This window comes from Bos indicus x Bos taurus, chromosome 18, assembly GCF_003369695.1.
Source record: "Bos indicus x Bos taurus breed Angus x Brahman F1 hybrid chromosome 18, Bos_hybrid_MaternalHap_v2.0, whole genome shotgun sequence".
NCBI classification, from domain to species: domain Eukaryota; kingdom Metazoa; phylum Chordata; class Mammalia; order Artiodactyla; family Bovidae; genus Bos; species Bos indicus x Bos taurus.
The window spans coordinates 13907704-14029599 of record NC_040093.1 but is presented as its reverse complement, the minus strand read 5'-3'; the positions used below and the strand labels follow the sequence as shown (position 1 = coordinate 14029599).

The following is a 121896-nucleotide window of genomic DNA, read 5'->3' as shown; positions in this document are numbered from 1 at the left end:
GTGTCATGTCAGAAGCAGGCAAGAAATTTCAAACACGACGATGAGAAAAAGGGTGATGAGAAAACACTGAAATACAGAAATGGAACATGTTCACTTGCTACTGAACAATTCCTCTAAGAATGTACCTCCAGCAGGAGACTAGAGCCACCACTCTGGCCCAGGAGCGGTTAGCCAAGAGGCTGGAACTGCCAGCCAGGGAGAAGGTGATGGGCTGGCAATAGAGACTCTTTTCGTCACTGCAAACCAAAAACTTGTGTGGGGCTTTCACGAGCTGAAACCCAGATGGTAATACATAGATGCTGCGAGATATTATTTGAGGCAAAAAATACAGAGTAGAAGGAAAACCTATAGATCAGTCTATGTGGCCTGAATTTACCACTTATCACTTACTTGAAAAGAACCAAGACTAGATTCAGTGAGTGTGGAGTCACCTTGTATGCTGCTGCTGCTAAGTCGCTTCAGTCCTCTGGCTCCCTCACTCCCCACATTCTGTCTCTTCTTGCTCCCACTGCAGCTACAGTGCACAATTAAATGGGAAGTTCCTGGTCATAAAAGAGCCCAGCAGGATCATCCGGCAATACACATGTGAATCCCCCTCTTTACACAAACACTTGCGTGGTGACAGCGCACTATTGCAAACATTATGTCACCAGATTTTCACGATAACCCTGGGCTCAGATCACATTATTCCCAATGGACAGATGAGAAGACAGGTTCTGCAAGATGAATCCATTTGCCTGAGGTCACAGAGTGAGTAAGAGGGAGAGATGCCGACTTGAATCCAGGTATGAGAGATTAACTTGTCAGCCACCTGGATCTCTCTCGGTTTAAAATTCTGGCTCTAGGCAAATTGTATAGCCTCTCTGGGTCTAGTTTCTTCATCATGTAAGGGGATAATGAATAGAATTGAGGCTATGGGATTTTTATGAGAATTCAATGAATTAACCCATAGGAGGTGCTTAGAATGGTGACTGGCAGGTTTTTTTGTTAGTTGCAGTTTCCCACCTGGGCATTGAACCTGGGCCCTTGGAGAATAGAGTCCTAACCACTGGACAACGAGGGTATTCCCAGACAGTTGTAATGCTGAATAAATTATCTCTCATTATTCTTACTGGACCATGTTAGGGAACTATAGATATTTAAACACCTAAGGTCATTCAGTAAATCTTGTGGGCTTGTGTATTATTCCTGGTAGGAGAATTCTCAGCTTCTTCCTAATTCTCAAAATGGTCTATGAACCAAAACGTTTTCAGAACCACCGGGTAAGACAGACAATAATATACTTAGCCCAATTCCGTAAGCCTTGCATCCAGCATCCCTCCCCAAACACCCAAATGTTCAGAAGGGAGGAATGTGACCAAAATTGAGAAAGACAGGCCTTGTTTGGTAGTCCAGTGGTTCAGAATCCATGTTGCCAATTAGGGGGCTGGACGGTGGGGGGCAGTGGGTGCAGGAGGGAAGAGGGGCCCAGGATCACTTCCCGGACAAGGAATGAAGGTCCCAACACATCATATGGTATGACAAAAAATTGTAAATAACTTTTTTTTTTTTAGACAGAGACTTCCCAGGTGGTCCAGTGGTTAAGACTCCATGCTCCCAATGAAAGGGGCCCCGGGATCCAATCCCTGGCTAGAGAACCAGGTCCCACCTGCCACAATTTAAGATTCAACACAGCCAAATATAAATAAATATAAAAAGGAAAGAAAGTCAACATAGGAACACAACGAAGCAAGAAAAAGGTGGCTAGAGCACCCACACTGGGTTCAGCTCTCAGCACCGCCATGTATGAGGGGTGATAACAGCTCTACCACCACCCGACTCCCTGGAGAGCCAGATCATGCAGGGTGACACCCAGGCAGCCCCTGGGAACACGCTAGCTCGCTTCTCCCACCAGTTCCTTATGCCTGATGGGAAGAGCCTGTTGGGAAGTCTGTCACCATCCTGGGTCAAGCTCCCCTTTTCCCTTTGCTCCCTCCAACTTCACCAAGCTCGTACCAAAGCACTCTGCATTCCACAATGGTCACTAAGACTGGCCACTTCACTTTGGCCCTTCCCAGGCCTCAGTTTCCCCATCTTTAAAATGAGCTTGATTGGCTTAGATGATAAGGACCTTCCAGTACTAAGCCCAGGGACTTCAGAAAGCAGGATGCGTGCCAATGATTTACTCTGTTCCAACTGAGGATACTAAGGCCCTGAAAGGAGCAGCAACCTACACAGGCCACACACCGATTCATCCCTGGCCTAGCCTTGCATCACCTTTCTCCTCTGCTAAGGGTACAGAAGAAGGCTGAGCGCTGAAGAATTGATGCTTTTGAACTGTGGTGTTGGAGAAGACTCTTGAGAGTCCCTTGGACTGCAAGGTGATCCAACCAGTCCATTCTGAAGGAGATCAGCCCTGGGATTTCTTTGGAAGGAATGATGCTAAAGCTGAAACTCCAGTACTTTGGCCACCTCATGCGAAGAGTTGACTCATTGGAAAAGACTCTGATGCTGGGAGGGATTGGGGGCCGGAGGAGAAGGGGACGACAGAGGATGAGATGGCTGGATGGCATCACTGACTCGATGGACGTGAGTCTGGGTGAACTCCGGGAGTTGGTGATGGACAGGGAGGCCTGGCGTGCTGCGATTCATGGGGTCGCAAAGAGTCAGACACGACTGAGCGACTGAACTGAAGTGAACTGAAGGGTACAGGGACCACACTGCTCACTGAGTATGCTGAGGCCCAAAGGGAAAACTGCCTCAGTTCACGTCCAGTTAACTCCAGAGCAGAGTCTGGACCCTGGACTTTCAGACTTCTATTAAGGAATGGGGGCAGGGAGACTGCTCTGGGCAGGTCCAGTGATTAAGACTCAGAGCTTCCACTGCTTGGGGTACGGGTGCCTACCTGGTCAGAGAACTAACACCCTGCATGCCATGTAGCAGGGAGGCCAAAAAAAAAAAGATTGGGGGGGGGTGCGCAGAATCACCTGGAGCACCATAGAGACGGTCTTCTCGACCGCCCTGGCTGCCTGCCATTTACAGTAAGTGCCTGCCTTCAGGTTTTCTACACAGAAGTCTGGAAAAAAGAGTGGGAAAGGGAATGTTAGGGTTCAGAGATGAGAGCTAGGTCCCCAGCTCTCAGATTAATCTGAGGGTGCTCTCAAACCCTCTGATATTCCCCAGGTTTAAGTTTCCCTATTAATCCCCACACACTCTGGGGTCTGAGGAAGAATGGATACTTGTATATATGTATACAATAGCTACGTTCCTTCGCTATTCATCAGAAATTACCACAGCATTGTTAATTGACTGTACCCAAACACAAAATGTTTTTAGTGTTAAAATAATAATTGGAGAAGGAAATGGCACCCCATTCCAGTATTCTTGCCTGGAAAATCCCATGAACAGAGGAGCCTGGTGGGCCCCAATCCATGGGGTCACAGAGAGTGGGACATGACTGAGTGACTGAACTGAACTGAGGGGCCTACCGCAACAGGATCCCCTCTACCTATGGCTGGCTACCCTCCCCACAGCCACCCCCATCCCCCCCCACACAAATAAAATTACACCCCCAAAAATACACACACACACACGAAAAAATATACATACACACGTGAAAAAATACACACACCGACACAAAATCTCTGATCTCAAGATCATGTGCCTGAGGTAAAGGATCTCAATAAAACACAAAGTATGTTTCCAAACCAGACACACACCCAACCTTGAGTGCTTCCAACCGTGCCTCAGCTTTCCAATGCAGTTTCTGGGCATCTGGTACCGTGCCCATCCTGGCCCAAGGACAAGCACCCCTCTGTTCAGTCTCTGAGAGACCCAGAAGTGCATCTTGGGGTGGGGTTGGAGCTGCAGACAGACCAAACACAGAAAAGGGGGTATTGAGCCAAGCATGCCGCGGCAGAACAAGCCTGGACTTGCTGGGCGCTCCCCAGTAGGGCCTCAATCACACTGGGCACCTCCTTGGGAAGAGAGACAAGGGAGAGGGAATCTGAGTCCTAGCACTGTTATATCCTGCAGGTAACAAAATGACCTGATTTTGATCTTGGGCTTCAGGTAAGGAAAAAAAGGAGGGGCACAGGGGGATGAAGGGGGTGAGACCAGATGGAGAGAGGGTTGGAAGCCCAGACTCCTGGGGTCCCCATGGAGAAGGGGGCTGAGCACAAGATGCCCATGTTCCTTTTGGATTCTTGTTCCACCTCCCCCACTCAGAGCTACAGAGACCTACCCTCAGATCTTACATCATCTTTCTTAGCCAAGGAGTAAGGTAGATCCAGACCCGCCCCTTCTCACCTTCTTATAAGATGAGCTCAGGACCTGGGACTGCATCTTCACTCAACCAACCATCATGAAGCCTTACACAAAACCTGAGACTTTCCTGCTAGCCCCCATGCTGCTCTGCACCCTCCCGGGTCTGGGTAAGTGACTAGGGGTCTGGACTCCTGGAATCCTGAAATGAAGACTATGGGAGAGCATTTAGCCAGGTCCTTGAAGGTGAGGGGGAAAGAGGAGGTGTCCTGGGAATTCAGATTCATGGAAAAGGCAGAGGGTAAAAGAGAGAAAGCCTGGGTCCCCAAGGGAGGAAGAGTTCAAAAACATGTGGGTTTAAATCTCTGAGAAAGGAAGGGTTTGGATGGGCTCTGCTCCCCTCCCCTCCGACAGTGTCTCAAAATAAAATACCTGAATTCTAGGAATTCAGATAAGAGTATGATTAGAAAAAAGAAAGTGAGGTGAGGGGGAGAGATTTCCTTTCTCCCAGGACTCTAAGGAGTTCAGGTCCCCAGTGTCTTCTTTCCTTAGATGCAATTCAGGCAACTCCACTTTCCCCAGGACCCAGTTCCCCTGTGTCTGGGCCCCAGTTGCCTCCTCTCTCAGGACCAAGGAGCCAGGCCCTTGTCCTCCTAGTCCTCGATCTTCCTTCTTGACCTGGGTTGCAGATCCCAGCCTCAGGTACCCCTGCCTGAGTGACTATGCTGTCTACCAGACTTAAATGTACCGACAAGGAAGAGGGTCCCACTTCTGAGAATCAGCTGGACCTGGAGGTTCACAGAAGTCCATGAAGGACTTCCTCAGTGGTCCAGTGGTTGAGAATCTGCCTGCCAACGCAGGTGACATGGGTTCGATCCCTGGTCCAGGAATATTCCACATGCCTTGGGCAAACTAAGCCCTCGTGCCACAGCTACTGAGCCCATGCTCTAGAGCCTGTGCTCTGCAACAGGAGAAGCCACCACAAATGAGAAGCCCAAGCACCGCAATGAGAGAGTAGCCCCCACTCTCCACAACTGGAGAAACACCCACAAGAAGCAAGGACAACCCAAAATAGCCTAAAATAGAAAAAAGAAAATTAAAGGATTAAAAACAAACAAAACACGCATGGAAACCTTCAGCAGGACTCCTTACTATCCTCCAGCTTTCTCAGAGGGCTCTAGTGTCCAAATTCCCCAACCCTGTAAGTAGGTAAACTTGCTCCTTGGTGGAGTTGCTGTCCACCCCTGGAAGCAGCCTTGCTGGCGGCAATATAGTGTATCTGATGGAACTTCAGATAGTTCCCTGTTCAGCGGCTCATGTCCCTCTTGTGAATAACCAGGGAGACACCTTTCCCTCTCCTTCAGACCCCCCGCCCCATCCCCTTCTGGACTCAGAAGTCATGGCCCAGAGACCACACCACTTGGACTAGAGCCTCTCTCTCCATACCTCAGGGTACCCACTAGGCTGTGAGGTGTGTATCAGGGATGGAGCCATATGCATTGGAGAAACGAAGACATGCGCCCAGGACGAGGACACCTGCATCGTCATCACGACTGAGACTAATGATAATAAGAGGGTAGGGAATAGCGTCAGATCCTGGGGAGGTGGGGGTGCTTTCAGGGTAGCAGATACTACCATGCTCTGGGAGAAACCTTTGAGTGAAGAAGGGGCGAGAAAGAGGAAAGGAGGAAAGAGAATCCACTGGAATGACAGAAACCTCTGTTGCCAAGGATTTCTGAAAATGAGACTCCAAAGACATGATGGGGGAGGGGCAGATATAGAGAATTTCTTAGGCAAGAAGGGATTAGGAAAGGACACAGGGGAAGAGTGAAATCCCTGGTCAGGGGCGGGGAATCTAATATGCAAAAGGTGTAGGGGTGGGTGTAAAGAAGACGGGTGAGTTGCAAAGAATGTGATTAGGTTGACTCTGTAATCAGGTATAGCCCACCAGGCTCCTCTGTCCGTGGGATTTTCCAGGCAAGAATACTGGAGTGGCTTGCCATTTCCTCATCCAGGGGATCTTTCCAACCCAAGGATTGAACCAGTATTTTGTGTCTCCTACATTGGCAGTGGGGGTTTTTACCACCGCACCACCTGGGAAGCCCCAGTATTGAAACAGAGAGAGAGAGAGAGAGATAAGGACAGATAATCCAAGGACTCAGTCCATGAATTTTCAAAGAGACAGACAGGACTGAGCATCCACCCACCCAAGCTCTTGGGGTACAGAGCAGAAACCCTAGGGCTGGAGGAGACCAACTTTGGTGGGAGGGGGAAGGCCAGGGAGACTGGAAGAGACCACTTCAGGCAAGACCTGAGAGTAGCCAAGGAGGGCAGCAAGAGATCATAGGCAGGAAGTCTGGGGAGTGACCCTGGGAAATCTTAGACGAAGAAGGAGACGGGTGTTACAGGGTGGTGGCTGAGGGCTGCATCCTAGGATATGGTGGAAGGAATTCCAGGGGGTAGGGAAGGGCTGAAGGCTGGAAGAGACCATTTCACACAGGTCTGGGGGTAGTCATAGGTGGCCTACCTAGAAAAGACCTCTCCAGGTGTGACCTTTAGAGAATGGCAGTGAGGTGGCTGTGGAGCAGAAGGGACTACTCAGGAGACACCAACACAGCCGGGGGAGGAGGGAGGAAGGGTTGGGTTCAATATTCAACCCTCCAGGCCTTGCCCAAGACAGATCAGGGTATATGACTTTGGGGAGATGGAAGAGGCCTCTCTAGACAGCAGTGGGCTGGGGAAGCTGTAAGGTGATGGAAATACCCCGGGACCAGGGTCCAGACCAGGGCTCCTGAGTCCTCTGTCCACCCTCATGATGCAGAGGGCTCCGTGGACGTGACCAGCTACAAGGGGTGCTTGAAATCCAGCGAGTGTGACCCGGGATTCCTCTCCATCACTGTGGCTCCGGAGAACACATGGGGTCCAACACGTGCTGCTGCCAGAGCGATGGCTGCAACCACAATCCCCTGCCCGGTAAGCCCCAGCTGAGCCCCACGGCTGGAGTCCCTCCCTGCCCACCCCTCCGCCCACCAGAGCCAGCTGTGAGCACCTGTCACTGACCTGCGCTGTCACCGGGGCAAGCGTCTTCCTTGCGCTGAGCCTTGGGTTCTTCTCCTGTAAACTGCAGTGTCCAGGGACTTCCCAGGTGGTCCAGTGACTAAGACTCCATGCTCCCTATGCAGGGGTTGGATCCCTGGTCAGGGAACTCGATTCCACAGGGCGCAACTAAGATCCAGTCAAATAAATATTGTTTTCTAAAAACGCAGTGCCGGTTAGTGACTGGTGTCCCCGTGCTGGTTGTGAAGTTGGAAAGGACCTAATGTCCCTGTGCACCTTATCCTCCACCCTCCTCCCCAGCAGTCAGGAGAAATCTGACAGAGAATGGCCTTCGGTGTCCTTCCTGCTCCACCTTCCTCAAGGAAACATGCATCCCGACTGAGGAAACGTTCTGTTTGGGTGAAGAAACCTGCTGTGTCACCATGACTGGCCTCATGCACCCTGGTGAGGGGCACCTGGATTTCAGGAGGAGGGCACAGGGTTCCCGGAGGGTCCCAGAACTGGAGCCTCATTATTCCAGATTCTTAGGGAGAAAGTGGCTCCAGAGAAATGGAGGAAGGTGGCTGGGGCATGACCCCTGGATTGGGAGCGGGGAGGCATTGGAGATCCTGATTCTAGTCTGAAATCCCCTCCAGCAGGTGTCAAATTTGCTTCCCAGGGATGTGCTATGGAGAACACCTGCCACATCAAGCCTGGGACCCTGGTGCCCTCAGGCTCTCATTTGCTGACCATCAAGAAGATCAGCTGTCTTCCAAGCCCCCAGGCTTCTGGCAAAGCTGAGTGAAGAACTGAGGCCCATATGGTGTTTGGTCTCCATTCCTTCTCAGCTATAGCTTCCCACGTGTCTATAAATTAAACGAATCAACAGAACAAGGCTGTCTTTGTGCTGTGATGCATTTCAGGGAGATGGGATGCAAAAAGCAGGGGTCTCAACCCTGTCGAACCCCCTCTTTGGAACGAGGAGAGGGAAGATGCTACCTTTTGTTAAGGGATTACTTCCTGCTGGGTCTCTGTGCTAAGTGTTTTCCACGAGAGAGCTCATTTCATAATCACAACTCTGTGAGGGTGAAAGTATTGTCCCCATTTTACAGAGGAACAAACTGAGGCACAGATTGTGGTGTCACTTGCCTTTGGTCAAACAGTTGGGAGCGTCAGACTCCAGAGTGCATGATCACCTCTCCCGGTTAACCTCTTTTTGCCTCAGTTTCATGTTTGTAAGTGGTGGATATTAATATTTATAACCTCACAGAGCTATTTGAACTGTCAAATGAAAAAAAACTAAAAAAGGACTTAGTGCAGTGCCTAGCACCTTAAAGGAGGCTCTCCTGGTTGCTCAGATGGGAAAGAATCTGCCTAATAATGCAGAAGAGGCAGGTTCAATCCCTGGGTTGGGATGATCCCTGGAGGGGGGCATGGCAGCCCCAGCATTCTTGCCTGGAGAATCCCATGGACAGAGGAGCCTGGCAGGCTGCAGTCCATGGGGTCACAAAGAGTTGAACACAACTGAGTGACTGAGTGAGGCACTAGCACCTTTAAGACAGTGTTGGTTCTGGAGACAATGTGTCTGGCCAAATAGCTACTATCCTAATAGCTGCCACTTACTTACTTAATAGCTGAGTAGGCATTAGTTGGCAGGTGCTAGACCTTGGCATCTATCAGGATAGACTGAATTATGCTAAGGTAACAAAGAAGTCCCCAAACTCAGTGGTTTAAAACAACAATGTTGTGTTATTGACAAAGGTCTATATAGTCACAACTATGGTTTTTCCAGTAGCCGGGTATGGATGTGAGAGTTGGACCACAAAGAGTGGTGAGCGCCAAGGAACTGATCCTTTTGGAGTGTGCTATTGGAAGAAGCACAAGCTGGAATCAGGATTGCCGGGAGAAATATCAATAACCTCAGATACGCAGATGACACCACCCTTAGGGCAGAAAGTGAAGAGGAACTCAAAAGCCTCTTGATGAAAGTGAAAGTGGAGAGTGAAAAAGTTGGCTTAAAGCTCAACATTCAGAAAATGAAGATCATGGCATCTGGTCCCATCACTTCATGGGAAATAGATGGGGAAACAGTGGAAACAGTGTCAGACTTTATTTTCCTGGGCTCCAAAATCACTACAGATGGTGACTGCAGCCATGAAATTAAAAGACACTTACTCCATGGAAGGAAAGTTATGACCAACCTAGATAGCATATTCAAAAGCAGAGACATTACTTTGCCAACAAAGGTTCGTCTAGTCAATGCTATGGTTTTTCCAGTGGTCATGTATGGATGTGAGAGTTGGACTGTGAAGAAGGCTGAGCGCCGAAGAATTGATGCTTTTGAAATCTGGTGTTGGAGAAGACTCTTGAGAGTCCCTTGGACTGCAAGGAGATCCAACCAGTCCATTCTGAAGGAGATCAGCCCTGGGATTTCTTTGGAAGGAATGATGCTAAAGCTGAAACTCCAGTACTTTGGCCACCTCATGCGAAGAGTTGACTCATTGGAAAAGACTCTGATGCTGGGAGGGATTGGGGGCAGGAGGAAGAGGGGACAACAGAGGATGAGATGGCTGGATGGCATCACTGACTCGATGGACGTGAGTCTCAGTGAACTCTGGGAGTTGGTGATGGACAGGGAGGCCTGGCGTGCTGTGATTCATGGGGTCTCAAAGAGTCGGACATGACTGAGCGACTGATCTGATCTGATTGGAAAAATCTCTTCAGAGTCCCTTGACTGCAAGGAGATCAGACAGGTCAATCCTAAAGGTAATCAACCCTGAATATTCATTGGAAGGACTGATGCTGAAGTCTCAATACACTGGTCACCTGATGTGAAGAACTGACTCACTAGAAAAGACTGATGCAGGGAAAGATTGAAGGCATGAGGAGAAAGGGACAACAGGGGATGAGATGGTTTGATGGCATCAATGACTCAATGGACATGAGTTGAGCAAGCTCCTGGAGATGGTGAAGGACAGGGATGCCTGGAGTGCTGCAGTCCACGATGATGCAGAGTTGGACACAACTGAGCGACTGAACAAGAACATTAGTCAATTAATGCTATGATAATGTTGTATAACAAACCATCCCCAAACTGAGACTTGTAACAAAATGCATTCTGCTTCCTCTGGTTTGTAGCTATCTGGGGCGGCTCTGTTTCAGGTTATGAACTGATGGGTTTTGCTCCAGTTTGGGAGAAGGACTCTAGTTCTTCTCCATGGGGTTTCAGTCTTCTGGGATCTGTGGCTCCCTGGCTAATATCTTTCTCATGGCAGATGACAGGAACAGAAAACCCAAGTGCACCAAAGGTCCCTGAGGAGGTTGGGGATGCTAACATTCCATGGAGTAAAGTAAATCATATGGTTTAAAGCCAACCTCAGTAGAGTAGGGAAGGATGCTCCTCCTTCCATGGCCCTAGTGAACCCCAGGGGGAGAGGCGGAAGAAGAGCAGTCTGGCCCCCTTTGGCCCCACCCCCACCCCTGCCAGACAAGTTTCGTAACCAACATGATCTCTTAGGGTCATGAACTGAAAAGGATCCACTTTATCTTCACAACTACTCCGTGTGATAGGCACTATTATTCTCAACCCTGTTTTCAGAAAAACCTGAGGTTCCGAGAATGAACATCACATTGGACATCACCATGCAGCTAAGAAGTGACAGAGGTTAAGATTTTAATCACTGGGTCCTGTTGAGAGGGAGAAAGAGACCACATCTCAGAGAGGGGACACACCTGTATCAGTTATCCATCCTTTGCTATACAACAAGCCCCTCCAAACCTCACTTAGAGTAATTGCCTATATAAACATATTTATATAGTTTTATTTACTTGGTTGTATTGGGTCTTAGTTGCAGCTCACAAGGCCTCCATCGACTCTTGTAGGATCTTCATTGCAGAGCATGGACTCTGTAGCTGCAGCTCACAGGCTCAGTTGCTCTGTGCCATGTGGGATCTTAGTTCCCCAACTAGGGATTGAACTTGAATTCCCTGCATTGCAAGGCAGATTCTTTTTTTTTTTAAAAGAAAACTTATTTATTCGGTTTACGTAAATTTAATTACTTTTTAAAGAAAATTTGTTTGGCTGTACCAGGTCTTCGTTCTGGCGTGTGGAGTCTTTAGTGATGGTATTTGAAACCTTTAGCTGTAGCATGTGAACTCTTAGTTGTGGTATGTAGGATCTAGTTCCTTGACCAGGGATCAAATCCGGGCCCCCTGCATGGGCAGCGCAGAGTCATGCAAGATCCCTTTTGTGGCACATGGACACTCTAGTTGTAGCTCCCAGGATCAGATGAACAGTGGCATCTGGGAACTTAAGTTACCCCCCAGGGATTGAACTTCAATCCTCTGCATTGCAAGGCAGATTCATAACCACTGGACCACCAGAGAAGCCTCTAGAATAATTGTCTTGTATTTACCTCATTCCATGGGTTGGCAATTTGGTCTAGGATCAGCTGGAGGATGGTTCAGCTGCCGGTCAGCTAGGCAGCTCTCTTTCAGAGGGCCAACACTAATTGGGGTGTCCTGGCTGACTCGGCCACATGTTATCTAATTGCCGTGCAGGTTAGCCTGCACTTCCCCATGTGGTCATGGTGGCAGGGGTCCCCAGGGCAGCAAGAGAGATCATCCCAATCCATGAGCACTTGCCAAGCTTCTGCTTGCATCACATTTGCTGTGAGTCCAGTAGTCAAGCAGATCCAAAGACCAGGTCTAAAGTCAGAAGTGTCTATCCAAGGCCATGGCTGCAGAAATGCTGAACAGACTGGGGGCATTAATGGGCCACGCTAGTTCTAGAGTTAAGAGGTTTACTATCACAGCCCCCAAGGTTAAACAATTATTAGGCCACCCCATCTCCTCCAGACTGGTAAAACTCAAAGTCACTGGACTGCAGCCCAGGGAATTCTATCCTGCACACATCCCCACCATCCCTCCTCTCCAGGGACCCAGGAGGCCTCACCGTTGGACCCCTCCTCCATCAGACACAGGGGTCTAGGCTTCCAGTTGACAGTTAGAATCCCAAGCATCTTCCCCCTCCTCTCAAACCAGCAATGAACAGACACACAATGGAATTTCTACTTTTTTATTCACTCCTCCAAAAAGCACCACACACAGGTCAACCCACCCTTGAGTCTCCCGGCTTCATGGTTCCTCATCTCAATGACACAAGTCTATCATTATCCAGACAAGTAGGAAATTCATCTAAGTTGATGAGGCTCTGTTCCTCCTCTGCTTCTGGCAATGGCAACACCAAGATTCATCAAAGGTTTCCTAGAATTTCTGCCTCCAAGGGCCTTCCAGCCTGCAGATGCCATGTAGGCTCACCCTGAAGGCAGCCAGTTGTCCCTCCACAAGTGAGTCTTCAGTCTTTTCTGTTTGGATGCGCCCAGAGACTGATGCCTCACTGGCAGCTTACTGCTTCCAGAGCCTAAAGTTCAATCCCTTTAAAAGTCATGATTTAAAAGGCAACCACTCCCAAAAGACAGTCGTTGACCCCCAAGGGTGCCAAAATACAACTACTTAAACACAATCAGCACACTCTACGAGGGACAGTGACACAAGAAAACAAAATTGGGTCTTGCTTTCTCAATCTCAGGCAGGAGTCCCCTTGGTGGGAGGGCAGAGAAGCATAGCGTAGAGATGTCAGACAGGGCCAAGTCAGAGATGGTGTCAGAGAGGTGGCACCCTGAGCAAAGGCACAGGGATGAGACTAATGTTTGAGGGCTTCCAGGAGGGGCTGCAAGCCTATTACTGTACACAAGAGAGAACAGGGTACAAACGTGTCTGCGTGGAATGCTCAGGACAACCCTGCGGGTAGATTCCACTTGCTGACTCACTTGCAAAAGGCCACCCTTATAGTCAAAGGGCTGTCTGGCCCTTGGGCAATGCAGACAGAATTCCTGGTGATACTAAGGTTGTTTTTTTTCTCCAGTGCTGTGTCTACTCACCATGTTTGTGGTGAAACGGGGGAAAAGTTTACCTGCAACTTACTTCTCATTAATTTAGAAAATGCTTCTCATCTTCATTATTGGAAAACTATTCAACATCACTGGGACAGCGTGGGTATAGGAAACAACTTCTTCAAATGTAAGTTTCATGAAATCTAAATAGAGGTCGAGTATTTCTGATGAAAATTCATCATCTGAATTGAGATGTGCTACAGAAATATACACGAGATTTCAAAGATGTAGCATAAAAAAGTTCTTTCCTATATTGATTAATGTTGAAATATTTTGGATATATTGACGTGAGACGTTAGAATTGGTGTCATCTGTATCTGTTCCCTTTTCCTTTTTCAATGTGGCTACTAGAATACTTGAAGCTACTTGTGTGGCTCATGAGCTTCCCAGGTGGCTTAGGGGCCAAGAACCTACCTGCCAATGCATGAGATGCAGGTTCAATTCCTGGGTCCGGAAGATCCCCTGGAGAAGGAAATGGAGACCCACTCCAATATTCTTGTCTGGAAAATTCCACGGACAGAAGGGCCTGGTTGGCCGCAGTCCCTGGGGTTGCAGAGTCAGACACAACTGAGTGACGAAACGTGGCTGATGTTCTGTTTCTACTGGACTAGCTGTTCTGTGTGTTCCTGTTTCTGCCCATGGCATGCAGGCTTGATGCAGAGGCTTGAACCACAGTTGAAGTGGGGAGACAGCGTTGTGCTGGGTATCATAGAGATGGATGAGGAACATTTTCCTAAGGCCGAAAGAGCTTTGAGGACAGTGCCTGGAGCCATTCAGTATAGTGCGAAGTGCTTCCCCCTATCTGGGCTACCTCAACTTCGATGGGACAAATTGTGCCAGTGGTGGGAATTCTAGTGAGACCTGGGGGTACCACCCCTTAGCTACCTGCCCCTCAGACTGGTTACGCTTATCTTCAGCTGTCAAAGGAAATAGGGTCTCGAAAGTGTTTATGCTCATTCTCCAGCCCTTTCATTTCACGGGTGGGAACACAAGGCACTGGCTCCGGTCACCCAGAATGACATGGCAAAGCTGTGCTGGCTGCCCGGGCCCCCTGACCTCCGACAGGTGTCTCCTCTCCTAGGAGATGCTTGTTCCTCCTCCATCTCCCACCTTTTCCCTGCCTCGGGGCAAGAGGCTGACGACCTAAATCCCAGCCCTAGTTCTGCCACTGATTAATGAATTAAATATTTACTAAGCACCTTCTGTATGTCAGGCACTATTTGAGGGGCTGAGGGTACCGCACAGGGATAACAGCCAATACACAGGTAAATAAATAATTTTCTAAAATCATAATTGCTGCAAGAAAAAAAAAAAACTCAGTGGAGATGAAAATAAGGGTTGGGTGTGAGCTACTTCGGTTATAATGGTCAGGAAAGGTCCCTCTTGAGGGGACATTTGTGCTGAGATCTGATTGGCAAGTAGATCTGGGAGCAGAGCATTCTGGGCAGAAATAACGGAAACTATAAAGGTCCTGAGGCATGACCCCAGGTGACCCACTCAAGCATCAGAAGGAAGATGAGGATGAGAGGGGGCAGGAAATGAAAAGAGGCAGGGAGGAATCTTGCTGTGTGCTGTTGGGCCTAGAGCCTGCCCTCTCTGTGCTTTGCTTTCCCCATCTAACGTAACAGAGATTCTGCTGGATGGCCTCTCAGCTGCGCTCCATCCCCCAACCACCACCCCGCCCCGTTCTCTCTCTTTTTGGCATTAAAGAGTTTTGTGACTTGTCGCTTCTCCTCTACTGGTAGCTGGCAGCCTAGAACATCCCAGGCACTGTGGTTTCTGCCTTTGCCTCCCTGCGACACATTCCCATGGGCTGGAACACCTGCCCGGCTGTTCTGTGGGCCCCTGGCTCACTGAGGCCTTCTCTGTGTCTCTCTTGGGGACACCTGAGGTAGCCACATGGAAGTGTTTGGATTAGTCCAGCAGTATGGCTGTGTTTCCCAAAAGGCGGGTATACAAAATAGCAAGGCCAGAAACGGTTCAGGCTTAATGACAGAAGAAACCAAGACCCAAGAACGATAGAAACCCCTAAGGGAGAGCGGGATAGAGTCCCCAGAGAGCCCCATAATTGCCCAGCACCTGAAAATGGGGTCAGTCACATCCCCTTCCAGTCAAACTCAGAGGAGGGGAGCCACCAGGATCTAAATCCATTAGGGATTCTGGGGAGTTCCCTCTGAGGGATGGGTTCCCGCCCTTCCACAGTCAGAAAGCCTCATTCCTGGTCTCTGGCTACTCCCCAGCCCAACCATGCCCAGAACACTCTTGCTTCCTCTCGTGTTTTGTGGTACCATCCTCCTCACAACAGCGGGGAAAGAAATCTGCGCCCCCAAGCTTCTGGAGGGGCAAATATTACACCCCTCCGTTTCCCAAGACCACAGGGTCTCCAGCTCTCTCACACAGCACCCGATTCCCTCCTCTACATGGATACCTTCCACCACCCATGAATTAGAAAGCAAAGACCTCAGCCCTCTGGGGAGCCAGGCATTCTGAGAGTCCAGAGAACCGTCCTTCCCCCACCCCCAGAAACCTAGATCTTATATACCTTTGTGGCTCAGAAGCCCAAGGATTTCAGCTCCCTGGGGAACCCAGACCACCCCTCCTCCATGTCAGAATCCCTAGTGTGAAGGAGACCGCCTTCATCAGCAATCAGGGCGTCCACCTCCTCCTCCGCAGGGGGACTAGACACCTATTAGATCTAGTTTCTACTCTTGAGAGACCAAGATAGCCCCCTTCCAGGAGTCCAAACCCTCAACTCCTTTGAGGAGTTCCATAGTTTGATGGTCCCCAGAGAAATTAGGAGTCCCGTCCTCAGAACTCTATTTCCCTTCAGGACCCAGGAATCCTGGTGACCAGACGTCACCCACTCCAACCCCTAGTCAGAGCCCTCATTCCCTTCAAGCACCCAGGATTCTGACTGGCGGACCCCTTGCTCTGCGATATCTCAGGCCCAGACATCCCATGCTAGAGTCTGGACCCCGTGCCCTCTCCCTCTCACCGGGTCTTGAGTCCTCTGGCCCTGGCAGAGCCAGGCAGCTGGGGCCCAGGGCACACCAGGAAGCCCCAGCCCTCAGCCCAGCTTTCACTGCGCAGGCACCTGCGGCGCCAGCACTGCCTCTGCGTCCGCGCACATCTCGTCCAGCGCCTGCAGCAGGACGCCGTGCGCCGCGCGGTAGCCCAGGCCCCCGGTGGCCGCAGCGCCGCCCGCCGGCCACAGGAAAGAGAGTGCGCCCAGAGCCGCGCCCCCGGCGGTGCCCTCGCCTGCCCACGAGCCCAGCCTCGCCTCCACTTCGGCTCGCGTCACCGGGCCCGGGAAGCGCGTCCGCTTGGCCAACTCCCCGGGAGCCAGGCCCAGCGCGCGCTCGCGTCGGGCCAGCGCCGCGGGTTCGAGCCCCAGCGCCCGCCGCCACTCAGCTAGCTGACCCCGCAGGAGTGCCACGTCGCACGCCCAGCCCAACCCTGGGACTGGGGCCGCCGCCGCCGCCAGGCTAGCCAGCAGGGCCGGCCGCCACGCCCCGGCCCGCAGCGCAGCAGCCTTGGTCCGGGCCGCGCGGGGAGATGCGGGCGGCAGCGCGAGCAGCAGCGCCCCCGCCTGGGCCGCGGGGAGCGCGCGCCGCAGCCACTCGCACAGCCCCGGGAGCCCGCCCGGCCGCAGCGGGAACACGGGCGGCGGCGCCTCCTCTAGCACCTCCCACGTTTCGTCCTCGGGGCTCAGGGCAGCCGCGCGCTCCGAGTCCCCGCTGCCGGATTTCTTCGTGCTGACGCCCACTGGCTGCAAACTCTCCGTGCCTGCTTCCTCTGAACCTTCCCCACTGCCTCCCTTTTGCAATCCGGGGCCGCGGTTCTCCTTTCCATCACTGCGGGCATTCTCAAACCCCCCTCCGTCTGCGTTCTCTAAGCTCTCGCTGCCAGACTTCTCTGCCTTTTCCTCTTCTTCCAGAGACTCTGGGTCCTCGCCCTCGCCGTCTGTTCGCACACAGACCAATGGTGTATCTGGTAGCACCAAGGGCCGGACCTGGGCCCAGTCCTTCTCAGTGGGTGCCCCAGGGGTGACGAGGATGAGAGCGTCGTAGTGGGTGGTCGGGTACGGGGCGACGGTGGTGTCCGCGGAGCTCAGAGGCACGCTCCAGAGCACCACGTTGGGGCGCTCTGGGGTCGGGTAGGGCGTGGGCCCTGCAGGTGCTGCAGCAGGCACTGCACCCGGATCTTCAGGATCTAACCCGAGAAGCACGTTCAACACAAGGCCCACGTCAGCCCTACCGGCCACGGCCAGGTCCAGGCGTGCGCTGCCCAGTCGCTCCAGGCCGGCCCGAACCCACGACAGGGCCGCCTCCAGGCCCCCAGTCTCAAAGGCCTCCCGCACAGCCTCCAACTCCGCAGCGCCCAACACCTCGAAGCCATCCTGAGCTGGTGGAAGGAGCCTGCGGGGACAGGGAGGGATAGGGTCAAGGGCAGAAGAGGAGCTCGAGGCTGGAGAGCTAGCCTAGGGGGTCCCACCAGGCTAAAATGACAAGGTGGAGTTTGAAGCAAGAAAGGGAGTAAAGTGGCTAAGTCGTGTCCGACTCCGCGATTCCATGGACTGTAGCCTACCAGGCTCCTTCGTCCATGGAGTTTTCCAGGCAAGAATACTGGAGTGGGTTGCCATTTCCTTCTCCAGGGGATTTTCCAACCCAGGGACTGAACCCAGGTCTCCATCATTGCCTAAAGTAAGGGAGGGACTGCTGGGTTGAAATCTGGCTTCCAACAGAGCTGAAAATGGGGAACCGGCTAAGTCTTCCCCGGGGGGGTTACACTCTTTGGGAGCTGGGCTTTCCAAAGGACCTGCAGGATTAAGAAAAGGCCATGCTGAGTGGGGCAAAACTCACAGAGAGTGAGCCTTAGGGCAAAAGAATCCCGAATGGATTGAGGGACTAAATGAAAATCATGGACTAAATGCTCTAGGTGGGCAAGGTCACCAAGGGCGCTCTTTCTTGAGCAGAGGCATTGGCAGGAGTGTAAAGTCCAATGAGGGGAGAAGCCTCATTTAACAGTGGGGCCTTAGCAAGGGCGTGGGGCTAAGGAAAAAAGAAGGGTGGTGGGCTTGGAGCTGCTGCCCCTCCCTTTCAACCTCTTTCAACCTCTACAAAAGGAGACCAGGCCGCTTAGGGTGGGGCGGGGGTTGGGGGGGGAGTGGAGAAAAGACAGGAGATAGCCAGCGGGTGGGTACAGAAAGAAAAGGGAGGGGATTAGAGAAACGAAATGGGGGAGGGGGAGGGCCCCTTAAACGACAAAGCTCACTGAGGGTGTGGCTCTCTGGAGACTTCGATCCCTTGAGAACCAAGCAGATGGTGAGGAGGAAAGTGAAGACTGGAGAGTGGAGTCTTCGGGTACAAATTTCACGGGGATCATGAGTTTGGATGCAGCCCCCCTTCACACCTTGGCTTGGGGGCAGTGTTTGGGCTTTAGGTCCGGGCCCCTCCTAGAATTCTGGCAGGGTAGCGGGACTTGTGAGCTCAGAGTGCTAGCAGGAGCAGGCTGGATGACAGGCTGGGACTTCCAGCTGATCCTTGGATGGGGGCTAGATGACAAAAGCACAGAGCGCTAGCTTGAGGTGGGGCCTCGTGGAGCTCATGACCTGCACTCAAGGGCAGGATCTGGAGCAGGGCTTTCAGCAGACATCGCTTTAAGGTTGGTCCCAAGCTGCGGGCTGACTTCAAAGAACATCTTAGGGTGGAGGCATAGAGTAAATAAAGCTCCAGCCTCTTCCACCCACCCAGAAGCTCCGCGCTTACCTCTGCAGCGCCTCGGCCTGGCTCCGCAGCGCCGCTCGCAGGCGCTCTAGCTCCTCGCAGCCGTCGGTGCTGAGGCAGTCGGTCCGTGGCACGAAGAGAGCCGCGGCGCCCAACCCGGCGCTGTCCAGCAGGGCCGCGGTCTGATCCCGGGCCTGGGCTTCATTCTGTGACTCCTCGGGTCGGAGATTACGCACAGCCAGCAGCGGGGTCCCTCGGGCCAGGGCGGCCCGTGCTGCCTCCCCCAGCGCCGGGGCCAAGGGCTCCTCATTGCCCTCGGGGCCTGGCAGCACCAGTACCAGCACGTTGGCCTCCGCCGCCCAGGGTCCCGGCTCTGCGGGTGGGCAGCTCAGCTCGCCCAGGAAAAGGCCTGGGCCTGCAGCTCGCAGGCTGGGGAGCCCGGAATCCGGCCGTCCGTCGGGGATCTCGACCGTCTCCACATCTCTGTCGCACAGCGCTGCAATCAGCGCAGATTTTCCGGAGCCCGGAGGCCCCAGGAATAAGACGGTCACGTCACCTCTCGGTGGAGGCATAGCTGGGAAGCAAGGAGAGAGGAAGACCTGGGTCACGGAGCACCCAACCTTATTCTTTTCTAGCTTCCCTACTTCGGTCTCACATTTCAGCCGATTATTCCGTCCCTTTCTTTCGTTCTCGGGTACCACTCCCAGGCAGACAGAAATCTGGCGCCCAGCCTCTATTCCCCAGGGACCCGGGAGTCCCGTCCGCCCTCCTTCTGGATGGCTTTCCTTTTCCGCTTCAAAAACTCAGAAATTGGCCTCCAGCTCCCAACCCCCTCTGGGATACAGATGTTTTTAACCCCTCACTCCTCCCTTCCAAATCACCAACCGAGCCAACAGCCAGCACAAGGGACGGCGCAGTTGGTAGCAGCTGGTCTGCCCCTGAGAAGCCCCCGCTCTGGGGTCCGGGGACGGAGGCCTAAGAGGCTAGAGCGCCGGGATTCGGGGACGTCCAGACGCTTTCCTGGGGTTCTAACCTGACGTCATTCCCTTTAGGAGGAGGTGTGTCTTGAAAGCCTGACCTCGGGGAGACGGCCCTGTGCGGCGCCTGCGCAGAACGACCGATGGGCGCTCCCCGTCTACCAGCGGTCGCAGGTCCTAGAACAATGAGGGAGCCAACGCGCGTGCGCGCCAGAAGCGCCTAACACGCTTGCGCAGTAAGCACCGGTCTGTCAGGCGAGCGTTGCTTGCAACGTCATCATTACGCACCCCAGTGCAGGGAAGGACCCCTCGTGTTATTTTGAGGACCGAATTGGTGGGACTGCATCATTGCAGTCGGATGGCAGTCCAAGATCCGGGCTTCGAAAGGCTCATCAGGCGAAAGGCCGTGGAAAGCCTCGGGACTTTGAGACTCGGTGGGCCCTGCCCCGTTTCCCTTCGGGTGACGGCGCTGTGACGAGCAACTGACAGGCGCGACGAAAGGCAGCCCCTCTGCTGTCTTGGAGAAAAGCCGAGACCTGGGCTACTGGCCTCGGGAGGGAGCCGAGGGCAGTGCTTGGGGGCGGCGGGTCACAACGGCTGAAAGCGCGCGTGGGAAGCGGGGTCTCAGGATGGAATGAGTTTCGGGATGTCAGAGAAAGATGTCTCCCGGGAGGAGGCGGGCTAAAGAGTGGGTACCACTACCTGCCTCAAGACAGGTGAGAGAGAAAGGGATGAGGCTGGTGTCCAAAGATCAGGGGTCCCTGGCTCTGTGTTCCAGGAGTTAGTTTGATGTAGCAGGCATAGGTCAGAGGTCTCACGCAAGTGAGAAGGCGCTAAGAGAAGTCACACAGCTGAGGAGTTGAGTCTTCTGGAAGGTTGAAGTCTCTAGTGAGAGCTATCAGGTTAGAATTCAAAGAGATGTTATGTCACGGAAGTCAAAGACTGGCAAAGTAAGCCTGTCAAAGATCACAGGATTAGCGGGCCCTCTAAATTTGGCTATAGATTAGCGACTTCACTTGATTTACTATTCTGCCATGCGTGCTCCTCTCTTGACCAGAGGGGTCCCAGTCACCATGGAGGACCGGCACTCCAAACAGACCATGGAGCAGCAGGATTCGTCCAAGGAGAGAAGTTCCCGAAGTCCGGGAGGTGACATCTGTGAGTACCGCTGACCAGAGGAGGGTGGGTTGCAGGAGCTGTGATGCTAAAAGAATTTCTATAGCATCTCAGTGTTCAAAGCATTGTGGGGACTGACTCGTTAGGAAGGAACTGTTAATGGTCCCTGATCTGGCCTCTCAGGACCCCGACCCTTGTTACCCTCAGAGGTAACAAGGAGCAGAGCTCCCTGCTCTGTCCACAAAAATATGAAAGGGATGCACTTCAGAGGCAGAGTGGCATCCAGAGAGGCTTGGAGTAGGAGAAATGACTGGGAAGAGCAGTGAGCCCCAGTCCCAACCCTGCCCCAGACTTTCAGTGTGCCTTGGACCTCAGTTTCCCTGTCTGTCCAAAGGGGTAGCCACTCCTCACCTCACAGGGCTGGCTGGTATGAGGATTAATGGCAGAAAAGGGGAAAGCTTAATATTAATGAAGATAGCCAATTTGACAGAGAACAGCAACAGCTTCTACTGAATGTTTATTATGTGTTAGGTGCATTCTAAGATTTTAACACGTCTCAGTCCGTCCTCCTAACAGACTCTATGAAATTGATAATTATCACTTTCATATGAAGTGAGGGAACTGAGGCAAAGAGAGGTTAAGTATTTATAACAGTGAAAGCCAGCGTCAGCACTCCAGTTCCTGGAGACCACCAGGAACACACGTGGAGTTGAGCAAATCGGGCTTATTGCTCATTGTGCTGAGGAAGCACATACACTGTGGGGCATCTCCTAAGAAAGGACTTATTATAGGATCTGGGCTTGTGGTAGGTGCATTGGGGAAGGGTTCAAGAAAGGGGTTTTGCTCTCGATAGAGGCTGCCAGGAAGCAGGGGTTCTTAGATGGCTGGCTCACTTAATAAATCTGACCTAGGAGGAGGGAGGAACAAGGGAACGCTCCAGCTCTGACTGGCCAAGCAGCAGCAGGCACTCACGTAAGCCAGGACAAGGGGCTGTCTGGCCATTTCTCGTGGCCCAGACAATGTTCACGTTTTGTCTGTGTTCAGAACGGCACCATGGCGTGGTCTTGATTCGCCCCAGTCACAGCACGGCCTTGTTTGACAGTGCTCTGTGGAATTGTTTATGCTCACCAGGAGAATGCCAAGGCCTAGCTGTGCCAGGCCAGCCCCTGGCTGTGGGGTTTCTTCTTTCTCAACAATAATGATTGCAAACCATTGTGTAGCACCATTCTAAACACTATTTGTAAGTTCATTCATTTATTCCTTCCAATATGAGGTGGATACTAATATAGTGATTACCCCATTTTCCAGATGAAAACAGTTTTTACTTGCCAGGGGAGTCAGTTCCAGGCAGTCTGGCTCCAGAGGCTGTGCCCTAATCATACAGCTGTCAGAAGGGCAGACTGCCTGGGTTCCAGCCCTGACTCCACCATTTCACTTCCCAGCCTCATGACAGTCAGCAAGTTGCCCAACCTTTTGCAGCCCCGGTCTGCTCATTCACAAAACAGGTCCAGTAAGGCTGCCGTCCAGGCCTGGCATAGCACCTGGCACAGAGCGAGTCCTGCATGCTGGTTGTCGGCATGATTCTGGGGCTGGGAGAGGCCCTCGCCACACCTGCTGGCCTCTACCAACCTCTCCCCCACATCCTCAGGCCACCTGGGGGCCCTGCAGTGCACCCGCTGCCTCATCACCTTCGCCGATTCCAAGTTCCAGGAGCGCCACATGAAGCGGGAGCACCCAGCGGACTTCGTGGCCCAGAAGCTGCAGGGGGTCCTCTTCATCTGCTTCACCTGCGCCCGATCCTTCCCCTCCTCCAAGGCCCTGATCACCCACCAGCGCGGCCACGGTCCAGTGGCCAGGCCCTCCCAGCCGGCTGCACCCATCACCACACCGCCCACCTTCCCCTGTCCCGACTGTGGCAAGACCTTCGGGCAGGCTGCTTCTCTGAGGCGGCATCGCCAGGCACACGAGGCCCGCACCCTTCCTGGCCCCTTTGCCTGCACCGAGTGTGGTCAGGACTTTGCCCAGGAAGCAGGGCTGCATCAACACTACATCCGGCATGCGCGTGGGGAGCTCTGAGAGTAGCTTACACCCGCCCCAGGGCCATGGGAGCTCTGGCTGGTGGGATGCATGTCTGATATGGGATGGGAGCCTTGGACTTTCCTCCCTGGAAAGGCACAGGACTCCTGATAAACAGGACCCAGAAGATGCTCATTTGGAGCTTCAGTCTCTGGAGGACACAAAAGCCTTCAGGGAAACCAGTCAAATCAGACAATAATGAGATCTATTGTTTTAAAAAGAAATTAACAGGAAAGAGGGAAAACTGTTATTTGTATCTCCCTCATCCCCAATTAAATAGTTTGAAATTGCAACTAGCTGCAGATTGTGTAACCACCTTTAATTCATCTCAGATGGATGCTGTGGGGCTGTAGGAGCCGAGTGACTGGATTTGGGCCTGACTGAGGGCAGGGAAGGTAAGGCATTGCCCACCTGTAAGGCCACCACAGCACAGGTCCCACACATGGAGCGACTTGGGCCTTTGGGGATGGGACAGCAAAGTCAGTCTGTACTGAGTCATGTGGGGGTTGCAATCTGAGCTAGTGTCTCTTCCCACCCCCCTGCCAGTCTTTCCCACTCAAGGAGGGGCCACGGCATTGGACAGCTCTGACCCCCTTCTCTCCAGATGCTGCTGCTGCTGCTAAGTCACTTCAGTCGTGTCCAACTCTGTGTGACCCCATAGATGGCAGCCCACCAGGCGCCCCCGTCCCTGGGATTCTCCAGGCAAGAACACTGGAATGGGTTGCCATTTCCTTCTCCAGTGCATGAAAGTGAAAAGTGAAAATGAAGTCGCTCAGTCATGTCCAACTCTTAGCGACCCCATGGACTGCAGCCTACCAGGCTCCTCTGTCCATGGGATTTCCCAGGCAAGAGTACTGGAGTGGGGTGCCATTGCCTTCTCCGGATGACTTAACTATTTAAATAATTTTATGTACCATTCTGGTCATGGATTATTTTCTATATGTGTAGGTGACATGGCATGAATAAACTAACAGAAATAGTATCTAAAAACAAAAGATCCGTGGGACTTCCCTGGCGGCCCAGTGGTTAAGACTCTGCACTTTCAATGCAGGGGACATGGGTTTTCAATCCCTGGTTGGGGAATCAAGATCCCACATGCCTCACAATGTAGTCAAAAGATTAAAAAACAAAAGGTCCACATTAAACTGTCTAAGCACAGAACTCTGGCTTTCAAGCAGGAATTCCCAGAGAACAGAAGGGCACAGGGGGGTGGGGTGCTACAGCTGGCCCTGTAGGGGAACTGGTTTGGAGTCAAACAGAGATTCCTTCTGTTTCCTGTTGTATTTGGCCAGCACTGGGAGATATTCCATTAAGATCCTATTTTCAGCTCTGAAAAGGTCCCATTCTGGGCTGAGTTCCACTGGGCCAGTGTTACTCCCTCACATTACCTGCTCTGCCCCAGAAACAATGGTCAGTGCTTTGCACAAAATAATCACAGACTCTGTTTGAACTGAGGGATATTTTGAAAGCCCACAGAGACTGAGCCATCTCCCAGTTTTTAGCTAGGCATATGCTGGCTACAAAGACAGCATCTCCCACATTTCCTTGCAGCTAGATGTGGCCATATGATACAGTTCTGACTAAATCCCTGGGTAGAGTCTTCAAGCTTCAGAAAGGAACCTACTTTCCCTTCACCTTCCCACCTGGAATGTGGACATGGTCTCCAGCCATCTTGGACCAGGAGAGGGGACCCCATGCTGGCAGAGCAAGAAGCCAGGAGGCAGGTTCTCCTGTTATTCCTGCTCCCCCCACCCTCGCCTCCCAGTCTGTTTACTACAAACCACCCCTTGTGTATATGGAAATCAGCTTACATCACTCATTAAAAACCCTCCAATGGGGCACTTCCCTGGTGGTCCAGTGGCTAAGACTATGCTCCCAATGCAGGGAGCCTGGGTTTGATCCCTGAATGTGGAACTAGATCCCACATGCTGCAGCTAAGACCCAGCACAGCCAAATAAATAAATATTAAAAAAAAAAAAAGACTTTCTGAGGTGCAGACCTGGGGTAAAGTGCCTGCATGCTCAGGTCTAAGAGTAGTAGTTTGGGAGGGGAAAAAAAAAGACTCACCCTCCAATGGCATCCTGTAAGTAACATTGAAAGACCTTAACCAGGACCACAACACCCAACAGTGCCAAGGCCCCAGCCCCCAAAGCAGTCCCAGCTCCAGGGATGGAGCTGTCATCTTCCCTACACTCCAGCCACACTGGCCAGGCTGACACCTGCCTCAGAGCCTCTGCACTCTCTGCTTCGTCTTACCCAGAACTTTGCCAGGCTGCCTCCTTGTTACTCAGGTCTCAATGCCTGCCACCTCAGAGAGGTCCTCCTTGGCTACAACAGCACCTCCAACCCTTGCCCTGATTCAGTTTCTTCCAGCACACTTCACCACTTGGAACTGTAACTCCTGTGTTTATATCATCACCTGTGTCCTTCCTCTGGAATCCGAGCTCCTGAGGGTGAGTGTTGCATCTTCCTCATGGCTTCATCCTCAGCACCTAGGATAGCGCTTACCATGGCAGCTCCATAAAGAACTCCTTGACTGCCTACTGGCTTACTTCGCTCTCAGCCTCAGCCCACCCTTCCACGCTGTTCTGTCAGCCTGGGCTTTTGGCAGCTGTACTTCCCAGACTCCCTGGAGAGCTGGCTTCCTTAACTTCATCCCATAAGACATAAGGGCAGAAAGAAGGTCAAAGAGGGAAGAAGGGGTCCTGCTGGAGCCCCTCCAGCAGCAGTTCAAGCTCCAGTATCTCCTCACTCAGCCAGAGCGCTGTGCCCCACTTAGGGTTTAAGCAGGAGCTATGGGGTCACTGATCCCTGTACCAGCCACACATGTGGCTCCCACTGGCCATTGTACTTCTCTTTCTGCGTCGCAGTCCTAGATGTGGGAGCTTCCTGCAGACACTAATTTCTCAGTTACCATACTTTGAACCTAAGTTTGTGCTCTTAGCTTTCTAGTACCTGTGTGACCATCTCCCAGTACAGAATCCTCCGGAATTCCTCACTTGGCCTCTATTTCCTCTAGGCTCTGAAGAACTGAAGGACTCCACTGGCAGCAGACCAGTTCTCCTGATTCCCAGTCTCTCACGATCCTTAGGAACTTTTGCTGACGAAGGGGTAATTCTCTACTTCTGTGTTTAGAAAGCCCCGTCTTAAGGCAGAATAGGGCTGAGGCATACTGCCCCAGGAAATAAAATCCATCTGTTGTTTTAATGAGCTGCGAGTTTCTACTGAGTTGGCCAAAAAGGTCATTAGGATTTTTCCATAACATCTTGGCTCAGCTACTGAGATTCTGAAGTGGTTGTGTGGTGGTGGTTTAGTTGCTAAGTTGTGTCCGACTCTTTGGGGACCCCACAGGCTCCTCTGTCCATGAGATTTTCCAGGCAAGAATACTGGACTGGGTTGCCATTTCCTTCTCCAGAGGATCTTCCTGATCCAGGGATCGAACTCTTGTCTCCTGCACAGCAAGCAGATTCTTTAACACTGAGCCACCAGGAAAGCCCTCGTAACATCTTATGGAAAAACGTGAATGAACTCTTTGGCCAACCCAATGCTTTGATGATTCTGAGACTCATTGATGTTAAGCTAGAGTGGTTATGAAAGTCTCAGAGTGGATAAATGTCAGATGCGGAGCTTCCAGGATAACAGCATGGGGTTTTGAAAGATGCTTTGGTCATAATCCTGTAACAGACATCAAAACATAAATTATCTTTTGGGACCAAGCAGGTACCACAAATTGGTGACACAAGCAGGGTATGAGGGGTCCAGATGCCAGACGGTGGGGTCTGGGCATGCAGGAAGGAATGCCCCATTAATAGGAGGTGACCCCCACTCAGCTCTAGCAAACTGTCACCCCGTGGGATTGTGAGTGCAGCCATCAATCTCACAGGGATGCTGGAAACTTCCATTTCTGTTCCAGATCTGCCCAGTTTTTCAATGTTGTTGACCAACATGATTTTAAAAACCTCAGTAACTCTGGAGACCAAATGCACTCCTGCAAGTCAGATGATGGCTATGGACAGCCATTTCTGGTGTGTGGCTTAGTGGCTAAGAATGTGTGCCCTGCAGCCAGTTGTCTGAATTCAAACCTAGCTTCTGCTTCTTTCTAGCTATGTGACCTCTAGCAGATTACTCAACCTCTCTGTGCTCCAGCTGCAAAATGTCATGATCATGGCCCCTGTAGTTCTAAGGATTACGAAGACAGACATGGAGAGAAAGTCAAAGCCGGTATTACGCCCTATGTGACGTGGCCCTCCGCCCCTACGCTCCCACCAGTCTCCCCACTGCCTTCCTCAGCAACAGCCTCTCGCCCCAGGTGCCCTGCCATGAGCATCCCAAGCAGGGCCTTTGCACCTGCTGTCCCCACAGCCACAGGGCCCGCTCCTCCCCATCTAGGTCTCCTCTGATGTCACCTTCTTAGTGAAGCCTTCCCTGACTACCTCATTTGAAACTGCTTCACACACACAAAAGCCTCCCATTCCTCTTCTCTTTTTTCCTCCACAGCACTTATAACCTGCTAACATTCTATACCTTTTTTTGTTGTTGTTTGTTTTGGCCATACTCAGTCTTAGTTGTGGCTTTCGGGTTCTTTCCGTTGCAGCATGTAGGATCTAGTCCCCTGACCAGGGATTCAAACTGGGCCCCCTGCGTTGGGAGTGCAGTCTTAGCCACTCGACCATCAAGGAAATGCCTATTCTATACATTTTGCTTAAATATTCAAGTATCTGTTTTCACTGTTATAACCACCGCAAAGGCAGAAATTTTTATTCATTGTGTTTACCACTCTGTTCCCCGCTCCCCAAATAGTACCTGTATCACCTGCGTGCTCAATACATCAGTATTGAATGAATGGGCATAAATAACGGTCCCTACCTCATAAAGGATCCGATGTGATCATCCCTATAGAGTGCTTAGCTCAGGGTCTGGTCAGCCGTGAGCCATTATGGTAATTCAGATTCTATTCTTGAGGGTTCTTAGTTGCCAAGCTTCTGTGAGTTAACACATGTAAAGCGCCTTAGAACAGAGCTTGGCACACAGTAAATGGTAGCTATTATTATAATTAAGGTTCTATTTTCAAAGAAGCTTTGACGCCAAGCTTCTGGGAATTAGTATTTCCCGTCTCAGAGCGAGAGCTGGTGTTTCCACACGGCTGTCACGAGCTGGCCCTCTACTCCCAACTCTGACCTCATCCCTCCAGCCACTCTGGCCTCCTTGATGCCCCACACCCTCACCTAGAAGGCTCCTCCCACCGCAGCGCCAGGCTCCCTCCCTCCCCTTCTCTGGTCTCTCTTCACCTCACGGAGGTGACGTCACTATTTAAAACTGCTCTCTTCTCTGCTCTAGTCTCCTCCCCAGTGCTCAGCACCATCAAGCACGTTACGCCTTTCTCGTCCGTTTCTTGTTTACTATCTGTCCCCACCAGGGGCCCCTTCTCACTTCCAGGTAAGCTCCATGAACACAAGGATTTTATCTCATTCACTGGTGTGTTCTCAATGCTTAGCACACAGCCAAGAATTGAAAAGATATTTGTTAAGTGAATTAATGGCTCACAGTCCCTACCTTGCAGAGTTATTCTAAGGGCCTGATGATCTCATGCAAATAAAATGCAGCACTCTGTTAAGTGATGGGAAAACAGCAGCTGTAATTATAATTAAGGTTCTATTTTTGTGTGTTCCTAGATGCACAACTTTTCTGAGTCAATACACTGAATACATAAAGCTCTTGGACTGGCATTTGGCACTCAGGAAGCGCTCAGGAAGCAGAGCTATGATTATAATTAAAGTCCTCTTTGTGAAGGTTCTTGGATGAAGTGGCAGAGCGTGCTCGCCGTCTTCCACAAACGTTTTCTGCTTTCTGGGCACTTGGCGAGACCGCCTTTCCCACACTCCCTTGCAGCGAGCTGCGGTCACGTGATTCATCTCTCAGCCATAGAACGCTAAGTGGCAGCGGTACGTGCCCCTTCCAGACTGGGACTTCTCCGCAAGCATGTAAGCCTCTCCTCTTCCACCCATAGAGCCCCAGCCAGGGACATCCAGCCATGACCATGTGAATGACAAAAGGATGGCCTGGGCCTCCCCAAATCACCATATGCAGGTTACTCGCCAACCTTGGACTACCATGTGAGTGAGAAACAAAACCCTCTTGTGTCTGAGCCCGCACATCATAGGGTCTATGATTAAATACACAGAAACCACATTGAACTATGCACTTAGTAAACATTAATTACCATGGTAACAATGATCCTAAGGTTTCCCCAAGAAGGAGCCCGGGGATGGTGAGGTAAATGCCCAGGCTCACGCCTTACACACTTGAGCTTACACACACACACACACACACACACACACACACACACACCCCAAAGGCACACTGGACCGACACACAGAATTTGGCTTTTATTCTGGCCTTCACATGTCTACTGCTAAGACGACACAGATTGGAGGGACCCCATCCCCTTGACCACCCCAGTGTCCTCAGCCCCCTCCTCCCACCCCTCCCACCCCTCCCGCCCCGCCCTGCCCGCCCACCCCCGCCCACCCCTCTACCAGGCGCCCTGGGTGGGGCTCTGCCTACACCTCCCCGCGGGCGTGCAGCATGAAGTGCCCGTGCAGCTCGCCGAGGCTGTCGAAGGAATCCTCGCACTCAGTGCAGTGGTAGGTGCCCTCCTCCTCCTCCTCCTCCTCCTCGTCCTCCTCGTCCCTCCCGGTGGGTCGGCCCTCCCCAGCCCGAGGCGCGCCCCCCTCTTCCTCCCCAAGGGCCCGCGTTTCAGGGGCTGGTGCTTCCTGGGGGGCTACCGCAGGGCAGCAGAGCCGGCAAGGTGGGGTGCCCGGAGGGGCCTCCCCGAGGGGTGAGCGGCCACAGAGCTGGCAGGGCTGGGCTGGGGGGCCGGGAGGCTGGGCCGCACGGGGGGCCCGGCGGGATGGGCCGCCACGGCCCCCACCCAGGCGCTGCTTCACCTTGTAGCCGGGGTCATATTCAGGATCGTCAGTGGTCTCCTCCTCCTCCTCTTCTTCCTCGTCTTCCTCTTCGGAGTCTGGCTCTGAGAGAGTGTACTCGGAGTCAGAGGAATGCTCGGGGCCTGCAGGGGGTGGTGGGTAAGGAGACAGTGCGTCACAGGACAGAGGGCTGTGCCTGGCTGTCCCCTCCAGGAGACCCATGCAGACTCACTGCAGTACTGGGCCCAACCCTGCTCTGTGCACTGACGAACCCCCGGCGCACAGAACAGCCCGGCACGCAGGAGATGCTAGGAATCTGTGCGTCAAGGAAACGCACATTTTTTAAGAACTGCATCTTAGGGGGTTAAAAAGAACAAAGTAGAGAAATAGGAATAATAAAAGCAACAGTGATAGCGTCCACTGCTATTTTAAGAACTTTGGGGTTTTTGGCCATGCCGTGCAGCATGCCGGACCTTACTTCCTCAACCAGGGATCGAACCTATGCCCCCTGCGATGGAAGCACTGAGTCTTAACCACTGTACTACCAGGGTATTCCCAAGAACCTTATTTTTTATAAATACTAACTCAACTAATCTTTACAACCACCCTGAGAGAGTTACTATTATTATTCCTAAGTGACAAATGGGGAAACCGAGGCATGGAGATGCGGTGACTCACTGGCCTCCAGTCACACAGCTAAAAGGGAAAGCTAAATGTGGGTGATGGCCTAGCACCGCTCATTTAGGGAGGCAAACACTTGAGCAGATATTTCAGCAAATTAAAACACATATATATACATACTTTGAAATACATGGTTTTATACTAATATATATGCATGAGTGCATGCTCAGTCGCTTAAGTTGTGTCTGTCTCTTTGCAACCCTGTGGACTGTAGCCCGCCAGGCTCCTCTGTCCATAGGGCTCTCTAGGCAAGAATACTGGAGAAGGTTGCCATGCCCTCTCCAGGGGATCTTCCTGACCCAGGGATTGAATCAGATCTCCTGCACTGTAGGCAGATTCCTTACCACTGAGCCACTGGGAAGCCCAAGAATGCTGGAGAAGGCAGCCTATCCCTTTTCCAGGGGATCTTCCCTACCCAGGGATCAAACCCACGTCTCCTGCACTGCAGGCAGACTCTTTACCGCTGAGCCACCGGGAAGCCCTTTATAAAATATATACATATAAGCCTTTTATATACACATACATATATATATATATATATATGTATACAAAAAACATCTAGTAAAGTGAGTTAAAATATTTGTAAGAATAGGTGTATTACTGTGATTTCATGGGTATGAAGGACATACCTAGGACAAATTTACGTTTAAATAAAGTAAAAAGTGTAAAGTGGATACACAGGGAAGGGCGACACCAACAGCTGTTACGGGGGCTGTGGACCCCAGCCCCAGTCAGAGGGAGCCCCTACTGTGGTAGCAATGGCAGTGTGGGAAATACTGGCTGCTTTAGGAATGGTGGCCTAAGCCTGCCAAGAACATCTCCTAAGACTGCGACAGCTCAGCCCTTTGTCCATGGCCCTCCGCCTTAGTCTCCCCCAGCAGCGTATGGGGACCCCGTTACAACTGGGCCAGCCACATTCCTCACATCCCTCAACACCCAGGCCAGACCCCACCTCAGGGACTTCGCCTCCCTTTCTGCAGATGGACCTAGGCTTGATCCCTCCCTTCCATCACACCTCTGCTCAGGCGTCATCTCGGTGAACACCTGGTCAGTAAGTCTGACTGGCAGTCCCTCCCGAGCACTCCCTACGCCCTTCACTCAGCTTTATCCGTTTCCTCAGTTTACTGTATGCAACTCCTGCTACGTGTTTACTGCCTGTCCCTGAGAGCAGGGGCTTTGTCTCATTCATGGCTGTGCCCCGAGCATCTAGAACACTTCCCTTGTGCCTGGCATTCAATTTGACAGCCTTTTCTGTGGCTTTCCATGTGCTGGGAATGTCTCCTGTTAGCCTTTAGGACCTTCCTCTTTGCTGAGGGCACCCCAGATCTCCTGACCCCAGGCAGCCAGTCACTTCTGCTCTCTGGCTGTCCTAGTCCTGAACCTTCAGGGAGGTGCCCATCTGAAGTTCTTCCCCACTGATCAGCGGACAGGCCTGGGCTGACTCACTGCTGGGTCCCCAGCATCACCCAGCTTGGAAGCCCAGGTTATAAATGTCTGTGCCTCTCTGTGGCTCCCTGTCTCTTACTTGTTCCTGCCTCTGTCCTGCTCTCTCTCTGTCACGTAAAGAGCCTTGGTGTGGGCTGGTCCCTGGGCCTGGAACGCTGTTCCCCACTCTGTCTGCCTGGCGACCTCCTACTCATCCTTCAGGACCCAGCACAGGCTCCGTCCTCCTTGAAGTTACCACCCCGATGACTTCAGGTCGGGGGTCTCTGCCCTCTTCCCTCCACCCTGGCTCCACCTCCCCGTCACTGTCCTAAGGGCTGAAGCCATCTGGGCCCCAGAATGTCTCCCCCATCAGGCTAGGAAGCCCTCAGGGCAGGGCTGACTCATCTGGGGTCCTCAGCAGGCCTCGTGGGTGGGATGAGCAGGGCCGCCCTGCTCCCTCCCCTCCAGGCCTTTGCCTCTGCTCCCCTCCTGCCTGGGACGACCCTTTCCTTCTTGACTAGCAAACTCCTGCTCCTCTTTAAGGCCCCAGCTCCATGTCACCTCCTCTGTGAGGTCCTCCCGGACTGCCCAGGTGGTCAGTGCCTCTCTTGTCTGGGTTCCCCCTACCCCCAACATACCCTGACCGCCTGGCCTGGGCAGTGAATGTCTGGGTACTGGAAACTCCTGGAGGGCAGGACCTGGGTCTCACCCCTCTCTGCATCCTCTCCTTATCCTGAGCATAAGGCAGCCTGAGGAGGCATATGCTGAAGGGCTGTGAAGCACACCTCCAGCTTTGGGCCCATCCCAAAGCCCAGCCCAAAGCTGGGGCCCCACCCCTCTTTCTCCTCCCACCTCTGACTTCACACAACCCCTCCAGGGTCTTCACTGCCCACTGTGACTTCATGAAGTTGGCTTGAGCAAGGCAATCAGGTAGTCACCTGTGGCTACCAGGCCTTTTGTGTCCACCGTGACTTCCAGGCCCACGAGCCCTTTCACAGCCACCATGCCTTCTCCACCTACAAGAGCCCCAAAGCCCAGCACATCTCCGGCACCCACTGGACCCCCGATGCCCACAGCATCTCCCAAGCCTCCCGCCTCCTTGAAGACCCCCAAATCGGCAGTGCCCAACAGCCCCTCGGCATCCACCAAACTGTCCACAGCCCCCACCTCAGTTACAAGCCCAAGCAGTTCCAAATCTCCCAAATGGGCGAAGACCAAGACAGCCCCTTCTAACCAGCCCAGCCACAAGTCGCGAGTCCACAGCCAGGCACGCACGCCCAGCAAAGCCAGCACCGACACCCGGGCCAGCACCGACACCAGGGTCAGCAAGGCCAGCAAGGCCAGCGGGGTAAGATGCCCCCAGCACCGAGGCACCCGCAGCCGGGGCAGAACTCCTGGCAGAAAGGGAAGCCGCAGCTCCAAGCGGTCAGCCAACAGGGCCAGCACGCCAAGCAGGATAAAAACTCAAGGTGCCAGACCAGGCATGCCCAGCAAGGTGAGAACTCCTACTTCCCAGCAAAAACAGGGTATGGGGAAGAGTTACAGCCGGCCTAGAACCAGCAACCAGGAAAGGAGTGAGAGCCAGCCTAGAAGTGTGAGCCGAAAGAAGAGCTACAGCTCCCCAGGAGCCTCTGATATGGGAAAGAGTTCCAGCCCAGCAGCAACCTCCAGCAGGGCAAAGAGTTACAGCCCCACTCGAACTCCCTTCGAGGAGACAGGTTACAGCCAGTCTCCATCATCGTCGCGGAGGGTGAAGAGTTACAGTCAGATGATTACCCCCAGCAGGGAATGGAGTTACAGCCCGACTGAAGCGTTCAGCAAGGTCGAGAGTTACAACCAGGATAGTATGCCCAGCCGGCCCCAAAGTCACAGCCGGTCTAGCAGCCCCAGCCGGCCCCAAAGTCACAGCCGGTCGAGAACGCCCAGAAGGGCAAGAAGTCACAGTCAGGAGAGGGCCTACAGCAGGGTGAGAAGTCACAGTTGGAAGAGAAATCACAGCAGGGCAAGAAGTCGTACCCGGAAGGGAACTCCCAGTCAGATGGGAAGACAAAGTCAGTCAAGAATCCGCAGCAAGGGGACAAATTATAACCAATCTAGAACCCCCAGAAAGGAAAGAAGTCACAGCCAGTCTAGAAGCCACAGCAAGGAGAGCGGTTACAGGCGATCTAGAACTCACAGCAAGGAGAGAGGTCGCATATGGTCTAGAACCCCCAGCAAAGAAAGAGACCACAGCCGATCTAGGACCCCCAGTGAAGAGAGAGACCACAGTCGATCCAGAACCCCCAGCAAGGAGAGAGAATACAGCCAAACTAGAACCCTCAGCAAGGAAAGATATTACAGCCGATCTAGAACCCCCAGAAGAGAGAGAGATCACAGACGATCTCGAACCTCCAGCAAGGGGAGAGATCACAGCCAACCTAGAACCTCCAGAAAAGAGAGAGATCACAGACGATCTCGAACCTCCAGCAAGGGGAGAGATCACAGCCAATCTAGAACCCCCAGCAAGGGGAGAGATCACAGCCAACCTAGACCCTCCAGCAAGGAGAGAGATCACAGACGATCTCGAACCTCTAGCAAGGAGAGAGATCACAGCCAAACTAGAACCTCCAGAAAAGAGAGAGATCACAGACGATCTCGAACCTCCAGCAAGGGGAGAGATCACAGCCAATCTAGAACCCCCAGCAAGGAGAGAGATCACAGCCAAACTAGAACCTCCAGAAAAGAGAGAGATCACAGCCAATCTAGAACCCCCAGCAAGGAGAGAGATCACAGCCAAACTAGAACCTCCAGAAAAGAGAGAGATCACAGCCAATCTAGAACCCCCAGCAAGGAGAGAGATCACAGCCAAACTAGAACCTCCAGAAAAGAGAGAGATCACAGACGATCTCGAACCTCCAGCAAGGGGAGAGATCACGGCCGATCTAGAACTCCTGGAAAGAAGAGAGACCACAGCCGAACCAGAATGTCCAACCAAGAAAGTGACCCCAACAAGGAGAGCAATTCCAGCCAATCTACAACCCACAGCAGTCTCAGCAGGAAGGGATCCCCTAGCAGAGCACAGAGTCCTAATGGGAAGAGAACACCTAGCGAGACAAGGAACCACTCGCAGTCAAGATTTCTTAGCAGAGCCCCAGTCCCAAACCAGGATGATACACAAGCCGACACTACCGCCTCTAAGGCCGTCTCACCTGGAGAAAGGTCCTCATCATCTTCTTCCAAGCTGGCGTAGCCCCCCGTCTCAGCTGGCTCACGGGTCTCTGTCATGGCCGGGGGAGGGGACAGGAGACAGGAGCAGAGCAGAAGCTGGGCAGTGTCCCTCCCTGGCCAGCTTTCCACAGCCACACCTTGGCCACAGGTCTTCTAATGTGGATGTCGGCTTGTAGTGAGGGATGCTGGACAGGGGAAGGAAAGACCTGTGGCGACAATAAATTTTTACATAGCATCTGCCTCCCCAGGACTCAGTGTGCTCAGTGTGGGTAAGGCAGATGATCCCAGCTCTGTCCTGGCTGTCTACAGGGCCGTGACTGCAGGCTCTGTCCCTCTTGTGGGCTTTAATTTCCCCATCTGGTTCTCATTTAATGGGGTGTGAAAGGATAATATTCCAAATTATTTAACAAGGAGTACTAACATGAGCACCAATCAGGACTGAGAGTGGAATGTGGGCCTCTTGCTAGGCATTAATCCTTACTTGCTGGGCTCTGGGTAAACCTGGAGTTGGGAGAAGACTCCAAATTGGGAAGCAAGGGTAGGGATTACTTGGTATACTGGTGATACACCAACCAGTCTAGAAGTCATTCTGTATTTAAACAACTAGTAAGGCGATGGCACCCCACTCCAGTACTCTTGCCTGGAAAATCCCATGGATGGAGGAGCCTGGTGGGCTGCAGTCCATGGGATCACTAAGAGTTGGACATGACTGAGTGACTTCCCTTTCACTTTTCACTTTCGTGCATTGGAGAAGGAAATGACAACCCACTCCAGTGTTCTTGCCTGGAGAATCCCAGGGACGGGGGAGCCTGGTGGGCTGCCGTCTATGGGGTCGCACAGAGTTGGACACGACTGAAGTGACTTAGCAGCAGCAGCAGTATGGCAGCACTTAATTTGTGACTGTCAGCCCTAATTCTTTATCAGTTTACACCCTAGCAAGAGGATATCTAGGTCTGAATCCTAAATCTGCCACATTCTAATTGTGCAGCTTCTAGCAAAGGGCCTACTTTCTCTAGTCTATTTCCTCCTAGGTACAAAAAAGTCTTCCAGAGCTTAATTTATGTATTTGTAACCATAGTGAGACAGATTATTATCTCTTTTGTACAGATGAGGAAACTGAAGCACAAAAAGGATTAACAAGTAGCCCAAGGTAATCGTGGGTGGGTGAACTAGGATTTAAAGCCATGTCATCCTACCTCTCAAAAAATGATCCTTCAGCTGAAAAGATTTTTTGAAAATTCAGTAGATTCATTCGTATCAAATGCTGGTATGTGGCAGGTACTCCATTAATGGTGGCTATTGGTGTCCCCACCCCCAACCCTCTATAAACCCCAGTCATTTCAGACTCTCACCTCTCCCTGTGAACACCAAGATTTTTCACAACTGTGCGCTTAGTCGTTCAGTTATGTCCAGCTCTTTATGACCCATGGACTGTAGCATGCCAGGCTCCTCTGTCCATGGGGGTTCTCCAGGCAAGAATACTGGAGTGGGTTGCCATGCCCTCCTCCAGGGGATCTTCCCAACCCAGGGATCGAACCCAGGTCTCCCGCATTGCGGGTGGATTCTTTACCAGCTGAGCTACCAGTGAAGCCCCTTCTTCACAACTGTGGGGCTTAGTAATCCTGCAATTGCTGTCTAGAATGGGCTCCTTCCTGACTCTCTGCTTGGAGAACTCTTAATCTCTCTCTGAACCCACCTCACATACAAGAACCTCTATACTTCTCCCCAGCCAGACACCACCTCTGCCTCTTTGAAGATGCCTTCCGACTCCTCTACTTTCTCTCCCTCTTCATCAACACTACACACGTACACATGGCACTTCTTTTGTCTCTCACTGTGCTTCTTGACAGCAGAGTGCCAGGCTGAGCAAATTATGAAGGGGCTGGCAGCCTCAGCTGCACCTCTTACATGCCAAGGCCCGTGCTGGGTATTGGGTAATATGGTGGAAAATACATGATCCTAAGCCTAAGGGGTCATGTTTAATGCTGGGGACTAAAGAGAAAAAGATTAAGATTGAGCCTGGAGGAGGCTGAGGCATGGCAAAGCTGGCATCAGTGGCAGGTGAGCTTTCTAAAGACACCTGGATTGGGCTTTAAGGACAGAAAGAATTCATAAATGGCAGAGAAGAGTTCTTATAATACTCTATTGCCTATAGTGTTAGCCGCTCAGTCATGTCCTACTCTTTGCTACCCCATGGACTGTAGCCCACTATACTCCTCTGTCCATGGAATTCTCCAGGCAAGAATACTGGAGTGGATTGCCATTTCCTTCTCCAGGTGATCTTCCCAACCCAGGGATTGAACCTGGATCTCCTGCATTGCAGGCAGATTTTTTATTTACCATCTGAGCCACCAGGGAAGCCCATTGCCTATAGGGCCCCATTTAATTTGGGAATTCTACTTCATGCCAGGATAGGTTGCCAGATTTAGTAAGTAAAAATATACAACACCCAGTTAAATTTCAATTTGCGATAAACAGATGGTCTTTTAGAAATGTACATCTCAAATATTGCATGGAACATAGGTATATTAATCAATTCTTTGTTGTTTATCTGAAATTCAAATCTAACCGGGTGGTCTATATTTTAACTGGCAACCATACACCAGGGACAATCAGAACTTCCTATGGGATTACCAGGAGACATTGCTCAGCAGTCCTGCCTACCCATCCCCAAGCCCACAGCATACTAAGCCCCTCCCAGAGTATTCCAGATGTCAGATGGAAACATTCCTCGGTGCTCAAGTCCCATTCCTACGTGAATATGGGGGCCAGACTGGCTTCCACGATCTTAGAGGGGAATAAATGAGACTCCCTCACTATTATAACACAGTGCCGGAGACCCCACAACGTCCAACTCCCAAGACGCCAAGCGCGAACATAATGGGCACCCGTTCCCACAATGCTAGGGAGAAGAAGCAAGAGCAAAATCTTAGGACTATAAGGACCAGTGCCCACAGTGCCCTGGTACTGCAATTTCTCCCAGGATGCCTTGGGCCTGTAACGACCACCTTCCAAGGCGCTCTTCGTCAAAGCACTCCAAGCTTCCAGGACGCTGAGCGGAAGGTGTGTGTGACAAAAGAGACGGTTCCCCGCAAGAAGCTAGGATAATCCCAGAATGCTCCAGACCCATTAACGACTAGTAGCCAGACTCCCACAATGCTTTAGGGCAGGGCGTCCGGTTTTCCCAGGATGCCCCCAGAGCGGCATAGAGCCGCGTTGTGGGAGAAAAGGGAGCCTGGGTCTCGCTTTCGAGTCATCACAGCCCAAGACCGCTGCCGACTCCTCGGTGACGGGAGCCGTCACTCCCATCATGCAGCGCTGCCGTAGTGCCCGCTTCCCAGCATGCCCCGCGCACCTCCATCCCGGACACTCACCGGCGCTGGCGGCCCCAGTTCTGGCTCGGCGGCAGCGGTTGCACGCCCAGGCTCTGCGCCTGCGCTGCAAGTAGGGTAGGAGGGAGTGCGAGGGGCGTGAAGAGCCTAGGGCGCTTGCGCGACGAGATAGACCATTCCTGTCGCGGAGTGGGAAAGGGGGCTCTCTGGGTCGGGCCATCGATGAGGCTCGCGCAGGGGGTTCCGGGCTTTGCCCCTCGCTGTCCGGTTTACTTGGTACAGTCCGCAACCGGACCGAACAAGAAACGGCAAGGCTCGCGCGTGCATGAGCGCTCGCATGAACGCGCCAACGGATAATAGGATGCTCCGAGAGTGGGGTGGGGGTGTCAGCTCGGCCCGGATCCCGGACCCGAGGCCTGCTCATTTGCATAATCTTAGCGCGGGACAATGGGAGGCCTAGGGCGCTGAAGGGGTTGATTTGCATATTCCCCTGAGGGGCCATACTCCTGAGCGCAGAGATTAGCATATGCGGGGCAAACTGGGGTGGGCATGGGGCGGGGAGTGGGGGTGGCGGTGGGGCGGAGGTGGGGGGCGGGGGACGACTGACTAGCGCGTGCGCAGAGGGACTGCGGACTAGCGCGAAGCGGGCATCCTTGGTGTAATTGGGATCTGTTTGCATTTGGTGTCTGGGCACAAGGGACGAGACCCTCACCAACCCTCACAACCCTCCCTTCCCACAAGCAGGATAAACATTTATTGTTCACTTGTGCTAGAGGGCACTATGGTTTCCGCAGCGAGCATAGCCAGCATCATAGCTGCTGGCCTCCCAATCAAAGGAAGGAGATTCACTTATAATCAGGACCACAACTGAGTGTTTAGACTTGGGATGAGTAAAGCAGAGGAAGCTATGGGAGTCACAAGAGGCGCATGCCCCAGGGAGTCTTTGGCACACGGAAGAGCAAGGACAAAGGCCTAGAGGCAAATTTTTTAAAAAGTTGAATGGTTTGAGGAAGTGAAAGCAGTTTAGTATGCCTGGAACAAAGGGAGGGGAAGTTCCTCCAGGTGAAGTTAAGAGCTCAGACTTTAAGATGAGAGTATAGGAAGCTATTGCAGCATTCTTAGTCTTCCTGGAAATGACTCACTTTCCAATTGAAAACTCTCCAATGAGATCCCATTACACCTGGAAAGAAAATCAAAGGCTTTATCAGGTCCCTGGGGCTTCCCTAGTGGCTCAGACGGTAAAGAATCTGCATGCAATGCAGGAGACCTGGGTTCGATCCCAAGATCAGGAAGATCCCCTGGAGAAGGGAATGAAAACCCACTCCAGTATTCGTGCCTAGAGAATTCCATGGACAGAGGAGCCTTTTGGGCTTCAGTCCATAGCATCGCAAACAGTCGGACGGACTGAGCCACTAACACTTTGACTTCCCTGGTAGCTCAGCTGTTTAAGAATCCACCTACAATGCAGGAGACCCCGGTTCGATTCCTGGGTCGGGAAGATCCCCTGGAAAAGGGATAGGCAACCCACTCCAATATTCTTGGGCTTCCTTGGTGGCTCAGCTGATAAAGAATCTGCCTGCAATGTGGGAGACCTGGGTTCAATCCCTGGGTTGGGAAGAATCCCTGGAGTAGAAATGGCTGGAGAATTCCATGGAGTGGGGTCTTAAAGAGTCTGACAGAACTGAGCAGTTTTCACTTTTCAGGGGCTAAACACCTGGTCTAACCCACTCATCTCTGACTTCACCCCCATCCCCTCCTCTCTCCACTGGGGTGCTGTCTACCTGAGCCTTACCGTCTTAGGCACTTGCCATTGCTGTTCCCTTTGCCTGAAAATGCTTTCTTCTCTGATCTTCAAATAACTGTTTGCTCGTCATTCATATCCTGGCAGAGGTGTCAATCTGAGAGGTTTTCTCTGATGTTTCTGAGATAGCACCTCCAGATTGACTCTAGAGAAGTGAGTGGCTTATGAATAAAGCAGGATTGGCTCTCAGAGCCAGTGAGATGATTGTTGAAGCTGGGACTGACAGATTCACGGGGCTTTATTGTCCTTTTCCACTTTTGTATGTTTGATGTTTTCTATAGTAAGAAGTTAAAAGAAAATAGTACCCCATATCCCCTTACTCTGCCTTTTATCTTAATAGTACTTGTGTGTGTGTGCATGCGCTCAGCCATGTTCAACTCTTTGTCACCCACTTTGACTGTAACCCCACGAGGCTTCTCTGTCCATGGAATTTTCCAGGCAAGACTACTAGAGTGGGTTGCCATTTCCTACTCCAGGGGATCTTCCTGACCCAGAGATCTAACCCCCACCTCTTGGCATCTCCTGCAGGCAGATTCTTTACCATTGCGCCACCTAGGAAACCCAGCAGTACTTATGGCAATCTGAAATTGAGTTTTGTTTGTTTTGCTTCCTTGCTGTAATGTTTTCCTCATAAAAGGAAAGAAGGCAAGAATGGAGTCACTCTTTTCCACTTTGGATGCTCAGTGCCTAGAACAGGATCAAGTCTGCAGTCAGCACTAAGCTATCTGGAACACCTAGCTTTTGCCTGTTTTATTCACCGTGGCATCTCCAGCCCTTTGAGCAGCACCTTGTACAAAGTAAGGTTAATATATTTTTTACTTGAAAATAAAAATCACTTGTTTAAAATTTAGATGAATGAATGAGGGGCCAGGAATGCCAGGCTCAGGAGCTTTGACTTGGTCTAGAGGTAAACGGAGAGCTAGGGAAAGATTTTTGAGCTGGCAGGGACAGGTTTTGACAGTGCAAAATGTGAGTAATTGAAAGGTCTTCTGGAGATTGACGTCAGAGCTGGGGATAAGGCAGGGGAAGTGTCCAGGCTACTGGATGGGGATAGGGTAGCTCAGTGGCTACTGAAAGGACAAGACAGTGCTTTTTGGCTTAAAGACTGACCAGAAAAAACCCAGGTTTCTTGGGAGGGTGGAGGTGTCCTTAGAGATGTAAGGACCCTTTCCTGACCTATACAGTCCACCAGCAATTATCACCCTCCCTCCCCCTCCCAACATGGTGCAGGTCTGGGCAGAGGGACAGACACACAGCCACCCCAAAAACTTGTTCTCTCCTCAGTTTAATGGTGGTTAGTGGGATTGCCAAACCCCCTCCCCATTCCCCTCCCCGCCCCGTACAAAATGTGTTTTGTTTTGTTTTTTAAACAAGAAAAAGGGGGCAAAAGCCAGGAATGGGGGGGAGGGGGTGCAATCTGATATTTTCATACAGATTTTTTATTTTTTTAATATATTATATATAAAACCATAGAGAGCAATGCACCCTCCCCCCAGACTCCTTTCCCCCTCCCCGGGGGGCCTGGAGGAGAGATGGGGAAGGCCCCCCCAGGAGTGGGTGGACAGAGAGACAAAGATGGATGGGACAGATGTGGGGGGAGGGAGGAGGGGAGGAGAGCCCAGGAGCTGGGGAAAGGGGACTGGAGCAAAGTTGGGGCTGTCTCCCTCACCGCCCCCATCAAAGTTATGACACAAAGACACAGAATCCCTGTTTCCACGCCCTCCCCCCACCCTTACCCCCACCGTGCAAACATGGCTTTGCAAAGAGGTGCCCAGAGCTCTGTGGAACTCCTACAATGGCTGGCATGGGGTCTGGGACCCCCAAAGAAATCTCTGTTCCCCTTCCCTGCCCACCCCACCCTTCCCAGAATCTGACCCCTCCCCACAAGACCTGGGACTGCAGCCTAGGGGCCTTGGCCTTCCCCCAGTTATCTTACCCCAACCCAATCCCTACCGCCCTCCCTGGACTTAGGGGGTCTGGACCTTTGGCCCTTGCCCCCCCATCGGGGGACCCAGACCTCTGGGCCCTTGCTTCTGGCCCTTGTAGAGACCCAGGCAGCCAACACCCCCATCCCTGTCCAAGCGTCTGAGGTGTTAGTGGTGGGGGGAGAAGCCCACCATCCCAGACTCTGGTAAATGTCTTTGCAGCTGGCAGTGGGGTGGACCCCAGCCCAGGCCCAGGCCTGGGGTGGAGGTGGGGTCAGATGAAGAATTCTTCTTTCCTCTTGTGTCCATCGCTGCCATTGAGAAAGGCTTCTCTCGCTTCTCCCTGCTCATCCAGGCCACTGGCCTCATGGGTCAGATAGGAGCCTGAGGGGTGACAGACCCCCCCCCGGCAGAGGCCACAGATACGTGTGGACCCAGGAGTTGGACGGGGAGGCAGACAAAACACATCAGATGAAGAGGGAGAGATGGAACATACAGGGAGAGAGTCAAGTCCAGGGAAGAGCAAAACAGGGGCAGAGAAAGAGAGAAAAGCAGAATTAGGAGTACTTCACAAGTTCACTGAAAGATCAACCCTTATCCGTTCTCTAGGTAGTATCCCCTTGATCCGCTCCCAACGAATTCGCCAATTAGGAATTCAAACGTAAACGTCCTTTATTCAGCTCCAACCCTGAACCCCTTTTAGGATACTGGACCGAAAGACCCGCCCCTTTCGGGATCTGGGCCTCAAGTTTCCAATCCTGGATCTACGCCCGCCCTCTGTCAAATCGGGTTCTAGGCCCCACCCTCTTCTGGACGCCACAACCAACCACACCCGTCGCTGAATTTGACCCCGCCCCCACTCACCCTTCTGCCGTACCGAGCACCAGACCATGCCCACCAGCACACAGATGATCAGAAACACCAGTAGCGCCAGGATGCCGCCCACAATGGCGTAGGGCACAGACGTCTGAGCCTCTACCACCGCACCAGGGTCTGCCAGAGGGACAGGGCGCAGGCCCAGGTCATCAGAGGACGGTCCCAGCCCGGGCCCATAGCTGGCAATGTCTTAAACCATTCTGCAGCCACGTCCAACCGCGCCCCCTTAACGTTCCACGCCTCGCAAATTACCGCCACCTGGTGGGCCCTTCCCCTGGCGCCTCCCCCCCGCCCCCCCCCCCCCCCCCCCCAATTAGCAATAATTGCGCCTTGGAAAAATCTCATTGGCTACGACACTGTCACTGAACAAAGCTCCTGGCGCCATTCTTGATGTTCCACTTCTTCAAGGAACGCTTGTTGGTTTGTACACTGCCTGACTTGGCCCCCAGTCATTTCGCTAATACTTACCTGCCTCCTCCCCCCACTTCATTCCCCAGAGAACAGAAATAGCACATCCTTTTTCTTTGACTTCAGACCTAAATCCCTTCCCATCTTGTTTAAAACGCTCCAGGTATTTAAACCGCTGATCTAGGGCCCAGCCACTCCAAAATTCCTGCCGCACCGTCATAGGAGCTAAACACATAACACTTCTTTGTGCTAGCGACCTCCAACTGCTTTCTATATTTAGCTCATAATTTTTACAACAACCCTATGAGGTAGGTGCTGTTGTTTATTTCCACTTTACCGATGAGGAAACTAAGGCACAAAGTTACCTGCAACAGGACGCTGCAGAACTGAATCTGAATCCAGACAATCAGTCTGGTCCCAGAACTGTAAGAACTCTGTGGGTTTTTGACCCCCCGGAATCATTCTTTGCATAGGTCGACGCCTCAAACACGTTCCAATCCTTCCTTCCTGTTTCCAAGGCCCAGTCCCACCCAGGACGGGGAGGACTGCCCCCAGGTCCTCACCGTAGACCACGAGCACATAGAGCGCCCTCGCGTGGCCGTGCTTGTTCGACGCCTCGCAGGTGTAGGTGCCATTATCCGCGGATACCAGGCCGGGCAGCGTAAGCGTTTCCCCGACTGCCTCCGCCCGCTCTGGCAAAGACTCATTACCCCGGTTCCAGCGGATCTGGTTTGGCCTGGGCGGGGATATAATGAGAGTTAGGGACGCAGGTGTCAGCACCCAATTCTGACGTCTCAGAAATCAAGATATGCGACATCTCCAAATAAGAGAATCCTTACTAGACCTTTCCTTCCTTGAAAACCAAGAGTCCCGGCCCAACTTCCACCCATCAGCAGGATCTCAGGAATCCTAGCCCCCACCTCCCTCAGCCCCTTCCTCAGAATCCAGGAGACTGGGGGACCCACAGCCTCCTTCCTCATCATCTAGCCCCAGATCCCTTCTTTCTCAGGATTCAGAAGGCTGGGTCTCAGCCCTCTCTGTTCTTCCAGCTTCAGGTTTCCGGATCACCTATTCTCCCCAGGACCCAGGAATCTAGGACCCTAAAGCTCACCTGGGGTTCCCCGTCACAGCACACGTCAGCACCAATGTGTCTCCCTCCCTCACCACAGCTTGGGAGGCATGGATCCGGGCCGTGGGGGAGTCTGTGGGCAGGAGTGAGATGGGAGAGTGGTTATCTGGGTTATGCAGGACTAGGAATTCTCCCGGGGGCAGGTGGCAGGCGCATTGGAACCCTCCTTCCCCGCCGGGCGCTGGCCTGCCAGGCACTTACACTGCACGTCCAGCACGTACTGCGTCTGCTTGCTGTGTCCGGAGGGTAGCGCCTGGTTCTGCGCCTCGCAGGTGACGATACCGCCATCGTCCTTGCGGTCTACACGAAACCGCACTGTGCTTGCCACGCTCCAGACCTTGCCATTTTCCTGGCCGCTGGTCACTCCTGCCAAGCCCCGCCCAGAAACTGTCAAGGCAGGGCTATGGCTCCGCCCACTGAAGGCACACCCTCCCATCTGGCCAATCCTAAAGCAGGCTATTTGCCAAGCTCCACCCCTTATCCACAGCCTCGCCTCTAGTCCTCCAAACCACGCCCCTATCCAAACCAGGCCCACGACCCCGTGTCTCTTCCCAAAGCTCCTCGATCTTTCACCCCACGTCCTCTCATCTAACAATATTCAATAAGTATATACTGAGTGGTGGTTTAGTCGCTAAGTCATGTCCGACTCTTGCGACCCCATGGACTGTTAACCCGCCAGACTCCTCTGTCCATGGGATTTTCCAGGCAAGAATAATGGAGTAGGTTGCCATTTCCTTCTCCAGGAGATCTTCCCAACCCAGGGACTGAACCTGGGTCTCCTGAGCTGTAGATTGTCTCCTGTGTTGCAGGCAAATTCTTTACCGACTGAGCCACCAGGGAAGCCCAATATATTGAGTAGTAGTGTCCGCCAAACCCATGCACTCTTCCTCAAGCTCCATCCATATATAAAGCAGCCTTTCCCAAGCCACATCTCCTGGAACCCCGTCTCTTAAGTCTCGCCCTTTACAGGCACCTCTCCAGCCCACTCCCATCCCCGTCCCCAGGTTATACCTTTCAGTTCCTTTCGGTCCCGGTACCAGCGCAGGACGGCAGCCGGGCGGGACCGTGGAACAAGACAGCTGAGCTCCACCTCGCCGCCCTCCACCGCCTGTTCCCGGACCTCCACTATAGGATTCTCCGGGGCCACTGCCACAGGGAGAAGGGGACAAGAGGGAGGTCAAGAGACAGACCAAGGTGGGCTCAGAGTAACCAAACTGCAGGATTCCAGGGAACCGGGGGAACAAAGGGTCAAACACAGAGGCAAGAGGTCAGGGAAACCGGCCATATTTACTGGGAGCAGATGTCCAGGAGGTTAAAAACAGCCAGGGTCAAGTCTCAGGATAAGGGATGAGCAAAGGAGAAAGGAGACAGGATAGATCTGAGGAGGGGGAGGCTGTTACCCAGTACAGTGAGCGTGGCAATCTGGTGGTGGGTGTCCTCTGTGTAGAGCTGGCAGAAGTAGCCCCCCTCGTCCTCCAGGCGAGCATCTGAGAGCCGGATCCGTACCCGGCGCGGGGAGAACTCCTCAAGCTGGAAACGCTCATCCTTCAGGGCTAGAGAGTGAAAAGGCGGGAGTGAACTTGGGGAATCCGTAGCTCAGAAGTCCCACCTTTCTTCCAGAAGCTTAGAGTTCGGCCCTCTCTTTTCTCCAACCACACCCAGGTGTCTAAGGTGTCCACCTAGTCACTCTCCTGGGTACCCAGAATGTTTCAGGGCCTCTCACACGACCAGGAGTCCAGGCCCCAGCCCCCTCCTCCCTCAGATGCAGGAGACCAGAGCCTCAGCTCTGTCTTCGGTCAGTCCCCGGCCCTCTCCTCTTCCAAGACTCAGGCTCTGGACCCCCCAGCACGCACCACGGGTACCATTGAAGAAGAGGGTCTGCCGGGCGGGGTTCTGAATGACAACTATGGATCCATCATACTGGTGCAGTCGGCAGGTTATTTCGGCCACCCCACCCTCAGCCACTGTCACATTCTCCGTCTGTACTTCCTGTCCTGCCCCTGGACCAGTAGACAGAGAAACAGGATAAGAGACTCATTGAGGGGTACAGTTCAGTCTTTGCTCTCTCCCTCGGGTCCTCACCCATCCAAACTTCCAATACCTCTCCTTCCCCTTTCATGCAGTTCAGTACACCCAACATTTCCTGTGGGCTGGAATCCAGGAGATGGATAAAACCTGACCCCTGCTCTAGAGGAGCTGCAATCAAGATCCAGTGGATCTAAGGAGTGGGTGGGTGGGGCAGCACAGGTCACACTGGGAGCCCAGAGGAAGCGGAGACTAAGACCACCCAGGGAGATGAGTGGTCAGAGAAGATTCTAGAAGAAAGCTCCATTGGATCCATATTTTAAAGAGTGAGCAATCCACGGGCTATGGGAAACTGTTGTGTGTTCACCAAACCCCATCTTTCACACCTGAGCACATGTTTTAACTTGTCTGCAGAGATGGGCGAGATATTCTTCTCATCCCTGTAGAGTTAAGTTTGCTGCTTTTCCTGTTTTGGGTGTTGTTGGGTTTTTTTAAGGCTGTATAGCACAGCTTGTGGGATCTTAGTTCCCTAAACAGGGACTGAACCCCTACCCCCTGCAGTAGAATTGCAGAGTCTTAACCACAACCATTGAACCACCAGGGAAATTCCTGCTGCTCTTCCCATTAATGGAGCACTCTGACCCTGTGAACCTGGGGAGGGCTTGTGACTTGCTTTGATCAACAGAATTTGCTAGAAGTGATATTGAATGAGTTCTGGAGCCTGGATCTCAAGAGACCTCACAGCTTCCACTCATGCCCTTTTGATGCTCTGACACTGTTGAGTGAAGATGCCCAGGCCAGCCTCCTTGAGGATGAGAGACCACACAGAGGGAGAGAAGCCCAGCCAAAAGCCAGCACCAAATGCCAGCCACGGGAATCAGACCATTCTGGACTATCCAGCCCCCGTGGCACCACCAGGTGACTGCAGCCACATGAGTGACCCCAGTTGAGACCAAGAGAAGTGCCCGATTGATCCTGTCCAAACTGCTGACTCCCAGAGTCATGAGCAAAAAACATAATTGCTGTTCAAAGCCACAATGTTTTGGAGGGTGTCTTAACACGGCTAAAGTTAATTGGTACAACACACTGAAGTGAAAGTCACTCAGTCATGTCCAACTCTTTGCGACCCCATGGACTGTACAGAATTGAATTCTCCAGGCCAGAATACTGCAGTGGGTAGCCGTACCCACTCACTCCAGGGGATCTTCCCAACCCAGGGATCAAACTCAGGTCTCCCGCATTGCAGGCAGATTCTTTACCAGCTAAGCCACCAGGGAAGCCCTCAAGGGACAACACACTATTAGGCTACATTTCCGAGGATCCCTTGTGCTTACATGGGGCCCCATGACTGATTTCTGGCCAATGGGCTGTGGGCAGAAGAGAGAAACACCTCCTCCAGCCTGGTTCATCTCACCCGCAATCCTTCATGCTGGCAGAATGGAGAGGACTCCTAGGAGCCCAGAGGAGAACAGGATTATGAAGGAGTCTGGAGCCCTAACTTTCTGCCCCGGGTTAACCTGCCTGCACAGGACTGTAGCATGAGTGAGAAATACATTTTTTGGTTAAGCCATTGAGATTTCAGGGCTGTTGTTACAGCAGTTAACTTACCCTGATTAATCCATCAGAGGAATGAAGTAAGAGATTAGTAAGGGGGCGTTTCCAGCCAAGTAAACAGTGCAGAGTAAAGCTCAAAGCTGAGATTAATCATCATCAGCATCATCAATGTCACTGTCATCTTCAAAATAACAATAACCATCATAGCTACTGTTTATTAGGCAATTTCTGTTCTAGGCTTTGTGCTAAGGGCATTACCCATATAATTTCCATTTAATCATCACAATACCTGAATAAGGGAGGCACTATTATCAATTCCCAGTTTTCTTTTTCCAGTTCTCATGTTTTAGATGAGAAAATTTGTTCCACAGCAAGAAAATGACTTGGCCAAGGTCACAGCCTGAGAGCGGCAGAGGCAGGATCTGCCTCGAGGTCTCCCAGTTCTGTATCCTGCACCCACATCCACTCCTGGTTGTCTGGGTGAAAGGTGTCCAGCATTGGTGAGGACTGTGACATGTGCTTGTGAAGGGTCTCAGCCAAGCTACAAGATCAGCTTTTATCCTGAAGGCCAGGAACTGAAGCAGGAAAGAGCCATCATCAGATTTGATTATTCACTTTTTTTTTTTTTTTTTGGCCATGACATGTAGCACATGGGATCTTAGTTCCTTGACCAGGCATCAAACTCATACCCCCTGCATTGGAAGCAGGGAATCTTAATCACCAGACCACCAGGGAAGTCCCTGGTTATTCACCTTTAAATTCTGGATAACGATTTTTTCATATCTCTTACATTCTGTCTCATTCATTCATTTGTGCTGCAGGGAGGTTTTCAGGGGCTGGGTGCCCAGGAATGAGTCAGATGAGGTCCCTGTCCTGGAAGGCCTTCAAGATTTATGGGGAGGTAGACATAAATCATTGTAAAATCCCATGAGAAGTGTTTCAGTCCCTCTAAGAGGGATAGGTAACCTGATTTGGGGGCTGAAGGCTGGAAAAGATTAATTCTGAAGAGGGCGGGGGAAGCAGAGACAGTTAGCTTCCTATTCAGTATACACTCTTTAGTGTATACTTTTCTCTTTAGTAAAAGAATCCTGATTGTACTTTGTGGTTGCCCTGTGATGTGCTCATCAGCTAAGTCATGTTCGACTTCTTGCGGCCCCACACCATGGACTGTCCAGCCCACCAGGCTCCTCAGTCCATGGGATTTTCCAGACTAGAAATACTGGAGTGGGTTGCCATTTCCTCCTCCAGGTGATATTCCCGACCCAGGGATTGAACCCACATCTCCTGTGTCTCCTGCATTGGCCGGTGGATTCTTTACCACTGAGCCACCCGGGTAGCCCTTACGGTTGCCCTACATTCAGCAGAAAGAGAAATTTCCCAGACTCCCTTGCAGCTAAGTGAGGCCACGTGATAAAGTTTTGTCCGACTAGATATCAGGAAAAGTGTCATGTGACTGTCGAGGGGACTTCTTTTTTTAAATTTTGCTATGCCAAGTCTTAGTTGCAGCATGTCAACTCTTAGTTGTGGCATGTGGGATCTAGCTCCCTGACCAGGGATCAAACCCAGGCTCCCTGCATCAGGAGCACAGAGTCCTAGCCACTGGATCACCATGGAAGTCGAAGGGGACTTCTTAAAGAAAGGGGACAAGTCCTTTTTCCACCTGGTCACCTTTGTGCTGCCTGAAACTAGCATGTGATGGAGTTCGGGAACTGAGACCTGGAAGATGCCTGGGTCTCTGGTGATGATGTGGAATTGTCATAAAAGCCTTCGATACTAACTTCCGGCTTCTTTTATCTTTGAATATAATGTTTTGTGAATTTAAGCCCCTCTTAGGGGTTTATCTCGAGAAGGGGACGACAGAGGATGAGATGGCTGGATGGCATCACCGACTCGATGGACATGAGTTTGGGTGAACTCCGGGAGTTGGTGATGGACAGGGAGGCCTGGTGTGCTGCGATTCACGGGGTCACACAAAGTCGGACACAACTGAGTGACTGAACTGAACTGAACTAGGGGTTTATCTAGCACTTTCCTGAATAGCAATCTTAATATGTCCAATCCTGGCACCAAACATTTTCCTTCCCATGTTTTCTCAGTCTCAGTAAATGTCACAACCTGGTTGCTCAGGCCAAAACACCTAAAAATCATCCACGTTTTCACCCTTTCCCTCACCTCTAACAGCCACTCCATCAGCAAGATCTATCCATTCTGCTTCTAAAATATATCCCAAACCTGTTCACCTTTGTCACATCATCCAGTGACACTGTCTCTGACCTGGTCCTTCAAGAGCTACTCGTGAGTCTCCCTACTTCCACACCTGCCTCCCCACAAGACCAGTCTTAACACATCAGCTGGACAGTTGCAGTGCGTGGGCTTTTCCTGTGGTGGAGCACAGGCTCTAGAGTGCGCAGGCTCAGTAGTCACAGCTCATGGGTCACAGCACATGCCCCGAAGCATGTGGGACCTTCACTTAGACCAGGGATCAGACCCAGACCTCCTGCATTGGGAGCGTGGACCACCGTTAGCCACTGGACCACCAGGGAAGTCCCCAGAACTCTTTCTAGTTCATCACCACTCTTTTATTTCCTGTATGGAACTTTCACTGAAATTATTTTATTCATTTGCACACTTGTCGGTTGTCCGTCCCCCGTTACTCATGAAGGCAGGATTGCAATCTCTCGGGTTTGTTGCTGCACCCTAGTGTGTGGATGTGTGCTTGACCCTTGATAAATGTCTGGGGAGACAGATGCCTGAATCTCAAGTGCTAGGCATTTCAGCCTCACGACAACTTTGTGACATGGCATTATTCTCATCTTAAACACTTGGGTTGATCCCAGCTGGACCACTTGCCATCTGTGTGACCTGGGACAGATGGCTTAACCTTCCTGAGCCTCAGATGCCCCGTCTGTAAAGTGGGGATGATGCCAGGGCCTGATTCACAAAAATCAGAACCTGAGGCTCAGGGAGCCCCCTGCGCTGCTGTTATTACAACCTCCAGAAACATGCTTATTCCTGTGAAAACTGAACTGGCCTGTTTGCACATCGGGCACTTTTTAAAAAAACATCTTGAAGGCTATCCGTGGATCCTGGTCCTCGACAAGCCCAAGGGCTAGCCCCCCATTTTACAGATGCGGAGAATGAGGCTCAGGGGTCCCAGGCCAGTCAGTGGCAGAAACTCAACATCTCTTGGGTGCCCTCAGGACCTCTGGGTCTGCACCGCCCCCAAACATATCCCCTGCTCTCTGCTTGAGGGAGCACATGGGGTAAGGGTGGGGGGCTTTTGTTTTATTCCCTCCCCCTCCTGAGGAGTCAGTAACCAACAGTGTCTGTGCCTGGAATATTAATGTCCCAGGAGCTTTTGTTTCGGGGTTGGGGGGTGGTGAGGCAGGACTTTTCTGGTCAGCGAGGGGTTGAGCTTTGGTGACTGGGGCACTGGCCCTTTAAACTGCCTGGAAAAAAAGGGACTAGGGAGGGTTTGGGAAAGAGTGGCTGAGCAGGTGATGTGTGGAGACCCAGAATCCAACACTCTCCTCCTTTAGACCCAGGAATCCAGCCCCCCGAACTGCCTCCTCTCCCAGGATCCAGGAGCTTCCTTCTCCATCAGGATCAGGAATCTGGGTTCTCAGCATCTTCTCTCAAATCCAGAAGTCGCAAGCCCCCAGACTTCTCCCTCCTCAAATCCAGGATTCTGGGCCCTCACCCCCCTCTTCCTTCAGGAACCAGGGGTCCAGACTACACAGCTGGTGGATGTTTCCACGGAGACTAAAGGGAGTGGGGGGAGCACTTCCTGGGTCCTGAGTCAGCGAATACCCAAGGGAGTCTCAAGGTCACAGTTCCGGGAAGGTCACAGCCGCCCCCTCCATATCTTCTCTCCAGGGGACTCATGGCATCCTGCCTCCTCCCCCCCATCCTCCCCTAGGGAGGTGGTACATCCCTGCATCCTGACCGAACCCCCCCCTCACAGCCCCCCATCAATGGCGGAGTCCGAACATCCTCACACAAAGCATCAATTCTTCCCCAGCTCAGCCTTGTGAAGGCGCCTGTATTCGCAGGACCTAGGGTCCCAGCGAATCAGGGTCCCAGCCCCTCCTCCCTCAGAAACCTGGAGTGGGACCCCCGCCCAGGACTTCCTCTCTCAGGACTCTGCACCTGCACCCCACCCTCCGTCAAGACCCAGGAGTCTGGGATCCCAGTGCCCTTCTCCTTCTGGACCCAGGAGTTCAAGCCCCCCAGCCCCTCCTCCCTCAGACCCAGAGTCCAAGACCCCAGCCCCTCCTCGCCCTAACATGGAACCCCCTAGACTTCTGCTCCCTCAGACCCAGGACTCTAGGCCCCCGGCTCCAGGACCTCCCGGGAACTTTTGGCTCCAGGGCCACAGCCATCAGCCCCCCAGAACCACAGCCCCGTCTCCCCAGCCCTCCTGTCCCCCTCCCGTCTGTGAGCCAAGCATCAGGTGGGGGCGTCGGGGTGAGTCAGCAGCCTCGCATACAAAGTTCCCCCTGTGGCCCCCACGTTCCTGGGATATTCAAAACTCCCTGGATTCCGGGCCTTGAGCCCAGTCAGGGGGTGGGGGAGTCCTCCGGAGGTTCCCCCTGGGTGTGGGGTCAGGGAAAGAATTCCTGCTCCGGGAAGGGTGCACTGAGCCCTTGCTGTCTTCTCTTCCACCCCCAGCGTCCTCTATATTCACCCCCTTCCAGAAGAACCCGGGCTCTGCAGCCGCCCTCTTGCCCCACTGGGTGTCTGCTGAGGCGCCTCCGTGCCTGGTTCCTAGAGGACCTAGGGGCCTGGGGTCTGCACAGGCGGGAACCAGTGGGTGCTCGGGTCGTGGTGCCACAGGCCACTGGGCGCTGGCGAGTCCAGGCCCCCCACCCCCACCCCACCCAGAGAGAGAAAGCTGCCTTTGTGTTCCCCAAGATGGGGACAGGCCAGGCTCGCACGACATTAACCCACCCCAGGCCCCAGCCCTGCTGCGTCTAAGGTCTTGGAATCCCTTGGGGAACCTGACCCCCTGCTCTGGGGACGCAGGCATCTGGCTCATGGGTGGGTGAGGGCCAGAGGCAGAACCCTGCTTCTCAGAGTGGCCAGCCTAAACTCTAGGAGGCAGGAAGAGTCAGTCCCTGGGGAGGGAAACATTATTCCGGATTAACAAACTCTCCCTCCATCAGGGCCCCCCAGCCCCACTCTTAATAGCCTCTTCATCCTTTCTTTGGATCTGGAGGTCTGTTTCCCGTGCTCCCTTCTGGGCCATCCAGTGCCTGGCCTGTGGGTCTGTTTCTGCCTGCCTGCATCTCTGGGCAGGCAACCTATCCCTCTCTAAATCCCTTTCGCCCGCCCACCCTGGACCCTTCTTTCTGTTGGCATACATCTCATCATCCTTTTCTGATATTCCTGGTGTAAATGAACCCCAGCTCCTGTCCCCACTCCTGCTGGCTGGGCAAGGTGAGACGGGAAGGGGAGTGACAAAGAGTGGAAGGTGGGGGCCCTGGACACCTCCAAGAATCCGGTGGCCAAAGCCATTCAGAAATAGCCAATGAAAAGGAAAGCAGGGTGGGCCCCCTGGGATCAGATACTTCAGCTGCCTAGCCCATACCTTACAGAAGGGGAAGTGAGGCTCAGAGGGGGATGGGGAAGGGGCGGACCCAGAACTACACCTGAAAGCCCCGGTTCCAGAGTGCTTCCCATGACACCTAGCTCTCTCCCAACTGGTAAAGTCCCCCGTCATTTCATCTAGAGAAAGTTTACAGAGGGAATTAGGGCACCAGGGAGCAGAGACTTTAAAACCGCAGGAGGGACAAGCCTGGAGAGCTCCTTCCCAGAAGTGCTGGCGAAAAGATTCTCAAACTGGGGAGTTGGTCCTCCTAGGCAGTATTCTGATTCTGAGAATCCAAACTCCCACGATTCTAGACCTCAGAGGTGTCAAGATTCAGGATCTCGAAGAGGTAAAGGTTTCAGAATTTTGAAGGTGTCCGGAGGCTAGAATGCAAACGCCAGGGAGGTTCTAGAATTTTAAAGGTGTCAAGAGTCTAAAGACTTAGGGCTTCCGGAAGCCAGTGGTTCTAAAACACCCTCAGGTTCTCTGATCACTGGATTGATTGGTTCTAGGAGTCTATGAGCTGGCCTAACAAAGAGAAACAAAAGTGGATGGAGATGTAGCTTAAGTACTAAAGCGCTCATCTGGGAAATTGTGGCTTGTCTGCCACAAAGAAAGGACGCAATGGTGAAAGTTCTGAAGCGATGACAGAAGACTATAGACTAAAGCAAGGTGGAGGGTGACAGGCCCACTCTCAGCCTGTCACTTTGCCCTGAGGAGACGGGAAGCACACTTTGCCTCAGCTCTGGAGTGGGGAAGGTGTCACTGCACCCAGCTAGCCAGAAACCCCTTCGGGCGTCCAAGCTGGAGTACCTTTCCTTTCAGGTCACTGAGTTCAACACCCTCACTTTACAGAAAAGGAAACTGAGGCCCCGAGAGAGAAGGGTGCTTGCCATTGGCTACACTGGCAAATGGCACGAGCCAAAATTTAAACCCAGGCAGGCCCCCAACCCTGTGCCATCTGGTCACAGCTCCCAAATTTCTACAGGACATCCGGCCCTACCACTCCGGCTCAGCTACCTCCCTGTTATCTGTTCCCCCCTGACCCCGAGTGGCTTTCCCCGCTGGGGAGGGGGTGACTGGTGGCAGGTACCAGGCACACACAGTGTGAGAGTGTGAGTGTGGGGGTGACATTTCCTGACCTTGTCCTGGGTCTCAGGGTCACCCTGTCTTCGAGGACTCCAGCTTTTCACAGTGTGTGATAAGGGAACGTGGAGGGCTCCCTGGATGTCCTGGAGGGGGCTTCTCTGTAGATAGTGGCCTGGGTGTGTGAATGGGTGGGGAGGGGCAGCATTTGGAAGGCATCTGTTGGATCCACGTGTGTGCCCACATGCCAAGGTTCCCCACACACTTCACACACACACACACACACACACACACACACACACATGCACACATTTCCCTCCAGGGCCCTTCAGGATGCCCTGCCCGACTCAGTTCCTCTCCAGGGGCACAGAGGGACAGAGAGATGCAGAAATGAAGGATGGTGATGAGGAAGCCCAGGATGGAGGATGTGACAGTAGATAGGGGAGGCAAAGAGACGGGGGACAGGGACACAGTGGGACATACAGACAGGAGAGAGTGGGGAATGGGGGAGACAGATGACAGGGAGGGCTAGAGAACCAGGAATGACAGAAAGAGAGGGGACAAGGGAATGGGACAGGTGGGGGACAGAGAAACAGAGGTGACAGAGAGACGGGGAAGAAATACAGGGGCACAGAGAAGGGAATGGAGAGCATGCTGGGGGGCGGGCAGAGTGACCCAGTGAAAAGGGACAGAGACCAAGGGACAGAGATGGGGGACAAAGACAGGCTAGAGAGCCGGGGGACAGGGAGGCAAGGAGAAAGGGGGACAGGCAGAGAGACGGGCAGTCTTGGAGACAGAGGGACAGAGGACAAGGGTAGGGGGACAAGGAGAGAGACTGAGGGACTCAGAGGCGGGCGCACAGAGGGGCGCAGGGACCGGACAGGACAGAGGGGCCGCCTCGAGAAGGCCGGCTTGGGGCTGGAGCGGGGTCTCAGGCCCTTTGTCCCTGCCGCGATCAGGGCCTGTGCGGGGCTGGGGGGGCTGCGGCACGGTGGCCGGGCCTGCGCCCCCTCCCCCGCTCGCGGCTCCCGGCTCGCGGCTCCCGGCCCGCGCTGCGCTTTGTCCCGGGGAGGGGGGCCCGGCCCGGCCCCGCGCGCATTGTTCGGCCTCTGCGGCCCCGCGACCGCCCGGCTGTCACCGCGGCGCGCCCCCCGCCCCGTCCCGGCCAGCCGGCCGACCTCGGCCCCCGACCCTACCTGGCCCCGCCGCGGCCGCCCACAGCAGCAGCAGCGGCCACTGGAAGCGCCGGGCCCGGCCCATGGTGCCGCCGCCGCCGCCGCCGCTCGCTCCCGGCCCGGCACCTGCACCGCCCGCGCCGCCCGCCCCGCCCCCCGCGCCCCGCCCCCTGCCCGCCCGGGGGGCGGGGCACCGAGGCCGGGGCGGGGCCGGCGCGGGGGCGGGGGCGGGGAGAAGCGGGGAGGCCCCGGGCAACGCGGGAGAGGGCACCTCTAGAGGATGCGGGGAATCGGAGGAGGGGATGTGCCCGAGAGCTCGGGGGCCCGGGGGTGGGGGCGAGCAGGGGGCGTGTGCCGGGGGGACCCGCGGCCAGAGAGTGCGGGCGCTGGGTGAGGGCAGAAGTGGTGGGCTATGATGCGGAGGGGAGCGCGGGCAGGTGCTGTGAGGGGCAGCGTGTCGTAGGAAAGGCGAGGGTGCTGTTGCAAGGATGCGCCAAGGTGCGGGTGGGTGCGGAGGGGAGGGAGTTGAGTGAGGATGTGTGTGAGGCTGTGAGCGTCCAGGGAGGGGGAGTTTGGTGGGAAAGTGAGTGGGTGAAGTGTTCCCCGGACAGGTGGAGGTATTCCGTGGGTGAAGGTGAAGGGGGGTGCACATATTCCAGAGGGGAAGTGAACGTATTCTAGAGGGGGAGTGAAGGTGAAGGTGTGAGCATGGAGTGGGGTATAGGAAAGGTGACAGTGAGAGGTAATCTGTGGACAGGTGAGTGTGAGGTTGAGAGTGTCATGTGACAGGCTGTGAGCTGAGCCACTTTGAGAGGGAAGGCAACAGCCTGATATCTGGGCAGGTTCAGGACCTCCCAGGGCAGGGCTAGGCTGGGCTGGGGTCAGGTCTCACCCTTCCCCCGGTCCTCACCCGGAAACTCCGTGTTTCTGCATCATTCCTGGGGTGGGAGAGGCCCTGGTGGACGCCCAAGCGTCTAGCCTCCCCACCCTGCGTCCCTACTCTTCCGGCCCCAGCCTCTCTTTTCGTCCCTGACTGTCTATGAGCTCTCCCCACTTCTCTCCCATCGTTGGTGCTGACTCACTCCTCCAGACTTGGGTCCCTTTTCCCTCCTGGGAGGTGAGTCTCCCCGAGCCCCCTTCTGTGGGACTTTGTAGACCTGGTGCAGGGTTATCACCCTTATGAGCCAGGAAGAGTGAGAAACCATGGAAGGTAGGAGACTTCAACCTCTTCTATCATCATTTGACAATCAGGGAAACTGGGATATGCCAACTATGAAAATCCTTTATCTCCATCACTACCCAAAACTCCTCCATTCAGGTTCTCCACTGGACTTCAGCTCCTGGTACCCTTTCTGTTCTCAGTTCCCAGCATCCTCTCTGTCCTTGGGATCCAAGCTCCCATCAGTCTCTATGTGCCCAGGACCACAGCTCCAAGAGACTTCTTCCCTTTTCAATTCTCAGTTTATCTTTCTGTAAACTGGAGAGAGGTGTGGGGTTGGATAATATCCAGTCCTCCTAGAGCTCATAGTCTGTGTATTGAGATAGGTGGGAGAGAGGTGTCCAACCTGGATTTGGGATACTGGATTAGGGGGTAGCTAAGGATTGTCTTTCCTCTCAAAAATCTATAGGTCCCCCACTCATGGCTTTAACCAGTGTCTCCTGCTCCAGCTCCAGGGCACCCTGGAGGATGTTGGTTTGGCTCTCATCTGTCTTGGGCCCCACCTTTTCTTCCACATGAGGTTGTCCTGTCCCAGTCCTACTACAAGTTACTGTATCCATTGGGATTTTCATGCAAGTGACGGAAAATCCAACCCAACTGGCTTAAGAAAAAGAGGATTGTTTCACATATAAAAAAGTCTTGGGTATGACTGACTCCAGCATTATCTGTCCTAAGGATAAATGGTCCCCTTACGTAGTAGTATGACTGGTCAATAGCCCTGAGACCACATATCTGGGGCTTCATATTTGCAGAGGCGTAGAGAGAGAACAGGGCTTCCCATGTGGCAGTAGTGCCTGCCAATGCAAGAGACGCATGTTTGATCCCTGGGTCAAGAAGATCCCCTGGAGGAGGGCATGGCAACCCACTCCAGTATTTATGCCTGGAGAATCTCATGGACCTCTGAGCCTGGCAGGCTACAGTCCATGGGGTTGCATAGAGTCAGACACGAATGAAACCACTTAACATACACTCACATAGGTATATATCTGAGCTTCCTGGGTGGTGCTGGTGGTAAATAATCTGCCTGCCAATGCAGGACATGCAAGAGATGTGGGTTCAATCCCTGGGTTGTGAAGATCTCCTGGAGTAGGAAATAAAAGTATTCTTCAGTATTCTTGCCTGGAGAATCCCGTGGACAGAGGAGCCTGGCAGGCTATGGGTCATAGGGTTGCAAAGAGTTGGACATGACTGAAGCGACTTAGCATAGCACACAGCACAGAGAGAGAAAAAGACAGACAGACTGAGAAAGCCAGGCTGTGGGAGCCTGAGCAGAGATAAGAGACTTGAAGAAGCTCCTTCAGCAGAATGAGGAAATACTTTTTTTTCCTTAGAACCCTCCTTGAAATTGGTCCAGATAATGCCACCTGCCTATCACTGAACCAACATCAATGGCCAGGAGATGAGACGAAACTGATTAAATTAGATATGAGCCACAGACTCCCTCTACCCCCAGGTCAGAGGTGAAATTAGATTTCTCAAACAGAAGTAGATATTAGGGAGACAGTTGCTTTCCCCGCTATTTTGGGTGACGGGGTGGGCTGTGCACTGTGAGCTTGACCATTCTTGGGTTTTTGAAGTCTTGGGATGGTTTAGAGTTTGTTATTTGTTTTCTCAGCATCGTTCTGCAAGATAATAGAAAATATATTGGTCTCTGCCCCTGGTTCCTGACACAGAGCTCCTGAAACCCTTGTAATTACCTAAGTGATAAGAACACCAGGAACAGCTTTGTTCTAATATTTAGTCTTTGACCTTAGCTCCTAACTCAGGTCTCCGGAAGTCCTTGTCATTTCTTGGATGATAAGAGTGTCTTTTGTTCTAATAGGTGACTTATGGTGGGCTCCTGGATGAGGTCTGGTCCCCAAAAAGACCCAACTATGATAACAAACTTGAGATTTTCAGCCGCACTCCCCATTCTCTTGAGAAGGGAGAAGGGCTGAAATTGGAGTGAAGGATCCATGATGCCTTTGTGATGAAGCCTCTGTAAAAATCCCAATAGTATGGGGTTCAGGCAGCTTGTGGGTTGATGAACACATGCAGGGGCTGGGAGAGTGACATGCCTGAAAAGAGAATGGAAGTTGTGTGCCCCTGGGCACAGACCTTGCCCTGTGCATCTCTTCCATCTGACTGTTCATCTGTATTCTCTATCATATTCTTTTAAAGTAAAAGGAAGTCACTGTTTTCCTGAATTCTGTGAGCCACTCTGGTGGGTTAATCAGACCTGAAGAGGGGGATCCTCATGGGAACCTATGGTTTGTAGCCGATTGGTCAGAAGCACAATCTGGACTTCTGATTGTCATTGGAAGTGGGAAGTATGGGCCTGAGTCCTTAATCTGTGGGATCTGAGGCTATTTCCGGGTAGATAGTGTCAGAATTAAGTCACAGAACAGCCAGCCAGGGTCACAGAAAATTGCCTGGTGTGGGGAAGCACTCCCCACATTTGATGACCTGAAGTGTTGTGAGTGTGATGCTGGTGTGAGAGTAGAGGAGATGCACAGGAGAAAGACACTGTAGGGAAAAACTGAGTTGTTCCCTCTACAGAAAGAAGACTGGGTGGGCATTTTCCCCCAACACACATTCCCTCCTCCTTTGTTCTTTCCTAAGAGAATCCTGATTTTGTTCAGGCATCAACTTTTCTTTAATAGTCAGCTGATGTGTGGGAAGTCCTAGGAGTAGGGTCTGATTATACTTTGTTAAATACTGTGGTTCCATGCCCGCTTCTAGTGCAAGGGGTGAGGCATGAAACAAATCAGGCAAATAAAATGCGGGAAAGGCAAGTCACCCTGGAAGTTTTGGGATAAGCTTTCTTTGTTTTAAAAAAGAAGAGAAGAGATGGCCCTTTGTTATTGCTTCTGAATGTGGGTGTGATGCCTGGAACTGCAGTGGCCTTCTTGAGGCCATGAGGCAGATATGCTTGAATGGATCCTTTAGGACATAATGGAAACATTGAATAAGTCAAGCCAGGAACTGCCCTAACTCATGATCTCTTCTGTGAGATCATCAATTTCCTCTTTGTTTCAACCATTTTGAGTTGGGTATCCTTGTAAATACAGCCCTGACCACCATATTACCTGCAATTCAGATAGAATACATGGAGGCATCCCTGCTTACAGAGTAAAACATTTTAAGTGGTAGTTTTCTTTTTCAGTTGCTCCCCCATCCTTGTGATGAGATCTCTCTCATAGAGGTGGTTTTCTCCGCTCTGCCTGAGTGGGTTGCCTACCATGAGAACTGCCTGAGTGGCAGATGCTTGTTTCAATGTGCACAACTGTATGTCATGGCTTTGATACAAACTTCCCTGGCTGTAGCAGAGGAGGTTGTCGGCAGCGTCCTGACCCAAACTGGACTCCACCAGAGAAGAGAGAGAAGAATCTGTTCATCAAAATAGTATAACCAGACACGGTAGTTCTTGGTACTTGACATTTCAAGGGCATGTTTGGCTACTGTGTTTGAGGCCGGAGGTAGTCTGTGAGGAGACAAAAGTAAGGTGAAAGCCCAGTCCATGAAGGAAGCCACACACTCAGAGTAAGAGAGAGTGACACAGAGAGGCAGATTTTGCAAAAGGGAGACAACATTGATTTCGCCCAGCTTTTCAATTCTGTTTCTTGTCCCTGGCGCAGCCCAGAGACCTAGCTCTTGCCTGGATTCTAAACTTCCAATAATGCTGTCGTTTTTTGCTTGAGTCAGCTCAAACAGATTTTATTTCTTGCAACTGAGATCCCTGAACAAAAACTTGGGAGCCATTAATGATGAGGTCCTGATCACAAGGTCTGGTGTAGAACATTATGAGAAATTTATCTCTAGCCTCAATAGCTGCACCATGGGACATGTATTTCCATCCTTTGATCCCCACTGTAGGGCATCATGGGAGACGCAATCCTACCCTCCAGTCTCTGCCACAGGGTCTCATGGGAAATGCAGTCCTAGCCTCAATTTCAGCTCTAAGTCATCGTGGGAAATGTATTCCTAGCCTCCAGTCTCTGCTGTAGGGGTATCATGATGAATGCAATCCTAGTCTCCAGTTATCACCCAGGGGAGCAACCTGAGGGTCCCTAACCCACACCTCAACTGTCTCAATAAAACAAGTACACCTCCCTTAGACAAAAAGGTAAGGAAGCCATCCTCCCCCTCATTTCTAAGAAAAACCTCACTCCAGGCAAACTTGCAAAAAAAAAAAAAAAACAAACAACCCACAATTGACTATACCTTCTAGCTGCTTTTTCTTTTTCTTTTTTTTTTACAAGATAGGAACAAGAGAGCCTTAACCACAAGACACTGGTATAAGCTGACCGGACTTCAAAATTGGGACAAGGGTTGCTCTGCAGCTCATTACCATCTCATTGTAATATTAAGATCTCTGCCCCCGGCGCCATATTGGTACAATCCAATTCCTGTCCAGCCACCAAAGGGTCATTCAAGGGCAGAAAAGAGGAGTTCATTCCAGGAAATCAGTACCTATTCCACAAATCAGGGTGACATGAGACCCGCCCCCAATAGCTCTTCTTCACCCTTTTCTATAAAAAGCTTGTCCCCCACTTGTAATCTGGAAGAAGGTATCTTTAGAGCATAGAATATCCAACCAGTCAATCCTAAAGGAAGTCAGTCCTGAATATTCATTGGAAGGACTGATGTTGAAGCTGAAACTCCAACACTTTGGCCACCTGATGCGAAGGACTGACTTATTAGAAAAAACCCTGATACTGGGAAATATTGAAGGCAGAAGGAGAAGAGGATGACAGAGGATGAGATGGTTGGATGGCATCACTGATTGGCTGGACATGAGTTTAAGCAAGCTCCAGGAGTTGGTGATGGACAGGGAAGCCTCACGGGCTGCAGTCCATTGGGTCCCCAAGAGTCAGACATGACTGAGCGACTGAACTGAACTGACCCCTTCTCCATTCCTGGACCACTGAATAAAAATCTGCCTTGCAACAAACTTCTGGATTCACCGGTGTGGGAGGGTAAGGGGATTGGAGGGGTAGGGGGGTGGGGCGGAGCGGGAAGTGGAGGTTGCTTTTCAGTAAGTTTCTGCTGCTGTAGAGAATCACAGCAGAATGGTGAAAGTAGCCTCAATTTTAATTATGAACCATCTCAGAAAATGTCATCTTAGCCTCATCTCTGCTTAAGGGTATCATGGGAAATATAGCCTTAGGCCAGGTTTTGTTGTAGGGTACCACCCAAGATGTCCTCTTTCCTTCCCTCCCTTCCTCCTTTGTTCATGTCCTGGGCTCTAATCTAGAAACTGGGAATACAGTAGTGAGCAAATAAAAGGATTTACTCTTTATGGAGAGTCTTGTGGGGAGAGTTAGCAAAAACCAGACAAACAAGTGATTATTCTAGCCAACCATTGCAGCATAACAAAATACCCCAAAACTCAGCCATGTAAAGCCACAACCTCTTTATTTTATGATTCTGTGGGTCAGGAATTTGAGCAAGGCACAGTGAGGTCAGTGTGGATTGGCTCGTCAATGGATTGGAGCCAACAGCCAGAGATGGATGAGCTGCTTCATCTGGAGCCATATATTGGAAACTTTGGTTCTGTGTGGGTTGAATTGTGTCCCCCCAAAATATGTTGAAATCCTAACTCCCAGATTCTATGAATGTGACCTTATATGGAAATAGGGGGACTTCCAGGCAGAGGGTGCATGTTCGATCCCTGGTTGGGGAACTTAATACCCTACATGCTGAGGGGTACAGACAAAAAGTAAAAAAAATAAAGGAAAGAAAGGTAGATTGATATATTAAGATGAGGTCAAACTGGATTAGGGTGAGCCCCTAAATCCAGTGAAGGGTGTCCTCATACAAAGAGAGAGATTTGGAGACTCACAGCCATATTGACAGGAAAGAAAGTCATGTGATGACAGGCAGAGACTGGAGTGATGCAGCCACAAGCCAAGGACTGTTGAGGATTGCCGACAAAGAAGGCTGAGTGCCAGAGTTGATGCTTTCCAACTGTGGTGCTGGAGAAGACTCTTGAGAGTCCCTTGGACAGCAAGGAGATCAAACCTGTCAATCCTAAAGGAATCAACCCTGACTATTCATTGGAAAGACTGATGCTAAAGCTGAAGCTCCAACATTTTGGCTGCCATTGGAAAAGACCCTGATGCTGGGAAAGATTGAGGGCAGGAGGAGAAGGGGGTGACAGAGGATAAGATGGTTGGATGGCATCATCGACTCAATGGACACGAGTTTGAGCAAACTCCAGGAGATAGTGAAGGACAGGGAAGCCTGGTGTGCTGCAGTCCATGGGGTTTCAAAGAGTTGGACATGACTGAGTGACAACCCAGAAGCAAGGAAGAGGCCACAAAAGATTCTTCCTCAGAGCTTTAGAAGGAGCATAATTCTGCTAACACCTTATTTTTTTTGTTTCTAGCATCCAGAATTTCTGTTGTTTGAAGCCACCTCGTTGGTAAGTTTGTAGTCACTTACCATGGCAGTCCTAGGAAATGAAATCAGCTGGGTTTCTCAGGTCTCCTGCACCTTGCATCTGCTGGGTTGCCACGTCCAGGGTAGCTCCTTTGTTCTCTTGGCTGGTGCCTGGGCTGAGATGGCTGGAACCTCTGGGGCTCTCTCTACATGTGGCATCCATGCACGAGTAGCTTGGGTGTCTTCAGAGCATGGCAGTCTTGGTGCAGGAGGACTTTGACATGGCAATCGGCTTCCCATGGTGCCACTTCCACCACATTCTAGTTTTGTAAAATTTATTATTATTTGACTATGCTGGGTCTTAGTTGTGACATTCGAACTCTTAGTTGCAGCATGTGAGATCTAGTTACCTGAGCTGGGATCAAACCCGGGTCCCCTGCATTGGGAGCATGTAGTCTTAACCATGGGATCACCAGGGAAGTTCAGAGGTGATATTGACCCCATCCTTCTAGGCCACCACAGTGACAGTTGGTGATATATGATTTGTGTGTGAATGTGCTTAGTCATGTCCAACTCTTTGCAACTCCATGGACTGTACCCCACCAGGCTTCTCTGTCTGGGATTTTCCAGGCAAGAATACTGTAGAAGGCTGCCATTTCCTACTGCAGATCTTCCTGATGCAGGGATCAAACCCTGGTCTCTTGCGTCTCCTGTATTGGCAGGTGGCTTCCTTACTGCTGAGACATCTGGGAAGCCTGGATATATGATTTGAGAAGATCTTAAAAAGAAATCCTGTCTCTGGGAGTGGGCAGGAAGAGATAGGTTGGGAGTTTGGGATTGACATATAGCACCACTATATTTAAAATGGGGCTTCTCTAGTGGCTCAGGTGGTAAAGAATCTGCCCATGATGCTGGGGACCTGGGTTCGATCCCTTGGTCGGGAAGATCCCCTGGAGAATGGATCCCCATTCCAGTTTTCTTGCCTGGAGAATCCCATGGACAGAGGAACCTGGTGGGCCACAGTTCATGGGGCTACAAGAGAGTCAGACATGACTAAGTAGCTAACACTTTCACTTTCGTGTATATGTATAACTGAATTACACTGCTGTACTCCTGAAACTAACACAACATTGTTCATCAAGTATACTCCATATATAAAATAAAAATTGAGAAAAGAAAAGAAACCCTGTCCTCCACCTGCCCCCAGACACCATAGAAAATGTTCTTTTTCTTCCTTAAATCATAGGGTTCCAGGGAAACAATTTTGTCTCTGGGGGCTTGCCTCAGCAAACCATGGAAAACATGAATTCTGCCATGTTGTGGTCAAAGAGTACCATTGAAATGGTAGTTCTCACAAAAAAAAAAAATTTTAAAAAGAAACAAAAGAAATGGTAGTTCTGGCTTTTTCTCAGTTGGCCTGAGAGCATCCTAGGAAATATAGCCCAGCCTTTATCTCTTGCCCACAGAGCAGCAGGGGGATGAAGTCTTGTCCTTAGTCCTCATGGCAGGGCTCCCAGGGGTCATCTCCTATTCATCTCCTGTCTCAGAGCCCCCTAGGAAACGCAGATGTGTCCCTTTAGAGCAACAAAATAGTCTTGACCTTTGGATTTGGGAGAAGAGACTGGAAGGTTAATGCCTGGGTCAGTGAGTTGGAAAGTTGAATTTGGAGGCCAGAAATAGATGTGGAGGTGGCTTTGGGTGGAAGGCTGTATGGGACAGCTCCCAAGGCCAGGGTCTCGAATGCCTGGGTCCTACAATATGACCCCCTAATTCCAGGAGCCTGTGAAAAAGTGGCCCCCCCTCATTCATCCTCTGTTGAGAAGGGCAGATATGGCCTTGTTCGCTGGTTCAAAAATCTTTATTTCAGTATAAAATATTAAATAAAACATATATTAATTAATAATAACAATAGCCGCAACGCTATCAATAATCACATGAACTCTCTCCTGCTGGCCTGCAGCTTTTGCTAGCTTTTCTCCTCTGGTTCTCACAGCCCTCTCTCTGGACAGCTGGGAAAATTAAAGCCCAGAGAGGGCAGCCCACTGACCTGAGGTCACACAGCAATTTGGTAGGGCTGGGAACTGAGGGAAGGGCAAAGGGATCCCCTGAATCCAGCCAGTGTGGTGGGAATGTGGGGTTCAAGTGCAGAGGAGAGTGGCTCCCCAAAGTCTGGCAGTCAAGAGCAGGCTGACAAAGAAGCTGAGGTGGGCAGGGCTGGTCTTGGGGGCACCCCCCTTGCCGGGCTGGTCATCCCTGGCTGGATGGTTACAGCCACTTCCAGTACAGCAGGAGACGTTGACGTGGGTGAGGTCGAAGGCTTCAGCCACGTGGAGGCTTTGGCACCACGAGGGGGCTGCGCAGCCTCTGATGGTGTAGCTTGGGTTCCTCAGTCCTGAAGAGAGAGAAGGACCACGTGAGACTCCGAGTTCTCGGGACTGGAAACTGGAATTCTCACTGCGTGAAGCGCCACCTTGTGGTGGGTACCACCTGGAAAAGCAGCTGTTCTAAGCCTGGTCCGGGGACTCCTGGGCTTTCCCTCAGACCCTTCCAGGGGCTCTGTGAAGTCAAAATTATTCTCATAATAATGCTACAACCTCACTTGCATTTTTTCTTTTTTTGCTCTCACAAGGGGTTTCCTAGAAACCCAAGGGCATGTGATCTTGCAACAGACTGAATGCAGAGGCAGATATGAGGGTCCAGCTGTCTTCTATTAAGCCAGACATTAAAGAGATTGCAAAGAACAATGTCCATCTTCTCGCTCACTTTTTTTTTCATTTTGGAAAATGTCTCCTTTTTTCCCCCCCATAGAAATATGTTCACATGTCATGAGTTTTCAATTGTTCTTTTAAAATGAATAAGTACATTTTAAAAAGGTTCGTGGTTTTCATTTCTAGTGCAGTAAATAGCTAAAGATGTAACTGACATAAACAATAAGTTTTAAGAGCATCAAGGAATCTTGAGACCCCAAAGTTTGAAAAGCTCTGGAATAGAGGAACCTGCCCTGGACATCTCAGGATGGAATCTCATGAGGTCCACAGAAGTCCCACCCACCCACGGAAGTTCCACTCCCCCACAAAGAAATCCACTTGTCTGTAGTGAAGATATCCACTTCCTAACGAAGGAGTCCTAAGTCCTTGCTACACTTTGCACCCTCCTGAAGGAAGTCCTACCTTTTCCAACAAGACGATCCACCTCAAGTAAGTCCAGTTTCATAGGAGGTTACCTCTTGCAGAACCTCCCCCCCACCCCCCGCCCCACTCCCCACCCACCTCAAGCATCCAAGTATCCTCACCTTTAGTGCCTGTCGCTTCCAGACATTGATTCATAGGGCCGCGGCAGTCAATGAGGAAAGTTTCTTCAGAAGAACACCTGTGGGCGCCGTTCCCCTCACAGCTGTAACACTGCAAGCCGTTTGGTGGCAGGTTTTGAAGCTCCAGGACTTGGGAGATCAGTGACAGAGAAACCAAGGAAATTAGCCCAAAGGGTTTCCTACCATTAGGTCTCCAGGACTCCCACCTCTCAGCCAGAGATGTCATGGCGCTCCCTTGTGGTCAGACCTTGGAACAGCACCCTCTTTGGGCAGGGGTGGGGGTTGGGGTGGGGGATGGTTCTCTGAGGCTTGTGACAGAAATCTCCCCATGAGCCCTCACCTGCCTAGACTCTGGGTAAGGCGAAACAGTCCCTGCCTTCAGAGAACTTACGATTTAGAGCTACACTGTCCCCGGACTTCCCTAGTGGTCCAGTGGTTAAGAATCCACCTGCCAACGCAGGGTACCTGGGTTCGATCCCTGGTCCAAGAAGATCCCACATGCCGCGGAGCAACTAAGCGTGGGCTCCACGCTTTGGAGTCTGGGCTCTAGAGCTGGAGAACCACTGACTACTGAACCCGTGTGCCCTAGAGCCCGTGCCCCGCAACAGAAGAAGCCACTGCAAGGAGAAGCCCACACACTGGAACTAGAGAGTAGCCCTCTCTCTGCAGCTAGAGAAAGCCCATGTGTAGCAACAAAGATCCAGTGCGGCCATAAAAAGAAATAATAAATAGATAATAGAGCTACACTGTCCCATATGATAGGCACTAGCCACCTGTGGTTATTTACACTGACACTAAAATGAATATGGAATGAAATCCAAAATTCAGTTCAACTGCTCAATAGCCATATGTAGTAGAGGCTACTCTATTGGGCAATACAGATACAGAAATTTCCATCACCATCGAAAGTCCTGTTGGCCAATCATTGTTTGCAGAGACAGAGAAACACAAAGGATCTAGATTATACTTAGGAGGGCAGAGTTAGGGACATCTTTCCTGAGAATGATGCTTTAAAGCTGAGACCTGATGAAGGAGAAATAGCCAGACAGGCAAACTCCTAGGGGAGATGTGTTCCTGGTGGAGGGTACTGTATGTGCAAAGGCCATGAGGCAGACACATGCTGGGTTACAGAGAGCATAAGAGAACCTGCGGACAGCATTTTAAAAGCAAGCGGAAGGCATTGAAATGTTTGAGGAAGAGGGACGTGCTTTGATTTATATTAAAAAAAAAATCACTCTTGCTGCTGTGTTGAATGTAGGGTAGCAGGAGGGCCAGCAAGGTCATTGCAACAATCTAGGTGAGAGGCCATGATGGCGGGGACCAGCGTGGTGAGCAGCAGAAGGATTCCAGATGTAGAAGCATAAAGCACAGGTCTTGGTGAGGCTTTGATGGTCTCCTTGAATTCCCACAAAATCTTTCTTGAGAAAGGGCTTAATAGGTCCTTTTTTTTTTTTTTTTCCAGAGGAGAAAGCAGAGTGGAGGGATAAGCAAGCAGCCTGAATGCACCTCTCTGCCCCCAGTCCTAGGTAGGTCTTATGCCAGGTCCCCTGCCCCCTTACCTGAGCCTGCATTGCATTTGGTGGTGTTGCAGCACTGCAGGAAGTGGAAGGTGTGGTTGTTGTGGAATCCGGTGGGGCCTGGGCAGCCAGGAAGGATGCCACAGCCTCTGATGTGGCGCTCATCACCTGGATTCTCTGTGGGGACAGAGGAGGTTAGACTGTTGCTGAGGAGCTGGGACTGGATTTGTCACCTGTCCATCTTCTGCTTCATCCTTCACTATAGGACTCTCACTGTATGAGGGCAGCCATATATCTAACCAAGAGACACAGATTCCAGCCTCTGTGGGTATAGTCAGGGCTTCCCAAGTGGCACTAGTGGTAAAGAACCCGCCTGGCAATGCAAGAGATATAAGAGATGTGGGTTCGATCCCTGGGTTGGGAAAATCCCCTGAAGGAGGGCACAGCAACCCATTCCAGTATTCATGCCTAGAGACTCCCAAGGACAGAGGAGCCTGGCAGGCTACGGTCCATAGGGTAGCCAAGAGTCAGACGTGACTGAAGTGACTTAGCGTGCACACATGGGTATAGTCATGTGGCTAAGTTCTGGTCAATATGATCTAAGTAAAAAGGCTTATGGGACTTGCAGAAAGGAGAAGCTTTACAAAAGCAGGGCCACCCCGCTTTTGCCCCTTCTTTGGGGCACAAGGTCTGGTGCTCAGGCAACCATCTGGGACTGTGAGGCAATCTTGCAAATGGAAGCCGCATGTAAGAAATGAGAAGGCATCTGGTGACTGTGGAACTGTCTTAGTGGCCCTAGACTTCCCGTCACTGGGCTTCCTGTGTGAGTACTAACTTTCTACCTTGCTTACCTCCCTGTTATTTGGGGGGTTGTTGTTAAGAGCAGCCTTTGGGAGGAACAAAGCTGGGAAGGGGAGTTGCTGGCACGTTGGGGCTCACCTTTCAGGCTCCGGTGGGTTATCACATCCACGCACTGATCTCTAGATTTGAGGCATTGCATGGTCTGGTCCCAGCCCCTCTCACAGCTGAGGTCTGTCGAGGAACAGGAAGCACATTCGAGGTAGCGGTTTCTGGAAACAGTAGCATCTCGGCCTGTTTTGAGAGGAGCAGGAGGGTGAGACCCCACGGGAGGAGTCCTAGAGACCTGTCTTGCTAGAGGACTCACCTGCACATCAGTTCTTCCTTATCCCACTCTTCAGCCAGTCAGCAAGTTCTGCCCATCCTATCTCCTAAATCTTCCTAGGGTCCATCCCTTCCTTTGCAGCTCCATGACCAGGTCAGACCTCCTTCAATACCAGCTTCCTCCCTGGCCTCCTGGTTTCCATTCTGGCCCTTCCCACCCCAGTGCCTCCCACATGGCCCTAGAAGGATGCTTCTAATACTCAAATTGAACCCAGTCTCTCCTCTGCTCAGCTCTTCCATGGGTTTCCAGTGCCTTCAGAATAAAATCCAAGAAACTCAGCGTGGCATTCAAGGCCCATCAAAGACTGGTTCCTGGCCACCCTTCCTGCCTCATTTCTCTCCATCTGCTCAGACTCTATACCAGCTTCCCTCAGTCCCCAAGTGTAAGTGCTGAGTCCCACCCAGCCTTTGCTTCTGCACAACACTTTACCCTGCTCCCTAATTTCCCTATCTCCTACTCATTCTTCAGGAGTCATCTTCCCTAATTTTTACCTCCTCCAAGAAGCCCTCCTTGACCTCCCAGGCTGGATTAGGTGCCCCTCTGGGCTCTCCAATCCCAGCTCTGTCTACTTTGGATCATCTCTGTTTGTACTAAGTCCCAGGTAGAGCCTGGGCTATCTTGTGTGCCAACATGACCCAGCACAGGGCCAGGGCCAGATAAAATAGTCAATAAATATTTATTAATTATTATTATTATTTTTTGGCTGTGCTATCAGCATATGAGATCTTAGTTCCCCGAACAAGGATCAAACCCGCATTCCGAGCACTGGAAGCACAGAGTCTTAACCACTGAACCATCAAGGAAGTCCTACAGCAATAGGACTTCCCAATCATGTCGTAGGTCAAAGTCTCACTTGACTAATCTGTGATAACTTTGCCTCCCACATGGACCTTCCCATCCAGGCCAAGTGGATGAATTAGTTTTTCCTGGAAACACCAGAGTCATTCCTCTGCCCAGACCTTGGCTCACACCATCCCCAAGCCTGGCATGCCCTCTCCTTCCTGACCCCAGATATCCAGGTTTGAGTTTGAGCCAAGTCTTAGAGAAATTAGAGGGCTCTCTCAGCCAAGACACTTAACCGGCAGGCCAGCAGCTGTAATTAGGTGAAGCACTTACCTTCAAAGCCAAATCTTCCCCACCCCCCTCCCCAAAGAAAAATAACTTAAAAGGCCAACAACCCACGTCTTCTCATATGAACCACCATGAAAAGGAAAATACAAATTGCCATCATTGCCAACATAGCTGCCTCACATCACCCATGGGTCTCTTTTGTGAGTTCTTCTTCTTACGTCGCTCTTCTAAATGTGGATGATACCCAGGCTCTGTCTGAGGTCCTTTTTTCATTTCTCATGGTATATACTCTCTCCCATTGGATGTTATCCACTGACATTGCGTCATCTCCACCTATCTGTGGAGAAATCATGAATCTCTCTCCAGGCAAGACTTTCCTCTGCACTCCACACCTGTACGCCCATGGGCCTCCTGGTGGTCCCCTGGCTATCTGTCAAACACCTGAATCTCTACCTGGCCCCAACACGACTCTCCATCTTCTCCAAACTGCTGCTTCTCCTGAATTCCACATCTCTGAGGTGGCCCCATCTGGTCTCCCAGGGTAGACACTTGGCAGACTCCTTGATCTTCCATATCTAGGCATCAATCTAATTACTCCAACTTCCCTATCTTCTGTAATCCTTTTGCCATATTGCTTCTGATCTCCATTAAGCATGTTCTATTGAGATCTTAATTTTAGACCCTGTTCTCTATTTCCTGTTGGACTCATTTTAAAATGGATTCCAGATTTCTGCTAAAAATTATCCTTTCTTCTGTTTTCTTAAAGATATTGATCATAGCTATTTTAGACCTCCCCTGTCTAATAACTCCAATATCGGATTCACGACAAGTCTGTTTTTGTTGCAGGATTTTTCTCTTGGTTTCCCCAGTCGATTTGTCCTGTTTATTTTCTTCAGGATACCTTGTATGTTTTGATTAGATGCCAGACATAGATAACAACTTGTAAAGGCTTTAAATGATTTTATCTTCTGCCAAAGAGAGATTAGGTTTTCTTCCTGTAGAAATTGGATGTAGGCATTTTTGTGCTGTGCTTAGGTCATTCAGTCATGTCCGACTCTTTGCGAATCCCACGTACTGCAGCCCACCAGGCTCCTCTGTCCATGGGGATTCTTCAGGCTGGAGTGGGTTGCCATGTCCGCTTCCAGGGGATCTTCCCAACCCAGGGATCGAACCCAGGTCTCCTGCATTGCAGGCGGATTCTTTACTGACAGAGGCTGGTCAATTTCTGGTTTTGCCCTTATTCTTAGGGTGTGGTCTCAGAGGAAAGCCTGAGACTTCTCTTTCCAATTTGGCAGCTTCAGTCTCCCAGCATCACATGCTCGCTGGAATTCCTGCTTGGTTCTGTAGTTTCCCAGATACTATTTTCTGTAGAGTTTCTTGGAGTCTAATGCTATGCATGTACGGCTTGCCAATGAGTTGAAGGAAATCTGCAGATTTGGGGACTCCCTTTTCTGTGGTTCCATGCATTCCATGATTTTACTTCTCGTTTTCCAGACACTCTGGCAGCCCCAGATTTCAACCTCTGCCTTCTCAGTCTAGCGACAATCTCTTTCTATCTGCATTCTACTTCCCTTCCAGAGCAGTGAATTGGCAAGTGCACTCAAGGTAAAAGCCAGCTTGTCTCTGGAATTCAATTTCTGTGCTTCCCTTATTTCAAGGATTGGAGCACCTCTACTTCCTCTCTCCATTTGCTGCTCTTGAGTGACTTCAATGATTGTTTATAATTCATCCAGCTTTTGTAACTATCATTGGTGGTAGAGAGTGGGGAGCGGGGGAGTTGGTCTGAGACAAGTAACTCCACATGACCAGAACTGCATATCTGCCCTCACCATCTAACCCATCATTAAGTTATGCTTATCTGCCTGCTAAATAGCTCTTAAATCCATCCACTTTTCTCCATCTGCTGATCAGACAGATACTGTCTTCTTCTTTTTTTGTTTTTAGCCACGCCATGTGGCATATGGAATCCTAGTTCCCTGACCAAGGATTGAGCCCATATCCTCTGCAGTGGAAGCATGAGGTCTTAACCACTGGATTGCCAAGGAAGTCGTACACTCCCTTCTTTATCTGGACAACCTCACACACCTCCAGGTTGGTCTCCCTTAATCTACCTTCCCTCTATCATTTCTTCCTTCCAATCTGTCTTCCCCTCTGAGGTCAGAATGCGTGCCTGCTAAGTCGCTTCAGTCTTGTCCTACTCTTTGCAACCTAATGGACTGTAGCCCACCAGGCTCCTCTGTCCATGGCATTCTCCAGGCAAGAATACTGGAGTGGGCTGCCACGTTCTCCTTCAAGGGATCTTCCCGACTCAGGGATTGAACCCACATCTCTTAAGTCTTCTGCATTGACAGTTGGGTTCTTTACCAATAGTGCCACCTGGGAAGCCAGAGGTCAGAATAACTTGTGCACAAATACAAATCTGATAGTGACCCTGTAGCCTTTCATGACCTCCCAGTGTTCCCCGGATGAAGTCTACATTCCCCACCACAGTCTAGAAGGCCTTGTATATGTGACCTTGCCGATTTCATCAGTTCCTCTTGCCCTATCTTGTCCTTCCTTCAGCCATGCTAGTTTCACTCTCTTCTGTTGCTTTTGTATCTGTTGCTCCTTCTGTCTGGATAAACCCTTTCCACCGTCTGTTTAACAGCCTGACTCCTCCTCCCTCAAGATCCAGCTTAGCTGTTGCTTCCTGTAGGAAACCTCCTCTGACCTGAGTCATTTATCTCCTCTAGGGTCCTACAGCCCCTACTCATAGTTATCCCAGCTCTGATCACTCTCTGGTCTCTGTTTGCCCCATCTCAGCCCTGATGATTCTGGACTGTGCTTCCCTATTGCAGCTCTGACCTCTCTGGTCTGTTTCCTCTGTCAGGGTCCTGACACCTTTCTCCGTGCTTCCCTGATCCCAGCTCTGACTGGGGGCAGGGCAGTCACTGTCTGGTGATGGTCTATCCTGCCCCTCCCCCACCTCCCACCCCTGCCATATAGACACACATTACCGGACTATGAGCCCCAGAGGGGCAGGGCTCAAGGCTGTCTTGGCCATTGCTATGTCCCCAGCATCACAGAAGAACAGTTGTGTCTGACTCTTGTGATGCCATGGACTGTAACCCTCCAGGCTCCTGTGTCCATGGGATTCTCCAGGCAAGAAAAATGGGTTGCCATTTCCTCCTCTGGGGAATCGTCCCGATCCAGGGATTGAACCCATGTCTGTTACATCTCCTGCATTGACAGGTGGGTTCTTTACCACTATCTCTCCTGGGAAGCCCATTAAAATCCCTACGTCCCCAAGATCCACTAAAGGGGAACACAAGACCCAGTAGGAGGCCTTGAGGGAAATAGGTCCCGACTGGTCAAAGTCCTCTGCACTGACCAGTGCTGTTAACTATTTCGGTTGTTATCTCTGATTACAAGTGTTCCTGAGACTCAACTGTTACTGCTTTCCTTTGGCACATCTAACAGAAAGAGGAAGCCAACATCCCCTCTCTTGTCACTTCCTTGAAAATAAACATCTGACTCAATTCCCACCAACGGATGAAAGTCTGAGGTCAGAATCAGTGAAAATCTAGCAGAATCAGGGCAGATGCAAAACAAGGGCAAAACTGAGTGCAGACGCAGGTGCTCTGTTTTCTGACGTCATTCTGACTGGACTGGTCTTAACACATTTCCTTTCTCCCTGGGGCCAGAAAGAGGAATCTCTGCTTGACCCTGTACCATGGTCTCCTTCCTATCCTTCCTCTCCTGTGAGAACTCGGAGGAATTTGAGCCTTTCTAAGTCTTTTTCTTACACTGACAGACCAGAGCCTAAAGTCATGAAACTCTACAAAAAGCCTTGCAAAAGTTTCTTCGCATTCTTTTTTCATTGCCCAACTCAAGAATTGAGTCTAGGGAACTTTACCAGCCCATGGAAGCCTGTCTGGCTCCCTCCTCTTTTGACTTTAAGGACTTTGAGTCACTGGCCTCACTGGTCTTTGTATCTTGGTCCCTTGCTAAGATACAAAGCATCTGTTGCCTGAACCATCTCCTGTCCCATGAGAAAAATGAGATGGCAAAATGTCAGTGAAATGACTCACCCACCACTCAAGTGGGTGTATGTATATACAGCTTCTTAAAGGCCGGTGATGCATCTTATAAATGACAACCACACACACACAGACACATAAGCAGTGCAGGATGAGATAGGAGGAGATGAGTTTGTAGTTGGGAGTGGGGCCAGTGACGGTTTGAGATGAGTTGGGATTGATTGGGGGATGGGATTAGTGATGTGTTCAGGAGGAGGATGGGTTTGAGTTGGAGAGTGCTGGGGATAAAATGAAGTTGGGGAAGGGATTGGGGTTGGGGATGGAAATGGAGTTAGGTTGGAGATTTGTTTAGGATAAGGAAAGGTTTGAGCCGGGGGATCGGTCCTGGGGTAAGGCATGGAGCTGGGGTTGGGGTGGCCCCAGATTGGGGATAAGACCAGGGTGATGTTGAGGCTGGGATGGGGATGTTTTGGGGTTGGGGATGGCAAGGGCTGCCCTACTCACCAGGGTTGGGCTTGTTGCACAAGTCTGACCTGCACACGGTCTCTGAAAGGGTGATGATCTGATCGGCAGCCCGATAGCTCATGGACCTGTTGGTCTTGTCCGGATGGGTACAGCCTTTTCTCACCACGTTCATCTCATTGCCACCTATGAGGAATGTCTCTTTGTTACCCCCAGAAGCTCCCCCGGACCCAACCAGCCTCTGACACTCCTGGTTATAAAGTCACCTGCTCCCAGGACCGACCCCTGACAGGCCTCTTCTCTTACTTGAGTCCAACTCTGTCTTTTCTAGACTTACCCATCCTCCCCATCAACCTCTTATACCAGAAGCCTACTCTCTCCTCTTAGTGACAACACTGTACCTGGGACATTCTGGATCCATCAACTCCTCCCTCCCAGCTTGGAGATCTTAACAGAGAGAGGCCTCTAGTAGGAATCTTTAAAGGAAAATGCTTTGAGCTCACCAAAAAGTACAAGTGAATGATATAATAAATACTGTACCTTAGTCATAAAACTTTATAAAATATTAATATTTTGTTATATTTGTTTCAGATTTTTTTTAAAAAAGAGAAACCAAGTTTAAAAGATAGTTAAAGCCTCCTGCTTACTGCCCTCCTCCAAATCCCATTTCTCTTATTCCCTGTCTGAAGGCAACCACTGATATAAGTAATTCTCACACCTGTGTACGCAGAATATATGTTATTGCTTATTTTGACTGTTAAATACTATTTCTAGTAAAAGGTGTCCAACTCTGTAACATGTTTTTTTTTTTCTCTTTTAATCTTACATTTTTGAGATGTATCCAGGTTAATACTTACAGCCGTGTGTGTGTGTGTGTGTGTGTGTGTGTGTGTGTGTGTTAGTTGTTCAGTCGTGTCGACTCTTTGTGACCCCCATGGACTGTAGCTCGCCAGGCTCCTTTGTCCATGGAATTCTCCAGGCAAGAATACTGGAGTGGGTTGCCACTCCCTTCTCCAGGGGATCTTCCCAGGGATTGAACCTGGGTCTTCCACATTTCAGGCAGATTCTTTATCATCTGAGCCGCCAGGGAAGTCCCCTGTTCCTAGGACAGCCCTAGTTCCTTCATTTCAGCTGCTGTGGGGTATAATGTGTGATTATACTTTAAGGTTTCTCCTCTGCTGCCCCTAAGTTCAGTCTTTCCAGTTTTCTGTGTCACAAATACGAGGACTAGGAACATCCTTTTACATGTGTCTCAAGGCAAGTGTAGCTAAGGTTCTTTGGGGTCTCTACATTCCTTGAAGTTTAACTGCTGCTGGTAGGTTATGTTAATCTTTATTTGTATCAGATATTGCCACTTGGCTCTGTTCCGTGGATGAACAAACTTACCTCCCTAACAGCAGAGCCCGCAGTTCCACAACCTCATCGATCTCAGTACTGTCAGATTCTTAAATGCTCCTCCATCTGGTGGGCGTGTTACGGGTCTCAGTGTCTTTTTTTTTTTTTTGCTATTTGCCTGATAACTCGTGAGATAAGTTTTCTCGGTCCCTCGTTTTCCCTGCCCCACACACTCACCTTCCCACACACTCAGGACCGTGGTCCTGCAGAGGTCCTGACCAGGAGTACACTCTTCAACACTGCAGCTCGTCGTGTTCTCACACTGTAAGCACCGCAGGCCCCAAGAGCCTGGGGGCAGAGGGAGGAGACGAAAGAAGAGGTGTTATTGCTCTGAGCCACCCCCGCCACCCCCACCGTCCCCCACCCCGGCCCCCTTTAAGCGGCAACACCTGGACCAAATCTCCAGGCCTTGTGCACTCAGGTTCAGGCTCCACTTTTGCCCTGCCTGGGTTCCAAGGCTGGGTTCCGGCCTGCTATGCTATCTTTAGGCCAACGTTTTGTCTTTGTCTTTTACCCTGATGTTTTTTTCCCCCTGCCCACAGGTCCTTCCTAAGTCCAGTCCTCGCTCCCTTTCCCTTTAATTCTAACGGAGCGCCGGAGCCATCCGGAAAGTGAGATTCCCACCCTCTCCGCGGGTGCAGACTTGTAGCCTAGTCCTTTCCTCTACCCCCACCCGCCTGGGCCTATTCCACCTCGCGTGTTCCGACTTCCGCCGATCTTTTCGTTCTACCTTCGTGCCTGGAGCTCCCTCAACTAACGCCCACAGGTTCTCCTCCCTTTCCTAACCTCTTCCCAACTTTCTCCCGCCACGCATAAGTCCGAGAACTTCCAACTCCGCCCAGCAGCCCTGCGGAGATTCTAACCCCACCTACTGGGGCCTCCCCCGACGTTTTCCCCCGCCCCCAGCGGCTCTTGAGCAGTTTTAACCCCGCCCACTAGGGGCTCGGGACCTGTCAGCCCCACCCACTGGTTCCGCCCCGAAGTTCTCACCCCGCCCACCACCTCCGCCCCGATGTTATAATCCCGCCCTCTAGCTCCCCAGCCAAGGCTCAACCTTGCCATCAGAACTCCCTTGTGGTCCCTTGAAGTGAAGAAGTGAACTGAAGTCGCTCAGTCGTGTCCGACTCTTTGCGGCCCCGTGGACTGTAGCCTACCAGGCTTCTCCGTCCATGGGATTCTCCAGGCAAGAATACTGGAGTGGGTTACCATTTCCTTCTCCAGGGGATCTTCCCAACCCAGGGATCGAACCTGGGTCTCCCGTATTGGAGGCAGACGCTTTAACCTCTGAGCCACCAGGGTCCTTTGCCCGCTCCAAATTCAGAGTCCCCAACCGAGTTATTACTCATTCTAGGCCTCCCGCGGTTGGTTCATTACCGAACCAACTCTCAACTCCTACCCGCCCCCGCTCCGCCCTCACAGTTCCAACTCAACTTCCTTTCATTTTTCGACCCGTTTTCCATTTTCCAAAGAAAAGAGGTAAGAGGTCCCGTCGTCTAGAGTATAGTGAAAGGGAAGGAGCCTCGGTACGAGCCCCGCTTCCCTAGCCCCTGGCTCTGCCCGACTCAGCCTGACTCTCTTTAGACCTTGTGTAAAATGAGGCGCTGTCCTCCCAGTCTTACGAATGTGTGTGTGGCGGGGCGGGGGTTGGAGGGGGAGGGATCTGATAGAGTGGAGAGGGCTGTAGGAACCACTGCGGGTCAGAATCCCACTTACAAAGGCTGGCTGTGTGACCTCGGACCAGTTAGTTAACCTCTCTTTGCCTGTTTCTCTGTAAAAAGGGGTTAAAATAGTTCTGCCCACCCAGTCGGAAGTTGCAGAAGCTTAGAAGAGTGTCTGGCATAAAGAGCGTATTCCCCAGATGATGGCTGTCGTTAAGCTCCTTTGCTCAATAAATATTTCCTGAGCGGCTACTGTGTGCCCGGTTCTGTACCGCGGGGGGCGGGGCGCCGAGAACAGGAGAATTATTTGATTGTGGGGTGGGGGCTGGGGATTAAGCCGTCCTTCTCCGAGTCATCAGATTCTGAGCTCTCTTCCCCTCTCCCTTTCCCGCCGTCAGACCCCAGTCCCCAGCTTAGAGGTCCGGGCACCTTGCCCCTACCTGGAATGTAGGTGTAAACCAACAGCAGTAGCAGCAGCGGTTGGCCCATGTCCGACGGTGGCTCCTGCTCGCGATCTCCCTGCACCTCTCAGTCTGGCCCCCGGAAGGAGACAGTTTTGTGGCCCTGGGGGCTCCTCCCAGAAGTTTGCGAAAGAGCGAGTCAGCCCCAGATGTGTAGGTCATTCCTTGCCTCCCCCTCCCCCGCCTCCCCTACCCACCCCTCCCGGACCTTCCTCAAAAACTTCCTTTACCAGGGTGTGGCTAGCTGGGGGTACGGGGGGCTGACCCTACTCTGACTCACGTTGGCGGTAGTCACAGCTGTCCCTGGACTGCCTGGGTGTGAATTCCACTTTTCTCTCAATGCCACATCACCTAGGGGAAGGGACCTCACTCTTTAAATTAAAACTTATCCCTTTGGGAAATGTGTGGCTATTAGATATTACAGGGCTTTCCTTAGTCTTGTTAGGAAGGATCGTGGTTATATGGGAAAGTGTCTTTCTCATTTAGAGCTGCAGGCTGAAATATTTGGGGATGAAATAATACACTGTCTCCAATTTACTTTAAAACACTTCAGCCAAGAAGCAGATATTGCTGTTATGACAATAGTTTTGTGGTTATGCGGAAAACTTGTTCTTGTATTCTACAGATGCTGAAATATTTAGAGGCTGAATGTCATTGTTGCATTCGCATTTGCCTTAAAATACTTTAGGAAAAAAAGGCAAAATATCATTGTTTAGTTGCTAAGTCGTGTCTGACTTGTTGCAACCCCACAGACTGTAGCCCACCAGGCTCCTCTGTCCATGGGATTTCCCAAGCAAGAATACTGGAGTGGGTTGCCATTTCCTCCTCCAGGGGATCCTCCCAACCCAGGGATTGAACCCAAATCTCTGCACTGGAAGGCAGATTCTTTACCACTGAGTCACAGTTAATTATTTATTTTAATATTTATTTGGCTGCACTGGGTCTTAGTTCTGGCACTCAGGATCTCCAACCTTCTGTGTGGCATGAGACTGTGGGAGTTCCAGTTTCAGCTAGTCATTAGCTGTGTGACCTTGGGTATTTTACTAAACCTCTGAGATTTTGAGTTGTAGCATGTGGGATCTAATTCCCTGACCAAGGATTGAACCCAGGCTCCCTGAATTGGGAGCATGGAGTTTTAGCCACTGAAACACAAGGGAAGTCCCCATAATAAGCTTTTAAAAGAGAAAAATAAAATACAAAACATGAAATAGCCTCTCCCTCCCAGTCAGAGCAATTTAATGCGGTAGAATTAAATGCCTGAAATGGTCACTGGCCCACATGGAGTGCCTCAACAACCTCTGTCAACATTTACCAAGGACCTGCTCTCTGCCAGGCACTGGTCCAGAAGCTGTGGACCCAGCAGAAAAGTCCCTGACCTTGTGACAGTAGGGAGTAAATATGTATCACCTGGTCTATCGCTATCAGACTGTGATAAGTAAAATGCAGAAAAACAAATTGAGTTGAAGGAGGTGCAAGGGTACAAGTGAGGTGAGATTTGTTTTAGGCCAGGTAATCCCGGAGGGCTTTCCTGAGGAGGTGACATTTGAACAGAGGCTGAATGTAGTGAGAATAGACGTTCAGACAGATGGTCCAGGAAGAGTTCCAGGGAAAGGAAACAATTAGTACAAAGGCCCTGGGGTGGGAACGGACCTGATGAGACCTAGGAACAGCAGAGAGGCCAGTGTAACTGGAACAGAATCAAGAGGGACACAGTAGTAGGCTGTAAGTAAGCAGTAGCTACCTCTACCACGGCGATAATGATTAAACTATCATTATTCTTACTAACATATCAAAGCCTTAAGGTAATCATTTTAAGATAAGATAAGAAAAGGACTTCCCTTGTGGCCCAGTGGTTAAGAATCCGACTGCTAATGGAGGGAACGTGACTTCATTCCCCGGTCCAGGAAGATTCCACATGCTTTGGGGCAACTAAGCCCTTGCCCTGCAAGTACTGAGCTCGAGTGCCACAACTGGACAGTAGCCCTGGAGCTCTGCCACTGGAGAAAGCCCACGTGCAGCCACGAACACCCAGTCCAGGCAAAAATGAATGAACGAATTAAAAAGATAAGGTAAGAAAAGTCTCCAAGAAATTCTCTTTTCTAAGAGACAGTATACCTAGTGGTTCAGAGTGTGGGGGCTGAGACCAGGCTGTGGGGGTTCCAGTTTCAGCTACTCATTAGCTGTGTGGCCTTGGGCAGGTTACTTAACCTCTCTGGGCCTCAAGTCCCCTATCTGGAAAGGGAAGCTAATTGCCTCCCTCCCACAGCTGGTGAGCTAGAGACAGAAAAGTGTACATTCTTGCACAGTGCCTGGCGCCGTGCTAGTGCTCAATAATAATAATAATAGCAAGTGCTCAATAAAAGAGTCACTGCCATTGTTATCCCTGTTGGGTCCAGATTCTAGACTCTGGTCCTGCATTTCCTCTCTGTGGGTAGGATAGGGCAGGAGGTAGAACTGTCATGTTGACACATGAGGACAGCAATTGTACTGACGACAGCAGGATAGTACAGCCCAACCGATATCCTCATCGCCAAGCGTCAGTCTCCTCATGTGGAAAATCCAGCCCCTCTTGGGGCTGGCGTGAAGACTGAATGAGATACTGATGCAGATGAGGTGGGGAGATAGAAAGTCGGGGTGTTGGCCCAGGTGGCCTTGAGACCCAGTTCAGCCCCTTGCTTCTGGGGGACCCTGGGCAGGTGGCTTCACTCCATGGATCCTTGCTTTTCCCAGCTGTGAAATGGGTCTGGGGTGGGTGGAAGCATCTCTCGGTGAAAAGTAGCTTCAGGTTCGTTAGTTCTCGGAGCTTGTGGTCTGGCGCTGCCGCTTCCTGGCCAGATGACGTCATCGCTATGGACTATGAGTTCCTCTTTTATTTGAAGACAGAGAAATAACTCGGAGGCCTCCCATCCTCCCACCCCAGACTGCTCTAGTTTCCTGAAATCTGTCCATCTGTCTCTCCCTTTCTGTGTCTTTGCCTTTTTTTATTTGGCTGTGCAGCATATGGGACCATAGTGCCTGGACCTCACCCCTGCAGTGGAAGCACAGAGTCTTAACCACTGGATGGCCAGGGGGAAGTCCTTCTTTGTCTTTTTCAATATGTCCATTTTGCTCCTGTCTTTCTTTCTTTCTTTTTAATATTTATTTATTTGGCTACACCAGGTCTTTGTTGCAGCAGGAGAACTCTTATTGTAGCATGTGGGATCCAGTTCCCTGATCAGGGATTGAACCCGGGGCCCCTGTATTAGAAGCATGGAGTCTTAACCACTGGATCACCAGGGAAGTCCCGCTCCTTTTCTTTGTCTCTCGCTGTTTCTCTGACTCCATCCTCCATTTGTATGTTTCTCTTTCTCCCTCACTGTCTCTGTCTCTGACTTGCTCTCTCCAAGTGACACACACTGTGAGGTCCGGTGACGTGTTATGGGAGGAGAAGGGCAGGAGGCTGGGCTGTGGACAGTTCCAGAAAAAAAACTGCAGGAATGTCAGCTCTTTCCTCCTCTGACTCACCTGGGCCTCACCCAGCTCCTACCTGCCTGTGGGGTCCTGGGTGAGGCCCAAGGGTTTCGGGGGTTTCCCAGGGCTGGGGAGAGGAAGATCTCCTGTAGAAATATAGAGGGAGAGGGATCGAGAGAGATAGAGACAGAAAAGGAGAGAGAATGAGAGAGCTAGGGGCCAAACACAGCCAGACTCAGGGGAAATCAGAGAGGGACAGAGACTCGACATACACTTTAAAATATGGCTTCTCTAGTGGCTCAGTGGTAAAGAATCCTCCTGCCAATGCAGGAGACCCAGGTTCAGTCCCTGGGTCGGGAAGATCCCCTGGAGAAGGAAATAGCAACCTACTCCAGTATTCTTGCCTGGAGAATTCCATGGACAGAGATGCCTGGTGGGCTATACAGTCCATGGCCTCTCAAAGGAGTCAGACACGACTTAGTGACTAAACAAAAACAATATTTAAAATAGATAACCAACAAGGACTTACTGATAGCACAGGGAACTCTGTTCAGTACTCTGTAATAATCTGAATGGGAAAAGAAACTGAAAAAGAATAGATGTGTGTATCAGTTCAGTTCAGTTCAGTTCAGTTGCTCAGTCGTGTCTGACTCTTTGCTACCCCATGGACTGCAGCACACCAGGCCTCCCTGTCCATCACCAACTCCCGGAGTTCACTCAAACTCACGTCCATCGAGTCGGTGATGCCATCCAGCCATCTCATCCTCTGTTGTCCCCTTTTCCTCCTGCCTTCTGTCTTTCCCAGCATCAGGGTCTTTTCAAATGAGTCAGTTCTTTGCATCGGGTGGCCAGAGTATTGAAGCTTAAGCTTCAACATCAGTCCTTCCAAAGAATATTCAGGACTGATTTCCTTTATGATGGACTGGTTGGATCTCCTTGCAGTCCAAGGGACTCTCAAGAGTCTTCTCCAACACCACAGTTCAAAAGCATCAATTGTCGGCACTCAGCTTTCTTTATAGTCCAACTCTCACGTCCATACATGACTACCAGAAAAACCATAGCCTTGACTAGATGGACCTTTGTTGGCAAAGTAACGTCTCTGCTTTTTAATATGCTGTCTAGGTTGGTCATAACTTTCCTTCCAAGGAGTAAGGTTCTTTTAATTTCATGGCTGCAGTCACCATCTGCAGTGATTTTGGAGCCCCCAAAATAAAGTCTGTCACTGTTTCCCCATTGATTTGCCATGATGTGATGGGACCAGATGTGTGTATAGGTATAAGTGAATCACGTCACTGTACCACTAAAATTAGTACAACATTATAAGTCAACTATAGCCCAATATAAAATAAAGTTTTTTAAATGCCCAGATTCTGAATATTGGCTGCACAACAATGAATGTATTTAAGGCTACTGAACAGTACCCTTAACATGACAAATTTTATGTTATATGCATTTTATCAAAATTAAATATTTTTTCATTGCAAAAGAAGACCGAAGCTGAGAGCCAAGGACAGAGGCAGAGAGAGATTAACGGACAGAGTTAGCTAGAAGGACCCTCTGTTGCCTTCAAAGAGAGAAAAGTCGAGACAGATTGACAGACACTGCCTGTGTGTGTGTGTGTAATCCCCTCAGCCTCTTGCCATCTGACTGAGGAAGTGACCCCCTCTGGCCTGGGCTGATGGTGGAGGTGGGGCTGTAGCTATTACCTTCCCAACTCCAGGAGGCCTGACAGGCAATACTCATGGGCTTTCCCATCCTGGCCTGGCTACCTCCCAGATGGGGGACATCTCCTTTCAGGCCCTCGCCTTTCCCTCTACAAAAATGAGGGACAAAGGAGGACCTACCCTTGGCAGAGGCAGAGCTGGGAGACCCTGAAGTCCACACTCCTTTCCCCCCCTTTTCCAGATAGAGAAATTGAGGCCCAAAGCGGGACACCATGAATGAGGACCTCCACCTCCCGGTTTGACTGGGCTCTATAGCCATGCAGGGGAGTGGTCTGAGTCCTTTATCTATATAACCTGGTGAATCCTCCCAATCCCCCATTTTACGGTTGAGGAAATTGAGGGTTCAGAGAGGTGTAGTAGGCTTGATCAGGTGGCCTCGGCCTGAGACGGCCTGGAGCGGGGCTTGGGTTCCCAACCAGAGACTGAGGCCAGGTCGCGGTGGTGAGAGCACCAGATCCTAGCCACTAGACCAGTGGCCAGTGACAAGGGCCCTGGCCCTTTGGCTCTGCAGAAAATAATTTCCACCAAGACAGACAGTTGTGACGCAGGTCAAGTATTTATTAAGAGGAAAAAGAGTACAGTATGTGTGGAGAGACACGCAGGTGGACTGAGAGAGAGAGTTCTTGAGTTGCACCTTCTTGCAGTTTGAATTACTTTCATGGGGCATTTCTTCTGGGTTTCCTTTGGCCAATCATTTTGACTGGCCTGGTTCACAGTCCATAGGTGATGTATCTCAGCATCTTCCCATATGTGCACACGCATCTCTTAGCCAAGATGAATTCTACCAAAAATGTGTATGGGTAGAGAATATCTGTTATCATAACTCCCCTTTGGCCTCCAAGGAGCAATCTCCTGACTTTGAGAAAAAGAAATATGTGGTCTAGGCAGGGCCTGACCTCCTCTCTTAATTGTCCTGCTATTCTCCTCTTGGAGTTTCAGCCCACAGGGAATGAATCTTCAATCACTTTACCCTGGGCAGGAGGGAGGCGTGCATCTATCTCTTGCTTTAGGCTGAGCAATGACCTCCTAAGAGATACAGGTCCTAAGCTCTGTAACCTGTGACGTTACCTCATGTGAACAAAGGGTCTCTGCAGATGCGACTAAGTCAAGGAGCTTAAGATGGGGACATCCCTGATCCTGAAGATCTGAGTGGGCCCTACGTGTAACCACAAGTGTCAATATAGAGGGGAGGCAGGTGGGCATGCGACTACAGACAGAGTGAAGGAAACTGGGGTCAGAGAAAGAAGATGTTTTGCTGCTGGCTTTGAAGATGGAGGAAGGGGCCACAAACCAAGGAATGGAAGAGGGGCAGCTCTAGCTACTAAAAAAAGGCAAAGAGATCACTGAGCCCCTACAGTTTCTGGAGGGAGCGCCATCCTACTAACCCCTTGGTTTGGACCCCTTAGGACTCATTTCAAGGATTTCTCATGTGGTCCAGTGGCTAAGCCTGTGCTCCCAGTGCAGGGAGCCCGGTTTCCAACCCTGGTCAGGGAACTAGATCCTGTATGCTGCAACGAAAGATCCTGCATGCCGCAACTAAGACCCAGCGCAGTCCATGAATAAAATATATAAAGTATAAATAAATATATAAATGTGTAATTACATATAAAAAAACTCATTTCAGATTTTCAACCTCCTGTGCTGTAAGAGAATATATTCCTTTTGCTTTAAAGCAGTAATTTATTATGGCAACAATAGCAAATGAATACCAGAGGTTATTGGACTTCCCAGGTGGCTCAGTGGTAAAAAACTCACCTGCAATGCAGGAGACAGAGACGTGGATTAGATCCCCTGGAGGTTGAGAAAATCCCCTGGAAGAGGAAATAGCAACCCACTCCAGTATTCTTGCCTGGAGAATCCCATGGACAAAGGCACCTGGTGGGCTACAGTCTGTGGGGTTGCAAAGAGTTGGGCACGACTTAGGGACTGGGTGCAGGTAAGAGGTTAAGTTCCCTGCCTGTGATGACTTGTAAGTACAGAGTCAGGATTTGGACCCAAGGCTCTACGGCTCATGCTCATAACTACCATACTGGGTTTGGGTAACTACCATGCTGTCCTGGGGGGACAAGAACCAGGGGCGGGGAGCCCCCAGCCTCTTCCCAGACCATCTTTCATCAGTCCTCTTTGCCACGCTTGCCCCTGGTTTCATGACATTGGGGCGGCCTGGAGAGAGGATGGGAGCCAGAGGAAAAACATTTGCTGAGTTTGTGCAACGAAAGGTTTTCCTACCTCAAGCTCTTAGCAGCTTACGTTTCCCCACTTAGGTACAGTAGCAGAAATAATCATTGTGATCTGAGAGTTAATATTGCTAATAGATTAAAAGTTCCAATCAGGGGTTGAAGGGTGTGCCTATTTAAAAAAAAGAAGAAGAAGCAAACAAAGAAAAAGATATGCTGAAGTTCTAACTCCCTGTACTCAGAATGTGACCTTATTTGGAAACAAGGATGTTGTTGCTGATGTAATGAGTTAAGATGAGGTCAGAGTGGAGAGTCAGGATTTGGACCCAAGCTCTACGGCTCACGCTCATAACTACCATACTGGGTTTGGGTAACTACCATGCTGTCCTGGGGGGACAAGAACCAGGGGTGGGGAGCCCTTAGCCTCTTTCCAGACCATCCTCCATCAGTCCTCTTTGCCACACTTCCCCCTGGTTTCATGACATTGGGGTGTGTCTCCGGCACTGTAGGCAGATTCTTTACTGTCTGAGCCACCAGAGAAGACCCGTAGTAGAGTAGGGTGGACCCCCTAATCCAATGTGATTGATGTCTTTATAAGAAGGTGGTCATGTGACAACAAAGACACAGGGAGAAGACCATGTGATGCTGAAAGCAGAGATTGGAGTTATAAACTGCCAGCCAAAGACTTCTAGTAAATCACTAGAAGCTGCCAGGAGGCAAGAAAGCATCCCCTGACTGGTTGCAGAGAGAGCACTGTCCTGTTAACACCTCAGTTTTGGACTTCCAGCCTCTAGATTGCAAGATAATACATTTCTGCTCTTTCAAGTCACACAGTTTGTGGTAGTCTGCTGTGGCAGCCACAGGACATGGATATAGCTCCTGTGAATTGACAAAAAGTTAGGAAAGGATGGAAGAAGACACACAATGGCGAAACTTCCCTGGTAATCCAGTGGTTAAGAATCTGCCTGCCAATGCAGGAGATGTGGGTTCAATCCCCGGGTAGGGAACATCCTCTGGAGGAGGAAATGGCAACCCACTCCAGTATTCTTGCCTGGAGAGTCCCATGGACAGAGGAGCCTGGCGAGCTGCACACAGTCCCTGGGGCTGCAAAAGAGTCTGATGCAACTGGGCACATACAGCATGGTGTCCTACCACACCCCTTTCTCCTACAGGTAGGCAAAAATAAAACACCTGGATGATGCACAAAGCTAGGGAGTCTATGGGAAACAGGCACTCCCCACACTACTGACGGGAGTGGAAACAGACGGTCGTTTTGCAATCGCTCTCAAATTTACAAATGTAGAAAACGTTCCTGATGTTGCAAAAACACTTCACCACTTCTGAAACGCAGAACTCTGTACCTACGTTTTTCACCGAAGCGGTTTGTAATTACTCAGTGAACTGTCCTAGAGGTTTGTACCAAACTGTACAAGAGGTATACTTATCCAACAGGAAAAAGAAAGAGGAAACTGTGTAATTCAGGTTACCTGATTGTCAGGTGGAAAAATCTAGGGGCAGAATTGTGTGTATCATATACTGTTGTTTGTCTATAAAAGGGGGGGGGTGGGTGCGTGCTCAGTTGTGTCCAATTCTTTATGACCTCCTGGACTATAGCCTGCCAGGCTTCTCTCTCTGTGGTGCTTTCCAGGCAAGAATACTGGAATGGGTTGCCATTTCCTCCTCCAGGGCATCTTCCCAACCCAGGGATTGAACCTGCATCTTCTGCATCTCCTGCTTTGGCAGGAGGATTCTTTATCACTCAGCTACCTGGGAATATTTGCTTGGACATGCATTAGAGAATTGCCCTGAGGTCCCCCACCTCCAGGTTTTAAATTAAGGGCAGGGAGGCATGGAAGGGACATTTCCTTGCCCTTCACAATCTTTACTCAGAAAACCTCGTGTTTGTGCAGTAGGTGGCCTGTTTACTCAGCCTCAGTTATCAGCTAACCTTTGAGGAGACAGGCTGCTACTCACAAAGCACCAGGAGCTGCTTCCTCCTCCAAGAACCCCAGGCTCCCTGGGGACTGTTCTCCCTTCTTCCCACTTCTCCTGAACTAAGAGGCTGGGGATCCACCTGGGAAGGAGGTGGCCTCCTCCCCAAACTCGTCTCTGCCACAGCATCCCATCCCATGGTGGGAAGAGACACCGCCCCACCCCAGCCTCCTGCCTTTCTCTTTAGGACTGGTTCCTTCCCAAGTGGCCTCCTTGACTCTATACCCTGATCGAGGGCCCCGCCCCGGAGTCTGGAAAGCCTGGCAAGGCCTGTGAAGTGACCTTGGAGTGGTCCTTTCTCTCTGCTGGGATCTCTCCTCTGAGCCGAGAGGACAGCCCAACCCCAGCCTTGCCAGGCCCACTGCCAGATGATGACGATTATAATGGGGAGATGATGATGAGACGATGATGAGATGATGATGCCATCGAGCATCTATTGTTCTCAGCGTTCTTCTCTGATGCATCAGCTCATTTTATCCTCATGGCAGCCGTATGACATAAGTCCTCCTACGTGCGCTCCTTGACAAATGAGAATACTGAGACTCAGGTGCGTGAAATGTCCAAGATCACCCAGCTTCAGGAGGCAGAACTGGAACTTGAATCCTGGCCTTCTGATTCCTCAGTGCTCACCCTCCTTGGCATGCGCGTGTGGTTTCCTTGAAGCTTGAGCATCACTAGTATACATCACCCACACAGGAATGTAGCCAATAGAGCCTTCCCTGAGGGCTCTGGGTTGATCCCAGTTTAGTGTCACCAGGGCAGTGATATATCTCTCTTCTTATCTGCTTAGGGACTGGTAGAGCCCTGAGGGTCTAACTTATTTCCTTCCTGGGAAGTGTCAGCCAAGCTGTGGTCTCCTAAGACCAGATATAGATCCTGGGGGTAGCGCAGGGGTCCATGACCGAGGCCCCTGAGCTCAGAGCTTGCAGGAGGATGGAACTGCCCATTGAAGATGATCAATTCTGATTTCAAATCATAAGGATTTCAGAGTTGAAAGAAATGGACCTCAGGGCTCAACACACTGGGGCCCCAAACGAGAGGGAAGGGGCAGTCCCAGAGTTACTTCTCAAAGGAGAGGCAGGTGGGACTCAAAGCTGGTGAAGAGACATTCCAAGCATTGGGACTATAAGGCCCTTTGTGGGTGGTTGAGATGGATCTTATTCCCATTGAGCAGATGTGCAAATCAAGCCTTTCTTCAGAGGTGAGGGCAAGAGAGCAATGTGGGCCTCGTCAGGAGGGGCGCGATGTCTTCCCTTTCCCTTCTTGGTGGAGCCAAGTCAGTGGGGCCTGGGTTCAAATCCTGGTTGTGCCAGAATCCTCACGTTGTGGCCTCAGACAAGGGCCTGGACTGTTCTGAGCTCTAGTTTCCTTCTCTGTAAAATGGGGAAACTCAGGGCTGATTGCAACCATACCAACTGTTAAAATATTGAGACTTTAACCAGATTTGGTTGATAGAAATCTGCTCTTCCAAGACCCTGGCTGCTCCCCAACTCGTGGCATGTCTGGGTCTTCCCAGACACCCCCAAGTTCTACTAACTAAAACGGAATCACCAGGTTGGTGAAGGGGACCAGAACAGCACTCTAGTAATGGGGCTGAACTGTTACTGCTGCAGAGCCTGCCCTGTACTGACTGACGGTCAAATATTTTAAAAAGATATTTATTTATTTTTTATTTGGCTGTGTCGGGTCTTAGCTGAGGCATGTGGGCTCAGTGGCTCCTCAGCATGTGGGATCTTAGTTCCCTGATCAGGGATTGAACCTGCGTCCCCTGAACTGCCAGGTAGATTCTTAACTGCTGGACCACCAAGGTAGTCCCTGGTCAAATATTTTGGAATATGCTTCCGAGGGTTAATGATAATGGCTTGTAGGATTATTAGAAGGATCCAGTGAGTTAATGTCTCCTATAAAATGACCAGCAAACCTATTAGTAATAATATTAATAACAGCAACATGCCCAAAAAACAAACAAAAAAAAAAAAGGGAGGAAAAAAAGGGCGAAAAAGGAAAGAAGAAAACAAAAACAACAAAAACAGGCCAATTGTCCTTCTTTGGCTTCACTGAATAGCCTCTGGCTTGTCCCCCAGGCCCCTCAGGACTCAGTTTCCCCACCTCCAAGCTCTCTAGGCCCCTGCCCTGCTCCCAGTGGCCAGCTTGGCAGGTGGGGCTCTATCCACCCCGCCTATTTGCTCTCCCTCTTCCAGGGCTGACACCCTAGACAAGGCCCTTGAATAAAAGGCCAGGGCACCTTGGTCCTTCTTCCTCCTCTCCAGCCTGGATCATGTTCTGGCTCCCCCCACTTCTAGTGCTCCTGGGAGCGCTGGCAGTCCCAGAAGGTAAGGTGCATTGTGTGTGGTTCCTCGGAGAGGGAGGGGGTGATGGGAGTCCGAGTGGCAGCTTCTTGTATCTTGGTTTTTTGTTCAGCAGAGGCAGCTGGATGGGGTGTTTGAGAGCATAGTGCTGAAGCCCGGCTGCCTGGGCTCAAATCCTGGCACTGCCACTTCTCAGCTGCGTGACCTTGAGCAAGCCACTTAACCTCTCTATGCCTTGGTTTCCCTATCTGTGAAATGAGGATGATAGAGCCCTCAGGGGGCTCTTGGGGGCAGGGCTCTCACTGAACTTATGTGTTAGAGGGGATAGAAAAGTGCAAAATTAAATAACTTGATACTTCTGGGTTTTCTTTAATTAACAGTAACCTTTTGGTGTTCAACTATTTGTTTTCTTGTTTTTGTTTTTGCAAAAACTCCTATACTGTACTATATTCCAGAAAACTCCTCCCTTACATTTTTGAAACAGTCCCTCAGAGCTATATAAGAGGCTGTATCTTGGGTTTAAGTCCTCAGGAATGCCCCAAATAAAACATAATTCTAAACTTACAAAAATTTTTGTTTAAAGATTTTAAGGACTTAGAACAATATCAGGCCATAAGTGGCCTTGCCTGAAGGTGAGTTATTAATAATAACTTATTATTCCTTTACCTCACCTGACTATCTTCCCTCTGGTTATGATTCTGCTACCTTTGGCTCAGGAGAGATCTTCCCTGGTGATTCAGAGGGTAAAGAATCTGCCTGCAATGTGGGAGACCAGGGTTTGATCCCTGGGTCGGGAAGATCCCCTGAAGAAGGAAATGACAACCCACTCCAGTATTCTTGCCTGGAGAATGGGGTCACAAAGAGTCAGACACAACTGAGCAACTAACACTTTCACTTTGGCTCAGGATAGGAACTAAACAGTCAAGACCCAGCCCAGGACCTCACAGTGTGATCTTGGGTAAAACTCAAACTCCATCTGGTTTCAGTTACCTCTTCTATAAGTAGACGGTGTGAGTCAAGGTCAGCCATACACCTTTTCAGGGTGTGTGTCTTAGAGCCCTGAGATTTCTTGGAAGAGCCTCAGAGACGTCTTGGGGGTTAAGACCTGCTGGACAGACAGGGTGGTCCTCAGCCGATGAAGGGAAATGACACTGTTTTTAAAAAAGAAAAATGATTTATTTATTTTTGGAGGGGCCTTTGGTTGCTGCAGGAGAGTAGAGGGGCTATACTGCGGTGTGCAGGCTTTTCATTGTGGTGGCTTCTCTTGGGTGGCACTAGCAGTGTTACCCCACAAGGTCTTGGCGGCACGGGCTCTGGGGTGTCAGGACTTCAGTAGTTTTGGCTCCCCGGCCCTAGAGCACAGGCTCAATAGTTGTGGCACACGGGCTTAGTTGCTCCACGGCATGTGGGATCTTCCCAGACCAGGGATAGAACCCATGTCCCCTGCATTGACAGGTGGATTCTTAACCACTGGACCTCAAGGGGGAAGTTCAGGAAATGACTCTCTTATCTGTTCAGTTCTGGACTTGGTGGGGGAAGGGGGAGATGTTTGGAGAAAGAGTTCCATGGTGAGAACTGGTAAGTTACATGCAGACGAGATGCTGATTTCAGCTCCCAACCTTTACCTGCAATGTTTCACCCACCTGGAATGCCATTTACCCACCACCAGGAAAATGTTCCTTGATCTTCTCCCAGCAGCCCTCCCACCACCGTTAGTTCTACTGAAAGCACAGAATCTTAGTCACTGGACTGCCAGGGAAGTCCCTCTTAGCTCTATTTTTGACTTGTGTGTCTGCGTATGAGTATATGTGTTTGTTCTCCTTCCCTCCTTCTCAAATCTCAGGGTATAATCACCCCTTTCTCCCCACAGGGACCACCAAGACGTGTCCAGTCTGCCCTTTGCTGGGGAACTGCATAGAGAAAACCTGTCCTCCGGCCCAGGACGCCTGCTTGCTTAGCCAGTTGCAGCTGGGTGGGGGATGGGCCGGCCGGGGTCGGGGGGTGGGTAGGGAAGATGGACAAAGTGGGTGGGCAGGGGTTGGAGGAGAGTGGCCTGCACCAGCCCCCCCGGGACTGAAGGTTTCGAACTTCACCTCGTAGCTCAGCTAGCTCAGGGCTGCTGGGATGGCAGTGGGGAGGTGGGGGTGGCGGGGGGTGGTCTCAACACCATCTGAAGCCCCAGACTGATCTGTGGGGATTGCTGCAGAGGGGGCAGAGGTCCCGGAGGGCTTTGGGGCAGGGAGGTCTCTAACTTCCCATCCTCAATTTCTGTCACCAGCAAATGGGACTGTCATCAAGAATGGGTCCTGCGTGGCCCCTGGGGATTGTCGAAAAGATGTCTACTCCTTGACCTACGGTCCTGGCTTGAGTCTCTGGATCCGCACAGCCTGTTGTGAAGACAACTGTAGCAGTGTTACCCCACAAGGTCTGTTGGCCAGGCCCGAGGGATCACACACCCTGGTGGGGTGTCATGGGAACTTGGCCTTAGTCTCTGGCTCTGCTTGGCTGATGGGGACAAGAAGAACCTCAGTTTTCTCATCTGGAAAATGGGTGTGCAATAATTTGTGCAAGAGTTGCAGAGAGTGCAAAGCTGACACAGAGTAGGCACTCTATAAATTGTAGCTGTACTTATGGAGTTATTGTGGTGGGGGGCGGCACTTAACAGAAGCTCCAGACTCTTCTTTCTCCTTAGGAGAGGGGTTGCCTGAAGTCTAGTCAAACAGAACAAGATATGTCATGATTGGTGATGAGCTTCGGTCTAGGCTAAGGGGAAATGCTCGTTTTCTGGTGCTGACTCTGCACTTGCTCAACCTTGACGGTGAGCATCTCCTCGCTGGCTCCTTCCAAACTTGGCCCTGAACGGTGATAAAGATCACTTTTTGTTGCTTGGCTGTTTTTCCCAGAGAAGGAGTTTTGAATTTGGCAGGTGTATCAGTGGGGAGACTCTATAGACAGCTCCACACTTGGGGCCACTAGCCATCCGTCCAGACCCCTGGGACTTCCCTCCTCCTAAACTGTGCACATCAACCAAATACAACATCCAGGTCTGAGCCGAGAGCGGGGTATGCTAGTCAGCATATAGATTGTCAGTTAGGAGTATAACTGCATCAAACAAAGCTCCTATGTGTAAAGAAAAGTTGCAGAGACTACTTTAGACTACTTGGAGCAATTGTCTCATTTTTTTCATTCTTTTAAATTTCAAAATAAGCATATACACATATCCATTCTTTTTCAGATTCTTCTACTGATCATTTTTATCTTATTTTTTTGTTCCTTTAAAATTTTTAAATTTTATGTTGGATTTACAACATTGTGTTAATCTCAAATGAATAGCAAAGTGATTCAGTCATACAAACACATATATCTGTTCTTTTTCAGATTCTTCTACTGGTAATCTTAATTTAATTTTTATCTTTTGGCCACACTACATGGCATGTGGAATCTTAATTCCCTGACCAGGGATCGAACCCACGCCCTCTGCATTGGTAGCATGGAGTCTTAACCACTGGACCACCAGAGAAGTCCATATTTTTACTTTATTGCTCTTTAAGATTTTTAAATATTTTTATATTTCATTTTATATTGCAGTATAGTTAATTTACAATGTTGTGTTAGTTTCAGGGGTACTGGAGTAATTGTCTCTTGGTAGGGCTTCCCTGGTGGTTCAGGTGGTAAAGAATTCACCTGCAATTCGGGAGATCTGGGTTTGATCCCTGGGTTGGGAAGACCCCCTGGAGGAGGACATGGCTACCCACTCCAGTATTCTTGCCTGGGGAATCCCCATGGACAGAGACGCCTGGCGGGCTACAGTCCATGGGGTCTCAAAGGGCCAGATACGACTGGCCTTTGAAGTGACTTAGCATACACACGTGCAAGATGCCCATAGCTGTCTGTAGAAATAAACTGTGAGCTACACAGAGAATGAAAGCTTTTCTAGTAGCCACATTCAAAAGTAGGAAGAAGCGGGTGAAATTAATTTTAAGAATAGATCTTCAGGTACCATATCCAAGCTATTATTTCAACATGGTGATAATCAATATATAATTATTAATGAGATATTTTTACTTTCTTTTCCCAAATGAAACCTCTGAAAACACACCGTCTAGGGTGTGTTTTATACTCAGAGCACATCCCAAAGGGAACCACCCACAGTTTAAGTATTTAATAACCACGTGTAGAGAGAAGCCATCTATTAATCAGCACAGTTCTCTACTTTTCTGTATCTGCCAATGTTTCAGTATAAACCCATGTTAAAACAATCTGTGGCTGTTTTGACTAAGGAAAAAAAATATGCTTAAATAGCTTCCTCTTCAATGTTCCAGATCTCTAAGAAAGCTCTGAACACTAATCAGATGGTGGAGAACCTGGAATTAACCAGATGGTGGTGAACTACCCTTTTGTAAAACCCCACAATATTTAAGATCTAAAATAACAGCATCGCCTTTTCATCACATTTGGAATTTGGGGTGTTAGAGGGAGGGCTTTTGTCCGTGTGGCCAATGTCTTGAAAACAGGGCCTGGCACAGGGTAGGTGCTCAAGAAATGTTTGTGGAATGAATGAAAGAACCCTTGGACTTCAGCATGAAGGTTTGCTTAGGACAAACGGACAGCATGGGGCCAACTCCACCTTTGATTCTGTTCACTGCTCCTTGGAATCAGTCTTCAAGGACCAGAAGGAGGTGTCTCAGACCAGATTGGTCTCACTTTGGAGGAAGATTGTGGTGGGTGGAAGCAGCAAGAACAGAGGGTGGGAAAAGGGGGATGAAAGGGGGGTCTCCCTCAGCCCCATCTCACTCTCATTACAACCACTCCCACCAGAAGCAAGACCCAGAGCCCAGCCCAACGGGCTGCAGTGCCATTACGGTCCCAGGAATAAGTTGGCTCAGTGTGACTCCCTGTCGGTCATGAACTGCACTGGAAACCAGACTGTGTGTTTCACCCTCAGTGGGACATGGCATGGAGGTAAGGGTTCCCTTCAGGAGGTCAGTTGCATGGCCGGCCTCCACGCTGTCTGCACAAATCAGTGTTGACGTTCATTTGCATGTGTGTTCCGGTTATTTATTGCTACTTAAATGTCTCTTACCTGTAGTGCCTTAAAAAACAATCATTTTATTAACTCTTATGGTTTCTGTAGGTTGGGAATTCAGGAAAAGCTCATCTGGAAAGTTCTGTTCTCTCACATAGATACACTTAGAGGGCTGCTGGAGCTGACACCGAGGGGCAACTAGGGGCTTAATGAGCATTTCGTACACGTAGAATCTGGGCTTTTCCATGTGTTCTCTCCACATTGGTTACATTGGCTTTCCTTACAGCATGGCTGCCTTGGGGCTTTTTATACAGTGGCTAGAGCTCCAATACATTGATTAATGCAGCAAACAAGGCAGCAGTTGGGGCTAGTTGGCCACCTCTCTCTCCATGTAATCTCAAAGCTTCTCTGTGTGGTTTCTCTTCATTGGGCTTCCTCACATCAAGGCTGCCACCATCTTTGCATGGCAGTTGAAGAGTTCAGGAGCAAGTAGTCCAGCAAACAGGGTGGCAGCTGCATGGTCTCTTATGACCTAGCCTTGGAATTCACAGCCTGTCATGTCGTCTATGTTTTATTGATCGAAATAATCACAAAAGTCCATCTGGTTTCATTGGAGAGGAGGTATCGACCCTCACCGATTGGTCTTAAAGAATGTGCACATGTAGTTTTATTTTATTTTTCACATTAAAAAAAATAAGTTTATTATTATTAAGCCTTAGATATGCGTGCTCAGTCGCTTTAGTTGTGTTTGACTCTTTGCGACCCTATGGACTGTGTAGCCCGCCAGGCTCCTCTGTCCATGGGCTTCTCCAAGCAAGAATACTGGAGTGGGTTGCCATTTCCTACCCCAGGGAAGATTTTTTTTTTAAATGTGGACCATTTTTTAAAAAGTCTTTATTGAATTTGTTACAATATTTCTTCTGTTTTATGTGTTGGTCTTTTGGCAATGAGGCATGTGGAATCTTAGCTCCTCCATCGGAGATTTAAATGGCATCCTCTGCGTTGAAAGGTGGAGTCTTAACCACCAGACCGCCAGGGAAATCCCTGCAGGTGTATTTTTAAATCATCACGTGTTTGCAAATGGATGGAGCAGAGGCTTTTTGAACAAAAGGCTTGGAACACAACCACACTGATCAGAGACTAGATTACCTGTGAAGAGTCAAGGAGAGAAGTGGTCTGGGCTTCTGCTCCTAGCAGTCTGGTGGACTAGATCCTCTGCAGGGTCTTTCTGTTACAAACAGTGGCATGCTCGGAGGGTGGGCGTGAGAGGAACAAGAATGGTAGGAGTGGTCTGCTCCGGTGGAGAGAGGTATTTATCACTACCACTGTTTAGAAATGCTGGTATATGATGATAATAAAAAGCAGACCGACTTTCAGTTGGTTTTATTGTTTTTAACTGCTCTGCAGGCAATACACTCTAATCTTTTAGCCTGCTTCCAGGATGGATTGCTCCCACCCCCCATCCCCCTTGGTTCCACTGTTTACAGATGAACTAGATGCTGTACAAAAGTTTCCCCATGATTTTGGGAGCTTGAGGGAGATTTCCAAGGGTCCCCAAAGAAAACTAAAGTGTGAGCAGAAATCAGAAGATCAGTGAGTAAACATGTAACGCACAGTGGCCCTGAGAGCAAATACTTATAACAGCCTGCTTTAAGGGACTTCCTCGGTGGTCTTATGTCTAAGACCTCACCTTCCAGTGCAGGAGGTGTGGGTTCGATCCCTGGTCAGGGAACTAAGATCCCACATGCTTCTCAGTGTGGGCAAAAACAAAAAAAAAAAAAGCCTGCTTTAAGTGACTAGATCTTGGGTCCACAGCATGGTTGGAGAATTGACTCTTTAACCCCTATGTAAGTCAGGGATCTTGGAAGGAAACTGAAATGATCCCAGGTTGGTAGAACCCCTGGCTCTCAGTAGTTTGTTGTTCAGTTGCTAAGTCCTGTCTGACTGTGTGTGACCCCATGGACTGCAGCACACCAGGCTTCCCTGTCCTTCACTCTTTCCCAGAGTTTGCTCAAACTCATGACCATTGAGTTGATGATGCCATCCAACCATCTCATCCTGTCTTCCTCTTCTCCTCCTGCCCTCAATCTTTCCTAGCATCAGGGTCTTTTCCAGTGAGTCAGCTGATCTGACTTATCTGACAAAGCATAGGCCAGTTGATCTCAGTATAAGCAAAGGCAAATGCTCTCCAGGGAAAAGCCTCCAGGACTCCCACGGATGACATCAACCCCATGTGAGCTCCCAATCCAGAGCCCATGAAACGCACAAGGAAACAAGCCAACATGAGTGAGAGCAGTGGCAACAAACGACGGATGTGGGCCCACAAGGAACTCAGCTATTATAGTTAGCAGCCACAGAACATAGCGTAGTTATATGTGACATATATGAATACAGTTAGAACCCTTCAAATGAGTGGGCAACAAGAGGTTGTAAGAAATGACCAGATAGATTTGATAATGAATCATACAGAACAATCAAGAGAGCTGGAAACTTTCACACAGAGAAAGACAGACATCAAGTTGGGAAGGCTCAAGCTCTGAGTCTCCCCCGCCAACTTTATCTTGTTTCTACAGGGACCCCCCAAACCCTGAAAGGCTGTGCTACACCAGAGATCTGCCACCTGCAAGCGAACACCACGCTGGGCCCGGAAGGGTCTGGATTTCGTCTCATCACCAAGCCCGAATGCAGCCATGTGACTCCTACCACCCAGCCAGGTGCTTTGAACCCAGACTTCCTGAGACTCTACCCTCTTTGCCCTCTCTGGGTCCCTAATGCCCTTTCTGATCTTATGTGTTCCCAAGTATCCCCTCTCCCTACCATCAAGCTCTCAGAGAATGCAATTACTCATATGTGCGAAGGCGCGTGCTCACACACACCACCACACAGATGCACACAGATGCACTCACACCACCCGACACCTGGATGCAGAAAATCCCATTGGTCCACATCCACAGACCATCTGCATTTACATCCCAGCACCCAAAACACGCCTGCAGAGGAGCACTACGTCAAAACGAGAACATCCTGTTGTGTAAAGGAGATTCGAGATCTAAACTCGGTTTAGAAGAAATCTGATGGTCTTTACATTTTCTTCACTTCCTGGCTTGTGAAAGAAGACGCATTTGACAACAGCCTTCTTTTGGCTTACCAAAGAACACTGACAATAGTTTTTGTCTTCCAGAAAAGAGAGATGTTAATTTAGATAGTATTTACCACGTTAACAGTTGTGTGTGTTTTTTTTTTTTTGTAAAATATCTATTTAATTTATTGGGCTGTGCCAGGTCTTAGTTGCAGCATGTAGGGTTAGTTCCCTGACCAGGGATGAAATCCCAGGCCCCTCGGATTGGGAGAGTGGAATCTAAGCCATTGGATCAGCAGCAAAGTCCCAGCAACAGGTTTTTAAGTGACAACGGAGCAGAATTATAGACATTTCAGAGGAGCAAAGGTAATTTTCAAACCTGGATTCAGTGTCCTGGGGGCATAGAAAATACTCTTGTTAGAACCTGCACAGCAAAGACAGTCCTGTGATAAAGAAGATATGTTTGCTGAACTTGCAGGCAAAGCAGGAACATTCTCACCTTTACTATCTCAGATTACCAGCTGTTAGGCAGTTTACTTTTCAAAACTAATTAGAGGATTAAATGAATGATGACGATGAAGAAAAAAGTGGTAGACTTGAGAGCTAAAATTTACAACGTGGAAAGAGAAAAAGGGCAAACTAGGATTACTGACAACTGGGAGATGGGACATGGAATTTTTGTGGGTACAGTCCTTGTGGATATATGACACATCTGTGCAGGGACACACACACGGATGTTTGTTGGTTGTCAGATCCAAGCACATGGACTGGGAAAGAGAAAGGTACAAACACACACATATTAATACACACAAGTACAAAATATACACACACACTGAAACACTTAGCTAACATACACATCTGTGCACCAACATGTATATCCAAGCACCCTAAACCTTGCTGGAAACACAGACTCCCTAGAGCAGCCTCCTACACAGACACATGGGCTTCCCAGGTGGCTCAGTGTAAAGAATCTGCCTAACAATGCAGGAGACGCGGGTCCAATTCCTCGGTGGGGAAGACCCCCTGGAGAAGGAAATGGCAACCCACTCCTGTATTCTTGACTGGGCAATCCCATGGACAGAGGAGCCTGGCGGGCTACAGTCCATAGGATCGCAAAATGTCAGGCACAACTTAGAGACTAAACGACCACAGCAACATAGACACCCACACACAGAGGAGCTCACGAAAGCAGACACACAAACATTCCTACCCTTCTTCAGACAATTCCAGAACACACAGAGTGCAGCACATGCATGTATAGCCGCATGACCACGTGTGCACAGAGAAACAGGCCTGGATGCTCATACACACAAACTGCCTCATCACAGAAGTGCATCCACACAGCACCGTCACACGCATATAGCTATGTGCCCAGAAACTGACACACACACGCGTGCACGCACACACACGTATCCTCCAGCCAGCTCATCTTCCTCTCTCCCCAGGTCCCTACACGGCCCACAGCAAGGCTAAGGTCACCACGTGCTTCACCTGCTCAGACCTCCACCATTGCAACCCTCTCCCCTGCACTGAAGATAGGAACCACTGCCTTCAGACAGTGGGCATCACAGGTGAGCGCCCCTGGGACAGGATGGGCGAGGACGGGCAGAAAGGGGACAGAAGACATCCAAGACCTCTCCTTGCCCTCCTGTGTCTGCTGCTTCAACTCTAGCCATGGTAACCCTTTCCTGGCTATGAAGGACAGAGGTTGGTTGCAACAGAGGATGGGAGTTTAAAACGTGATGCTGCAAGTGTCATAGGAATTCCTGAATGGCAAAGCAGCTAAAAATATAGAAGCTTCACCAGACACAAGAAGATAAATACTGTATAATTCCATTTACTTGAGGTATCTAGAGTGGTCAAAATCAGGGAAAAAGAAAGCAGAATCGTGATAGATTCAATTCTGCAAAATGAAAAAATCTAGAGATGTATTATTACCCGACAATGTAATATAGTGAACACTATTGAACTGCACGCTTAAAACTGGCCGAGAAGGTAAACTTTGTATTATGTATATATATACTTTTTACCACAATGATAAAAAAAACAGACTTCATGACTTAACAATGATTTGGGGAATTCCCTGGCGGTCCAGTGATCTGGACTCAGCACTTCCACAGCAGAGGGTGCTGGTAAACATGTGGGTTCAGTCCCTAGTGGGGAAATGAAGATGGCTCGTATTTGCTTCTCATGAACCCACCCTCCATATCCTTCCAGTCCTAGGCGCAACTAACTCTGTCGCTTGGAGAAATGGTTCCTGTGTGGCCTCCAAGGATTGCACACCTGCAAACTCCATCTCTGCCTTGACCTACAGCATTGGTTTCGGCTTCTGGGTCAACACCACCTGTTGCCAAGGCAACTGCCAAGAGCCCGGTCCTCTTGGTGAGCTGCCACCAGAGAGTGGTCAGATGGGAGGCCAAGGAGGTGGTGGGGTGACTTTGGAGGAGAGTTTGTCCTGGATTGAGGAGGGTAGGCACTCAATCCTCATTACCAGTCAGGTTGCCCTAAGCTACCTTGACTGCAGCTCCCTGGGAAATCCCATTAAGGTCATCCCCCTGTAGTAGAGCCTATGAGCACATGAAGGACCCTGGAAGGTCCTGAGAGTCCTCCCGGCTGACCATCACTCTCCCCTCTACAGCCGCCCTGCCAGCCTCAAGCACCCTGAGTAAGTTCGTGTGTCCTACATGTCCTGGGGGCCACTCGGGGCCCTGCAGCCCCTCCTTCTACATGCAGTGTCCCAGCAGGGAGACCGAGTGTATCCACGTAAATCTGGTGTCCGAAGTAGGTAAGATGTGTGTGTGTGTGTGTGTGTGTGTGTGTGCGCATGCACGTGTGCATGAGTGCGTCTGAACACACTGGTTTGGATACAGGCATGCCTGGGTTTGGGGGGCCCAGTTCCATCACTGACCCTGTGAGGCCCAAGCACCTTCATCTCCTTTAGCCTCATTTTTCTCTTCTGATAAGTGGGGATGCTAGAAGCATACCTGCTGGGAGCCAGCACAGGACCCCGGTACATACCTCACAGGGTTTGATGAGGATGAGATGAGTTCATGAGAAAGGTGATGGAGTAGAGGGCAGAAAGCAGGACTCTGGGGCCAGGCTGCTTGGGTTCAAATCCTAGCCCTTATGAGCTGGGTGACTCTGGGTAGGGGACTTTCTTTGTCTGTGCCTCAATTTCCCCATCTGAGAAAGAGGATAATCAAAGTCTCTTATCTGTTATGAATATTAAATAAGATAATCCATGAAGCTTCTAGATGTGTGCTGTCCAAAAGAAATACAATGTCCACATATGCAAATTAAAATTTTTTACTAGCCTTTTGCAAAAGGTAAAAGGTGAAATTCACTGAATAATATATTTTCCTCTGGCTTCTTTTTTTAACTTTAAATTGATTTATTTTTTAATTGAAGGGTAATTGCTTTACAGAATTGTGTTGGTTTCCACCAAATGAATAATATATTTTTAACCCAACTTATCCAACAGTTATCACTTCAACATGCAAATGACATAAGAAATGATAAATGAGAAATCTTACATTCATTTTTTTCCTACTAAGTCTTTGAAATCTCACATGGGTTTTACACTCATAGCCCATCCCAGTTCAAACCAACCACATGGCAGGGGCTCAAGAGCCACATACAGCTAGCGGCTACTGTACTGAAGAGCATAATTCTAGAACATAGTAAGGGCTATGTATGGCATGTCAGCAAATCTAAGGTGATGGGAAGACAGGAAGACAGCTGTCTTCCAAAGTATTCAAAAATATATGTATGTACTCAGAGGTAAAGAATCTGCCTGCCAAGACAGGAGACTCAGGTTCCATCCCTGGGTTGGGAAGATTCCCTGGAGATGGAAATGGCAACCCACTCCAGTGTTCTTTCCTGGGAAATCCTATGGACAGAGGAGCCTGGTGGGCTACAGTCCATGGGGTTGCAAAGAGTACAACACAACTGAGTGACTAAATGGTGTGTGTGTGTGTGTGTGTGTGTCTGTTGGGGAATAGGGATTTGCATCTTGGAATTGATGACATTCAGTGTTAGTGGTTCGGAGAAGGCAATGGCAACCCACTCCAGTACTCTTGCCTGGAAAATCACATGGGCAGAGGAGCCTGATGAGCTGCAGTCCATGGGGTCACTAAGAGTCGGACACGACTGAGCGACCTCCCTTTCACTTTTCACTTTCATGCATTGGAGAAGGAAATGGCAACCCATTCCAGTGTTCTTGCCTGGAGGATCCCAGGGACGGGGGAGCCTGGTGGGCTGCCGTCTATGGGGTCGCACAGAGTCAGATACGACTGAAGCGACTTAGCAGTGGCAGCTGCAGCAGTGTTAGTGGTTATCATTGTTAAATGTGAATAAGGCTCAGGTGGACAGAACAGCTCTTTAATCGATCACTGTCCAGGGAAGAGATGAACTGGGGAAGTTAGTTTTTTGTGCACAATGGGGTAAGTGTGTGGGTGTTTCTGGAGAAGGGGTGATATGTCAGTGAGCAGGAAGCCTGGGTGTGTTTGTGTGGTTTGTTCTCTGGTCTCTTGGGCTTCATATGGACTGGGATTGAGGTGTGTGTGTGTGTGTACATGTGTGGATGGGTGTGCATGACGGTGGGTGTGGGACCATGACTCACAAACTTGGCTCTTTGAGAAAGTGTACTCCAGTTCAGGGCAAGATGACATAAACTCAGACTGTGCTGTGAGGCTTACATTTCTTCTTAACTTTTGTATTATGGAGAAATTCCAAGGCAAATATAAGAGTAAACGGTTTAATAAGCCCTGTGGACCTTTCACCCAACTGTGATCATTACCTACTCATGTCCGATCCTGCTTCATCTCTATCCAGGCCCCATGTTATTTTGAATACATGCAGATATCCTACTACTCAACCATCAGCATTTCCACATATGGCTAAAAGATAAGGACCTAAAAATAACACCAACAGTTGTAGTTAAGTATTTTCCTGCTGGTGTGTACCTGCTGCTCAGTCAAGTCCAACTCTGTGCAACCCTATGGACCACAGTCCTCCAGGCTCCTCCGTCCATGGGATCGTCCAGGCCAGAATACTGGAGTGGGTCGCCATTTCCTCCTCCAGGGGATCCTCCCGACCCAGGGATCAAACCCTCATCTCTTGCCTCTACAGGTGCCTTGACAGGTGGTTTCTTTACCACTAGCGCTACCTGGGAAGCCAGACTATTTCACTTTCAAATTTCTCACAAGTCCTTAATAAACTGGTTACTCTGGCATATTTACATTTTTATATAAATACGTCACATCCTGTCATACTAATCATATAGGGCTGTGAGGAGCTTAGGAAATAATTGGGAAACTGGTTGGAGGGATGTGTGAAGCCGAGTGGCCTCCAGGTGTCATAATTTTTATTAATATTGAATACAAGTGAAAGAACACCTGTAACACATGAGTAACACACAAAGATTAAGGAAAGGAACGGTGGTGACCAGTTCCAGATCAAGGCTCAGAACACTGCCGGTAAGTTTTCCTGGAGGGCACAGATGGGCTTGAGGGCCGGCCATTCCCTCCGAGGTTGGCGCGCTCTGTGCTCCCCTTTCCACGTGACAGAGCCTTTTAGGAAGGCAACCGCGCGAGGCTGGAGGGAGTTTCCGGGCAGTCTGTTGCATTGGAGGAACTCCGGGAGTCTGGAGACAGCGACGCGGCGCTGATACCAGTGGCGAAGTGCGTGCGCCAGGCGCGCGCCCTCGCGGGGCGCAGCCTCACGTCCCCGTCCCCACCCTCGTCTCCGCAGGCGGCCGGAACCTGAGCGTGCGCGGCTGCGGCACCCGCGACCTGTGCCAGGAAGAGGGTTTCCCGGTGCTCCCGGGCCACCGGCTGGCCGGCCGGCCCGTCTGCAACGCCAGGCAACGCGCCATCCTGGACCCCAAGTGCCACTCGGGCGCAGCGCTTGGCCTCCGCCTCGCCCTGCCGGTGCTGACCGTCGCGCTGGGCACCGCGACCCTCTCCTGAGCCACCCCACCTGCACCCCCGACCCCCTCCTCTAAGCCTCCCTGCTTGTTCCGCCAGATGGTGCCCCTCTACTAGGGCATTTCTAGGGGTTTGGAAGCTTCCGATGAGAAAGTAAAAAAAGCAGGGGTGCGCCTCCTCCCTCAGACTAAGAGATTCCCCAGTGCTAGTCCTCTTTCTTCACCACAGAGGCTGTGCTTCTTCCCTCGGACTAGGGCTTTTTCAAGTCTGGTCCTCTTTCCTCACCAAAGGCCTCAAAGGCTATGCCTCCTTCCTTAGACTAGGCTGTTTTTCCTCCTCAGATGAGAGATGCTTCCATGGTTACACATTCTTCTTCCTATTGGGGGGGCCAAAGACTGAATAACATCCTTCCTCAAAACTAGGAGGTTCCCAATACCTGGCTACTCCCTCAAGACTGTATCTCTTCTCAATAAAATTAGAGAACAGCGCCTCCTTCTCTTTCCCTCTTCAGGGTCTAGCAAAGTCCTAGCAGCCAACCTGGGGCTTGAGGACAAAATACATCCCCTCCTCAGGCTTTCAGAGCAGCGCATTCCACCCCCACCATGGGCCGTCTTCAGTCCCGGCACAGTCTCTCAGCTGTGCTGTTGTTCAGTTGCTAAGTCGTGTCCAATTCTTTGCAACTCCATGGACTTCAGCATGCCAGGCTCCCCTGTCCTCCACCATCTCCTAGAGTTTGCTCAAATCCCTTCCAATAAACATTCAGAGTGGATTTCCTTTAGGACTGACTGGTTTGATCCTTGCTGTCACCAAAGCTGAATGAATCGAATTGCACAGTGCCTAGTGGTTTGGACTTCCTTTTACTGACACTGCAGCCTCAAGTGGGCCCCCCGATGTGGTCTCTATACCCTGGGGATTCAGATGACAAGGTCTGGGAGCCTTGAGATCACATGCTCAATGTGGAGTCAGCATCATTTTAGAGCAAGCTTTGGATCCAAAGGACGGAGCAGAGAGGTATAATAAAATCGAGGCGCTCACTGCAGGCAGAATTCCAGGAACATTTGCTCACAGCTGAAAGTAATAGAAAGTCCAATGAGAAGAACGAAAACGATTCATTTAACAAAAATGTATTGATCACTATATACATCGAGCACAGTTGTAGACATGGGGGACATTGAGTAAACAAAATCTCCTGCTCTCAGGAAGTTCATGTTTTATGGGAGAGGAAGATAATAAACCTCTCATCTGGGTTTCCCTGGTGGCTCAGATGGTAAAGAATCCACCTGCAAGACAGGAGACCCAGATTCGATCCCTGGGTCGGGAAGATCCCCTGGAGAAGAAAATCTCAACCCACTCCAGTATTCCTGCCTGAAAAATCCCATGGACAGAGGATCCTGGTGATCTACAGTCCATGGAGTCGCAAAGACCAAGGTACTACCACTTCACTTCATGATATTCCAGACCGTAATGAGTAATCTGGAGAACACAGTTTGGGAAGAGAAGTGGGGATGCTGCCAAAGGGGTGCACTTCCTAAAAAATTGCATTTATATTTTATATTTATTATTGATTTGGCCATGCAGGGTCTTAGTGGCGGCGCACAGGATCTTCAGTCTTCCTTGGAGCACACAGGTTCTTTTCGTTGCAGCATATTAACTCATAGTTGCAGTATTTGGGATCTAGTTCCCTGACTAGGGAACCCAGGCCCCATGCAATGGGAGCTCGGAATCTTAGCCACTGAACCACCAGGGAAGTTCTGGGGTGCACTTTTATGCAGGGAGGATTTAGAGCGTCATCTGAATAAAGACCTGAAAGGGGCTGACAGAGAGGGCCATGCAGAGGTCTGGAGAGCGAGTGGGAGGAATTCCAGTAGAAGGAACGGCAAACAAAGATGCTAGAGTAGGAGCAGTTGTGGTTCAGTTGCCAAGTTGTGTCTGACTCTGCGACCCCATGGACTGCAGCACGCCAGGCCCCCCTGTCCCTCACCATCTCCCAGAGTTTGCCCAAGTCATGTCCATTGAATCTGTGATGCCATCCAACCATCTCATCCTCTGTCACCCCCTTCTTCTCCTGCCCTCAGTCTTTCCCAGCATCAGGGTGTTTTTCCAATGAATCGGCTCTTCGCATCAGGTGGCCAAAGTATGGGACCTTCAGCTTCAGCATCAGTCCTTCCAATGAGTATTCAGGGTTGATTTCCTTTAGGACTGACTGGTTTGATCTCCTTGCTGTCCAAGGGATTCTCAAGAGCAGTAAGGAATATCTAATATAATACAACAAAACAGAAAGAATGGAGATGGAGATGCCCAGGGGCCATTAATTCAGCAGTTCCTACAAGTCACTGGGGACCTACCTTGCTGCCCTGCTGTCCTCAGTATGTTGGTGTTTGCACAATGATGGCCAGAGCTCCATCATCATTTCCTCGTACAACCACATCCAAAGCTGGAAGAGGGGGCTTCCCATCTCTGTCTTGTCAGGAACCCCATCATCAAGCAGACTCTGTCATGTCCCATCAGCCGATCTGTGGCAAGGTGATGGATTATCTCGACTGACTTTGCCTAATCAAGATTCAAGGGCTTCCCAGGTGGTTCAGTGATAAAGAATCCTCCTGCCAACACAGGAGACCTGGGTTCGATCCCTGGGTCAGGAAGATCCTCTGGAGAAGGAAATGGCAACCCACTCCAGTATTCTTGCCTAGGAAATCCCATGGACAGAGGAATCTGGCGGGCTAGAGTCCATGGGGTTGCAAAGAGTTGGACATGACTTAGCTTGAATGACAACAATCTCTAAATTGACAGAGGCAAATAAATGATTGAAAGATATAAAAAGTCATCAGAAGGCTCTTCACCCCCTTCACCCCACTGCACTCATTTCCTCTTTCCCTCTGGCTCCTACCCCGTCTCCTTCATACCCTCCTTTTCCTCATTCTAACCCTCTCACTGAATTTCCCCTTTTCTCTGGCTCTCTAGCTGCCACTTCCTGTCTTGATACATGGTTTCTCCTAGAGTTGACAAGGCTCTGGGATTTCCTGGTAAATGCTACAGTATACCCTTAAATAGCTAAGGGGAAACAAAAATTAATAAGAAAACCTTGCCAAATTCCGGTAAATATTGGAGCTATACTATCTACTTTAAATCCCACATAGAACCTGTAGACAGGATCCTTAAAAAATCTGGCAGGAGCCAACAAAAGGTGAAAATTCTTACCCAAATCAGTTCTTCCGCATCTCCATCTGTAGTGGCCAGTTGAGAGAAGAATATAAAATTTCACATTGTCTCTTCCTTTCCAGATCTAGACCTCTTCCTCTCCCAGAGATAACCACTGTTTTTCTTTCTTTCCTTCCTTTTTTTTCCCCCCTTTTGCCACAGAACACGTGGGCATCTGCCTGCAATGCAGGAGACGCTGGTTCGATTCCTGGAGAATCCCCTGGAGAAGGAAATGGCAACCCACTCCAGTATTCTTGCCTGGAGAATTCCATGGACTGTATAGTCCATGGGGTCGCAAAGAGTTGGACATGGCTGGGCAACTTTCACTTTCAAGGTGGTCTGAGCCACCAGGGAAGCCCTAAATCCCAGGCCTGGTGGGCTACAGTCCGTGGGGTTGAAAGAGTCAGACATGACTTAGTGACTAAACCAGCACCACCATGTAGGATTTAGGGCTTCCCTGGTGGCTCAGACAGTAAAGAATCTGCCTGCAATGCAGGAGACTTGGTTTCGATCCCTGGATTGGGAAGGTCTCCTGGAGGAGAAAATGGCAACCCACTCCAGTATTCTCGCCTGGGGAATCCCATGGACAGAGGAGCCTGGTGGGCTACAGTCCATGGGGTCACAAAGAGTCAGAAACGACTGAGGTACTGAGAACGCACAAACATGTGGGATTTTAGTTCCCTGACCAGGGATTGAACCCACACTCTCTGCAGTGAAAGCACAGATTCTTTTATTATTATTATTATTATTAATTGGTTTATTTTTGGCTGTGCTCAGTCTTTATTGCTGCTCATGGGCTTTCTCCAGTTGCAGTGCTCGGCTTCTCATTGCGGTGGCTTCTCTTGTTGCAGAGCACAGGCTCCAGAGCGCCGGGGCTTCAGTGGTTGTGGTGCACGGGCTTGGCTGCTCTGTGGCACGTGGAATTTTCCCATACCAGAGATTGACCCCGTGTCCCCTGCATTGGCAGGTGGATTCTTATGCACTGGAAAGTCCATTCTTTTCCACTGGAAAGTCCCTGATATACATTTTTTTAAGGCCCTTTCTTATTTTTTAATTTTAAATCTATTTATTTTAATTGGAGGCTAATTACTTTACAATATTGTATTGGTTCTGCCACACATCAACATGAATCTGCCATGGGTGTACACGTGTTCCCCCTCCCACCTCCCTCCCGGTACCATCCCTCCGGGTCATCCCAGTGCACCAGCCCCAAGCATCCTGTATTGAACCTGGACTGGTGATTTGTTTCTTATATGATATTATACATGTTTCAGTGTCATTCCCCCAAATCATCCCACCCTCTCCCTCTCCCACAGAGTCCAAAAGACTGTTCTATACATCTGTGTCTCTTTTGCTATCTTGCATACAGGGTTATCATTACCATCTTTCCAAATTCCGTATATATGCGTTAGTATACTGTATTGGTGTTTTTCTTTCTGGCTTACTTCACTCTGTATAATAGGCTCCAGTTTCATCCACCTCATTAGAACTGATTCAAATGTATTCTTTTTCATGGCTGAGTAATACTCCATCGTGTATATGTACCACAGCTTTCTTATCCATTCATCTGCTGATGGACATCTAGGTTGCTTCCATGTCCTGTAAGGCCCTTTCTTTTAAGCTAAAATATACCTGGGTGGTAGAGGAGAGCTATAGCCATTTGAGAAGATAAGCTGAACTTGTTCCAACTGTCCTTTTATAACTAGTGTGTTTTGTATTATTGTACCTGATTCATGGCAGAAATTTTAAATGAAACTATTAAGGTATCTGCATCTGTCTCTGCTTATGTGTGTCAATAAGTGTGTTATAGATGTGTGGTATTTTTTACCTTTGGATGGTATTACAAAAATTAATGTGTAAAAGAATTCTATCGAATTAGCTTAAAGAAAATAAAGTGCTTACATAAATTAAGTATTCATAAAACTTTAGGAAATACAGTAGAACATCACCAAAATGCTTTTCAGGTTCATGTGATATGGGAAAATATTCAATATTAGAACAACTTTGTTGGTTCAATTAAAATAGACATGTCTTCGAATTATAAATATGAAGTGTAATGCAAACATACAATTTTTATTCTACTTGGGTTTATTAGTCAAATAAGTTCAGGCCACAAAATCTGTCAGTAAGAAAAGTAAGTTGGTTTGAAGAAATTTTCACAAATAATCTAAATAGTTGTTGCTATTTAGTCGCTAGGTCATGTCCAACTCTCTTGGACACTCTCATAGACAGTAGCCTGCCAGGCTTCTCTGTCCATGGGATTTCCCAGGCAAGAATACTGGAGTGGGTTGCCATTCCCTCCTCCAAAAGTAAATAGATGTAAGTAGAATAAAAAGTTTTCAGGATAATTTTACAAGTAGTTTCCCCCATATCTTTTGGTAACCTGGAAACCTTAGTTTTGTTAAGCTCAGTTAAGTGAAGTGAAAGTGAAGTCTTTCAGTCATATCCGACTCTTTGCGGCCCCATGGACTGAAGCCTACCAGGCTCCTCCATCCACAGAATTTTCCAGGCAAGAGTACTGGAGTGGGTTGCCATTTCCTTCTCCAGGGGATCTTCCCAACCCAGGGATCGAACCCAGGTCTCCCACATTGTAGGCAGATGCCTTACTGTCTGAGCCACCAGGGAAGTCAAGTTCAGTTAAATAATGAGTTAAGCCAAAATCATTGAATATCCAGATGATTTCCAAATAAGATAAAACACTGAAACACTAAATATTGAACATAAGTTTATCATTTTGGGCTTCCTTTAGACATTTGGGCTTATTGGTAAATATGTTTGATGCCACACTGAGAAAATGTTCCATGAGAAAGTATATTTCTGGAAGTTATAACAAGTATATCTAAATTTGCCAAGCCAGAGAATGCTAATTAGAAAAGAAAGTTCATAATTCTTTACTCTTTTATAGTCACTAAAAGTTGAGGTTTCTAAGGGTTTTTTGAAAGTCGCTCAGTCATGTCCAACTCTTTGCGACCCCATGGACTATACAGCCCATGGAGTTCTCCAGGCCAGAATACTGGAGTGGGTAGCCTTTCCCTTCTCCAAGGGATCTTCCCAACCCAGGGATCGAACCCAGGTCTCCCGCATTGCAGGCTGATTCTTTATCAGCTGAGCCACAAGGGAAGCCCTTCTAAGGTTAAAGTGAAGTGAAGTGAAGTTGCTCAGTCATGTCCGACTCTTAGCAACCTCATGGACTACAGCCCACCAGGCCCTCTGTCCATGGGATTTTCCAGGCAAGAGTACTGGAGTGGGGTGCCATTGCCTTCTCCGTAACAGCGCCTGGCATATTATATATACTTGGAGCTGGTATACTTGGTGACAGCCTTAGTGCCCTCGGACACGGCGTGCTTGGCCAGCTCCCCAGGTAGCAGCAAGAGCACAGCGGTCTGGATCTCCCTGGATGTGATAGTTGAGCGCTTGTTGTAATGCGCCAGGTGCCACGCCTCGCCAGTGATACACACGAAAATGTCGTTGACGAAGGAGTTCATGATTCCCATGGCCTTGGACAAGATGCCGGTGTCTGGATGGACTTGCTTCAGCACCTTGTACACGTACACGGAGTAGCTCTCCTTGCGGCTGCGCTTGCGCTTCTTGCTGTCCTTCTGGGCCTTGGTCATAGCTTTTTTAGAGCCCTTTTTAGGGGCAGGAGCAGACTTAGCCGGTTCAGGCATGTCTATAATGACAACACCCAACAACACAGAAAGATCTAAGGGTAAAGAATTCTAATTAATATATGCAATTAAAGCTACTGGAAATGATAAGGGAAATAACTCAGTATGCAAGAAAAGTAAGATATGGGTTTGTTGTTATTGTTATTGTTAGTATGAGAGGGTATGAGAGGACTTCCCTAGTGGCCCAGTGGTTAAGAATCCACCTGCCAATGCAGGGGACACGGGTTCTATCCCTGGTCTGGGGAGATCCCATGTGCTGAGGAGCAACCAGGCCTGTGAACCACAATGAGCACCCTAGGGCCTGTGCTCTGCAACAAGAGAAGCCACTGCATTGAGAAGCCTGAGCACCGCAGCTAGACAGCAGCTCCCGTTCCCCACAACTAGAGAAGGCCCGTGTGCAGCAACGAAGACCCAGCGCAGCCAAAAAAATAAATAAAATACAAAAGTGTACGAGGTGTGCAGATGCATTTTTGTTGAGGGAAATGAAAGTGATTTTGTCTTAAAATAAAGCTGGTTGTTTTGGAAAGGGAAAGAAATGAAAATGAACACAGGAATCCGAAGATTTGTGGAAAAGGAATCTGGGAAAGAAATCTTACGGTATGATCAAGCTGGATAAGATTGAAAAAAAGTTGGTTATAAAAGGTTTTTTTTTAAATAAGCTTTAATATCAATAATGTACTTATGTGTAAAATTGGAACTTAACCTTCTTTCTTCTGCTAAAATGACAGCTTCTTGGAGAATGGGTCTGCTTCTGAGAGGGGCTTGTTAAAGGTTTCCGTTTTTTTAAAAAAAATTTTAATTGAAGGAAATTTTCTTTACAATGTTGTGTTGGTTTCTGCTGTACAAAAATGTGAATCAGTTTCCCTTACTTTTTAAGTAATATGCCTAGAAAGCAAAGATTCTGTGTTTTATTAAAATTATTTCCTGACCTTCATGTCATCTTAATCGGATCTTTGATTACTTAAGGAAAACAGAGACTCCTCAATATTTAAAGAGTAAGTTTTGCGCAGAACTATGAAACTTCCTACATTTACCTTAGAAGTCTTTTTGTCACTTTGGTAAAGTAGATAATTATCATTTCATGATAGTCTGTGACCCAATTTAGTCAAGTGTCTAAAATCTTTTGATATTTTTGCCAAACTTCCCCAAAACCAAATTCTAAAGAAAGTCTTTTTGATCTAAAGTAACTCTGGGGATTTCCAGAGGGCCTCTGGAACATTGCAAAAAAATTGTTCTCTTTATGGAAAATAGAATTTTAAATTAACTAGGCTTCTTTGGTATGTTAAATGACATGAGAAGCAATGTCAAGTAAGTGATGATAAAAGTTCTTAAGTTATGTTTTATGGGTGAATATTATTAATATGTGTTCTAGAAACTGTATAAAACCCTAACATTCTGATATGTTCTGGCATAATGTTTTCAGTTGTAATTCTAGTTACTGTCTTAAAACGCGTGTCACAGAAACAACGGCATTTTCTTGTCAATTGCATTGTACTAAACTCTCATCAGATATCTAGCCATTGCCATTTTTAAGCCTTTGTCATTGATAGACAGTTATTCTTTTATCCTCATGCTTTCACAAAAGCATTCCTGTGGAAGTACTTCATATTCAAAGAGATTCAAGGAAAGGGCTTTTCACAAGTACAGGTTTCTGATAGCTTGAAGATCATCAAACTGAACTAGGGAAGAATTTCCAGAGCTAAAGGAAAAACTGGATTCAAGAAGCACAAGTGTTAATCAGATAGGATCGAATGAACTGAGAGGATTATAATTTTTAAATCACTTTTCATTTGAAACCATACTGTTCCTTAGTGGGTTTTTTTTCGAGTTTAAGGAAGTCTTTTGTCTTCGGCCCGGCTTCCCAGGTGGCGTGAGTGGTGAAGACCCCGCTTGCCAAGGCAGGAGAATCAGGAGATGTAGGTTCAATCCCTAGGTCAGGAAGATCCCCTGGAGGAGGGCTTGGCAACCCATTCCCGTATTCTTGCCTGGCAAAAATCCCATGGAGAGGAGCCTGGCAGGCTATAGTCTATGAGGGTCACAAAGAGTCAGACACAACTGAGAGACTAACATATACATTTTTGTCTTAAGCTATCATGACATATAGCAACTTGGCAAAGTATAACTTTGTAAACAAAAATGAAACATTTACTTTCTCTTTCTACTTGATCTTTCCAGAATTTGGAAATCCTTGCACATTATTCTCGTGGCAATGTAGTTAGCTATTTACATAAGCTCAATAAAAATCTGTCCTCCCTGGCACTTCCTTGGTGGTTCAGTGGTTAAGACTCTGTGCTTCCACTGAAGAAGGCATGAGTTCGATCCCTTGTTGGGAAACTAAAATCCCACATACCATGCAGCAACCCACTCCCTCCCCACCAAAAAACTATTCTCCTAGTAACAGGATAATTAGAGACACTGGATGTTTACCAAGATATTGACTGGAATATTGTAGTCAAGAGAGATATGCATAGGCTTAAATATGACCAGACAGCTTTAAGGAGTGACTTTAACTTTGGTATGACTTCCTGGCCTTGAGAGTTCTTTTTAAGCATTTAATCTGAGACTCCCTATAAACATTTCCAACAAAGCAGTCTTAAAAAGAGCTTATTAATATTTGGTCAATCACTGCTCTTGCTGTATTTATGTCAACAATTGGGCAACATTTCATGCAAATAAATTTATTTTGACTGTGTGTGGGTTTTGGGGTCTTGTTTGTTTGTGTGTATGTGTGTGGCTTGTGAGATCTTAGTTCTCCAACCAGGGATTGAACCTGGGGCCCCAGCAGTGAAAGCGCTTAGTCCTAACCACTGGAACGCCAGGGGATTCCCTGTGTATCTTTGATAAAAATGAGGGCAACTGTAGAGAGAAATTATGTTTGCACCTTTGTATATATTCTAATCTTGTCAACAGTCTCTGAGGTTTTATTATATACCTATAAACTGAACTGGATGTTGGAAATTCTTCTTCGTGTGTACGTGTGTGTGTGGTCAGCATCTTTGCAACCCCATGTACTGTGGCCCGCCAGGCTCTTCTGTCTATGGGATCCTCCAGGCAAGAATACTGGAGTGGGTTGCCATGCCCTCCTCCAGGGAATCTTCAAAACCCAGGGATCAAACCCTCATCTCTTGCATCTCCTGCCTTGGCAGGCGGATTCTTTCCCACTGTGCCACCTGGGAAGCCCCTGAATTCTGCTGGTTTCCACAGATATCTGGCTATTAATCCCCAAACGAATGTTTCAATCAGTAGAAACAAAGGATCCACTGGCCTTGGATCTCCTTGGAAGGGACTACACCAGGTCTTCCTCATTACCTGGATGGCAGCCAAACTTCAGGCACGGGAAACTTGGCCACACATTCACAGCTGAAATGGCCCTGCCTGGCATCTGATCCTGTGAAAATGCTAGAGACCTCCGAATCAAATTGACAGGGAAGAGATGTAGCTGACACTGCGGTGGACTGCTCCCTCCCAAGATGCCAGATAAAGACTTTGTACTTGAGCTAAACAGAAAACACTTTCTTTCTTCTTGCCTTTCTTTCCTTTACTCTGTCCCAGGTCTGGAAAGATAATGCCATCATCCATTTCTCCCAGGCCATCACTATAACCTTTCAGACTGTGCCGGATTTGTCATCCAAAACTGTGATCTGGTGAAGCAAGTCAGAAAGAGGAAAACAAATATCCTATATTCACGCATATATGTGGAATCTAGAAAAATGGGAGAGACGAGACCTTCTTTGCAGGGCAGGAATAGAGATGCAGATGGAGAGGGAATGGACATGTGGACCTAGAGGGAAAAGGGGAGGGTGGGATGAATTGGGGGAGGAGGCTTGACATATATACACTATGATGTGAAAAATAGCTAAGTAGTGGGAAGCTGCGGCGCAGCCCAGGGAGCCCAGCTCAGGGCTCTGTGATGACCTGGAGGGGTGGGAGGGAGGCTCAGGAGGAAAGGAATGTATGTTTACATACAGCTGCATGATTGTTGTGCAACAGAAACCAACATAATATTGTAAAGCATTGGCGATGGAAGGCAAAGTCCTAACTGCTGGACTGCCAGGGAAGTCCCTTTGGGTTACCCATCCTTCCTGGGAGAGAGGATTAACTAAAACAAACCTGATGAGAGCCAAGCATGACCTGCCCCCATCCCTGCCCATTAGCAAAAGGCTCCAGAATGTCCTTCACCTTCAGATATCTATCTCATTTCACCCCTGGAATAGTGACATTCTTCTAAAGTCTTCATAGAAAAATCATGTCAAAAGTTCAATTTGCAGTAAGGAGACACAATCAAAGAGAGAGTCCAGCGCAGTAGTTAAGAATATGGACTCTGATACCAGTCTGTCTTAGGCTAGAAGTCCAGCTTAGCCAGTTACCAGTTTTATCACATTGGGTGAGCCCTTAGACCTCAGTTTTTCCATTGGTGAAATGGGGTGATCATGCTTCCTACTCAAGAGTTGATACGTGTACAGAAATCAGAAAAGCACATGTGGAAAGAGTTTCTTGTAAGTAACCAAGAGCATTTACTACTATTACTTGGGAGGGAGAATGCCCTTTGGCTCTAAAAATCCCTTTCTTGGGCTTCCCTGGTGGTCTAGTGGTTAAGAATCCACCCGCCAGTGCAGGGGACACGGATTCCATCCCTGGTCTGGGAAGATCGCACACGCCCCAGAGCAACTAAGCCCGTGCGCCACCGCGACTGAAGCCACGGCAATGAGAAGCCCACACACCACAACGAGGAGTGTGGTGTGCACACCACGCCTGCTCGCTGCAACTAGAGAAAGCAGGCACAAAGCAGCGAAGACCCCGCATAGCCAAAACATTAAATAAAAAATAAAATAGATAAATCTTTAAAAAAGAACGCACACTGTTTATTGGTGGTGGGATAGCATCACCGACTCAATGGACATGAACTTGGGCAAACTCCAGGAGGTAGTAAGGGACAGGGAGGCCTGGCGTGCTGCAGCCCGTGGGGTCGCAAAGAGTCGGACATGACTTAGCGACTGAACAACAACAACAACATACACTATTTAAAAAAATAAAGTCCCTTTCTTTCTGCTCCCCAACATGGCCTGTCTAGAGGATGCCTGCCCTGAGGTGTGGGTGTGGAGTGACCTGGGGTGGCAGGGAGGGGAGAGGAAGGAAGGAAGGGTTTCTGTGAGATCAGAGGTCCCCAGGGATGAGGCCAGGATATGATCCACCTGGCCTGAGCTGGAGCCCATGGCAGGTGGTCAGGAACTGCTCATAGAAGGAAACAATCATTGAATGACCCTAACCCTGGAGTCCTGAGAAGGCAATGGCACCCCACTCCAGTACTCTTGCCTGGAAAATCCCATGGATAGAGGAGCCTGGTAGGCTGCAGTCCATGGGGTCACTAAGATTCCGACACGACTGAGCGACTTCACTTTCACTTTTCACTTTCATGCATTGGAGAAGGCAATGGCACCCCACTCCAGTACTCTTGCCTGGAAAATCCCATGGACGGAGGAGCCTGGTGGGCTGCAGTCCATGGGATCGCTAAGATTCCGACACGACTGAGCGACTTCACTTTCACTTTTTACTTTCTTGCATTGGAGAAGGAAATGACAACCCACTCCAGTGTTCTTGCCTGAAGAATCCCAGGGACAGGGGAGCCTGGTGGGCTGTAACTCTGTGGGGTCACACAGAGTTGGACACGACTGAAGCAACTTAGCAGCAGCAGCAGCAGCAACCCTGGAGTTTGCAGGAAGAGAAAGGTACTTTGGGAGTGGGGTGGGGCTGACCTGGGCAGAAGCTTGAATTTTATTGTTCAGGTCTTTTTATTGTCAAGTCTTTTAATTTCCACTTTTTGTAACAGCATACATGTGGGTCCATGATTCAAGGTAAAACCTTTACTATTAATTATTTAAAGCTTACATAAGCAAACAAAATGTTTTAAATAATTTAAAAAATAAACAAAAAACAAAATCAACCTACAAAAACAAATAAAGAAATGGGTAGTGTTTTTCACAGCTCAGCTAAAAGGCAGAAAGAATTAACAAAACAGTTGAAATCTCCTGCGCCCCTTTCCCTGGCCGCTTGCCTTTCCTCTCTCCTCGCCTGAGATAAATTCTGCCCCAAACACGATAGTGGCAGTTTTGCTACCTGTGTCCATGCTTTGAGTTTTCTGAACCATGCCTTTTCCTTTTGCATTTTCTCTTTTCTTCCCAGAGATTTTCCCCAGGGAAGCTCATCCCAGGAATCTCATGCTAACAATCTCAGATATCTCTTCCTGTTTTCATTTCCCAAACTCAGACAATCCTATACAGACATTCTGTTGATTGAAGCAAGTTACAAGGTCAGCTCAGACTCTGGAGAGGACAAAGACTCCCCCTCTTGTGGGGAAGAGTGGCGTGTGTGTAAGGAGATGGAGAGATGGTCAGCAGTCATAGTTGCAGGCGATCCACCAACCCCTCAATCCATCCCTTACACTTGCTGCCTTGTTCTTCTCTTTTCTTATTGCTATTGGACAGTATCTTGCTTTTGTTTATTATCTATATCTTTCAAAAAATATAAGCTCCATGAGTGCAAAGGTCATCTGTGGGTTGTTCGCCCATGTGTCAGTGCCCAGAACTCTGTCTAGATCCAGAAGGCAGACAATACCTATCTGAATGAATGAATGAATCCTTGGGGGCTAGCTTCAGGTTTTCCCAGGATGATGGCAAATGGAGAGAAGGTGGGGGCTTCCCTGGTAGCTCAGTGGTAAAGAATCCGCCTGCCAGTGCAGGAGACACGGGTTCGATCCCTGATATGAGAAGATCCCATATGACCTCGGAGCAACTGAGGCCATGTGCCACAGTTACTGAACCTGTGCTCTAGAGCCTAGGAGTTGCAACTACTGACCCTGTGTGCTGCACCCTAGAGCTCGGGCTCCCCAACAGAGAAGCCACCACTATGAGACCTGTCAACCAACAGCTTTGGCCCACAGTCAGCGTCTATTGCACAAACTTCCTCCCTGCAGGAAGTACCATCTGCGTCATCGCTGTGTTCCCGGACTAGCAGACGCAGAGCAAACACACAGGAAGCACTTTCATCGATTCTAAGATGCACCCTTCATCCCCCGCACCCACCCTGCATTTTAGTAATTCTGAGATCAGGAAGAGTCATAGAGGTTGACACCTTACAGCCAGGCAGTCATTGTGACGCAGCTGTCACTGACTGGGTGTGCATACGGAGATTTCCCCCCCACCCTGCCCCGCCCCGGATGGTTATCATTATTTTCACCAGAGAGCATTTTTTAAAATTTATTTTCTTACTGAAGTGTAGTTGACTTACAATGCTGTGTTAATTTCTGCTATATAGCAAAGTGATTCAGTATACACATATGTATGCTTCCTTGGTGGCTCAGTGGTAAAGAATCTGCCAGCAATACAGGAGACTCGGGTTTGATCCCTGGGTTGGGAAGATTCCCTGGGGAAGGAATGGCAACCCACTCCAGTATTCTTGCCTGGAGAATTCCATGGACAGAGGAGCCTGGCGGGCTACAGTCTGTGGGGTTGCGAAGAGTTGGACACGACTGAATGACTCACACACACACACACTTTTTTTTTTAATATTCCTTTCTAATATGAGGTATCACAGGATATTGAATATAGTTTCCTCTGCTACCCAGCAGGACTTTGCTGTTTATCCATTCCACATATAATAACTTACATCTGCTGATTCCAGACTGCCACTTCATCCCTCTCCCATCTGCCCCTCTGGGCAACCACAAGTCTTCTCTATGTCCATGAGTAGGTTTCTGTTTCATAAATAAGCTCATTTGTGTCACATTTTACTACTTTTAACATTTTTATTTATTTATTTATTTATGGCTCTGCTGAGTCTTCACTGGGCTTCCCTGGTGGCTCAGATGGTAAAGAATCCACCTGCAATGCGGGAGACTCGGTTTGATCTCTGGGTCAGGAAGATCCCCTGGAGAAAGGAATGGCAACCCACTCCAGTATTCTTTGCCTGGAGAATTCCATGGATGGAGGAGACTGGAGGGCTACAGTTCACGGGGTCACAAAGAATCGGACACGACTGCGTGACTAACACTTGCGCTGCATCTGCACTGTTGCACGCGGGCTTTCTCTAGTTGTGGCGAGTGGGGGCTACTCGCTGGTTGCCGTGAGCAGCTTCTCATTGAGGTGGCTTCTCTTATAGCAGAGCACAGGTTCTAGGGTACACGGGCTCAGTTTAGTTGTGGCTGTGTCATATTTTAGATTCCACATATAGGTGATAACACATGTCTTTCTCTTTTTGACTTACTTCACTTAGTATGATATCATTAAATGCATCCATGTTGCTGCCAATGGCACTCTTTCATTCTTTTTTATGGCTGAGTAGAATTCCATTGTATATATGTACCACATCTTCTTTACCCATAATTGAGCTGCTTTTAATAGCCTCATGGCTGTGCCTGTTGGCATGGAGGAGAGAAGATGTGTTGTGTGAGAAAGTGTGGACATCCACTGCTTGGAGCAGAAGTGACTCCACAGAGTCAGAGTCTGTGATTTTAGGCTCAGCTTAGCTAACTTATTTCTCTTGTATTTTCCTAGTTAGATGCACACACGGATAGTATAAGATACAAACCTATATTTTCTAAGTAAATCTACCAAGCGCTCTTGCATTTAATTTTATTTTCTGTTTTTTGGCCACCTCATGTGATATTCGGGATCTAAGTTCCCCAACAGGATCAAACCCATACCCGCTCCAGTGGAAGTGCCCTGTCTTAACCACTGGATCGCCAGGGAATTTCCTAAACATTTTAAGTGATAGTGAAATACATCATAATTTTATTGGCAGCACTTTAAAAATTTTGTTAATGGGATAGAAAACGGTGCATCTGACAACCATGGTACCTCAGATTGGATGAGCTGGGGAACCCACAGAAGGAGAGGATGAATTGGTATGTTTGTCTCTATCTTTCTCTCTATTCCAGTCTCAGCTCCTGGGTTGTGTCTATCTTGGGATGATAGGTGGCAGAACAGAATTTTAGTCTGGGTTAAATGAGTTACCCCACCTGACAGGCTTCACACATCTTGTTGTTGTTTAGTCACTAAGTCATGTCTGACTCTCTGCAACCCCATGGACTGTAGCCCAGCAGGCTCCTCTGTCCATGGGATTTCCCAGTAAGAATGCTGGAGTGGGTTGCTATTTCCTTCTCTGGGGGATCTTCCTGACCCTAGGATTGAACTTGCGTCTCCTGCATTGGCAGCCAGATATTTTTACCACTGAGCCACCAGGGGAGTCCATGCACACCTGGTGTATCAAAAATGTCCCGTAAGTGAGCATCTGGCTTTAGCATGTGAGCACGATAGCGCCCCCACCAGCCTGGGAGGTCTGTAGGAGCCGGGATGTGTGAGTCACATCTTGGGGCCAGCACAGGGACTGGTGAGGTCTACACAAATGTCTGTGGGATGACCACACAGCTGAGTCAGTTACAAGACTAACGAGAGCTCTCTCTCAGCTCGGGGTCTTTGCCTAGGTTCTTTAGGGCTGGGATGCAACTTCCTAGCTGACCATCTGGCTCACTCCTACTCATCCTTCAGTTCTCAGCTCAGGTGCCAGTTCCTCCAGGAAGCCCTCCTTGACCCCTGAGCTAGTTCAGGTGGTCCCTTGGTGCTCTCACCCTCTGGGCCACCCTCCCCATCCCAGTCTGGCCCACTCCGGGTCATCATTGCCTGGGGATGGATCTGACTCCCCCACTACATGGGCTTCCCTGGTGGCTCAGATGGTACAGAATCCATCGGCAATACAGGAGACCCGGGTTCAATCCCTGGGTTGGGAAGGTCCCCTGGAGGAAGAAATGGCAACCCACTCCAGTATTCTTGCATGGAGAATCCCATGGACAGAGGAGCCTGACTGGCTACAGTCCATGGGATCGCAAAGAGTCAGACACAACTGAGCAACTAACGCTCTAACTGCACTATGAATCAGTCCTGCGGGAACAGAGCCGGGGGCCGGGGGTGTTGGTCTTGTCTGTGTTCCCAGCATCTAGCCCAGGACAGGGCCTTGGAGAGGTGCTGAGTGTTTGATGAATGAAGACAGAGAGGAGGTTTGGCGGACAGGCACAGGCGCAGCCTCCCATGGGCTGGCACTCTCCGGAGCCGGGAGAAGCGCCCCTGGCAGTGTGCCAGCCTGCATTAGACACATTTGCGCAGGTGTCCTGCGTCCTGGTCTTGGTCCAGAGTTACCCTCGGCCGTGACCATCCCCCTCCTTTCCTCCAACCGGGAGCTCCCAAGGGCAGAGCCTGATATATCTACTTTGGAGACCCTGGCTTGTGGCTGCTCACACAGCTTAGGAGCTGGAGCAGAATGAATGGACGTGGAGGGTTTCAGGGGCTGCCATCTGAATATGCTAGTGTGACTGCGTCTCCTCCGGTCTGCTAGTCTGTGTGTGCCTGCGTGTGAGTGGCTTGCGAGGCTGT

The 121896-nt window shown here is 50.0% G+C and overlaps 7 protein-coding genes and 3 long non-coding RNA genes across 20 annotated transcripts; 6 read left to right on the top strand and 4 right to left on the bottom strand.

Moving 5' to 3' along the window:
• The first annotated feature begins 3609 nt into the window (after nt 1-3609).
• On the top strand, nt 3610-5861 carry LOC113876416. The gene is made up of 3 exons (XR_003506484.1): nt 3610-4050; nt 4250-4412; nt 5694-5861. It is a non-coding gene; the product is annotated as an uncharacterized LOC113876416 (long non-coding RNA).
• Nucleotides 5862-7068: 1207 nt separating this feature from the next.
• On the top strand, nt 7069-8497 carry LOC113876415 (phospholipase A2 inhibitor and Ly6/PLAUR domain-containing protein-like). The gene is made up of 3 exons (XM_027515601.1): nt 7069-7215; nt 7600-7743; nt 7935-8497. Exons 1-3 carry the CDS (start codon nt 7158-7160, stop codon nt 8081-8083), a joined length of 351 nt encoding a protein of 116 aa, XP_027371402.1. The 5' UTR covers nt 7069-7157; the 3' UTR covers nt 8084-8497.
• Nucleotides 8498-12339: 3842 nt separating this feature from the next.
• On the bottom strand, nt 12340-20125 carry IRGQ (immunity related GTPase Q). 3 transcript variants are annotated; one of them, XM_027515596.1, is made up of 3 exons: nt 20037-20125; nt 19001-19532; nt 12340-17650 (listed from the first exon to the last, which is right to left on the bottom strand). In XM_027515596.1, the coding sequence occupies exons 2-3, from the start codon at nt 19528-19530 to the stop codon at nt 16312-16314; spliced, it is 1869 nt and encodes a 622-aa protein (XP_027371397.1). In that variant the 5' UTR covers nt 19531-19532; nt 20037-20125; the 3' UTR covers nt 12340-16311. The 3 variants fall into 3 exon arrangements, with proteins under 3 accessions (XP_027371397.1, XP_027371394.1, XP_027371396.1); XM_027515593.1 differs by having other exon boundaries at nt 19992-20074; XM_027515595.1 differs by lacking the exon at nt 20037-20125 and adding an exon at nt 19844-19986.
• Nucleotides 20126-20159: 34 nt separating this feature from the next.
• ZNF576 (zinc finger protein 576) lies at nt 20160-23423 on the top strand. Of its 4 annotated transcripts, none has more exons than XM_027515597.1 (3): nt 20160-20885; nt 20993-21093; nt 22700-23423. In XM_027515597.1, exons 1-3 carry the CDS (start codon nt 20854-20856, stop codon nt 23125-23127), a joined length of 561 nt encoding a protein of 186 aa, XP_027371398.1. In that variant the 5' UTR covers nt 20160-20853; the 3' UTR covers nt 23128-23423. The 4 variants fall into 4 exon arrangements, 3 of the variants coding, with proteins under 3 accessions (XP_027371398.1, XP_027371400.1, XP_027371399.1); XM_027515599.1 differs by having other exon boundaries at nt 20189-20651; XM_027515598.1 differs by having other exon boundaries at nt 20220-20623.
• A 1630-nt stretch (nt 23424-25053) lies between these two features.
• LOC113876411 lies at nt 25054-28907 on the top strand. The gene is made up of 3 exons (XR_003506482.1): nt 25054-26238; nt 27231-27348; nt 28800-28907. It is a non-coding gene; the product is annotated as an uncharacterized LOC113876411 (long non-coding RNA).
• Nucleotides 28908-29650: 743 nt separating this feature from the next.
• ZNF428 (zinc finger protein 428) lies at nt 29651-38894 on the bottom strand. 2 transcript variants are annotated; one of them, XM_027515591.1, is made up of 3 exons: nt 38741-38894; nt 35348-35572; nt 29651-30196 (listed from the first exon to the last, which is right to left on the bottom strand). In XM_027515591.1, the coding sequence occupies exons 2-3, from the start codon at nt 35421-35423 to the stop codon at nt 29688-29690; spliced, it is 585 nt and encodes a 194-aa protein (XP_027371392.1). In that variant the 5' UTR covers nt 35424-35572; nt 38741-38894; the 3' UTR covers nt 29651-29687. The 2 variants fall into 2 exon arrangements, with proteins under 2 accessions (XP_027371392.1, XP_027371393.1); XM_027515592.1 differs by having other exon boundaries at nt 35348-35551.
• LOC113876410 lies at nt 38729-48022 on the top strand. Of its 2 annotated transcripts, none has more exons than XR_003506481.1 (3): nt 38729-38815; nt 41137-41296; nt 46961-48022. It is a non-coding gene; the product is annotated as an uncharacterized LOC113876410 (long non-coding RNA). The 2 variants fall into 2 exon arrangements; XR_003506480.1 differs by lacking the exon at nt 46961-48022 and adding an exon at nt 43128-43378.
• CADM4 (cell adhesion molecule 4) lies at nt 41768-56396 on the bottom strand. 2 transcript variants are annotated; one of them, XM_027515589.1, is made up of 9 exons: nt 56289-56396; nt 46691-46837; nt 46238-46390; nt 45849-45983; nt 45039-45203; nt 44820-44910; nt 44272-44444; nt 43289-43417; nt 41768-42808 (listed from the first exon to the last, which is right to left on the bottom strand). In XM_027515589.1, the coding sequence occupies exons 1-9, from the start codon at nt 56350-56352 to the stop codon at nt 42699-42701; spliced, it is 1167 nt and encodes a 388-aa protein (XP_027371390.1). In that variant the 5' UTR covers nt 56353-56396; the 3' UTR covers nt 41768-42698. The 2 variants fall into 2 exon arrangements, with proteins under 2 accessions (XP_027371390.1, XP_027371391.1); XM_027515590.1 differs by lacking the exon at nt 46691-46837 and having other exon boundaries at nt 56289-56385.
• A 9292-nt stretch (nt 56397-65688) lies between these two features.
• Nucleotides 65689-79019, bottom strand: PLAUR (plasminogen activator, urokinase receptor). Of its 2 annotated transcripts, none has more exons than XM_027515587.1 (7): nt 78905-79019; nt 76984-77094; nt 75454-75597; nt 69616-69768; nt 68719-68853; nt 67142-67288; nt 65689-66241 (listed from the first exon to the last, which is right to left on the bottom strand). In XM_027515587.1, the coding sequence occupies exons 1-7, from the start codon at nt 78951-78953 to the stop codon at nt 65988-65990; spliced, it is 993 nt and encodes a 330-aa protein (XP_027371388.1). In that variant the 5' UTR covers nt 78954-79019; the 3' UTR covers nt 65689-65987. The 2 variants fall into 2 exon arrangements, with proteins under 2 accessions (XP_027371388.1, XP_027371389.1); XM_027515588.1 differs by lacking the exon at nt 78905-79019 and adding an exon at nt 77593-77641.
• On the top strand, nt 78046-105380 carry LOC113876405. Of its 2 annotated transcripts, XM_027515585.1 has the most exons (11): nt 78046-78282; nt 80830-80994; nt 90470-90601; nt 92448-92549; nt 92856-93002; nt 95396-95539; nt 98177-98317; nt 100128-100253; nt 100900-101064; nt 101321-101467; nt 104434-105380. In XM_027515585.1, exons 3-11 carry the CDS (start codon nt 90547-90549, stop codon nt 104649-104651), a joined length of 1245 nt encoding a protein of 414 aa, XP_027371386.1. In that variant the 5' UTR covers nt 78046-78282; nt 80830-80994; nt 90470-90546; the 3' UTR covers nt 104652-105380. The 2 variants fall into 2 exon arrangements, with proteins under 2 accessions (XP_027371386.1, XP_027371387.1); XM_027515586.1 differs by lacking the exon at nt 80830-80994.
• The last annotated feature ends 16516 nt before the right edge of the window (nt 105381-121896 follow it).

Coding starts and splice junctions, on each gene's coding strand:
- PLAUR (XM_027515587.1), bottom strand. CDS start 78,953: ATGGGCCAACCGCTGCTGCTACTGCTGTTGGTTTACACCTACATTCCA. Junction 75,598..76,983: donor GGTCCTGAGTGTGTGGGAAG/GTGAGTGTGTGG, acceptor CATTCCTCATAG/GTGGCAATGAGATGAACGTG. Junction 67,289..68,718: donor CAAATGCAATGCAGGCTCAG/GTAAGGGGGCAG, acceptor TGATCTCCCAAG/TCCTGGAGCTTCAAAACCTG.
- IRGQ (XM_027515593.1), bottom strand. Junction 17,651..19,000: donor CAGGCCGAGGCGCTGCAGAG/GTAAGCGCGGAG, acceptor CTGTCCCCGCAG/GCTCCTTCCACCAGCTCAGG.
- LOC113876405 (XM_027515586.1), top strand. CDS start 90,547: ATGTTCTGGCTCCCCCCACTTCTAGTGCTCCTGGGAGCGCTGGCAGTC. Junction 92,550..92,855: donor GCTTAGCCAGTTGCAGCTGG/GTGGGGGATGGG, acceptor TTCTGTCACCAG/CAAATGGGACTGTCATCAAG. Junction 100,254..100,899: donor TCAGACAGTGGGCATCACAG/GTGAGCGCCCCT, acceptor ATATCCTTCCAG/TCCTAGGCGCAACTAACTCT.
- LOC113876415 (XM_027515601.1), top strand. CDS start 7,158: ATGGGGTCCAACACGTGCTGCTGCCAGAGCGATGGCTGCAACCACAAT. Junction 7,216..7,599: donor CAACCACAATCCCCTGCCCG/GTAAGCCCCAGC, acceptor CCTCCTCCCCAG/CAGTCAGGAGAAATCTGACA. Junction 7,744..7,934: donor GACTGGCCTCATGCACCCTG/GTGAGGGGCACC, acceptor AATCCCCTCCAG/CAGGTGTCAAATTTGCTTCC.
- CADM4 (XM_027515589.1), bottom strand. CDS start 56,352: ATGGGCCGGGCCCGGCGCTTCCAGTGGCCGCTGCTGCTGCTGTGGGCG. Junction 46,838..56,288: donor GGCGGCCGCGGCGGGGCCAG/GTAGGGTCGGGG, acceptor CTACTGGTCCAG/GGGCAGGACAGGAAGTACAG. Junction 43,418..44,271: donor CTATGTGCTCGTGGTCTACG/GTGAGGACCTGG, acceptor TCCCTCTGGCAG/ACCCTGGTGCGGTGGTAGAG.
- ZNF428 (XM_027515591.1), bottom strand. CDS start 35,423: ATGACAGAGACCCGTGAGCCAGCTGAGACGGGGGGCTACGCCAGCTTG. Junction 30,197..35,347: donor TGATGAGGACCTTTCTCCAG/GTGAGACGGCCT, acceptor CACCCCCTGCAG/GCCCCGAGCATTCCTCTGAC.
- ZNF576 (XM_027515597.1), top strand. CDS start 20,854: ATGTTATGTCACGGAAGTCAAAGACTGGCAAA. Junction 20,886..20,992: donor GGAAGTCAAAGACTGGCAAA/GTAAGCCTGTCA, acceptor TCTCTTGACCAG/AGGGGTCCCAGTCACCATGG. Junction 21,094..22,699: donor AAGTCCGGGAGGTGACATCT/GTGAGTACCGCT, acceptor CCACATCCTCAG/GCCACCTGGGGGCCCTGCAG.